Source organism: Trachinotus anak, unplaced genomic scaffold, assembly GCF_046630095.1.
Source record: "Trachinotus anak isolate AG129_WGS33_773 ecotype Australia unplaced genomic scaffold, CSIRO_AGI_Tana_v1 ptg000019l, whole genome shotgun sequence".
In the NCBI taxonomy this organism is placed as follows: Eukaryota; Metazoa; Chordata; class Actinopteri; order Carangiformes; family Carangidae; genus Trachinotus; species Trachinotus anak.
The window spans coordinates 30,049,569-30,190,064 of record NW_027273870.1 but is presented as its reverse complement, the minus strand read 5'-3'; the positions used below and the strand labels follow the sequence as shown (position 1 = coordinate 30,190,064).

At 45.6% G+C, this 140,496-nt stretch overlaps 9 protein-coding genes, 1 long non-coding RNA gene and 1 pseudogene across 26 annotated transcripts in view; 5 read left to right on the top strand and 6 right to left on the bottom strand.

The window, feature by feature from the left end:
- The window catches only part of LOC139637059 (phosphofurin acidic cluster sorting protein 1-like), a 16,737-nt gene extending 7,838 nt beyond the window's left edge, over positions 1-8,899 (top strand). Inside the window, exons 6-24 of the mRNA XM_071505553.1 lie at positions 117-208; positions 446-529; positions 1,043-1,102; positions 1,266-1,417; positions 2,511-2,604; positions 3,092-3,169; positions 3,298-3,386; positions 3,478-3,610; positions 4,057-4,161; positions 4,254-4,354; positions 4,462-4,616; positions 4,713-4,823; positions 6,178-6,280; positions 7,014-7,056; positions 7,352-7,397; positions 7,519-7,612; positions 7,712-7,917; positions 8,007-8,117; positions 8,390-8,899. Of these exons, the coding sequence (XP_071361654.1) occupies positions 117-208; positions 446-529; positions 1,043-1,102; positions 1,266-1,417; positions 2,511-2,604; positions 3,092-3,169; positions 3,298-3,386; positions 3,478-3,610; positions 4,057-4,161; positions 4,254-4,354; positions 4,462-4,616; positions 4,713-4,823; positions 6,178-6,280; positions 7,014-7,056; positions 7,352-7,397; positions 7,519-7,612; positions 7,712-7,917; positions 8,007-8,117; positions 8,390-8,502 (1,970 nt within the window). The 3' untranslated portion in view covers positions 8,503-8,899. The remainder of the gene's footprint in view (positions 1-116; positions 209-445; positions 530-1,042; positions 1,103-1,265; positions 1,418-2,510; positions 2,605-3,091; positions 3,170-3,297; positions 3,387-3,477; positions 3,611-4,056; positions 4,162-4,253; positions 4,355-4,461; positions 4,617-4,712; positions 4,824-6,177; positions 6,281-7,013; positions 7,057-7,351; positions 7,398-7,518; positions 7,613-7,711; positions 7,918-8,006; positions 8,118-8,389) is intronic.
- Positions 8,900-9,298: 399 nt separating this feature from the next.
- LOC139637058 (sodium/calcium exchanger 1-like) lies at positions 9,299-36,482 on the bottom strand. 5 transcript variants are annotated; one of them, XM_071505551.1, is made up of 11 exons: positions 29,039-29,655; positions 24,447-26,275; positions 18,268-18,374; positions 16,281-16,301; positions 16,101-16,118; positions 15,987-16,001; positions 15,309-15,377; positions 14,450-14,577; positions 12,442-12,541; positions 11,939-12,211; positions 9,299-11,152 (listed from the first exon to the last, which is right to left on the bottom strand). In XM_071505551.1, exons 2-11 carry the CDS (start codon positions 26,249-26,251, stop codon positions 10,776-10,778), a joined length of 2,913 nt encoding a protein of 970 aa, XP_071361652.1. In that variant the 5' UTR covers positions 26,252-26,275; positions 29,039-29,655; the 3' UTR covers positions 9,299-10,775. The 5 variants fall into 5 exon arrangements, with proteins under 5 accessions (XP_071361652.1, XP_071361649.1, XP_071361648.1 ...); XM_071505548.1 differs by lacking the exons at positions 16,281-16,301; positions 18,268-18,374; positions 29,039-29,655 and adding exons at positions 17,702-17,805; positions 36,363-36,482; XM_071505547.1 differs by lacking the exons at positions 16,281-16,301; positions 18,268-18,374 and adding an exon at positions 17,702-17,805.
- Positions 36,483-36,825: 343 nt separating this feature from the next.
- Positions 36,826-46,702, bottom strand: LOC139637055 (NLR family CARD domain-containing protein 3-like). 6 transcript variants are annotated; one of them, XM_071505544.1, is made up of 10 exons: positions 46,206-46,702; positions 44,924-45,021; positions 43,982-44,189; positions 43,539-43,856; positions 43,180-43,227; positions 40,848-42,696; positions 39,945-40,118; positions 39,683-39,856; positions 38,641-38,687; positions 36,826-37,365 (listed from the first exon to the last, which is right to left on the bottom strand). In XM_071505544.1, exons 4-10 carry the CDS (start codon positions 43,810-43,812, stop codon positions 36,833-36,835), a joined length of 3,099 nt encoding a protein of 1,032 aa, XP_071361645.1. In that variant the 5' UTR covers positions 43,813-43,856; positions 43,982-44,189; positions 44,924-45,021; positions 46,206-46,702; the 3' UTR covers positions 36,826-36,832. The 6 variants fall into 6 exon arrangements, with proteins under 6 accessions (XP_071361645.1, XP_071361644.1, XP_071361643.1 ...); XM_071505543.1 differs by lacking the exon at positions 46,206-46,702 and adding an exon at positions 45,198-46,087; XM_071505542.1 differs by lacking the exon at positions 46,206-46,702 and having other exon boundaries at positions 44,841-46,087.
- Positions 46,703-51,419: 4,717 nt separating this feature from the next.
- On the bottom strand, positions 51,420-52,317 carry LOC139637068 (uncharacterized; annotated as a pseudogene).
- Positions 52,318-56,752: 4,435 nt separating this feature from the next.
- On the top strand, positions 56,753-71,577 carry aftpha (aftiphilin a). Of its 4 annotated transcripts, none has more exons than XM_071505555.1 (10): positions 56,753-56,928; positions 60,149-61,825; positions 64,339-64,502; positions 64,905-65,034; positions 65,895-65,951; positions 66,323-66,445; positions 68,470-68,530; positions 69,028-69,111; positions 69,614-69,737; positions 70,095-71,577. In XM_071505555.1, exons 2-10 carry the CDS (start codon positions 60,185-60,187, stop codon positions 70,234-70,236), a joined length of 2,526 nt encoding a protein of 841 aa, XP_071361656.1. In that variant the 5' UTR covers positions 56,753-56,928; positions 60,149-60,184; the 3' UTR covers positions 70,237-71,577. The 4 variants fall into 4 exon arrangements, with proteins under 4 accessions (XP_071361656.1, XP_071361655.1, XP_071361658.1 ...); XM_071505554.1 differs by having other exon boundaries at positions 68,467-68,530; XM_071505557.1 differs by lacking the exon at positions 69,028-69,111.
- A 3,169-nt stretch (positions 71,578-74,746) lies between these two features.
- LOC139637072 (uncharacterized) lies at positions 74,747-76,078 on the top strand. The gene is made up of 2 exons (XR_011694523.1): positions 74,747-75,310; positions 75,450-76,078. It is a non-coding gene; the product is annotated as an uncharacterized lncRNA (long non-coding RNA).
- LOC139637071 (ras-related protein ORAB-1) lies at positions 75,616-79,067 on the bottom strand. Its single transcript, XM_071505573.1, has 6 exons — positions 78,887-79,067; positions 77,314-77,386; positions 77,101-77,196; positions 76,919-77,014; positions 76,279-76,410; positions 75,616-76,081 (listed from the first exon to the last, which is right to left on the bottom strand). Exons 1-6 carry the CDS (start codon positions 78,898-78,900, stop codon positions 75,884-75,886), a joined length of 609 nt encoding a protein of 202 aa, XP_071361674.1. The 5' UTR covers positions 78,901-79,067; the 3' UTR covers positions 75,616-75,883.
- A 2,214-nt stretch (positions 79,068-81,281) lies between these two features.
- On the bottom strand, positions 81,282-86,242 carry LOC139637061 (E3 ubiquitin-protein ligase TRIM21-like). 4 transcript variants are annotated; one of them, XM_071505558.1, is made up of 3 exons: positions 86,102-86,242; positions 84,054-85,331; positions 81,282-83,817 (listed from the first exon to the last, which is right to left on the bottom strand). In XM_071505558.1, exon 3 carries the CDS (start codon positions 83,806-83,808, stop codon positions 82,168-82,170), a length of 1,641 nt encoding a protein of 546 aa, XP_071361659.1. In that variant the 5' UTR covers positions 83,809-83,817; positions 84,054-85,331; positions 86,102-86,242; the 3' UTR covers positions 81,282-82,167. The 4 variants fall into 4 exon arrangements, with proteins under 4 accessions (XP_071361659.1, XP_071361662.1, XP_071361660.1 ...); XM_071505561.1 differs by having other exon boundaries at positions 84,909-85,331; XM_071505559.1 differs by lacking the exon at positions 86,102-86,242 and adding an exon at positions 85,805-85,942.
- On the top strand, positions 85,812-94,620 carry actr2a (actin related protein 2a). Of its 2 annotated transcripts, none has more exons than XM_071505568.1 (9): positions 85,812-85,951; positions 86,974-87,084; positions 87,461-87,676; positions 88,568-88,640; positions 89,377-89,513; positions 90,179-90,328; positions 90,419-90,564; positions 91,014-91,146; positions 92,294-94,620. In XM_071505568.1, the coding sequence occupies exons 1-9, from the start codon at positions 85,904-85,906 to the stop codon at positions 92,462-92,464; spliced, it is 1,185 nt and encodes a 394-aa protein (XP_071361669.1). In that variant the 5' UTR covers positions 85,812-85,903; the 3' UTR covers positions 92,465-94,620. The 2 variants fall into 2 exon arrangements, with proteins under 2 accessions (XP_071361669.1, XP_071361670.1); XM_071505569.1 differs by lacking the exon at positions 85,812-85,951 and adding an exon at positions 86,200-86,341.
- Positions 94,621-98,542: 3,922 nt separating this feature from the next.
- On the bottom strand, positions 98,543-116,299 carry spred2a (sprouty related EVH1 domain containing 2a). Its single transcript, XM_071505567.1, has 6 exons — positions 115,813-116,299; positions 104,847-105,021; positions 104,336-104,504; positions 103,979-104,043; positions 100,687-100,842; positions 98,543-99,649 (listed from the first exon to the last, which is right to left on the bottom strand). Exons 1-6 carry the CDS (start codon positions 115,836-115,838, stop codon positions 98,957-98,959), a joined length of 1,284 nt encoding a protein of 427 aa, XP_071361668.1. The 5' UTR covers positions 115,839-116,299; the 3' UTR covers positions 98,543-98,956.
- A 4,043-nt stretch (positions 116,300-120,342) lies between these two features.
- Positions 120,343-140,496, top strand: part of meis1a (Meis homeobox 1 a) — a 30,595-nt gene continuing 10,441 nt past the window's right edge. The window contains exons 1-8 of the mRNA XM_071505205.1: positions 120,343-120,755; positions 122,811-123,049; positions 125,384-125,525; positions 126,034-126,084; positions 127,442-127,492; positions 127,690-127,836; positions 129,384-129,495; positions 132,452-132,597. Of these exons, the coding sequence (XP_071361306.1) occupies positions 120,744-120,755; positions 122,811-123,049; positions 125,384-125,525; positions 126,034-126,084; positions 127,442-127,492; positions 127,690-127,836; positions 129,384-129,495; positions 132,452-132,597 (900 nt within the window). The 5' untranslated portion in view covers positions 120,343-120,743. The remainder of the gene's footprint in view (positions 120,756-122,810; positions 123,050-125,383; positions 125,526-126,033; positions 126,085-127,441; positions 127,493-127,689; positions 127,837-129,383; positions 129,496-132,451; positions 132,598-140,496) is intronic.

Genomic DNA, 140,496 nt, shown 5'->3' with positions numbered 1-140,496 from the left:
AAAGACAAGAGACAAGAGACAAGAGACGAGCACAAAGAGACAAACAGTAGAATGAATGTGACCTAATAACCAGGTCACTCCAGCTGGTGGCAGCTGATCGCTCTGTGTCTGAACAGATCGCTCTCCTGACCTGGAGAACTACTGGGAGGACGACGACGACAGCTTCTCCTCTGAACAGGAAGGAAGTGATGACCAAGTCCCGCCTCAGGTGATTGACAGTACACACCTGTCTCGTGGCACACATCTGCACTGCTGAAGCAGCAGTGTGAAGTTTGTCCTGAAGTTTGTCCTGAGGTTGATTTGTGTGTGAACACTTGGCACAACTTATAGTCATATGTGTAACTGAACTCTAACCTTTGGACCAGCAGCTGCAGAGTCCAGCACCTCAGATTTCAAACTGAACAACGTTTCACTCACATCGTGACATTTCCTCTTTGGCTCTCAGGACATGTATGATGACGATGACGATGTTCAGGGAAAGATGAAGAAGTCCCACAGGAAAATGATCCGAACCGCCTCCCTGACTCAGGTGAGGACCAACCCAACAGATGTAGATGTGTAGGAAATAAAAACATTTAACCTTTCAGAAATTGGAACAATACTGACACATGTCTAGTTCATACAAATGTGTATGTTTATATATGTATGTTTATATTGTAGACATATATTACATGAATATATATCATCCCAAAGTCTGTCAGTATATCATGATATCATAAAGGGTCCAAAGGCCTGAGACACTTCAGAATAAGAAGAGACATGTTTACAATTAATGAGAAATTAATTAGAAGAACCTATAAATATATAGAATTTTAATATGTGTTGTTTTGATAAAGTCAAATATATTTTGTTCACATATATGTTATACAATATAAAAATGGATCATAGACATTTATAATATATGTAAAATATATCTTTGTATATATGTGATAATAATGAATATACCTTTATAAGTGATGTATATGGGAACATGTTTGTGTGTCTGGCCAGCTGTGCTGCTGATTGGCTCATTTCTCTTCTCTTGTGTTTCTCTGTGGTTCAGCAGCCGAACTTCAAACAGAAGTTTGTGGCTCTGTTGAAAAGATTCAAAGTGACCGATGAGGTTTGTGTCCAACACTGTACAGAACCACACGCTGGATTTTAATATATGCAACAATAAACGCTGCGTCACAGTGTTCATCAACGTGCAACATTATCTGGGATCGTCTCATCGCTGTAAAGTACAACCTCCACCTCATTTCCTATAATCTGCCCCCCTGCTGCAGGTTCTGGACTCAGACCCTGTGGGCCAGAGTCAGGAGGCTGAGGAGGACCTGGACCTCCTCTACGACAGTCTGGAGGTTTACAACGCAAGTGACAGCGGCCCTGAGCTGGACGACAACGACAGCATCCTGAGCACGCCCAAACCCAAACTCAGGTCAGCCTGAAGTCAAAGCTGCACATCTGTACAACATCCAGAGAGAGCAGCTGTGACCAGACAGTGTTTATTTCATCACCTGACAAAAAACGTGGCAACACAGAGTTTAAAGAAAAAGATATGGACATATACAGATACTCTGTGTGTTATACATTTACAATCTTTGATTTTCTTATGAATTTTAGGATGATTACATGTATTTAAAAGGTTCTGAGGGGATCAGCTGACAGCTCAGACACACCTGTGACATCGGCTCCAACTAGATGCTGTTTTTTTTTAACTTGTCACATGTGACTGAAACCAAATGTTTTCAGAAACTGAGCCTTAAAACCAGCCGTCAGGACTTCTGGAACTTTGTGATGTCACAACAAAGCAGTCACCACCCTCAACCCTGCCCCAAGCCCCGCCCACCTGGACCCACCATCCAACCTTGCAGGATTTGGTTTCTCTGAGTGTTTACCTGAAATCTACTATATTTTTATTGGATCACTCAGTCAGCCAATCAGAAGAGAGGCTCAGATCCTCTCCTCTGATTGGCTGACTGACCTGTTGTTACTAGAGCTCCAGAGAGAAGGAGAGAGGAGATGTAAAACTACACTGAGATGGTTTTTGGTTCTTAAAACCACAGATATATCTTCTGATGGAGATCAACATGTTAAAGTAAAAGTTAAACCATGGACCTTTAAAGTTTTGTTTCTTCTCTTAAAATCGTAGAAAACCTTATATTAAAATTTTAATCTGAAAAGTAACTAGAAGCTAAAACTGTCAAATAAATGTAGTAAAGTAAAGACTCCAGTTTTCCCTCTGAGGTGGTGGAGGAGAAGAATGAAGTAACGTAAAGTGAAACTACGTCAGTAAATTACAAGTGAAGCTTGGCTGTGATTGGCTGGATGTTGCAGTCTGCTGTCATTTACACATGGTTGTGAAACAGGAAGTCTGGAGATGTAGCGACCACCTGCTGGAATGGTTGGTGTGAACATGCTGGCAGCAAGCAAGCAGTTACTTTGAGAGGTGGCGGTCACATGAACGTATTTCAGTGTGTCAGTGGTGTTTGTTGTTGCAGACTCACTGTGCTGGGTTTTCCTCCCATCAGGCCGTTCTTCGAGGGGATTTCTCAGTCGAGCTCTCAGACTGAGATCGGGAGTCTCCACAGTCAGAGGAGCCAACAGAGAGACCAGACTGCAGCCGTGAGTACAAGTGATCCTCCCTGATGGAGACAGGACATGACACAAAAACCATCAGCAATGTGTGATGAGGCGACTGCTCACTGCTGGTAACACACAGCTGCCACAGTTAAATTCATAAAGTTGTATTAACTTCAGTCTCACTGTTCAAACTGTCCTGATCACACTGTAACAAAACTGCAGAGTTAAATTATTAAACTAATGCAAACTGAACTTCACCCGTTTGCACTTTGTTTTATGATTCACATCAGAAATGACCAGCGTGACTTTTGAAAAGAAATGTGGATGAACTGATTAAAGCTGAGCCTGGAGACAGAGGTGTCCTACACAGGCCACCGTACAGGGGATAAACCTCCAGGGTTTTTACCCTAAGAAAACTAAGAACAGGAGACAGTTTCCAGGCTTCATCCACCAGCAGTTGTTTCCTGTCTGCGGCTGCTCTGCTGCCCCCTGCAGCTCACACACTGTCACTGTCTCTGTCCATGACCAGGCGGCAGAGCTGCTGGCTCCTGGAGCTCAGGGGGCCCGAGGCCCTGAGGAGTCCAGAGGAGAGGAGGCCAGTTCCTGGGTGAGTCTGGACCACACACACACACACACACACACACACACACACACACACACACACACACACACACACACACACACACACACACACACAGAGTTTTCTGCTGCACGTTTTTCTTCTTCTCTCCACAGGAAGTTGAGGATGATGTTGCCATGGGAACAGATGCAGGCCCAGCTGCCAAACTCTGTAAAACTGAGTCACAAACACACATATCACCAAGGTACACACACACACACACACATACACACACACTTGTTGGTCTTTCTATAGCTGTGAGGACACTGATACCTGTCTGTCTGCTCTCTCTGCAGTAAGACAGGAAGTCAGGTGTCTCGCCATCCGTGGAGTGTCTCCATGAAGGAAAGACAGAACTCCAGAGGAACAGACAGAACCAGCAGTGTGGACAGTGAGACGTCGTCTGACTACAGGATACCCCCCCCACAGGTGAGACAGACAGTGTCAACTCCGTCACACACCGACTCCCTCTGCAGTAAAACGCTCAGTTCAGTCCTCAGAGTTCAGGCTGACGCACAGAGAAGCTGTGGTGGAGTAAAGAGTCTGAACTGACCTGTGATCAGATCCGATCAGACAGAACCTCAGCTGAGGACTATGAGGAGTGACGACCCTGCTCCACCACATGGTGTCACTGTTGTTGTTTGTGTTGTAAACGCTGTGGTTATATGAACTATAACAAACCCACAGACGAATCCTCTCAGTTCTTATCAAAAACAATTTCAATATGTAAAAAAACATACAGACAGACATTTTGTCTGGTCCTCACCTCCAGGACCAGGGTCCAGAGCTCAGGATTTAGATTTGGATTTAGGGTTAAAGGAGAATCAGGTTCAGGTTCAGGGTTCTGGACTGATGTGTGTTTGTCTGGTTTTCAGGTGGCCAGGAAGTCGGTCTTGGATCAGCTGAACCACATCCTGTTCTCTGATGATCAGATTCCTGAGTCCATCATCCTGATCAACACCACAGACTGGCAGGGACAGGTCTGTGTCTGTCTGTCTCTCTCTGTCCGTCTGTCCTTCATCTCTTCTGATCAATAAACTGATTGGCTCCTCCCCTTGTCTTCTCTCATCAGTACCTGTCAGAGGTTCTCTTTGATCAACCAATCGTCTGCACTGTCTCATCAGCTGATGTTCAGGCCGCCTTCAGCGCCATCATCAGCCGCATCCAGAGATTGTAAGAATCATCTGATCAGTGCTTTCACTCATCAATAATTGGGTAATTATCAATAAGATCAATACCCTCCCCTGTGGTTTGAAGCTGGATCTGAATGTGTTTTCCAGCTGTAACTGTAACTCCCAGACTCCGCCCACAGTGAAGGTGGCAGTGGGCGGAGACCAGAGCTACCTCAGCACCATCCTCTGCTGCTTTGTAGAGCAGCTGGCCAGCAAGACACCTGATTGGCTGAACTATGTCCGCTTCCTCATCCTGCCTGTTGGTACGCATGGTGGTCCCCAACACACAAACATGTTATCTTCTGAAATATAAACCAGTTATGAACCTTCCCACGATGCTTTGTGTTTCACCTTGCCAGGATCCCACCCACTCGCCAAGTACCTGGCCTCCCTGGACGGTAAATTCAACAGCCTGTTCATGGACGCCGGCTGGAGGGAGCTGTTTGGACGCCTGGAGCCTCCTGCTCTCGGTACCTTTATGTCTCAATGGAGGGATGAGACGAGGAGGAAACTCTGTTGACCCTTGACCTTTAGTGGCACCATCAACACCCACACTTTAGTCCCAGATGAAGTCTGTTTAAAACAACTGATCAGATTTCCATGATATTTGCAGCAGAGATTCCTGCGTGAACCTGATTCAGTTGAACTTTAATCAAATGAATCAAATCCTGATGTTTTCTCAGGTCCCTCCCTCAGACACCACCACATCTGTACCGTTCATACTTCACCTCCATCTCTCAAAGCTCCTTATTTGAGTTTTTACTCTGTCTCAGCCTCCTCCTATTTATCATCGACCTTCTGCCTCTTCACCTCCACCGTTACGCTGATGACACCCTGCTCTACATGTCTACGAAGCCAGATTCCTCCCTCCTCCCTCTCTGACTATGTCTGAAATTTAATCCTGGTCGTCCTCTGACCTTCTCAAACTCAACAGTGATGAAACTGAGGTTCTCCTCATCAACACCAAAACTCTTCATAGCCAAACTTTACAGTTTTTGACAAAGTCACAGTTCCTCCTTCGCCCCAGGTGAAGAGTTTCTTTCAGTCATAACATCACCCAGGCTGCATTTTTCCATCTACGCAATATCAAACACTTATGTCGGTCACTTAACCCACAGCTCTGATATTCTGGTACACTCTCCAGGCACACCTCTCACTGATGATTGTAACTCTCGGTCTTCCTCACAAACTCCTCCATCAACTTCAGCTGGTTCAGGAGGCAGCAGTCGTATCATCACCTGATCACATCAGTCCTGTCCTCCACTGCTGCACTGGCTCCCTGTTAAACACTGACCTCAAGGTTCTGCTTCTCACTTTTAGGTCACTTCACAACCTGCACAAGACACAAGATTCTCTTCCTGTTTTCAAATCCCACCTCAAAACACACCTTGTCACACCTGCCTGTTTGAATTATATTTATTCTAGTTTTTGAATTTTATGCCTTGTACCTGCTATTTTATCTTCTCTTACTGTGTGTTGTAAGGTGCAGAACGTACTATTATTATTATTATTATTATTATTATTGTTATTATTATTATTATTATTATTATTATTATTATTATTATTATTATTATTATTATTATTATTATTATTATTATCATTATTATTATTATTGTTATTATTGTTATTATTATTATTATTATTATTATTATTATTATCATTATTATTATTACTGTTATTACCCGACGATCTACTGGTCAGATTTCTGTGTAACTTGTTCCCTCCAGGGTTAAACCTGTTAGATTTTGTTTGATACCTGCCTCAGGTGTTCAGCTGCACAGTGACACGCACCTTCTTATTTAAGCTGTGGTTTGTGTTTGACAGATCCTGTCGGCGTAGCAGGTCGAGTGTCTCAGTACCTGAGTGGAGCCGCTGTCTCTCACCTGTGTCCGATCTCAGAGGCCATGCTCACCTGCAAACACAAGAGGTACTTTAACGTCTTTTACCTGCCTCAAGTCAAGACTCAAATTGAACACAAACCAAACATCCAGACTCAGTGAACCTGAGTGAGTCTGTTTCCTCCTCCACTGCTGAGTGAACGAGTCGACAGGAGCTGGTTCTCCAGTCGCTGCCATTAAACAGAAGAAGAAGAAGGAGAAGAAGAAGTTATTAAAAGATCCAATCAAAGCTCAGATGATGGAAACATGGAGAACGTGATGAAGATCTAACATCTGTTTGTTTACTGTGTTAATGTGAGGAAGGTTCAGCCTCCTCATCCTCTCTTCTTGTATGTCAGCGTTTATTGTCTGACTCCAGCTCCGCCTCGTTCTCCTCCTTTGACCTTTTCGTCTCCTTTGATCAAAAGTTTCTGACATTTTTTCATATTATGTGAGGTGTTTTTTTTTTCTATTCATTTTTGGACTCGACAAACAAAAAGGTTTTATCTCTGAAGTCAAACTCTACCTGGATTTTCTAAGGTTCTGAGCCAATCAGCACTTAGACTGCACACAAGGCGACCAATCAGGTTCTGCTTCTTTGACTCAAGGACAAACTGATTAGATTTATGAAGGAGACCTGGTCGTCCTGCTGGTGTTTGTCTGGAACCCCTGACCCCCCTCCCCACCCCCCCCACCCCCTCTCCCACACACACACACACAGGAAATCTTCTCTATCTGTGTTCTCTTGTCTTTGTTCAGTTGTTGTGTTTGATTCCTCTGCAGCCCCGACGACGACTCCTGTCAGAAGTTTGTTCCTTTCATTGGGGTAAGAGACTCAGTCGTGTAACTCTACCCCACCATCAGCTTCCTCTCACACATCAACGGGAACGTTTGGCCTGTGAACTTCTGGGGCTTATGGGAAATGTTTGTTAAAGACTCTGAGTTTTAGTTTTAGGGTCGTCACAAATGTTGAATGAGGTTTTCTCACTTCTGGACCAGAACCCAGAAGTTCCAGTTTCACTTCAGCTCCATCATAAAACCATGAACCAAAGCCAGCAGAGTCTTGTTGCCGTGGAAACGACAGGATTGTGTAAAACAGCTGTGTTTGTGTCTGTTCTCAGCTGGTGAAGGTCGGCATCGTGGAACAGAACTTCCTGTCCACCTCAGGTAGACCTGACTCACCTGACCCCTCCCCTGAGCTCCTCCCCCTCTCCTCCCTGTGCTCTGAGCCTGGTCAGCATGTTCCTCATTGACCTGTTGGTTGGATGTTCTGCTTCTGTCTCCATAGTGGACTCTGATGACATCATCCTGGGATCTCCTCCCTCCCAATCAGGAGCACCAATCAGCATCACCTCCACACCTCCTCCCTCTCCCTCCATCAGGTATTTCCTGTATACAGCTGTTTTTAAAATGGAGGCTGTTACCATGTGAACAAACTGTAACCTCTGCTCTGTCTCCTCCTCCTCCTTGTGTCTGTCCAGCTGTTCGGGGGAGGTGATGGGTCTGCAGGTGGACTACTGGAGCAGTCAGGGGGGAGGAGGAGTGGGAGGAGGAGGAGGAGAGCGGAGGAAGGAGGTGGGGATGAAGAACACTCTGAAGAGCAACTTCCGCTCTCTGCAGGTGTCGAGGATCAGTGGAGGAGAAATGATGAGCATGACGGTGGTGACCAAGGAGAAGAACAAGAAAGGTGAGGAGGAGGAGGGTGATGAAGGGCAATGATGATGATGATGATGATGATGATGATGATGACGATGATGATGATGGTGTGTGTGTCAGTCATGTTCCTCAGTAAGAAGACGAAAGAGAAGGAGGCGGAGTCAAGGAGTCAGCTGATTGAAGGAATCAGCAGGTTAATCTGTACCTCCAAACATCAACACACACTGAGAGGTACTCTCTCTCTCACACACACACACACACACACACACAGAGGGATACATTCCCTATTAACTGACTATAACAAACCTGAACCTGAGTTTAACTTTAATCCTGAAACCAAGTGCAGCATCTTGAAGAACCAGCTCAAAGAATCAAATGATCAATGAGTCTGGGATCAGTCACTGATGAACAACATTAACTCTCTGTCTCTCTGTCTGTGTCTCTCCCTCTCTCTCACTCTCTCTCTGTCTCTGTCTCTGTCTCTGTCTCTCTCTCCCTCTCAGTGTCTATAGATGGAGTTGAATGGAACGATGTCAAGTTTTTCCAGTTGGCTGCTCAGTGGCCGACACACGTCAAACACTTCCCTGTTGGGATCTTCAGCTACAACAAACTGTGAACCTTCACCTCCTCCTCCTCCGCCACCTCCTCCTCCACCTCCTCTGGATCAGCTCAGAAACCTTCTTTGCCTTTTTTCACTCACATCATGTCTAAACAGAAAGATTTGTAACCTTAGTTAATTTTTAATGATTTAAATGATGATATTTATAACTTACTGTAAACACTGTACACAGCTTTGTGTGTTTGTGTGTGTGTGTGACAATATTAATAAGAACACAAATAATGCTATTTGTATGTGGACCTGGTTCTGACGTTGCCTCAGTTACACTGCCTCTCTCTGCTGCACACTGCAGACCTTCATCCCTTTAACAAGGCAGTGAGACGTTCTGTAAAATATGTGAAATAAAACTTGTGGGATGTCTAAAACAATAAACCAGTGTTAAGTTCATACTCTCCTCCTCCTGCTCTGTCTCTCAGTCTGATCTTTCGTGTTAGGGAGAATAGTTTTCCACAGGTCAGAGGTTCTTAGACAAAGTAAATAAAGTAAATATTTCTTATTAATCTTCCAAAGGAACAGACGATAATAGACTTTGGGAAATAAATGTATTGACTGAGATAATAATAATGTCAAAAACACATGAGGTTGGTTTTACAGGATCTTTTCTCTTATTATGCTTTGTTATGTCTATTTGGGGGATAAACTACAGTTCCCATAATACCACAGATTAGGAAGCATCATGTTGCCACGCCGTGGAGCTAAAGCTCCTGCCTTGGGACACAGCTTTTGTCAGGTGCCGCTGTGGACCAATCAGACGAGAAAGATTCAGAAACATTCAAGAGCAAAGACACCGACATGTCACTCACTGTACTTTAATATTTGAAGCAAAGACACTGCATTCTGTAGTCAGACAATAAGCAACAACTCCTCTGTTTACATCATCCAATAGGCAGTCAGCTGCTGTTTCCAAACAACCAATCACATCAGAGACTGCCTCTCAGCATTCTTTGAGGTTACATATGCGCTCTACACTCACAAACAAACATACACATAATTATATTTTCTCAAACATTTAAATTCACCACCACAGCAGTTCAGGTCCAACAAGAGTTCTCGGTCTCTGTACAGCAAAACTCAGGAACCCCCAACGCTTCTCTTCTCAATTTATTTTTCAAATATAACTACATTTCAAACTCAGTGCAGATATTCACGTAGGTGCAACACTATCACTGCAGTCGCCTTTGACATCGAAAGTCCTGCAGGTTTTCCAAGTCTACAGCATGAGCTGCCTCCTTCATCGCCACAGCTGCTGGTGGTCACTACTGTGGGTGTGGTTTCAAAGTCCATGCAGGTCGAAATTAAAATGGTTTATGTTATAGATTGCTTAAAGGTACAGGTGAAGGATTTACAGAGGAGGTAAATGTCTTTAAATGTTCGGGAGGTATGTGAGGATGACGACAGTCATGTCTTGGAGGTCACCGGCACTCAGCAGCCAGAGAAAAGTCCAATGTTACTTACCAGAGTAAATCAAAAAGAAGGTTCAGTTCTGAGGTTTCCCTAAGAATCTTTGGAGATCCTTTCAGAACCTTTCTGGAGAATCTTTCAAGAACCTGTGGGACCTTCAGAGACCCATCAAAGATGTTTAGAACCTGTTAGACCTCTACAGAACCTAAAAGTACTATGCAGTTGGAATATATTTTCATTAAAATGTTTAGACAACTGGTAGAACTGTTACATGTCCATCAGAACCTTTAGGAATCCACTGAGTAAGAAGGAATAAAGAACCCAGCAAAACTATTAGAAGTTTATCTGAACCCTTAGAGAAATGACAGGAACTTGTTGGAACCTTTAGAAATCCGTCAATAGTCAGGATGTTTTTATAGCCATTAGACGTGTATCCAAGTTTTAGAGAACCTGTTTGAATATGCTGAAACCTGTTGGAATCTTTAGGAATAACCAAGAGTCGTTAGGAACCTTAGGGATTTTTACAAACCCATCGAAGATGTTTTCAACCCGTTAGGTCTTTAAAGAACATAAAAAGTCAGAGTCCATCAGTAACTGTATATTGATCTGTTTATAAAGTCAGATCAGCAAAACAATCATCCAAAATTTCAGATATCTGTCATTAAGTTAAGATTCCTCTAGAACCTTAAAGAATCAACCAACTGTCAGGAATCTTACAGCCTTTAGAAATTTACCAAACCTTTAGACAAATTACAGAAAGTATAGGAACCTCTCAGAATCTGCAGGAACCTATTGGAGCCTTTGAAAATCCATCAGAACTGTTCATCAGTTGTGTTAGAACCTCATGGAACCCATCAGAAGAAGAACTCTTAGAAGCCCTTTACATGACAGTAGGCTTCCAGAGAGGAGAAGATGATGTACATCAACCACAGGCTGAAGAACAAACAGGTGGTGAGGACTTTGGGGATGCGGGGTCCGCCGAGCTCCCCGCCGATCTCTGGCCGCCGGCGGTAGATGAGGACAGCGATGCAGATAAAGGCGAATATGGTGAAGAGTGTCACAGAGAAAGCCAGCGTACCTGGGTCGACCCTGAACTCCTGGCCTTTGGAGTAGTGGTAGATGGCAGCTATGGACCATGCCACGCCAATACCCAGGAAGACATTGACAGCGTTACTTCCTGTCACATTGCCAATGGAGGCGTCAGCATATTGGTCCTGGATGGCCGCCACCTTACTGGCAAATGTGTCTGAGGGAGAGCGAAAGTAGAGATGAGTTGTACATGTATACTGTTGCACTGATGCAGAGGTAATGTGCAAAGAAACTTAGCAATGCATCATCAAAGGAAAGACAGAGGAAGACTGCAAGTATGGAAGCAAGCAAAGTTTAAAACTGCAAATGTTTTATAAGGAAACATTATGATGTTCATCGTGTCTGTTAGAACTCAAGAACAGTTCAACAGAAACTCCACAGGGCAGGTTGCCATATAGTGACTGTTGCAAGCATTATCCCCACCTTCAGCCATGCAGCACTTCACAGTACAACACTACATCTACAGAATAAACTTTATTCTGAAACTGTTTAGTTTGGGCATGTTAACTTTAATCCTGAAACCTTTATACTTTATTTACTTTATTCTGCACACGACACCTTCTAATGAACCTTTCTCAGAGCCCCAAGTGTACTTTCCACATGATGTAAATTTTGTCATTTGCTCATGTCCATGAGAGTCCAGGTGGACTTTTGATGTGTTCGTGTGCAATCCAAAGACATTTGGACTGAAAGTGTTGTCATGCAGACACCTTTTGTAGTAGAAGCAGAACTGTGAGCGCGTCCACAACTCTGGACTCTGTCCCCTCCCAGTGTACAGTTTGATCAACGAGTCATTACATGGGTATTCACAATAAACAAGTAATTCCTTTCACTGCCCATCACTGCAGTTAAGAGAATTACTTCAGTTGGAATGTAATGAATGCATTGTATTGTATGATAAGTCAAAGTCCCCATAGGGAAGGGGGACAGGTTTGGGTCAGACCTGGTACAGAAGTGCCCAAAGCTACAAACACCACAGCAGTGACGGAGTCTTTGAGACCGACGGTGCAGCCAAAATGAGACGCTAGGTCACCAATCACTGCCGTCAGGAGGCCGATGCCACAGATGGAGACGACGAAGCAGGCCCAGCCGTTCCAGTAGTCGGTGGGAGGAACAAAGGCAAAGAGAAGCTTCCAGAAGACGGTGAGGAAGTGCATGATGTAGTCAAAACAGGAGGGCAGCTTCTCCTGGCCAGATTCGTCGTCATCATCATCACCTGAGGAGGAGAGGGAGGAAGAGCCAGGAGTCAACACTGACTCATTTTAGAGCTTGGTTTGATTTATCTTCAATGACCTCAAACAAAGTCAGTAATGGAGCCTGTTTTCTTTTCCTGTCCCCATTTGTACAACTTTCAACCACAAGCTGAGACAGACAGAGACAGGAAAACAGACACTTTTTGGTAAGTAAAAGGACTCGAGGTTGATTGAGGACAGGTTGGGCTTGTACCAGAGCTGACTGTGATGGCTTCCGCAAACTGCTCCCTCCAGCTGTTGGTTCCAATCAGCAGAGCCAGGTTGGTCTTCTTGATGAGTTTATCCACTGTGCTCTGAAAGACACAAGGTCACAGGAAACCACACAGTCAATCAAAGTCCAAACCACAGCATTTTAAAAGGTCCAGGCACAAGTTCATTCATGTTCTCTGTTGATCTTTTAACAAATTGTGCCACCAGTCTGGTCATTTGATGAGCTGATGATCGATCTTAAAGTTTTGGAAAGTAAAGGTCTGCCCCAAACCTGTCCCACTTTCCTCACTTTCCCTAAAGTAAGCTTTGGAAAATGATCAGCATGTGCATATGAAGTGAATCATACTGGACGTGTTTTAGCAGTGGAAGACGTTTTCTTCCAAAAGCTTATTCTCTGCTGGTCAGTCTGACACACAGCAGAGATACAACTGAAGCAAACTGTGTCTCATTTTGCTGATGACTTGGCACAATTTCATCTAAAAGACTAAATAAATAAATCAATAAAAAAAATCAAGCCTGGAGGAAATATGGACGTTTTACATATTTGACAGATTCTCAGTCTTTGTTGTTCTGAACTCTATACATGAAATATACAAATTTGTCTGTTTCACAACTGTGACTTTGATCACTTGATTGTCTCCTATTGACCTCCAGAAGTTGGAAATAGATGGAGCATAGAGATAAAAGTCCTGTTCATTTTTTTCATTGGCAGTGTTACAGTTCTTTTCCATACTTAGACGGGCATGAAACTCTTCTGGTTGAATCATCAGTAGAAAGGTAAACAAGACAACATCTCAGTCTTTGATAAAATCAACAGGAAATCTGTGACTGTCTCATTTCAGTTTGACCTTTACGGTCTATATGGTCTTTGAAGGCCACACCTCCAAAGGGTGCAGCCCCTGACCAGGGACAGAGCTAAAAACTGAAGGAGAGAAGTCAACTATGACTCCCAATGTGTAGTTCACTGACAAACATCAAAGGCTCATGGGTATTGTAGTATTTAGACCCATGTGGCAAAATAAAAGACAGATCTGATGTCTTATATTAGAACATAATCCTGGTGATCGTTACATTATCCATGAAGTCCTGGGTCTTCAGTCACACTGAGGAGAGAACATTTTCAAATGGGCACACAGAACACAGCGGTTAGTAAAGCTGGCTAATAGTTGCTGAGCAACAGTAAAATAATTCTGTGTCAATACGACTCTACAGCCAGTTTTAGTTAGCACAAAGAAACTGTATCAATAAAACCGCAGTATAAGAATGAAAGTAACAGGGGTTATGTACCGGACTGTTTCTCAGTGGTGACAGTTACTTCCTGGAATTGCCACTGGTTGCCTGGCAACTGCTCAGAGCCAAGAAATAGTCGAGCACATAATCTGCATAACATGAAAAATTGACATTTTTCTCGTTTCAGTTTTTGTACAAATTAATCTAACAAGATTTAACATGATAATCAATGATCTGATGATCTTTAGAGGTGCTGGTTGGTGGATTTTATTACCTTTGGACAGAGCTAGGCTAACTGTATCCACCTGTTTCCAGTCTTTATGCTAAGCTAAGCTAACCAGCTGCTAGCTGTTGCTTCTTTATCGCACAACCTGAAGAGCAAGAAAAAGAAGAAATATATTTCCTGAAATGTTGAACTTTTGCCTCAATAACTGCAAACCAGATGTAAAGAAGTTAAAGGGGAACTACACCGGAACATTTCATCATTTCACTACACAACAAGAGATTTTATGTTGTATTCATTTATTTAACTAATTTCCCTTTGGGGATGAATAAAGTCATCTATCTATCTATCTATCTATCTATTTGTAAGTCTGTTTGTTTGATTGGATATTTACTGTCTGATTCCTTCTACCTGGTGATGTTAATTATATTTGATTATTTTTAGAATTGCTCTAAAACTGTGGAGGACCTTGTGTCTCCTTCCTCCGCTGCACTGATTTTAATGTTTTGATTACAATAAAAAGAGAAACTGATCCCACCTTGAACTCGTATGACTCCTCGATAATGACCTCCAGTTTGATGTGTTCACCCAGCATTGGTCTGCCCATCTCCGCGATCCGCCTCTCCTCCTCTTCCTTCTTGGTCAAAACTCCCTCACCCCCCTCCTCTGAGAGAGAGAGAGAGAGAGACTGATTGTAGGATTCTCATCATTGATGCCTCAGGATTCAGAAAAAATAGGATGATGGATGGATGGATGATGGGTCTCTGTAATGAATGTTATAAAAAGTACCTGCTCTATTTGAAAAGTGCGATAACTTCGATTTGATGCTTTATAGATAAAAATGGACTTGACATGGATGGATCGATAAACAGAGGGATGGACAGAAGGATGAATGGATGGATAGACAGATAAACTGATGGAAGGAAAAATTCCTTGGCAGATGAACTTAAGAATAAAAAGACAGAATGATGGATGGACAAACTGATGGGTGGACATAGAGATGGACAGAGGGATGACAGGACAGACTGATGATGACAGACTGAGGCATGAATGAAGGATGGACAAATGGATGGATGGAAAATTGAAAACTGGACAGACTAATGGACAAATGACCTTAAAGGATGCGTTGCACTGCTGCATGATTGATGCATTGATAAATGGATTGATGGACACATGGATGAATGAATGACTGAATGAATGAACAGATGGACAGACTGATGAATGGAAAATATCTGGAGAGATTGGTGGATGGAGAGAAGGAATTAAGAGAACTTATTAAGAGATGAATGAGACAGATGGATGAACAGAAGAACTTAAGGATAGAGAGAAGGACAGACCGGTGGACGGGTAGATTGATGGATGGATAAAAGGATGGATGAACAGACAGAAGGATGTACCTGTGATGTTGGTGATGGTGGAGGGGGCGGGGTGGTCCCGTCCCTGGACCTTCCTGTAGACGTCTCTGCCTGAACAGGTGAACAGAAACTGATTCTACTGACGCCTCACATTCCTGATGTGAGAAACAGCAGCTGAAGCATCACAGCCTCCGCCCACCAGCAACAATAACAACACTCAGTAAATACGGTCTGAACTGAATCAGTGTGTGAGCTGAATCTGAGGACAGACAGTTTTTGACTAGACAGATTCAGGTGGTGTGATGTCACTCAGCCATGTGGTGATGAAGGTGTGACAAGCTGAAAACACTGATGTCACTAATGTGACATTAGCAACATGAGCTGCTGTGTGCGTCTGCACGAGGCTGAGAAGAGCAACTCAACACAACCAACAGGATGTCAGCCTCAGGTTGTAAAACAGAGCATGCTCAGTGAGACTCAGGCTGTGTATTTTGATTTTGTTGTTTGTTGAACTATTTTCTAACGATAAGCTTCTCATTTCTAGGAAATCAGAAAAACCACAGGCTGATCCATCCAGAGGACATTTTAATGTTTGGGGGGGGGGGGGGGGGTGTCTGATGGTGACACTACAGTGCTGCATCTCTGTTATCAAACACTTTGTTGCTTTAAGTGTCAAAACACAACTAAAGCAAGCCTTTACACCGCTGACAGGTGTCTTACCACACAGCTGTTTTTCTACGAAGAGGTCACACAAAAACAATAACATTAACTCAGGTCATCAGGACACTCAGGTCTTACATCATCAAAACTGACCTGGTGTTCGGGGTCACCTACCTGTTCTGACGAATCCACCTGAAAGGTTGAAAAATATAAAGAAGTCAAAATCTGCTCTGGATTCTGTGGTGATTCTTTACTGAATAACAGAAAATCCATCAAAACCATGAAGTTAATTATGTTTCATGAGTGAGACAGAATGAAAAACAGTCAGCAGGAGAGAAGAGCGGAGCAGCTTACCCACTTCCTGAAGCAACAGAGCTGAAGAGAAGAAACAGATGAGAAAGAAATCAGACAGGGAAATGGGACAGAAGGTAAAGACAGAGACGTCAGGTCAACATCTCCACTCTCTTGTCCAGACCTGTCCTCGTCACAGGACCAACAGAGACATCAACGGCTCAGGTCGTAGAGACCTGCTCATGTTTGTGAGGGTGTTAATGTCAGGGCTGTGAGCTCTGGACAATGTTCAGTGTTTCATGTTAAATCTGGTGCAAATTCAAACCAAAACTGTGAAATTAACAAAGACAGATTTAAGACAACAGATGGACAAACAGATGGACCACCTGTTACCACAACACTGCAGAGTACTGTGCTAACCTGTACTCACCTGTACTAACAGACCATTCTTAAACTAACCTGGCCTAAAATTAGTTGCCCAAGTCCCAACAAGCCCCAAACTTTCTGAAACTTTCCTAACCTGTTCAAACCAGACCCAACCTGTCGAAATGCATTCTAACCCGTCCTAACCTGCTACAACCTGTTCTAACCAACCTAGACATTCCCTAACCTTTACAGACCTGTCCCATCCTGTACCAACCATGTCTAACATGTCCCAGCTTCTGCAAACATATCTAGACCTGTTTTAATGTGACAAACTTTTCCAGATGTCTCTTGACCTGCACCACCTAATCCAACCTGTCCCAACATGTCCCGACCCGTCATAACAAGTCCATCGAATCAACCCCTCCAAACATATCCAGCTGTCCAAAAGTTTAAAGTGATCCATCCCAACCAGCTCCAACCTGTCCTGACCTGGTAATGTGTCCCTCCATGTCCCAACCAGTCCCAGCGAGTCAATCACTGTACAGTCCTGTTGAACGCTGCCACAACCCATTCTACACCTTTTTTACCCATCTGAACATGCCTCACCATGTTGCATCAGGTAATATACTGGCCTGTCCCAAACAGTCTGGACATGTCTGTACCATTATGTAGCAACCAGTCAAACGCAGACCCATCAAGACCTACATCTAACCTGTCAACCAACCTGTCCCAAGTTGCCTCAGTGCAGTCAGTCCATCTTGTCCAGAACTGTTCTAACCAGTCCAAACCATGTCTCAACCAGTGCTAACGTGTCTTTATCAGGACTTTTACAAGCCAGGAGGATAACTGTGAGATTATGGAAGAAGGTGCCTTCCGTAGGAATGTGGACAAGGATCTGAACTGAGGAACGCCTGTCCTCCTTTGGACAGATGAACTTGTATAGTCAGAGGGAAAGAGAAGGACCCTTTATACTGAGTTTCAAGAAACTCACAATATTGTGTGATTTGAAATCGACTTAAAAGGCGACAGAGCAACAGTAGCAAGAGTAAGATGAACAAAAGAGGGTAGATGAAGGAAAGGTCAAAGGTCACCGGAGTGGTCAAGGTGCTTCTTCACACCTGTCCATCTCCTCCTCTTCCAATATGGCTCCTGCAGCTCTATGTAGAAGCTGGCCTGCTTATCGTACTCCTCATGGTCAATTATTCTAACAGATATGATTTTCCTGCAGACAAAGAGTACAGACAACAACAATGGGAGGGGGGAGGGGGGGTCAGAGGTCAGGAGTCATGCATTAGTTCACTGATACACATTGAAACACACTTGTAAAAGCCGACAGATTCAGTCTGGCAGGGCTGTGTCGTTATGGTCACCGTGGCAACACTGAAGTAATGAGGGGGTGAGGAGGGGTTGACCTCACGTCATCCGGCCCACAGGGGTCAAACTCTGAGGTTAAAGTCACAATGAAAGGAAGAGGTGGGAGATCCGTCAGTAAATACTGTTAGATGACATCATGATAAAGACCTGGTTCCCTCGTCAGCCTCTGACAGTCATTATGACTTTAACCGCCAAGGTCAGATTGGTGGAGGTTTTCCCTGCAAGGCCTTGAGGTGAGTTTGGATTAACAGAGGTCAAAGGTCGTTAGTGATGTGGGCGGGGTTACAGCACAGGAAGGTGACACCCCCACCTTTCCTCTCACTCATCTCCAGCAGCCGAGGCTCGCCGAGCTCTAGGAAGAAGTTCTTGTTTTTCTCATACTCTTCATCATCGATTATATTGATCTGAATAGTTTTGCTGAAAGAAAAAATCAGAAAGATAAGTTCTAGAGGCAGAAGTGTGCAGAAGTCTGAGGTTTGATGAAGGAAAGAAAACAAGATGAAACAAGGTGTCAAAGACTCAGTGTTGGGGTGAGTGCTCGAGAGAAAAGCAGGGGAACATCCACAAAACATTTAGAAAAATATTTCCTAAAATGACTCATTGATCCTTAAGTTCAGTAGTTACCATAAAAAGTCCAGTGACACATAATGAAGCAGAGACTTTCCTCCCTCAGACATCTGAAGCTGAAAAACTTTGCTCAGTTTTCACTGACACAAACATCGTCCAATCATGTCTGCAAGGTGTGTCAGTTTTTCAACATGTTGAAGTGGTGCACATGAAGCTGTACTGACAACAGCTAATGCTAACAGATGGTAAATAATAATAATCCCTTAAAACACCTTCATCAGTGCTGAAATACAAAGTGTAGAAAACAGCCGCCACAGCTTTCACCTCCTCAGGCTGCATGCTACCAAACCAACTGCCTGCTAAGTATTACAGCCTTAAAGGGGCCTATTAAGCTGTTCCCGATTTTTTTCATATATATAATGTGGTTGATGTATGTAAACATGAGGGAGAAGCTCAGGCCTCAGACTGCTCTGATATTTACAGTATGTCTTACATGGAGATTAAGATACTTGTAGTGAAGCAGAAACAGGTTGATGTTCATCATCACCTCTGATTTAAAGTCTGGACAAACATCCTGCTCAAAGTTTCCTAAACCAATGACATGATGAACATGTTGTGTCCTGGAATCAGAAAGAAAACCTCCAAACCAACAATCTGCTCATATTAAATAAACATGGAAATGGATGAAGGCACTTTTGTGTTTCCACGCTGCTGGTGCACACACACGCACACACACACACACACACACACACACACACACACACACACACACACACACACACACACACACACACACTCTATGGATCTGTCCAATCAGGGCTGCTGTAGCCTGCAGCCAACTGATGCCTCCAACACTTGAAGGCAGAACAAACTGGTGCAACCGAACTTTTTGACTGTGTCATCAGGTTTCATCTGTGATTTAAAGCTCCATCCAGTCTAAAGGAAGATGTCCATGTGTTTGTGATTATAAAGCAGGTCTAGGTTCTATATTAATACTGTGAAAGTATCAAAGCCTCAGTCCACAGAGAAATGCACACAGCCTGTATTCAGACACTGAGCCTTAAAACCAGCCGTCAGGACTTCTGCAACTTTGTGATGTCACAACAAAGCAGTCACCAAGAGGCTCAGATCCTCTCCTCTGATTGGCTGACTGACCTGTTGTTACTAGAGCTCCAGAGAGAAGCCTGAGAGATGGAGATCAACACTTCAGATAAAACACAAATATGGAGTTTTAAAGGGACAGTTGGATGCAGTTCAGGTGAAGTGATGGGACATTTTATGTTTTAATGGGAACAAAAGAGGCTAAAAAGCTAAGTTGAAGCAAGTTGGTGACAATTTTCACATCACATTGACCAGAGACACTTTACTACAACACAGTCATTTGATATAATGTTAATATAAAAGAATCCTGGCTGGTGGAGCTGTAGCTACAGTACAACAGTAAGTCTGCTCATCATCTCTGCAGTTTTACAAGAGCCTGACCCGTTTTGAGCGGAGGGAAACACACAGTTGAGATAAAGTGTGGTGAGGCTGGAGATGTGGCGGGCAGCCAGCAGCGACCTTCCCTGTCGTTGGCTCTGAGAGGAGTGGGCTGCAGTCGTCTGTCTGCTTTATGGGCTGATCCTACGACGATGAGCAGGGTCCTGCTGCTGCTGAACACAGGCTGCCCTAATAAGGAAGAGAGCTGCATGGTGTTTATCTGACCAACACACCAGGAGCTGGGCCAGTTTGGACTAACAGCACTACAGAGGACATCTGAAACACCAGGGTTGGAGATCCACACACTCACTCTCTGAAGAATGGGTTAGGACAAGATGGAAGACAGAGACAAAAAGTAATCAACAAACACCCAACAACCACTTCAACTCAAAACAATGGAAGAAAGAAAGAAACACAACAACACAAATGGAGGAGTACTCCACTGATGTCTGTCACTACTGTAAAGTCTCACAACTTACTGACCAGATTTCAGCTTCAAAGAATCTGATCATAGATCACAACTCTACAGACAACAGAGCCAGAGGCTGCAGAGACAAGACCGTTCCCCCGGGACGATGGCGGACTCTCACTGGCTGCTCCGGTCTGGAGCCGGGCTGCAACTGCTGAGGTGACCGCTGGACTCACCTGACAGGGGACTTCATCTAAAGTCAAAGCTCCACAAACGAGGCTGTCCTGTAACAAATGAGCCCAAAGGTCGTCTGTCAGCAGGTCACTATGACCCAGAGTTAGGTTCTGTTGCTAGGCGACATCTAGTGGTGGTAGTAATGATGACAGGAGCAAGGGGAAAAGTGCGGTGACGTAGTTTATAGAGCGACAAAGTCCACGTCAGGAGGAGGTTGCAGCTGCTGCGCAATGCACTCTGGGACATTAAATTGCTCCCAAAAACGAGTCCCGATAAAACAGCTGGAGCGACACGCTTGATCTGTACCCGGCTGATGTGGAACCGTAGTTGGACTGTGACTCAAAAATCTACCAGAACACGAGTAGAAGAACGCAGAGTGAGAAGGGCTCATGATGTCATCACTCAGCTTCTGTTTTCTCTGGTCTGCACTGTTTCCATGGAGACCCAAAACAGACAAGATGCAATAGACTGTTGTCAGACAAGTCAAAAATATAACTGATCACAGCAACAAATAACACATTAAAATGGAGTGTAATGATTTCCTGTAACTTAATTCATTTTACTCTTATATTTATGCATTATTATCTGTGGGGAATAGTTTAATAAATTCCATTAAATGTTAAATAAAAGAGGAGATGAAGGACTTAAAATATAGAATAAAAAGTTTAAAATAAAATAAAAAAGTTTTAATCAATTCAACTCTGAAGCTCACTGATTAACAATCAAATATTGTAACTTAAAAAAAAAACTAGGCGGATGGTGAGTAAAACTACCTGAGGTTTGATGGAAGTTCATCAGAGCTGAACCCGTTTGAACATCCAATGTGCTGAGTGTGAGGCTCAATAAACAGTCGGCTATGAAACCCTGGAAGGTTTCACTGAAACAGCTTCACTGTAACCTGATGAGCCTCAAATACTCTGGTCCACATAAACAGCAGCGGTGTGAGGCTCATGTCACACAGACCAGCTCTGTTCAGGCCCAAAGATCCTCACTGGGAATTTTTACAGATGTGAGACACGTCCAGCTGAGCTACAGATGTGAAAATACTACTGATGTTTTAAAACACAGTGAAGTGCTCCAACCAGAAGAATGCACATATGACAACAGCTGCACTGACGTAGAAGCTTTTATTCTGTCCGTCCCCTCCAACTGTTTTGGTCTCTACAGCGGGCTGAATTTATACAACTCACCTGTTTACATTTTATCAAGGACTAAAGTTATGGAGTATTGAGGGCGTGGCCTCTTTGAGTGACAGGTAGGTGAGTGTTTGCTTGCCACAAAGTGACATGCAGTCTCAGCTGCACACACGCCCCACATCTTTGACCATATTTGGATTAGCTGGGAGTTAGGGGCGGAGTCAGATACTGCCAAGATGGTGACGGTGGAGCAGCTCACTCTGAGCTTCAGAAACCTGAGGGTGACGTCACAGAGGCTCCGGCCATCTTTATTTATAGTCGATGTCTCAGACACATTACACCTATATCAGAGCTGATTAATCAATTAGTTGATCAACAGGAAATTAATCAGCACCAATGTTTAAAGTCAGTTTTAAGGTTTCTCAAAGGTAAAGATTTGTTCGTTTCTTTAATCGTCATCAAAATTAAACTGAAAGTCTCAGAAACAAGACGTTTACATGTGTATGTAATGTGTAGGTTGGACATTTTTTTTCTATTTCCCATAACTATTTTACACCTGCTGGTTATTACTGAAGTAAAATTTCTGAGGTGAACATATCCACTCAGCAAATCACCACAGCAGAAACATGGCGGTGCAACATGATGAGCTCTGTGGAAGAACAGAACCCACTCCATGTGTAGATATGAAGGGCTCATTCTGAGCTAACAAAAACACAGCGATTCATAAGTAATTATACAGTAATGAGAACGGAATTATAAACATTACATTACATGTCTGCCAACAGAACCCTTATAATCCTACACACTGGTCCTTCAATATCACCCAACGAGCAGTAAAGTCTGGGGAGGACTGTCCTGTCCTCCAGGGTCAAATAAAAGTCACTGTATATGTGCAGGAAATGCAGATTTAATATTAGTCAGCCAGTATCAGTCAGTAATACGGTACCAGTGGATCAGCTGATATCTTGATCGGTCTATATAAGGCTCTCCCAGCAGCTTGTTCTGAGTGAATGCAGGGCATCGTCCTCATTAATAAACTGAAACAAAGAATGAGCGTGGCACCATTTCCATTTCAAAACGCCGTCATCCTCCCTCACAGCCAATGGCCATGTTTATGCTCTGGAAATAAATGCGTTGCATTACATTCCTGCTGGCCGCAGACATGGAAAGAGTCTGTAAAGAGCTATGTGAGGCATGTAAACCTGAAGCTAGCAGTCACATGACCGAGTGGAGGTGGAGCTGCTGCAACACCAGGAATAGAAACCGTCTTCTTTTAATAAACCTCTGTTTAACATCACACAACCTGCTGGTAGTTTTATGGTGAAATAATGTTTGGTATTAAACAACCAACCGACTGTTGGCATCAAGAATCCGATCTGTTTGATTTGAGCTTGACTTTGAACTTGATGCTGTTGAAATGCAGACAGCGAGTGTAGTTTGTACACAGTGTACCGTCATTCAGAAAGTTTGTCTGCATTTGTCTATGTCCATGTGTGAACAAGAGTCTGTGTCAGGTAACAGATCCGGGACGTGAAAAATAGATAGACCAAGGACACAGAGAGAGAGAGAGAGAGAAAGAGAGAGAGAGAGAAGGAGAGAGAGACAGACAGAGAAAGAGAGAGAGACAGAGAGACAGACAGAGAAAGAGAGAGAGAGACAGACAGAGAGACAGTTGTAGCACAATGTTGAGAGACAGAGATTTTGTGATGGTCCATGGTTCAACAATCTGCAAGTTTCCATTCACACCTTTTACTGCACATCAGACTTTAAGACAGACGCTCTGCAGGTATCTGTGTCAGTATGCTAACTACAATGATTAAAGTATTAAAGGTTCTGTTAACAATTGTCACTAGACCTCCAGCATCTTGGACCAAAACAAACTCTTTATTGGCCACTCCTCCAGCCAGACCAGTTCTGGTTCCATGCTTGGACTGGGAAATAAATTCAGTCTTGGACTGATCCACTGGGACTGGGTGCGTGAAAAACACTGATGGAGCAGGTAAAGACACTGATGGAGCCAGTAAAAACTTAAAAAACTTAATGTATGTTTTGATGGTCCACCGGCCGACCAGGATTTGAGCCGGTAGTCCACAGAAGACCAAAACAAGGACAGAAAAACTGTATTATTGTTTAGAATCTCGTGTATAGAACCTTTAACTGGACAAAGCAGAAGTGTAATTGTTATGGATCTCAGCACTAGTTTGAGGTCCCTCTGTTAGATCAGCTTCTGTCCAGTTTCTCATGTATGTTCCCAAACTGGGAAGCTGTTCTCTGACGGGTCATCTTTTTGTCCAGTCCAGTTTCCCTAAGCCACAACAGCATTCAGTGACTGTAATGGTTATATTCAAAAACTGCATACATTTTGTTTCCAACCTCACATTGGACTGCAGGTGAACTCGAAAGTTTGACAGGTGTGTCCACCTGTTAACCATCCATGAAGACATATGACAAGATAATACGCCTAATGCATTAACTTATTACTCTTCATTCAAACATCATGTCGATGAAAAAGAACCACAAGTGGACCATTTATCAGATAGTAACATCTAACAAACATCCAAAATGCTTTCCACAGAAATCGGGGAACTGTACATTGCCCCATATGTTTAACCATCATTCAGCACAGTGTCAGTGAATCTTCAAGTTAAGAAGATTTGTACTTACAAGATCTCATCATTCTCAAACTCCAGGACTCCATGTGTGTCTTCAAAGTCCTCACCGCCTCCTTTAGCTGTCCCCTCCATGGTTTTGTATGGCACCACCACAACACCGCGAGCCCCTGAAGTCCGTACCACCTTCACCTCCATCACCCCGATGCTCTCACTCACGGTCACTACTGGCTCATCAAATGTAAAGATCCCTGCGTGGTCGTCATCGAAGATGGTGACAGTGGCTGTGCACGGCAGACCTAAACCTGCAAGAGCATCCATATGGTTTGCTTCATGCCCGTCTGAGCCAGCACCCTCTGATATGACCTTCACATTGCTGAGGTGAACCAGAAAATGCTCATCTTCTTCAAAAATATCATCATCAATAATGTCAATGCGGATTTCCTTTTCAGTCTCGCCTGGTTTGAAGACAATCGTTCCTTCAGTGAACTGGTAGTCTGAGCCGGCATTTGCAGTGCCGTCTTCAGTCCGGTAATCCACTGTGACTGTGCTTATCAGGTCTCCACCACGACGCACCACGTTCAGCGCTACACTGCCACAGTTCTCAAGACACTGGTAGGTACCAGGGTCGAAGAAAATCTTGGAGGAAAAATCGTTCAGTGAAACCTCAGAGCAGATATCATGCAGGGTGGCCCTCTTGGCCTGGTCAGCAGCATGCTTCTTTAGGATGTTGCCTGCTCCTGTCATGATCCTGGTTGCCTGACAGCGGTAGAAAGCCCGACTCTTCTGTTGCTGGGTTAAAACCTGATAATTAGCAAGTTCCATCAACTGCTCCATCTCCTTCTCTGGATGTTTTTGTTTCAGCTCCTTCAGGATCCTGGCCACCTCTCTGCGGGACTCCTCCTCATCCAGCTCCTTCACATCAAAACCCGACTCTCCATCCATGAATTCCTCTCCGTTGGACTTGAGCATTTTGCCGTCCATTTCAATGTCGACTTTTGAGGGAAGCTCTGGTTCTCCCTCGGTTTCAATGATGATTCCTTTCTTCTTCCCTGCTCTGTATCGTTTGTACATGTATTTGTAGAAAAGTAGTCTGCGGTCGGCTACATAAGCAAACCCAACACAAATGGGGAAGAAGAAGAGTGTGAGAAGCCCCTCCCATATCTCAACAACACCTGGAGAGAAGACAGCCAGGATCAGGTAAAGCCAGGTGTATGCAAAGACGCTCCAGGCAGCAGTGACGAAGAACACCCGGAGGTGCTTCACCTTTCTAGTCTCTCCCTCAGGAATGACAGACACACAAAAACCAATGATGACAAACATGTTGAAGGCAGCGCTTCCTACTATGGTGTTAGGGCCCAGCTCACCGGCGTCAAAGTTGTGACCGCAAACCTCCACGACTGACAGGAGAATTTCCGGGGCGGAAGAACCGAGTGCCATCAGGGTCAGGTTGGACACCGTCTCGTTCCAAATGCGCACTGTTGTGGTGATCTTCTCACCGTTTGGTTTCTTGATGGTGATCTGTCTCTCTTGGGAGGTGATGACCTCGATGGACGACATGAAGCGGTCAGCGATGATGGAGACACCCAAGAACATGTACGCCAACCCTAAAAAGTAGATTGTGGCTCTGGCGAGACGGTCGGTGAAGGCGGGGTTGTCCGGCTTCCATACTGGCAGGATAACACCCTCTATGCACTCAGTACTCCCGCCACATTTGGTGCGGTTGCTGACTGTGCTGTTGGACTTGAGGGTCACAGCAGAGCCTCCTGCTGCTGAATATGGAAATTCAGTTGAGATGATAGTCAACAAGAAAAGCAGCTGATAGGTTGAGAACGGGGATGAGGTCCTGGCTCGGCTCATGGTGATGCTTGAGCTCCCTTAAACCTGCAAGACACAGAAGGAGACATCAGTTCGTTGGTTTCTATCTGATGATGTTTGAAACTGGGCAACATAAACATCCTGACTTCCAGGATACTTCCAAATGTCGAAGCGCTTGTTAAACAAAAACTTTCTTCTTTTAGAAGTCGGTACAAAAAACTAGTATCTGATACTACATTAGTAGAATAAGACAAGCCTTTATTTTAGGGAACACTTTCAGAGTAGTTTCCTCAGGATACTGTTCAAAAATAATGTAGTTCTGATCCTTGAAACCTTGACACATGAAAGACTTCCATTATACATTTAAAAGCCAGTGTTTTTGGCAGTGTCATTATAAAATTTTATGTTTGTTCATTGGCTCATAATCAATCAGTGGCTGTGGTGAAAAAGTCTGTTTTTCTTGGGGAGGTTCCATTCGAGTGAAATGACCTGAAGTGTCTCAATGGACCATTCTTTATGACATGAAAGGAGATAATGTCCCACAATTCCTTGTGGCAACATTTAAAGCGACGGACCATTTTTTTACCATGGCACCACGTTTGTGACACGATTTAAAACTTTGATTGTCTGTGCTCCAAATGCATAAATATAGATTCCTTATCTTTCAAACCCAGTCAGGAGTTATCATTAAGAAAAAACATTGGATTTATAGTTAACAATACCATAACATAAATACTATATGATTAAATGTGATTTTACTAAATCCCTCCACTGTGTAAAAGTTCACTAAAAATGAATTTTCTTTACTTAAATGTACAATAAGGTCAAAGTGCCCATGTCAGAGAACACTACAATATATATTTATATTTGATTATCTCATAATTATTATTTTAATGGCTCAACTTTCTCTACTTGTATATTCCTTTCTTATTATCTCATTCTAACATTTCAGTCTTGTTTGTTTGGTTTTCATGTTGCTGTGAGTAACTGATGATTAAATATTGCGGCATACAAACTGAAAACATCCTCTCTGAGGAGGTGGGACTGTGTAGGACAGGAAGCCTGACTTGAATTGTAGAACTACAGCATGGAGAGTTTGTCCCTGTATGAATCTTCCATGTGTTATAAATAAAGCCCAGTGTCAGTGCAGTCAGATTCTTTTCCTAAGTCCTCATGAATTCTCCTTCACATTTTCATCCTTCATCCTCAGGATGTTTTTCATCAAGGTCGAGGTTAGAAAGATGTTTTTGACTTTGAATGAGTATGTTGGGTCTCAGTCACCTGTAAATAGTTTTTGGACCTCAGAGATAATAAAAATATGAACATTTGTGAATGTGACTAGTTTCTTAAATCACTCAGAGATTAATCTGTTTGTTTGAGTGATTCCTGCATCAGACCCAATGAAACACACTTGTTTTCATACAGTAAATTCCCTCCTTCTCCTTTTCACTGACTCTAACTGTGACTGTTGTATATGTTCACACCTGAAGTCTTAAAACAAAATGTTCTGAAGAGTAGTTTCTACAATTTTAACACTTCTCAAAACGTGAGCACTAATGTACAATGATTACTCAAAATTAATATTAAAGCTCCATGTTTTACTCTTCTTCTGTGTTTTATCTGAAGTGTTGATCTCCATCAGAAGATATATCTGTGGTTTAAGAACCAAAAACCATCTCAGTGTAGTTTTACATCTCCTCTCTCAGGCTCTCTCTGGAGCTCTAGTAACAACAGGTCAGTCAGCCAATCAGAGGAGAGGATCTTAGCCTCTCTTCTGATTGGCTGACTGTTTTCTGAGTGATCCAATAAAAATATGGCAGATTTCAGGTAAACACTCAGAGAAACCAAATCCTGCAAGGTTGGATGGTGGGTCCAGGTGGGTGGGGCTTGAGACATGGCTTAGGGTGGTGGCTGCTTTGTTGTGACATCACAAAGTTGCAGAAGTCCTGACGGCTGGTTTTAAGGCTCAGTTTCTGAATACAGGCTGTGTGCATTTCTCTGTGGACTGAGGCTTTGATACTTTCACAGTATTAATATAGAACCTAGACCTGCTTTATAATCACAAACACATGGACATCTACCTTCAGACTGGGTGGAGCTTTAATAATAGTATTTAGAAGTTACTAGTTTTTCGGTTGTTGAGTGGAACAAATAAAATCTTGATGGTTTAAAACCTCATAAAGCTTCTGACTTTCTGTTGCATGAAAATCAAATCTTTTTGATTCATCAGACTTTTTCATCACATAATCACCTCGGGCTCTTTGGATGAAAATTTATCCACCATTTATCGAAAGATAATCAATAAGGTGTATATGCTACTAGTTGCAACCACTAATTTACATAAACTGCATTTAATTCCATGCAGTGATATTTTATCACCATATTTTTGATTGACAGTTATTTACTTGAATTAATTGTTAAGGGAGGATCACTGTAGTTTTACTTGGTGTTGTTCATTGTATTGATTTATTTATGATCTTTTGCTGTGTATTTGTCCTGTAATTGATCAGCTGTTCCTCTCTCATTTTCTCCTTCATGTTGACTGTATATATATATATATATATATATATACATACATATATATAAATTTAAAAACAACTTTTTCTCAAACTCACATGAACGTTAAAGACACAGCATCATTTTATGCACCAGTAATACTTATAACATTACTATACCATATAATACTGTCATACTTTAGTATCATATAAACTAATACTACCGTTACAATAACACAGCTACACATCAGATTACATATAAAGCAGTATGTTCAGCAGTGTCTATAACACGCTGAGCTGTTTCCTCTGTGACAGTAGAAAATCAGAAACCTACCGTGACTCAAACAGTTTCAGTATCTGACAGAAGATAAAATCATTGAAGGATCAAAATCTCCACAAAGACATGAGAAGAGTTTTGATCCTGGAGGCAAAAACACTGAGGAACATCGATAAGGAAATGTCCACTTCTCCTCCAGAGGAACAATAAAAGCCTGTCAGACGACGTGGAGACAAGGAACAGAAAAACCAGAGTCTGATGATGTTAACACCGTCACCACCAAACCACCACACTGTTCAACACTGTGACCATCCCGCTCTGCCTCCTCCCTCTGTATCTGTCTGTTAACACTTTCCCTGCACCGGCTCATCCTCTGCAAGTGAAGGAAAACACTCGCTCAGCTTCACACTCAGTTTTGTCACAACAACAAACACAACTTCACCTCACAACCACTGACACCTGCAGGAACATGATGTTTCAGTAACTCCAGATCATCATGCGGAACACAAAGAGCCCACAGGTCGACTGAGCGGCAGCTTAGTACGACCCACAGTCACGTTTTACTGTGAGGCGACCTCTAGTGGTCGCAGTAATAACGACAGGAGCAAAGCAGGAAGTCAGGTGTCGTGGTGTAAGGAGGGAGGATGTCCACCTGAGGAGGAGACTGGGATGAAGAGAGACGGGAGGCTGGTGTTTGATTCCTGAGTGAAACAGCAGTAACAGTAGTTACAGTCGAAACCATGTTGTTTTTATTGTAACCATGGCGACAAAGGTCCGGTACACAAGCAGCTGTTTCAAGAGATGCTTCGATGTGTTGTATCAGAGGGTGGGACTGCTCTGCACCATCAGACCAGATCCAGGTCCAGGTCCTGCTGGTGACAAAGACCGGATCCAGCAGAGTCAGCAGAAAACACGACTGCAGCTGCTGGAGACGTGTCAGCACAGAGACACAGGTGGGACAGGGGTTGGTCCATGAACCAGGTCTGGAGGGGGTCCTGCATCAGGTGGTGTTACACCATCAGGAGTTATAACAGAAGAGGATCGTGGACAGAGAAGAGGGAGGGACTACTGAACTGTATGAGCTTCTACAAAACCACCACGGAGACCCTGACAGACCTGAAACCACCGCAGACACAGGGTCTGGATCAGGGTCTTAGGGTCTGTGAAGCATAAAAAACGAGTTTCTATAAACATGTGAGGCTGCATCACTTCCTGTGGACAGGATGAGAGTGTGTGTGGAGTCTTGGACGACCAAACACCACGATAACGTTTCCTTCTGTCACCACATCTTACACACACACACACACACACACACACACAGAACTGTGGTTTTGTCTGAAGCAGCTGCTGAGTCCTGATGAAACCACCTGTTTTACCTGAGAGCTGCAAACTTCAATCATTTTAAAACTGTCCAAACATTAATCTCTTTAATTATGAAGACAGCACATCTGTCACATCTGTCTGTGAAAGCTGCAGCAGCACAAGTCACACTACTACTACTACGACTACTACTACTGCTACATTACTACTACTACATTACTACTACTACTACTGCTAACACTACTACTACTACTACTACTACTACGTCTATACTGCAACACAACTCCATCGCTGCATCAGAATTCTAACGTTTTCTTACATCAATACAAAAACATTAAAACGTGACATTATGACCTCACTGCTGTTGTATTATGACATTAAGACAAATACTTGACAACTTCATTACAACATTACAACAGACACATCAGTGCAAAAACCAGCAAAACACTTGCACTAAAAACAGGTGGATGTTTAATCAAAGCCCTGTCAACTGATAAAAAAAAGTAAAAAGTATCATCATCTCCAGTCAGCTGATCAGCAGTGTCACAGAGCATCTCTTCCACAGCTGGACCCTGGATGAACATCTGCTCCTGAGGAACTCATGTAATGAAAACTTGTCATTTTTGGCCCTTCTCTGGGCCAGTACTCACCTCTGGTCCTGACACAGCAGCAGCAACAGCAGCAGCAGAAGAAGAGAGTGCATTCAGGAGGGAGAGCTGTGTCCGATAACTGCTCTAAATTTAACAGAAACAGACATTGTTCTAAACATGGCAGCGTAGCTGCCTGTGTGCTGCTTATCGTCCCTCTCCCAGCGGGCCATAGCCATACAAGGCCCTGTGGGGCCCGGGGCCATCCAGCAGCTCCTCGCCCCCGCCGACACGTGTGGGAGATAACGGCTAACAGCTAAGGGCAGTTTGGTGATGCCGATGGGCCCCAACAGGCTGGAATGCTGGGATAAGTGCCCCCACCCCCAACACATGACATCTGTACAACCTTCACATTTTCCACTGAGAGAAGGTGACACCCAGAGACCTGCAGCCCAGGACGCTTCCAATAAAACTGTACCAGAGTAAACATCAACACACCTCTGTCACACCTGGACCTGTCCTACCTGGACCTCTGTCACACCTGAACCACAGACAGAGACACATTATTGTGTTTGACTTCTGGTTGTTTTCACACTGTGGGTGGACCATGACACACTGAATGTGTCTGACCTTTAAAATCTTTGATACACAAAAAGGTGCTGAGCTCCTCATGTCCTTCATCACTGTTACATTTACTCACATATGAAAACACTCAAACTGATCTCAGACCAAATCAGATCAATGAGATCATTAACAAGTCATCAAACATCAATATCCAAAACTCACTGACTTCGTTATAGAGAAAAACCCAACAAAGAGCAGCAGCTGGAGACAGGAAGAAACCTCCAGCAGAACTGGGCTCAGGAAGGGGGTGGGGGTCTGCCTCGATTGGTTGGGGGATAGAGAGAGAGAGAGGCTGAGGTTGAGCCGACAGATGACACATCCAGCTGTTTATAACAAACACATCTGATTCACACAGAACAGATAACAGCTTCTAGTTTAATGTCACTTCACTGTGTTGCCGACACACACACACACACACACACACACACACACACACAGTACACTCAGTCCTGGTCTTATCTGAATGGACAGATTAGAGACTGAAAACATGAATCATGGTGAAAAGGTGGTCTAAAGAGTTCTTTATTATCACATGTTCAGAGGCCACAGAGAATAAAACCTTCCATGGAGGTCGATACCAGTGGAGTAACTAACATTAGTTAACTGACAAAGCATCAAGTGAAGTTTACAGAATGAAATTAACTGCAAAAGTTAGTAAAGCTCCACAGTCTGAAGGTAGATGTCCATGTGTTTGTGATTATAAAGCAGGTCTAGGTTCTATATTAATACTGTGAAAGTATCAAAGCCTCAGTCCACAGAGAAATGCACACAGCCTGTATTCAGAAACTGAGCCTTAAAACCAGCCGTCAGGACTTCTGGAACTTTGTGATGTCACAACAAAGCAGTCACTGCTCTCAGCCCCGCCCCAAGCCCCACCCACCTGGACCAACCAGCCAACCTTGCAGGATTTGGTTTCTCTGAGTGTTCACCTGAAATCTGCTATATTTTTATTGGATCACTCAGAAAACAGTCAGCCAATCAGAAGAGAGGCTCAAAGCCTGATCCACCTCCATCTCATATAGGTTAATGAGAGGAGCCAATAAAACATGGAGATTCATGAGTGACAGCTGAGTGACCAATCAGGAGCTCACACAGGGAGGCTGTCTCTCTTCATCGTGGGAGAAGCAGAGACTTTTAGCCGCTCTGTTCCAGATGTTGCAGAACTCAGACTTTATTCAACTTCCTGTTTACATCTACCTGTATTACAGCATCCTCACAGGAACAACCAGTCTCCAACCCAAACAACCACTAACCCTCTGAGACGACCCACATCAGTGTCTCCTGATATAGCACCCTTACAGCAGCAGGCGTACCAGACCTTGGTTGTCATGGTTACAATAATAAACATGTGGACTGTACAGAGAGCACCGTACCTACCTTCATCGCCATGGTTACTATAATAACAGTCATGTCTTGGTTAGGTTCAGGTAAAGATGGTGATTTGGGTTAAAATAAGTTCTTCCTCAACATTAGATGATCTTTGTTGTCATGGTTACAATAATAACAACGTTGCCGCACTTTTCCCTTTGCTCCTGTCATCATTACTACGACTACTAGATGTCGCCTAGCAACATAACCTAACTCTGGGTTATAGTAACCTGCTGACAGACGACCTCTGACCTCGTTTGTTACAGGACACATGGTGACGTAAAACCATTATCACACTGCCAGCTTCACTGATGCAGACCAGCAATCAGCAGCAACAGTGGTCAGTAACAAGATGGCTGCTGTAGTCGTTTATAGCTGTTGTATATTGTTACGCTGCATCTATCACAGCAGCAGGAACACGGTGAGGTCGCCTCACCATTTCTTGTCCCCCCCCAACAGTTTAGTTTCTGGGGTGTAATGAACATTAAATCCTCAGGGGGGCTCTGAGTCTTATTTTTCCCTGAACCCTGTCTGCAGGCTGCAGAGCCTCCTGTCAGGCTGCACTCAGTCTCCACCCATAAGATGGTTTATGCTGCCTGACTGTTAAGAAAATCGTGGCGTCGCTTCAAGGATGATCCAGGTCCGGACTGAAATACCTCAACAAGCACTGGATGAAATCTGAAGAAGTCTGATTCAGACACTCATGTCCCCCAGAGGATGAAGCCTTTGACTTTGGTGATCCTCCGACTTTTCCTCTAGCGCCACCACGAGGTTGACGTTTTCAGTTTTGGTTGATAACTATTGGATGAATTGCTGTGCAGTTTGGCGCAGACATTCATGATGGTCATTTTGTGACTTTAGGTCAAAGTGTGTTGGGTTATCTGACACCTCACGGTGCAGCCGCTGCAGCCCAACGCTCTGAGGCTAGTTTCTGTGATGCAGGGGTCAACCTGGATTCCTCTCATCTGCACTGTGGCAGCTGGACAAGACAACGACTGTTAGAGCTGATTTTTACAGATTAAGACGTAGCAAACCCTGAGATACTGGAAAGTTGAGCCGCTCCACCTGCTCGTAGACTGGTTTCCCAGCAGCTTCCAGCTGTGAGGTAACAGAGTTTATCTCTGCTGACTGATTATCACTGCTCACATGCCTCCAGTCTTTTTATTTTTACCAAATGTTGTGTGTGTGTGTGTGTGTGTGTAGTGTTACGAAGGTGCTTGTTAGTCTTTGCAATCTATCTTGACTTTGATTTCTTGCCTAAAAATATGCAAATAGACAAACTAACCAAACACAGAAACAAAAGTATCAGTGACGTCACTGTTCAGACGGACACTGAACTGGTGGCTCACGAAGTTACTGAAGCTTTTCTGTAGTTGATTTAAAGTGCGATGACTCAGATGTTATTTCAGAGACGTCTGCTCACTTGCTGTGTGATGAGTCACATCTGTTGCGTTTCTGTTGTTTTCTCATCTAAATGCTGCACGTGTTCTATCAAACTGATTCTTACATTTTATTAAGTTGTTGTGTGTTGAGCCTTCAGGGCCACCATACTTTCTCCCTCATTTTCCTCTCTGTCTGTTGCAGTTACCATGACAACAGGAACATGAGCTGTATCCCAGTTCAGTGTCTCATCTCAAGACCGATCACAGCAGTGCGACTGGACTGTCCCATTCAAAGGCTCCAACAGGTGGATCCTTCATGGTCCAACATATCCCAAGATTCATTGCTGTGTTAATGAAAACAAAAACCCCAGAGAGAGTCTGAGGATCACACTGTGAATGTCAGTGTTGTGTCTCAGCTCAGTTCAACAGTAACGGTACAACTGTTAAAACCAAGGACCTGAAAACAAAAAGTTACTATGAAGAAAAGATATGTTTTGTCAAGGTTGCTAGGCAACAGGAGCCACACACTGCGACTCAACAGTAAGGGCGGGAACCGCTGTTGACAGTTCGTCACTGCAGCTCAGCAAGAACACAAAAACTGGCTACGAGGGGGCCACGCCCTCTGAAGGGTCAGGCCCCTGAACAGGGACACAGCTGTTATGTCAGTGACAACAGCTGGATTGATTGATGGGATGGGATGTAAATAGGTCACAGGGGTCATGGTTGAAGTTCGGGGCTTGGTGAGGTCCACTGGTGGAAACACAGAGGTGTTGGCAGTCACCACCATGTGTTTGAATGTGTTATTGTAGTTGTGAGAGTTTTCAGCTGGAGTGACTCAGCTCTTTATTTCTCTCTGCTGATTGGCTGTTTAGAGCAGCTCGTTTCCTCTGCAGGCTGAATGCCAGCTGATGCCAGAGCTGCAGGACAGTTGATTCTACATGAGATTAAACACTTAAGTTTTTTGTATTTATTGCACCGACCTCTTCATCCATGTACCTTCAGGTGTTGCAGATTCAGTGTATTGCTCTAAGTGATGCTACAAAAGCTGGTTGTGACAGACTTGACGAGGGCAGAGATGATGCTATACGTCTCAGGGTACGTACAGTATACATGACATCGGCTCACTGTGACCTTCACAAACAGCCTGCAGAGTTAAACTCGTCAAACCCGCTCTCTCTGTTGGGTATTGGCCTCGTGCTGCTGGAAGCGACTCAGTTTGTCCTCAGTGTTCTTGCCTCTTTTCCTTTTGAATTTGTTGCATTCAGACTCTGAACACAGACGAGCTTCTCTGGTTCAAACACAACCATGTTTTCAATACAGCCGCTTCCAACTTAAAGTCACTGAGTTTTTCTGATTAAGTTTCTTCTTCCTGTTTCTTGCTGAGCTGCAGTGGAGCGCTGCATTGCTCACTGTTACACAGAATGAGAGCTTGTGTGGATTTTGCATCAACGGTTCAGATGGACAAACAGCTCTGAAGTGGGCAGCTGAGTTTTCAATCAAAAATCCTGCTCATCTTGTGCAGGTCAGGTGTGAAAGAAGACAAACCAATCATCAGCCTCCAGGTCTGAAACATGAAGCATCAGCAGTGAAGAGCTGAGAGCAGCAGTTCCTCTAACGACCACTAGAGTCTGGCTCCAGCAGTGAGTCAGTCCCACAGACTCCCATGTTCAAATGTCCAACTTTACAGCAGAAAGAAACATGTTTACAGCCTGGTACAGAAACTGTTCTGGTCTCTAGAGATCATTTCCTCCTTCATGACACCTGTACGGCTGAATTTATACAACTCATCTGTTTACATTTTATTAAGGACTAAAGGTGTGGAGAATTGAGGAGGTGGCCTCTTTGAGTGACAGGTGGGTGAGAGTATGCTTGACACAAACAGACATGCACCAAAGTCTCAGCTGCACACACGCCCTGCCTCTTTGACCATATCTGGATTAGCTGGGAGTTAGGGGCGGAGTCAGGCGCTGCCAAGATGGCGATGGTCGATCAGCTCACTCTGAGCTTCAAAACCTGAGGGTGAGGTCACAGAGGCTCCGCCCATCTTTATTTACAGTCACTGCCTTCACAAACTGTTTGGCTAACAGGATCAAATCTCACCATCAACATGAAGAACCGTCAGTCCTTCACTCCTCCCTCAGGTTTCTGGGTCATGTTGTGGAGGTGGCAGAGTTGTCGAGAGCTCCCTGCTCTTACAAACCTAAAGAAATGCACTGTTCCAAGGAATGAATGGAGGATACCACAGATTTAAGAAACCATGTCCACTGAAGGGGCGGCACGGTGGTGCAGTGGTTAGCGCTGTCACTTCACAGGGTTTTAACCCTGGGCCTGGGGCCTTTCTGTGTGGAGTCCTCAAAATGAGGAAGTCTTTAGATCTGTTGGTCTAATTCACAAAACTTTTAGTGCTAGAAGTTGCTCCTAAATCTGAGGAGTTAGTCAGAGGCATCACCCACAGTCTTTAATGTATCTCATGAAAAACTGCAGATGTAAAAAAAAAATAAAGGAAACTAAAGTAAATGTTCTGTCATGATTTAAAGGCAATTCTAATGCAACGTAAAATATAAACTGATCTACAGAGAACACAGAGACACTGAAGAACCATATGATAACAACCAGAACCCAGGATACAGAGGCTCCGTGAAGGTGGTGTTGAAGGTGTGGAGGTGGATCAGTGAGTCAGACGAGACTCTGTAGAAGGACAGAGAGCCAGCAGGACAGTCCACATACACTGCTACTCTGTGAGAAGAGGAGGAGGAGGGGAGATCTTTTCTTGTGTTGTTGTGACAGGCAGAGTAACCATCAGCATCAGAGCACCTCAGACTCCAGGACTGATCATTCACTCCAAACCTGCAGTCGTAACCATCTCCCCTCTGTACGATTCCTCTGTAGGTCACTGACACGTGAACCTCTCCCGTCCACTCCACCTCCCAGTAACAGCGACCAGTCAGACCAGTTCGACACAGCAGCTGAAGCCAGTAGTTACATCTGTCTGGATGATCAGGATACAGCTGCTCCTCCGTCACTGCCATCACCGCCCTGTTGTCGTCAGACAGTCTGAGCTTCCTGTTCACTGTGTTTGTGTCCAGCTCCAGGTCACAGGCGTCTGATGGAGAGAACGACACACAGGTTTTCATCTGACGGTTTATTAACAGACGACTTGTGATTAGATAATGAGGAATCACAAGATTTTGCTCTAAAGGAGACATATTGTGCTTTTTGTGATTTTGTCTCTTGTATAAACTGTTACATGTCACATGTTCATGATAAACAGCCACAGTTGCAACACTTGACGTGAACGTAAGAAGAAATGTTCCCAGGAAAAAAGTTTAGTGTTTAGTCTTTTTCTACTTTCCTAGACGAGCTGAGGTCAATAATGGCGTTAATAATCCACAGACCCCAGCTCTGGACCCAGACCCAGAACCCAGCTCCGGACCCCAGCTCCAATGTAAGAACAGTCTTCAAGTGTCAAGCTCACATAAATCATGTTGCACAGTTCAGATCTGTGTCAAATAGACTGATCCTGAAGTGAAGTGATCTCTCTCCTTACATCTGATCTCAGAACAGCTTTCTGTCCCACAAAGGATCAGATGCCTGTTTGTTCAGCATGTAATTTACTGCCTTCTGGTGGTGGCAGCAGGGTATTGTCTCTGAAGCCAGTCTGACTTCCAGCTGTTGTATCTGTAGTTTCTGTCATTTTGTGTGTGACGTTCTGTTGACAGAGCCTGGAGCTCGTCAAACTGCTGTTCTGGGATCAGTTACGATATCGCAGCATCATGTGAAGACGTGTGTGAAAACTAAACCTGCACACTAATTGTTAAGAGGCAGCCAGAGCAAGTAAAGGAGCCAATGACACTGATTTATCATCTGTGTGTGAGATCAGCTAAAAGCCTAAATAAATCTGGCCCATATTTGGGCCACATCTGGCCCAATGTATGTTTGTCAGATGCTACTTCCACATCTGGACCAATTCTGGCACAAACTCAGAAAATCTTGCAGCTGTCAGACAATACAGGAGGATAACAACTGGAATCTGCCCAGATGTGGAAGTCAAGGACATATGTTGGGTCAGAAGTTTAATTTTGCAGTCTGGGATATTGTTATGTTAAAGCAGGGGGAGGAGCACCATGTAATGATAATGATAATGGCTGTAGCAGCAGGTGTTGAGCAGGATCATGGAGATGTGGCTGCTGCTCAGTGAAACAGATTGAGACGGGCGAACAGAGGAGCTGCAGAAACAGACAGTATGAGGAAAATAATGTGATGATGAACATAAGAGCATGTTGACATTTAGTAAGAGACCACTGACATAAAAACATGAACCTGAAAATGACCTAAGTCCCCCTACAACTACTTGAACACAAAAGGTGAGTACACTTACACTTCCTCAGACCAGGTTTCAGTCTCCGCTCTCCACCATGTTCCAGCCTGGAGGAAGAAACAACGTCAGAAGGAAGCTTCTTCATCACTCATCCTCATCAGCCTTCACTCAGATCCACCCTTAACACTAAACAGCTGCATTTATTAAACATTTCATGCACAGACACAATTGAACTTCATATTAAACAAGTCAATTGTAAAAAAAATGTCAGATACAAATGAAACATCCAAATAAGTCAAGATAATAAAATACTAAAAGATAAAATCTGTCCATCTTCTGGCTCTCATCATGTTCAGGTCTCAGACGCAGCAGGTGAAGTCAGGTATCCCAGATGTCTCTCTCTCCCCAGCATTGTTCTCCAGCTCCTCCTGGATCCAGAGACGTTCCCAGACCAGATGAGACATCGTCACTCTGGTGTGTTCTGGGTCTACCCCGAGACTCCCACCAGCTTGACGAGCCCAGAGAACCTCCAGTTGAAGGACCGAGGAGGCTCCTGATCAGCAGTCACTCTGAGCTCCTCGCTTTATCTCTGAGTCCAGACCCCCGACAGAGGAAACTCATTTCTGCTGCTCTCATTCTTTTGGTCACTGCCCAGAGATTAAACAAACTTAAAGCCTAATGTTAACCCTGAACTGCCCCTGACTTATTCTAGAAACAAGACTAACCTCTGTCTGATTGGTTCTCACTGGTCACTGAGGGGTCATGACCCCTGATTAATCACCTTGAGGATTAATGACCTTTGATCAGATTCATTAATATAGTGTGAGCCTCTCCAGGGTTTGGACATGCAGACAGTCTGATAAAGAGGTTTAGTCTTATGGGTAGAAAATATGCCCCAACTGCAAGTTTCAACTTATTTTATAATATTTCATTTTAATTTAATAATTTCTAGGGTCAAGAATGAACTTTTAAACCAACACGGACGTGAAACAATGTGGTTTCTAAAACTGTCAACAAGAATTAGAGTTACTGTCATCAGTGTTATCAGACTGTGAACCAGTGTGGTAGAGAGACAGTGTGAGCTCCTGTTGTCTGTCCATACCTGAGAGTGTCCAGTCTCCAGTCTGGATCCTCCAGTCCAGCAGAGAGCAGCTTCACTCCTGAGTCTTCTGGATGGTTGTAGCTCAGGTCCAGCTCTCTCAGATGGGAGGGGTTGGAGCTCAGAGCTGAGGCCAGAGAGGAGCAGCCTTCCTCTGTGATCAGACAGCCTGAGAGACTGAGGACAAACACATAAACACAATGATGGACCATTTATTTCATCTGTCCCGTCCATCATTTTGCTGTATCACCAAACAGATCCAGACCTGAGAGTCTCCAGTTTACAGTGTGGACTCTCCAGTCCAGAAGACAGCAGCTTCACCCCTGAATCCTGCAGGTCGTTGTCACTCAGGTCCAGGTCTCTTAGACTGGAGGACTGGGAGCTGAGGACTGAGGACAGAGCTTCACAGCTTCTCTCTGAGAGGTTACAGCCACTCAGTCTGACGGAGAGTTAATGAAAGATTTTAGCTGTGAAGTGATATTTAAAAGGGAAATAACACGAAATGTTAAAGTTGTTACATTAAGAGATTCTAGTCTCTGCAGGGATACAACAATGTGGACATATTCCCACGGGGTAATAAACTTAATTGGAAAGGACTTGTAGAGACACAGGAAATGATGGGACAGAGAGAGGAGGAACAACCTGCAGCAAAGAGTCCGGCCGACCAGGAGTTGGACCAGGACTCACCTGCACCCATGTGGTATGGGTCCTAACCACTTGGCTATTGGGTCGTTTGTCAGCTCAGTATCTGCAGATAACAAGTGTTACCTCCAGATGCTGCCCCCTCCATCACACATAGTTTGCAGATTGCTGCAGTAGTGTTACCAGGTTTCCTGTGGCATCGGGTTGAAGTTTAAAATATTGCCAAATTTTTTGCTTTTCACTTTGACACCAAATCCGTCATCTTTGTCAACTGTCCTCTCGTCACATGATGTAATTGATAACTGGTATTTTACAAATGAGAGTTTTACATTTTATGAGTGTGCTGATGAAACAAATGGGTTTTATGTCAATAAAAACATGAAAAAAGATGGTGGATAACCGGTATTTACCTGAACACCGTGAAACACCAGTAACCATGACTACCATGGCGACCATAATTCTGGGATCACAATAATTTACACAAGCTGACACATCCGTTAGTATGTGCAGGTATCAGTGCACTTACAGAGCTCTGTTGGAGGCTTTGACCACTGGCAGCAACCTCAGAAGAGCCTCCTCTGAAGCAGAGTATTTCTTCAGGTCAAACACGTCCAGATCTTCCTCTGAGGACAGTAAGATGAAGACCAGAGCTGACCATTGAGCAGGAGACAGTTCATCTGTGGAGAGACGTCCTGATCTCAGGGACTGTTGGATCTGCTCCACTAGAGAACCATCATTCAGTTCATTCAGACAGTGGAACAGGTTGATGCTTCTCTCTGGAGACAGATTCTCACTGATCTTCTTCTTGATGCACTCAACTGTTTCCTGATTGGTCAGTGAGCTGCCGTCTGTCTTTTTCAGCAGGTCCCGTAGTTTATCCTGATTGATCTGCAGTGAAAGACCCAGGAGGAAGCGAAGGAACAGGTCCAGGTGACCACTTGGACTCTGTAAGGCCCTATCGATGGCAATCCTGTGGATCTTTGCTGCAGAGGTTCTCCTTAAAAACAGTCGCAGGTTTTGAAGTGATGGCCTAGGAAAAGGCATCACATTCTTGTTGCTGTTGATGAGAGACATCTCCACATAAACAGCAGCCAAAAACTCTTGAATGCTCAGATGCACAAAGCTGAACATCTTGTCTTTCTCTTTCCTTCCACGCTCTTCTTTAAAGATCTGTGTGAACACTCCTGAGCACACTGAGGCTGCTCTGAAATCAATGCCGCTCTCTTTCAGATCTTCCTCGTAGAAGATCAGGTTCCCCTTTTCCAGCTGCTGAAAAGCCAGCTTTGCTAATGACTGAATGTAATGAATGCACTTCTCTGGTCCATACTTCTCTTTCGTCCTATCAATCTGAAACACCAGGAACTCTGTGTACATCTCAGTCAGGGTCTTGGGCAGCTCTCCTCCCTCTCTGGTCTTCAACACATCCTCCAGAACTGTAGCAGTGATCCAGCAGAAGACTGGGATGTGGCACATGATGTGGAGGCTTCGTGATCTCTTGATGTGGGAGATGATTCTGCTGGTCTGCTCCTCATCTCTGAACCTCTTTCTGAAGTACTCCTCCTTCTGTGGGTCAGTGAACCCTCTGACCTCTGTCATGCTGTCGACAAACTCTCGAGGGATCTGATTGGCTGCTGCAGGTCGTGTGGTTATCCAGAGGCGAACGGAGCGTAGCAGTTTCCCATTGATCAGTTTCTTGAGCAGGACATCTGCTTTAGTTGACTTTGTTACATCAATAGAGCCAATATCATCGGCTTTAAGGTCCAGATGAAGGCGGCTTTCATCCAGTCCATCAAACACAAACAGAAGTTTGAATTGGCTCTTGTCAAAGTTGGAGTTTCCTGAGGACTGCAGAGTTTTAAAGATGTAATTCAGAGCTTCCTCCTTGATGTCTACAGTTTCTGGGATACATTCATGAATGAACTTTGCCAAACAAAACTCTTTTCCCTTCAGTGAATTCAGGCGACGGAAGGTGAACGGGAAAATTAGATGCACGTCTTGATTGGTTCTTTTTTCAGCCCAGTCCAACACAAACTTGTGCACAAAGAATGTTTTTCCAATTCCTGCGATTCCATTGGTCAGCACTGTTCGTATGGGTCTGTATTCTCCAGAGGGGTGTTTGAACAGGTCACTGGGGTTAACTGGTTTCTCTGTGTCTGTTTGCCTCTCTGTGCTCTCGATCAGTCTGACCTCATGCTGAGTGTTGATGTGTACGTCAGCCCCGGCTGTGATGTACAGCTCTGTGTAGATGTCAGCCAGACGCTGTCTGTCTGCTGCCCACCCTTCTTGTGCACACATAAACTTGTCCTGGAGGTTTGATTGAAGCATCTGTTGGTAATATTTGATGGGGTGTGGGTCTGGTACAGGAACCATCACATCTGTGTCACACATGAAGAGAAGACGTCAGAGTACGAGATGTATGTCTGCAGAGGCCTCATTTCTTGTTTCTTCAAGAAGTAAACACAAGATTTTTACATTTAATTAAGCAAAGGTTTATAACTTTAGGGAAAACAACATCTGTTAATACTGTTCTAGTGCTCTTATTCTGATACTGAGGTGTAGAACAGAGAGGGCTTCATTGTGCCTGTATGACAAACTGCGCTCATAAATAAACAGCTGCCAGAATGTAAAGATGAGTCTGACAGGTTATGCGTCCTTATTTCTTATTTACAAGATTTTGTAACCACTACATGATCTTGATATGGCGATGTGCACAATAATAAGGAACAGGAGGAAGTTATGCTTTAGTTAACACGTCAGAAACAGGAAGACTGAAGTGATGCTGCTGTAGAGGTTGACGTCGTCTGTGTGTCACAAAGACAAACTTAAACATAACTTTTCAGAGAACACACCAGCTTTACCTTCAGTCTGAGGAAGAGGAGCCTGAGTGTCACCAACATCACTGACCACTGAGTGAGTGAGAGAGAGAGAGAGAGAGAGAGAGAGAGAGACAGAGAGAGAGAGAGATATTGGGAAGGATCAGGTTTTAACAGTCGTATGTATAGACAGCTCTGAGACGATTATGTTCTATTCATGTTGGTGTTTCATTAATGAAGCAGGAATCCTTCAGACAGGCAGACAGGTTGAGAACAGGTGTCAGGTGATCTCAGTCAGATCATCACCTGGATTCAAGAAACATTACTTAATACTGACTGTAAGTAATAAGTAATGTTTTCTTTCTCCTGAAAGAACCCCTGATGTTTTCCTGTGCTCTACTGACCTCCTGGTCCTGAGCTGCTGTCAGACAAACTCTGCACCAGATCATTCCTGTTGATCTTCTTTAAAACCGTCCTGGTCACCTCCACAGCTCCAGGAAGTGTGTACATCCGCACCATCAGAGACACCGTGTCCCATGTGTTTGTCGTCTGCAGGTGGCCCGTCCTGATGGTTGGGAAGCCGGGCACGATGTCGGGCTGCTGCAGGAACCACTTGAATTTATTGAATTCCTCATTTTTCAGATCATCCAGCGTGTTCAGGACGTTCTCTGGTGTCATCACGGCAGTGAGGTCAGAGGACACTGTGTTTCTGCTTTTCTGGCCTGTCAGTCATTCGTTTACATAAAAACTCATCAGGTTTTCAGTCTTAAATATCTTGAAACATAGTTTCTGTACATGAGTGCTCCTCAGTTTGACTCTCACTGATCAAGTGATTTCTCACACTGACCTTTGACCTCTTTGCTGAAGCTCAACCAGCCTCTGGTTCTGAGCAGTTCCACAGGTTTATATGGTGTCAGGGTCTAATGGGAAATGAGCTGTGACTGGAGGGAGGGGTCAGGTGTCCTGTGGCTGAGTGGTTAAGACACCATAACCACAAGTTCCTTGTTCTGGTTCCTGCCCCTGAGTTGCATCAGTGCTGCAGGAGCTGAGAGTTACTGGAACAGATCAGGTTTTCACAGTCATGTGGGTTTTCAGATAAATATTAATTGATATTTAAACAGCTGTTCTATGTTTTATTATACACTTGCTTCTGTAACATTGAAATAAAATTTTCCCACAGAAAGGAACGAGTTCAGCCTTAAACACTGTTCAGGTATTTCAACTGAATTCACAATTGAGCTGTACTCACTGACAAGTTTGAAACAGTGACTGAAAAAACGTCCATTAAGACGACATGTTAACCAGCAGTCACGTCAAGCTGCTGCTAAAATCCTGACTTTATGACGCATAATAATTAATAACACATCATCGCAAACTGCTAAAGAAACTAGCAGATCTGAATAACATGTAAGCAACAGAGACACCAGCTACAGGAAATGAGACAACATGCTTCCTGCTTCTTTTATCCAGGACTGTTCCACAGCAATAACTATGTTGTTATTATTGTTACCATGACAACGAAGGTCCTCTAGCCTTCAGAAAGTAATCATTTTAACCAAAACCTTAATCTTGCCCTAAGCCTGACCATCTGCGGCCACAGGGCCGCCACTTCAGGAGACACTCCTGTGGGTCGTATCAAAGGGTCAGAACAAACAATAAACAACCTGTGTGGTGAGTGAAGTTGGAGGACTGGTTGTCAGACTTACGTTACGTTACAGAGGTCGACCCCTCCCTAAACACTCCAACCTGAACTCTTTAAACCACAGGTAGAACCGTGTTGAACACTCACAGAAACAGGAGCTGGAGTCTTGGTGACTGTTGATCCTCCTGCAGACTGACACAGCTGAATCTGGGCAGTGTTTATGATCCAACGAGCAGGACGAGGAACTGAAGAGTGATGATAAACACATCAACACTTAAAGAAACAGGAAACATATTTCCACATTTCCTCATGAAAAAGCAGAAAAACATGATTGGTTAAAAGTAGACCAGTGTGTTGTGTCCCAACACTCATGAAATGACCTCTGTGACTCCGCTGACTTTCACACATTAAAGTTTCTCACCTGTCAGGGGTCCTCATCCCGTCACCGACAAAAATCACAGCGAGTTTAAAGCTGATCTGACATCACAAGGTACAGAGGCAGAAAAGCATCTCAAAGAAAAAACTATTATTTACAGTATAAGAGCCTTAACTTACATGTATGTGGGTCACGCACACATCAGTGTTGTAGACAGTTCCTCTTAGTGTCTATTGTGATGTGATGACAGGCTGTAACACTCTACTCATTAACTACTGAATTAACCCCCCCCCCAACCTAGCTTTATTTAGTCCAGCTTTTGTTGATCTTAACAATAATGATAACAACAACAATAATGATAATAAATTCTTTGATTTTGAAACAGCAGTCTAAACAGTATATGGACAGGACACAAACCCTGGGGTCTCCACAGCACCCTGCCACCACTTTTTTACAAAAACAATTTATTGTTATTTAGTCATGTGGTTAAAGCAATTAACTTTAAGAAAAAATAACCCATAAATGTAATAAAATAACCCATAATTTTTAACAGCCCCCTCAGTCACATCTAGGGTGACCATTTCCATAACACCAAAAAGGAGGACATTATGCGGCATATCAATAAATTACTATGGTGTACATAGGACTCTGGTTTACTCTCATTTATAGTACAATTGTGAGTGGTTTAAAGATGATGTTTGTGTAGCTGAATAGGCTACACAAACATACAGCGGCCGGACAGGGCACTGAAAATCCGGACTGTCCGGCCTAAAGCCCTAGTCACATCTTGGTGTCTAACCTGAATGTTTGAAACAGTTAGCTTTAGGTAACATATGATTGAAATAGTTAGCTAATGTTTGAAACAGTTAGCTTTAGGTAAAGCATGATTGAAATAGTTAGCTAATGTTTGAAACAGTTAGCTTTAGGTAAAGCATGATTGAAATAGTTAGCTAAAAGTCTCTATGGACTGAAATAGTTATCTAGACGTGACTTATGGTTTTAACAGGTAAAAAGTGATAGCTGAATTATGGGGGTGCTAAACCCGTAACCTGCCTGCCGCCGGGTCTCTGCCACCTGTGGAACTCAGGTGTAGATGGGGTAGTGCAGCTGAACAGGTGTCTGTGGCTCTGATGATTAGCTGAGCTAACGTTAGCAGCTGCTGCCGCGTTTACTGTCCTCCTCGACGTTAGCATCTCCAGGCTCTCTGCTAATGCTAGCAGGCCCAGTGAAGTCCAGAGAGAAGCTGCTCCAGCGTTTTTTCCATAGACTGTATATAAAAATGACGTTTTAAGAAGCTCTATCTCAGCTTTACCGCTAAATTCCCGCGGTCACCTGACCTGACCTGTCTTGTCATCATCATGATACAAACACAGCCGGCAACCCATCATAATATTTTTTAAATGATTTACAAATAAAGTAACTCTGTATTCGCTGATTCATATTTCAACACAAACACTAAATTAATTTGATCATTTAAAAAAAAAGCAAAGGCTGGACAGGCGATGTTTGTACAGGCCTCGGGGCGTGGACGCAGTTGTTCACCTCCCAGGGAGAACAGGCTCTGACTCAGAGAACAGACTCTGACTCAGAGAACAGATTCTGACTCAGAGAACGGTTCTGACTCAGAGAACAGATTCTGACTCAGAGAACAGACTCTGACTCAGAGAACGGTTCTGACTCAGAGAACGGGCTCTGACTCAGAGAACAGACTCTGACTCAGAGAACGGGTTCTGACTCAGAGAACGGTTCTGACTCAGAGAACGGGTTCTGACTCAGAGAACAGACTCTGACTCAGAGAACAGACTCTGACTCAGAGAACGGTTCTGACTCAGAGAACAGACTCTGACTCAGAGAACGGTTCTGACTCAGAGAACGGGCTCTGACTCAGAGAACAGACTCTGACTCAGAGAACGGTTCTGACTCAGAGAACGGTTCTGACTCAGAGAACAGGCTCTGACTCAGAGAACGGGTTCTGACTCAGAGAACGGGTTCTGACTCAGAGAACAGGCTCTGACTCAGAGAACGGGTTCTGACTCAGAGAACAGGCTCTGACTCAGAGAACAGACTCTGACTCAGAGAACGGGTTCTGACTCAGAGAACGGTTCTGACTCAGAGAACAGATTCTGACTCAGAGAACAGACTCTGACTCAGAGAACGGTTCTGACTCAGAGAACGGGCTCTGACTCAGAGAACAGACTCTGACTCAGAGAACGGGTTCTGACTCAGAGAACGGTTCTGACTCAGAGAACGGGTTCTGACTCAGAGAACAGACTCTGACTCAGAGAACAGACTCTGACTCAGAGAACGGTTCTGACTCAGAGAACAGACTCTGACTCAGAGAACGGTTCTGACTCAGAGAACGGGCTCTGACTCAGAGAACAGACTCTGACTCAGAGAACGGTTCTGACTCAGAGAACGGTTCTGACTCAGAGAACAGGCTCTGACTCAGAGAACGGGTTCTGACTCAGAGAACGGGTTCTGACTCAGAGAACAGGCTCTGACTCAGAGAACGGGTTCTGACTCAGAGAACAGGCTCTGACTCAGAGAACAGACTCTGACTCAGAGAACGGGTTCTGACTCAGAGAACGGTTCTGACTCAGAGAACAGGCTCTGACTCAGAGAACGGGTTCTGACTCAGAGAACGGGTTCTGACTCAGAGAACAGACTCTGACTCAGAGAACGGGTTCTGACTCAGAGAACAGACTCTGACTCAGAGAACGGGTTCTGACTCAGAGAACGGGTTCTGACTCAGAGAACAGACTCTGACTCAGAGAACAGACTCTGACTCAGAGAACGGTTCTGACTCAGAGAACAGACTCTGACTCAGAGAACGGTTCTGACTCAGAGAACGGGCTCTGACTCAGAGAACAGACTCTGACTCAGAGAACGGTTCTGACTCAGAGAACGGTTCTGACTCAGAGAACAGGCTCTGACTCAGAGAACGGGTTCTGACTCAGAGAACGGGTTCTGACTCAGAGAACAGGCTCTGACTCAGAGAACGGGTTCTGACTCAGAGAACAGACTCTGACTCAGAGAACGGGCTCTGACTCAGAGAACAGACTCTGACTCAGAGAACGGGTTCTGACTCAGAGAACGGTTCTGACTCAGAGAACGGGTTCTGACTCAGAGAACAGACTCTGACTCAGAGAACAGACTCTGACTCAGAGAACGGTTCTGACTCAGAGAACGGGCTCTGACTCAGAGAACGGACTCTGACTCAGAGAACAGACTCTGACTCAGAGAACGGTTCTGACTCAGAGAACGGTTCTGACTCAGAGAACAGGCTCTGACTCAGAGAACAGACTCTGACTCAGAGAACAGGCTCTGACTCAGAGAACGGGTTCTGACTCAGAGAACAGGCTCTGACTCAGAGAACAGACTCTGACTCAGAGAACAGGCTCTGACTCAGAGAACGGGTTCTGACTCAGAGAACAGGCTCTGACTCAGAGAACAGACTCTGACTCAGAGAACGGGTTCTGACTCAGAGAACGGTTCTGACTCAGAGAACGGGTTCTGACTCAGAGAACAGACTCTGACTCAGAGAACAGACTCTGACTCAGAGAACGGTTCTGACTCAGAGAACAGACTCTGACTCAGAGAACGGTTCTGACTCAGAGAACGGGCTCTGACTCAGAGAACAGACTCTGACTCAGAGAACGGTTCTGACTCAGAGAACGGTTCTGACTCAGAGAACAGGCTCTGACTCAGAGAACGGGTTCTGACTCAGAGAACGGGTTCTGACTCAGAGAACAGGCTCTGACTCAGAGAACGGGTTCTGACTCAGAGAACAGGCTCTGACTCAGAGAACAGACTCTGACTCAGAGAACGGGTTCTGACTCAGAGAACGGTTCTGACTCAGAGAACAGGCTCTGACTCAGAGAACGGGTTCTGACTCAGAGAACAGACTCTGACTCAGAGAACGGGTTCTGACTCAGAGAACAGACTCTGACTCAGAGAACAGACTCTGACTCAGAGAACGGGTTCTGACTCAGAGAACAGACTCTGACTCAGAGAACGGGTTCTGACTCAGAGAACGGGTTCTGACTCAGAGAACAGACTCTGACTCAGAGAACAGACTCTGACTCAGAGAACGGTTCTGACTCAGAGAACAGACTCTGACTCAGAGAACGGTTCTGACTCAGAGAACGGGCTCTGACTCAGAGAACAGACTCTGACTCAGAGAACGGTTCTGACTCAGAGAACGGTTCTGACTCAGAGAACAGGCTCTGACTCAGAGAACGGGTTCTGACTCAGAGAACGGGTTCTGACTCAGAGAACAGGCTCTGACTCAGAGAACGGGTTCTGACTCAGAGAACAGACTCTGACTCAGAGAACGGGCTCTGACTCAGAGAACAGACTCTGACTCAGAGAACGGGTTCTGACTCAGAGAACGGTTCTGACTCAGAGAACGGGTTCTGACTCAGAGAACAGACTCTGACTCAGAGAACAGACTCTGACTCAGAGAACGGTTCTGACTCAGAGAACGGGCTCTGACTCAGAGAACGGACTCTGACTCAGAGAACAGACTCTGACTCAGAGAACGGTTCTGACTCAGAGAACGGTTCTGACTCAGAGAACAGGCTCTGACTCAGAGAACGGGTTCTGACTCAGAGAACGGGTTCTGACTCAGAGAACAGGCTCTGACTCAGAGAACGGGTTCTGACTCAGAGAACAGACTCTGACTCAGAGAACGGGCTCTGACTCAGAGAACAGACTCTGACTCAGAGAACGGGTTCTGACTCAGAGAACGGTTCTGACTCAGAGAACGGGTTCTGACTCAGAGAACAGACTCTGACTCAGAGAACAGACTCTGACTCAGAGAACGGTTCTGACTCAGAGAACGGGCTCTGACTCAGAGAACGGACTCTGACTCAGAGAACAGACTCTGACTCAGAGAACGGTTCTGACTCAGAGAACGGTTCTGACTCAGAGAACAGGCTCTGACTCAGAGAACAGACTCTGACTCAGAGAACAGGCTCTGACTCAGAGAACGGGTTCTGACTCAGAGAACAGGCTCTGACTCAGAGAACGGGTTCTGACTCAGAGAACAGGCTCTGACTCAGAGAACAGACTCTGACTCAGAGAACGGGTTCTGACTCAGAGAACGGTTCTGACTCAGAGAACAGGCTCTGACTCAGAGAACGGGTTCTGACTCAGAGAACAGACTCTGACTCAGAGAACGGGTTCTGACTCAGAGAACAGACTCTGACTCAGAGAACGGGTTCTGACTCAGAGAACAGACTCTGACTCAGAGAACAGACTCTGACTCAGAGAACGGGTTCTGACTCAGAGAACAGACTCTGACTCAGAGAACGGGTTCTGACTCAGAGAACAGACTCTGACTCAGAGAACAGACTCTGACTCAGAGAACGGTTCTGACTCAGAGAACAGACTCTGACTCAGAGAACGGTTCTGACTCAGAGAACGGGCTCTGACTCAGAGAACAGACTCTGACTCAGAGAACGGTTCTGACTCAGAGAACGGTTCTGACTCAGAGAACAGGCTCTGACTCAGAGAACGGGTTCTGACTCAGAGAACGGGTTCTGACTCAGAGAACAGGCTCTGACTCAGAGAACGGGTTCTGACTCAGAGAACAGACTCTGACTCAGAGAACGGGCTCTGACTCAGAGAACAGACTCTGACTCAGAGAACGGGTTCTGACTCAGAGAACGGTTCTGACTCAGAGAACGGGTTCTGACTCAGAGAACAGACTCTGACTCAGAGAACAGACTCTGACTCAGAGAACGGTTCTGACTCAGAGAACGGGCTCTGACTCAGAGAACGGACTCTGACTCAGAGAACAGACTCTGACTCAGAGAACGGTTCTGACTCAGAGAACAGGCTCTGACTCAGAGAACAGACTCTGACTCAGAGAACAGGCTCTGACTCAGAGAACGGGTTCTGACTCAGAGAACAGGCTCTGACTCAGAGAACAGACTCTGACTCAGAGAACAGGCTCTGACTCAGAGAACGGGTTCTGACTCAGAGAACAGGCTCTGACTCAGAGAACAGACTCTGACTCAGAGAACGGTTCTGACTCAGAGAACGGGCTCTGACTCAGAGAACGGGTTCTGACTCAGAGAACAGACTCTGACTCAGAGAACAGACTCTGACTCAGAGAACGGGCTCTGACTCAGAGAACAGACTCTGACTCAGAGAACGGTTCTGACTCAGAGAACGGGCTCTGACTCAGAGAACGGGTTCTGACTCAGAGAACAGACTCTGACTCAGAGAACAGACTCTGACTCAGAGAACAGGTTCCCAGAGTCTATGGTTGGTAACTGTATAATCGAGGCATTTACAGAAAAGATCTGCTCCACTTTGAAACACATGAGTTCACCGAGACCAGCAGCACCTAAACGCAGCACGCGCTCACCGGGCTGCGCCACGAGCACACGCACTGAGCGACCTGTGAATCAACACAGCTGCTGCCAGGTGTGCCCCCCCGTACACTCTCTACCATTGGAAGACGATTTGACGCGGCTTGTAAAGACGGTTTCCGGTTTGGTAATCAGCTGATGTGTATCTGAATTTGGGTCGTGAGTTAATGTATTAAGAGTTTGTATGAACGGGGGGAAGGGGCTCTGCAAAGAGCCGCTGTTCTCTGGTCTCCGCCCTCTCCCCCGGATGCGGCGGGCCAGCTGGATGTCTGCGGGCATGATGGTGACCCTCTTGGCGTGGAAGCGCACAGGTTGGTGGAACAGGCCGACCAGGCCTCGCTGGCCTGCAGGGCCCTGGCGGCGGAGCTCCGGGAGCGCAGGTCGGTGTTGAAGTCCTGGGCGATCTCAGCAGCTCGGTGGACTTCTGGTCTGATCTCCCTGAGGGCCACGGCACCGGGCCTGTAGCCGTGAGGCTTCTTCACGCCGCCGGTGGCCGGGGCGCTCTTACGGGCAGCCAGCTGCCTCCTGGGGGCCTTTCCTCCGGTGGATTTACGGGCGGTCTGCTTGGTCCGGGCCATCTTCTGTTCTTTGGGTAAGGAGGAGAAAACTGTAGTGAACTGGGGGGGGTGGGGGGGGGGGGGGGGGGCGGGCGGCGACGCTGCCTCGGAGCTCCGGGTCCTGATTGGTGAGGGGTCCTTGGAGCTCAGCGCCGCCCAGAGGAGCGACCCGCAGCCCGAACCTCCGCTGCCCATTGGAGATAAGTTATTTCAAAATGGTCTTATAATAAGATAAGGTCTTATAATAAGGTGTTATAATAAGATAAGGTCTTATAATAAGGTGTTATAATAAGATAAGGTCTTATAATAAGGTGTTATAATAAGATAAGGTGTTATAATAAGGTCTTATAATAAGATAAGGTCTTATAATAAGGTGTTATAATAAGATAAGGTGTTATAATAAGGTGTTATAATAAGATAAGGTCTTATAATAAGGTGTTATAATAAGATAAGGTGTTATAATAAGGTCTTATAATAAGATAAGGTCTTATAATAAGGTGTTATAATAAGATAAGGTGTTATAATAAGGTCTTATAATAAGATAAGGTGTTATAATAAGGTCTTATAATAAGATAAGGTCTTATAATAAGGTCTTATAATAAGATAAGGTCTTATAATAAGGTCTTATAATAAGATAAGGTCTTATAATAAGATAAGGTCTTATAATAAGGTCTTATAATAAGATAAGGTCTTATAATAAGGTCTTATAATAAGATAAGGTGTTATAATAAGGTCTTATAATAAGATAAGGTCTTATAATAAGATAAGGTCTTATAATAAGGTCTTATAATAAGATAAGGTCTTATAATAAGGTAAGGTCTTATAATAAGGTCTTATAATAAGATAAGGTCTTATAATAAGATAAGGTCTTATAATAAGATAAGGTGTTATAATAAGGTCTTATAATAAGATAAGGTCTTATAATAAGGTGTTATAATAAGATAAGGTGTTATAATAAGGTCTTATAATAAGATAAGGTCTTATAATAAGGTCTTATAATAAGATAAGGTCTTATAATAAGGTCTTATAATAAGATAAGGTGTTATAATAAGGTCTTATAATAAGATAAGGTCTTATAATAAGATAAGGTGTTATAATAAGGTCTTATAATAAGATAAGGTCTTATAATAAGGTAAGGTCTTATAATAAGGTCTTATAATAAGATAAGGTCTTATAATAAGATAAGGTGTTATAATAAGGTCTTATAATAAGATAAGGTGTTATAATAAGGTGTTATAATAAGATAAGGTGTTATAATAAGGTCTTATAATAAGATAAGGTCTTATAATAAGATAAGGTGTTATAATAAGGTCTTATAATAAGATAAGGTCTTATAATAAGATAAGGTCTTATAATAAGGTCTTATAATAAGATAAGGTCTGATAATAAGATATGGTCTTATAATAAGGTCTTATAATAAGATAAGGTCTTATAATAAGATAAGATAGATAGATAGATAGATAGATAGATAGATAGATAGATAGATAGATGACTTTATTCATCCCCGAAGGGAAATTAGTTTGTTACAGCTGTCCGGTGTATTATAATACAAAATATACAATAGAATAAAATACAGAGGTAGACAGAAAGAAATAAAAATACAGAATGGCAGATATAAATAATAATATACTATGTATATGCGTATGTAAATGGAAAGTGCAAAAAGATGGATACAAATATTGTATGAATATGATATATAATATCAATATGGTTAGTATTTGGAGTGGAGTGTTGTGATGAAAATTCAGAGTGCAAAGTGTGACAAGTCATCTTGTGTCATCTTGGCTCTGACAGAGGAGGATGAGTTGTACAGTCTGATTACAGTAGGTAGGAACGATTTCCTGTATCGTTCCTTAGAGCAGCGGGGTTGGATGAGTCTGTTGCTGAAGCTGCTCTTCAGCTTGTCCAGTGTTTTGTGGAGGGGGTGAGAGGGATTGTCCATGATTGCCAGCAGTTTTGCCAGCATCCTTTCCTCCACCACCTCCTCCAGGGTGACAAGTTTAGAGCCAACAACAGACTCAGCCTTTTTGATGAGTTTGTTCAGTCTGTTGGCGTCCTTTGCCTTGATGCCCGCACCCCAGGACACCGCAGCAAAGAAGATGGTGCTCGCCACAACAGACTGATAGAACATCTGCAGCATCTTGTTGCAGACATGAAAAGACCTGAGCCTCCTCAAGAAGTAAAGCCGACTCTGACCCTTCTTGTAGATGGCCTCTGTATTGGTGGACCAGTCCAGTTTATTGTCCAGTGTTACACCCAGGTACTTGTATGAGGCCACTAAATCCACATCTGTCCCACTGATGCAGACAGGAGAGGGCAGGGGCTTGTTCCTCCTGAAGTCCACCACCATCTCCTTCGTCTTCGCCACGTTATAAGGTGTTATAATAAGGTGTTATAATAAGATAAGGTGTTATAATAAGGTGTTATAATAAGATAAGGTCTTATAATAAGGTCTTATAATAAGATAAGGTGTTATAAGGTGTTATAATAAGATAAGGTCTTATAATAAGTTAAGGTGTTATAATAAGATAAGGTGTTATAATAAGATAAGGTGTTATAATAAGTTAAGGTGTTATAATAAGATAAGGTGTTATACATCCATGCCTCAGCTGCTCGGCCGGAGGTTGGTCGGACCGGTCCCGGCTCCATTAGTGCCGCAGTTCCTGAGGGTTGTCTCTGGAAGTCAGATCTGAAAATGAGTGGTGGTGGAAAAGCCGGTGGATGAATGTGACTCTGAACCAGTAAAGTGTTTAACAATCACATCTTACCAGCCAGTGTGACTTCAGATCAATACGACGTTATCAGTGCTTTATAGTCATTAGAGTCAACATTTATTTGTATTAATGTCAGTCAAGTTAGGCTCAATATCTCTAACATGTGTGACACTTCATTAATTTCATGATCAACACGTCAACAGTGTTGGGACTAAGATGAGATGATCTCTGCCTTTGAGAGCCACCACAGGCCACAGACAGGGCGGGGTCGCGGAGAAACCCCATCAGCAACTGGTGGAGGCCTGAAGGATCAGTTCATTTCAGTGGATCCTCAAACCGGATCAGAGAAGAGTCTGAGAGAGGAGATGTAAAACTACACTGAAATGGTTCAATCCGCTGTGAGTTTGTCCACTTTCAGGTCATCAGGCATCCTGGGATCTACCTGGTCTGATGGAAAATGACTTTGTTGTTCAAACAGTTTCATCATGTTTAGACTGAAATGGTTGTAACTGTCAGATTCATTAGGATTTCACATCACTCAACTTTTGGTATAACTTCAGCTGCGTTACTCTGTCACCTGGTGTTATGACTTCAGTTTAGTTCCCAGGCCAAAGTCCATGGTAAAACATTTTATTTTCACACACTGAGACCAGTATCCATTGCAATGGGCACTGGGTCTGAAAGGGTTAAACTCTGTAAAAATCCTCTGCTATGATTCATATTTAGTTGAACATGTTTTCATAAAAACTGGTCTGAAGCTCATCTACATCATCATCATAAAGAGACTTGTAATTGGCCTCTCTGAAGGAACTCATCCAGGACCGCTCCGTCCCACCTGATCCTGACTCTCAGAGGATACCAGGACCTCGTTTTACACTATGATATTCAGTCAGTAGGAATAAACTTGATCCTTACTTTTTAAAGCCTGTCGCCCCAGTTGTAGTAAACTGCTTAATATAGATATAGAATTAACCTTCCAGTCTTGTGTGGTACAGTTCCTGGGGCTCAGAGGGCTGTCTATGAGACTCCTGCTATGCTAAACTATTAAAGGTTGTCTCTAAATTACGATGCCTTGCAAAAATCCTGGACTCAGTGACCACCTTGAATCAGTCCTCCCAGCACATAATATTTGAAGTACACACTGTTCTGCTTTTAGAGAAAAGCACAGCTCTGTTACTGCTGCCACTCTGGTTTTAAGTGACATTATTTCCAGTCCGGGACTTGTGACTAAGCTTGGACTTGAGCACTGACTTCATTTGGACTCAGAAATTGGAGACTCTGACTTTTCTTTGTTAACTATGCATTTGATTGTTTGTTGTATCACACAGGAAATAAACTCCCTTTAAAATGTTGACAGCTGTGTCATCTGTGTTTAATGTCGACCTTTTTATTTGTACATCAGCTCTTGTGACTGTGCCAGAGTAAAGCAGACTTGGACTCAGGTCACCGGGACCTGACTCAGACTCGACTTGGACTTTTCTTTGGTGACTTGAACTTGGACTCCAACTCTGGGGACTCAAGACTCGACTTGGACTCGAGGTTTCGAGACTTTACAACACTGAACCTGTGTAATATCACTGACATGTTACACGATTTAAAACCGTGTCATCTCACAGGAACTGTAACTGCTCAGGGTTCTCTGTGTAATTAAAAGCAAACAGGTTTGACAGACTACAATTACATTACATTACATTACATTACACTACACACACACACACACACACACACACACTCACTGTTTATGTTACTTTATTTATTAGATATTTCTGTTTGCCGCGCTCTGACACAGCTGTTGTGACCAAGTCTGTTTGCTTGTGATATAGTGTTTGCGATGTTGTGTTGCCCATTACAGCTGTGCCCCCCCCCCCCCCGGTGGTTAGGGTGTGGATGAGGTTACACGTTAAGGTGAGGGGAAACAGTATCTGACTGGCGAACAACACCGGCCCTCCTCCGCGGTGCATGCTGGGGGACTGAGGCAGGGCAGCAGCAGCAGCAGCCGGCTGAGTCAACCTTCTCTTCTGTGTCACTTCCAGCCGCCCTGCGCTGTGCAGGCGGCTCCAGCTGACAATCGGCGGACAGGACAGACTTTCACTGAGTCATGGACATCGGTGGACGACATCTCACGGTAAGTTCAACAGTTTCTGTCGGTAACGGAGTCACCGGCTGTCAAACCGAGCCGGACGGCGAAGAGAAGCTAAAGCTAAAGCTAGTCGCTTGTTGTCAGTGTTAGCTAGCTGCGCAGTTCGCGGAGGTGTTGACTTCTCTCTCACTTGTATCTGAAGCTTCAAGTGTTGTTGAAGCCTTTTTATATGTGAGATGACCGTGTACCTCTGTAGCTCAACAGCTGAACCGACTCGGTGAAGTGGCAACAAACTGATGAAACGTTGACGCCAACATCGCTCATAGCAACACGGTGAATTCTGCCTTTCCTCACAGGCTAACCAAGCTAAGCTAAGTTAGCTAGTTACACTCCATCTCAGAAGTGTCTCGACCGTGTAGTTTAATCAGCTGTCCTCTAATTATGACTAACCTAACCGTTAGTCTAGTTCCTCTTTAATCCTGCACTATTCATTTTCTATTGTACATCATGACTCTACTCAGCTAATCACAGTGTTAGCGAGCCTGTTAGCCTGCCAAGCTAGATGCTAACCGATGTAGCTACGTCAGCCTCCCAGCTTCACTGAACCACCGACGCCAGACAGGTGAGGAAAAGGTGTGAAAGTTTGCCTGAACTTTCTGAGTTCGACATGAGGAAGCGGTAATTTAAGAGACTGTGTTACAGCTGCTGTAACTCAAGAGTCACTCCCGCTGTGTCTCATCCGGACCCGGGGAGGGGGGAGGAATGTCTGTAGTCCGGCTCAGCACGGCCCGGGTGTGAACTACCTGCTCCCAGGTATTCTGAGAGATAAGGCCAACAAAGCAAATACACGTTTCAGACGCCTCCCACTGCTCCTGCTGGGGGGCATGAAGGTTTACAGAGACTGTCATTCTCATATACAATAATATATAATCTTCAGTTCTATACCAGAAACACTTGGGTCACACTTTATTTAGTGGGTGTGTACATTTCAAATAACGTCATTGTATCCTGATGGAACTGGTCCATTGTACAGTAGATCTTTAGCTGGTACACTTAGAAGTAGTCAAGTCGGTCAGTTGTAATGATATACCCTCATATCACTGATCCGAAGGCCCTGTCATTCTGTACAGTGTGTGACCCCCCCTCTGTCCTCAGAGAAGGGAAAACTCCCCAGACAGGACAGACGGGAAATAAATGTTGTGTGTGCAAAGCAGAAGAGCACAATAGATTTACAGTTCGATCGGGATAACAAAACTATAGACAGGCTGTAAATATACACTTTTTTCAGGTACACCCAGCTAAAACATATAATACAGAGGTCCCTCCCTTCATGAAGGTTGTAATGTTCAGTTTGTGTTGAAACTGTTTTTAGAGAAGTGTTAATTCAACAGTGTGATCATTTAGGAGGATGTAGTTTGTGATGCAGTTAAACTGCATTGTGTAATGTTGACAGGTGTTCCTATTATTTTGTCCGCCCCATTCAAACCAATCATGATCATCCAGTTGAAGCAGCACCTCTTTAACAGGATTTATTACAGGACTTTTGTATTAGACTGACTTAGCTTTAGCTAGGTGTTCCTAATAAACTGCGAACTGAGTGTGTATGAAAGCAAGGACTGCAACCTGAGGACGACAACTAATTATTGTCATTTTAAACTTATATCTTGATTATTAAATTTAATTGATTAAACATTTCAACTGTAAGAAAAAAGAATCCAGAGCTGAAAGTCACGTCTTCAGTATTTTCTGTCTGAGCATCACCGTCCAAAACCCAAAATAAAGAGCTGCAACCAGAAGGTCTGTGTTTGTACTGAAATCATTAATGGATTCTAGAAATAGTGATTGATTTTTTTTAGTGATTGACTGACTGATTGGATTTGTTCACAGAAAAGCATACACTTCAGCATTTACAAATAGTAGTAGTTTCCGATACTAATTGAAAAATGACCTGTATGGTTCTTGCCAAGAAACTAAATTATTAGGGAATATCCATTGAACCAATTGGACCCTTTTGCTGTTATGATTGAATTGAAAGTTACAGCACTGAAGTAAAATTTTAAAGGTTCCATATTTTACTCTTCTTCTATGGTTTATCTGAAGTGTTGATCTCCATCAGAAGATATATTTATGGTTTTAAGAACCAAAAACCATCTCAGTGTAGTTTTACATCTCCTCTCTCAGGCTTCTCTCTGGAGCTCTAGTAACAACAGGTCAGTCAGCCAATCAGAAGAGAGGATCTGAGTCTCTTGGTGACTGCTTTTGTTGTGACATCACAAAGTTCCAGAAGTCCTGACGGCTGGTTTTAAGGCTCAGTTTCTGAATACAGGCTGTGTGCATTTCTCTGTGGACTGAGGCTTTGATACTTTCACAGTATTAATATAGAACCAAGACCTGCTTTATAATCACAAACACATGGACATCTACCTTTAGACTGGGTGGAGCTTTAAAATCTGGGGAGAACGTTTAACAAACCTCAGAGACTCTTATTCTGTAAAACAGGTGAAAATTTTCTTCAAAAACACAAACTCTCACTTCAGTTTGATTCTGTTGAAAACAGTGGATTGTTTCTGTGACTCTACGGAATCATCATGTGAGTGATGGTCACATTAAGAGACGCAGCAGTGGGGCTGAGTGCAAACACTCACACAGATCAGGCCTCTGGAGCTCATCCAGGAAGTTCGTAGAGGGAAACAGGTTACAAGGACGTATTCATGGCAATAACACCTGTGTTTGAGGTTTGGATAAGGCATTTTAATACAAACACATGTAAGTGGGCTGACAGAGCTCAGGTGAGAGGAAATATAGTGAGTAAAGCTAAGATAAAATAAAACGGCTCCGTTGTTTTTTACAGACTCCACCAGCAGGCAGTGTTTCCCTGCCACATGTTGCCCTGAGGTTCCTCAGTGTGTAAATATCACATGAGTGAAGAGTTTATAAGTAGAACTTGTTGGGTCAGAAGATGCAGGCTGATGTGAGTCGACTAACTTCATGTTGACACGGTGTGTTACAGCTCCTGCACTGGCTTCTCATTACAGCTTTATTGCTGTCAGTTTGACACCAGTCCCTCGTCTGTTAGAGCTTTAGTGATTCAATTTGTACTTCAGCTCAAACCACACATCAAACTAATTGGTCCTGGAGCGCCACTGAGAGCTGCCCTTATTTACTTCTTGTGTTGATGAAACCAGAATGAGCTTAATCACGTGTTTTTAAAAAGGTCTGCTGTGGTGGATTAGGTTTCTGATCTTGTCCTTTCTCACTGTCTCAGGTGTAGCCAGGAGGATTCGTAGATTGCCAGAGAATCATGGAGCCAGATGTGATCCGCATGTACTCCTCCTCCCCGCCACCGATGGAGGACGGTGCAGAGGAAGAGGATGACGAGTTTGGAGACTTTGGCACCTTCTCCGCCATCCCAAACAGCATCAGCTTCACAGAATTCGACACCCCGACCACTTTTAACCAGACCCAAGCTTTGACCGCCACCTCCCCACCCGAGGTCATCAACAACAGAGGGGTGATAGGATTCAGCCACAGCTCCTCTAACGGCACCCACAACCCCAATAATGAGCTGTCCAAGGCTAATGGCGTTGTGCCAGCGAGCCGCCTGGGCAGCAGTCCCTCAGAAAGAACTGAGATGAAAAAGGTTGTCTCCAGCTCCCTGGATTTCTCGGTGAGCGACACAGCTGGCAGCGAGCCTGCTGATTGCAACGGCGGAGGCACAGAGGTGCTAACAAACGGGTTTGCAACCTTTGATGTTCAGGGAAGCCCCTCCTCGCAGAATTCTGTCCACTCTCATATAAAAGGAACGTCCACCGAGGACACGGGCAGCGTCCCAGTCTGCAGCCCAGAGGATGATTTTGCAGACTTTGCTGCTTTCTCCAGTGCTGAAGGACACCTCAGCCAGACGGCAAATCAGGACTTGGACAGTCCCACAGAGGCTGCCTGCCACGACCCGCACTGTCATTTAGAGCAGGGAACGACTTCAGAGGACAATGTCAGGGACACAAACAGAACTGGATCCAACACGTCCGGCTCTGATTCCATATCTGCTCCCAGTGAGGCTCCGGACTGGGGCCCTCACACAGATGCTGACTCACAACAAAGGAACGTAGCCTTTGAACAGGAGCGCTCCACCTCAGAGGCAGTTTGCACTAACAAACCCCTCACTCTGACCAGTGTGGACGTAGCTGACAGGGACGAATCCAAAGACGCCGCGGGCTGCAGTGAGAACGACCTCTCACCTGATGCAGCTGCAGACAGCGAGACGGGACAGTCAGAAGAGAAGGGTTCTGGGAATGAGACGGAGACGGAGACAGAGACAGAGACGTCTTTTGGCCGGCCGCTATCAACAGACGCTCTAGAGGAGTATGGTGACATGAGCACCACAGGCTCAGTGCCCTCTCCGCCCCTCCAGGGGGAAACCGCCACGCCTGCCGACCACAGTCAGCTGGCAGAGGACGAGGAGGACGAGGACTTTGGGGACTTTGGGGACTTTGGAGACGCTGGCTCATTTGGTGGTCAGGGCTTTGCTGATTTTGACCAGCAGGAGCAGAGCAGGTCGCACAGCTCTGCTCCTGCACAGGAAGCTGCACACACTGAGGAGGATGATGACTTTGGCAACTTCAACTCCCCCAAATTTCACAGCTGTGGAAGTGAGGGGAAAGATGGAGGCAGGTTCGCAGACTTCCCCGTCAGTGACAGTTTTGGGAACTTCAGCTCGGCCGTTGAGGGCGCAGACAGTGAGGCGGATGCAGGATGGAGCGCCTTTGGTGAGCAGCAGCAGGTGGAGGGGGAGTCCTGGGCAGCGTTCAACATGGAGCAGAGCGTGGCTCCTCCTGCAGAGAGCAAAGCGAGGGGGGAGGAGGAGGAGGAGGAGGAGGAGGAGTGGCACAAAACTGAAGGTCCTGCAGTCAGTGAGGAAATCAGCAGGACAGACAGACAGTCGGTAAGAACTGTAGGAGACAAAGTGCACAGCTGATCAGACAGCAGCTCAGACCAGGACCTGACCTTAGTTTTTATTGATGAGGAGAAAACAGGACAGAGCCAGTGTGGAACAAAAAACAGCAAAAATACAGAGGGTTCAGTCCAGGGTTCAGATCATCCAAATTACAAAAATCTGATATTCTCTGACCTACAGTGGAATCTGGTAATTTGGTTTTAAAACATCTATTCCTGAAAAATTTAATAGATGTGATTCACATTATTATTATTATTATTATTATTATTATTATTATTATTATTATTGTGAAAACACAGTTTCTGTTTGTTAAATATCATTTTCATGTACAACACACAGACGTTACTGTGGACAGTTTTCACTGGAACTAGTTCAGTGATTTGGGTCAGAGTGAAACTCCAGATCTGAGAACCTGGATAAATAAAATCAAAGGTCTGAGGTTTGAACTGAGCAGGAAGTTGGTTTCAGTTTCAAGTGATGATTTACAAACTTTAAATTTTTTTTTCTTTTAGAATTGATATTCATCAATCATTATAAAATCTTACAGGAGTTAGAAATAAGAGCTCATCAGGTATAATCAGACAATAGATGCCCATTACGTATTTTACAGTGTTTTTATTCTTGCACTGTAAAATGTGGAACACATCTCAGTTCTATAATGAGCAAATGTATAAAAGGTCTTTGATTAATGTTATTGATTCTAATAAAAAACAAATAACTGGATATATTATCAGACTTTATTATCACATTTTACTACAAATATCATCAATATTAGGATTACAGCAAAAAAATCAAGTTGTAAATATTTTGTCAGATGTCAGTCATGATTTCAGTTGAATGGACATTTTCATTTTTACTGAAGAAATATAAACATGATGATGATGTGATTTTTGTTTGGCTTGTACCAAACAAACTTGTTCCCTCTCACCTGGAGAATATGACCTGAAGGCCGGGGCGTCTCTGCAGCAGGACAACACATATGGTGCTAACAATGCACAACAGTGTTGTGACACATTTTACCTTCATCAAAAAAATTACAGCTCCTGTGATTTGGATATCGCACAGGGCCACATTGAGATTTCAGTCATATTTTGATAAATTTTTCAGCCCTAATCCAATATAAATTATGATCATAGTCCACATAATGCTGCTGACAAACTACTGACCAGTGATATCTGTGAATGAAGGCTGATACAGAACAGACAGATATTTTCATATGGGAAACATCTGTGTGAGAGAGCAAGTTCAGTTCATTCACACAGGCCGCTGACCAGTCAATACACACTAACTACTGTCAAAGTCCATATGCAATTATAATAATGATGATGATAATAATAATAATAATAATGATAATAATAATAAGCTTTATTCAAATGAGGTTCCAAAGAGTTTTACAGAGAGAAGAAAAATAAAAACGTGTCAGACTCAGTTCAAACTGACGAAATGTCTCCTGTCCACAAACCAGAGGAGGAAGTGAGTTTGACTTTAAATCAGCTCCACTTCCTGTTTATTCATAATGAGGCGAGTCACAGCTCTGACACCAGCGTCCACTGTTTGTATTAAACATGGACTGACTCACTCCTGAGAGGTGGAGCTCCTGGTGAAGTGTGACACACACACACACACACACATACACACACACTGATGTCGGTTGAGAGTGCAGGCTCCGCCCTCAGGAATGTGACCTGCTCAGGTATTTGAAGTGGACTACATTCCACTCAGATTAACACACACTGGTGCTGAGCCTCAGCTCAGTGTGGACCTGCTGGTTCACCAGCAGTGTTGACCAGTAGAACCAGTGTGGCCACCAGCAGGAAACTGGGTTTGGAGTGTGACAGTGTCTGGTGCACCAGTGCCCCCCCCCCCCATCATCACCATTCAGTGTTTGAAATCAGAACAGTTAGCACAACAGACGTAGTTCTCCTGGTGGAGCAGCAGAGGGCGGCGTTCGGATTGGCTGTCAGCTTCACCTGCAGAGAGCTGAGGTGAGGCTGGAGCTCCACATGATGGATTTAACTAAAACCAGCAGTGAACAGAGCCCCACTCGACTGTGTCCTGACCGTAGATAAGAACACTGTTAATTCAATATTCATGTGTTCAGAAGCCTTCAACACCGTCACCATGACGTGTTGTTACTGTGGCAGCACCCGTTTCACCCCAGGTCTCAGTACAACCCTGCTGCGTGCTGTGATGTAACTCAGGACCTTTCCCCTCAGGAACAGACCTGTGCTGTGGTGACGCTGTGGTGCTGGTGTGTAGAGTGTGAAATACCTGAGCTTCCTGGAGTTTCAGCCCTCGTTGCACAGAAAGGTGTCTCAGCGTGTTGTTGTTGTTGTTTCCACGCTCACTTGAAATGACTGTTGTACACACATCACAACCAGCACTGTCGCCATCGTTCTTCATGGGACGTTCTCTGTTCCTGTCCCTGACGTCTTGTCATGTGACGGGTCATGGCTGTGATGTCAGAGGGTGTGAGTGACCAGCTGCTGTGCTCTCTGCAGGCGTCGCTGTCCAGCCGTCTGGAGAAGCTGTTTCACAGCAGCTTCCCTCAGACCGCCGCCCCCCCTGTGGAGGACCAGGTGGTGTCCCTGAAGATCCTGCTGGAGCCCCCACAGGATAGACCACAGCCGGGAGGCGAGGAGGAGAGGAGGTCAGCATGCAGCAGGTGAGTGTGGCTCCTCAGAGGACCAGCCTCGTCTTCAGGGGCCGAGGACTGTTTCCTGTGAGCTGATTGGTTGACTGACAAATTTAAGTTAGAACCTGTGACTGTTCCTCATTAAAACAACCAGACCTGTGTTCTACATGTTGTTGAGTTGTGTTCTCACATCATCACAAATGTTTCCATCAGTTCTCAAACAGAAATCTGTGACTTTAATCATGGTAACGCTGCGTTTCATTGGTCGCCTGGCAGTGACCTCATATCCTCTGCTCCTGTGTCCTCAAAGAGAGGAAGTGTTTATAGTGTTCACAGTGTTTGTGTTGTGTTGTGTACACACATGTACCTGCTGTAGCACACTTGAGTCTCTTTGTTTACCTTGTCTTCCACTCATCTCATTGGTTGGTTCAGGTCTGTGCGTGGCGGCGTGTGGACGCAGCTTCAGGACATCCACGAGGCGTTCGGCCTCAGGTACCAGTGGGGGGGCTCCCACTGCAACAAAGCTCTGCTCTGCTGCCTGGGCATCGACACCAGGAACATTGTAAGTTCGTGCTGGGTCTGATCTGAATCCAGTACCAAACCCACCGTCCAGGCATGGTGAGGGGCGGAGCTGGGCTGGAGCTGGGGCGGAGTTGGGGTGGAGCGAGCAGGACATTCACAGACAGACTGTATAGAAGCAGCCAGAGTAAAGTCTGATTCACACACTGATCCTGTTTGTCTCCAAGAACTGGAACCAGTCAGATCCCAGTCCTCCTCCTCCTCCTCCTGCTCCTCCTCCTGACTCTTCAGCTGGATGTTAGAGAGGAGGGGCCTGTAGAGGTGCTGCTCTTCCTCCTGCTCCTCCTCCTCTCAGTGCTTGATGATGTTCCTGCTGCAGAGGTCACATGATAATCTGTCGCTCTTCTTCTTCTGTGTAAACCTCAGCACGGAGTCCTGCAGCTCTGAGGAACCACATGTATGAAAACAGTTTGATCAGAGACGTTGACTGTTGTTAGTGCCTCGAGTAACCATGGCGATGTGAATGACTGACCTCACCCAGGCCTGTCACACTTTAATGTAGAGACACGGCTCAGTCTCTTTTGATGGATTTGACAGTTTTCACAACATCAGTTTAACCAACATGTCATTTTCCGAGCGTCAGATTTTCTGATGGGTGCGTTACCCTCTGACTGACGCCCTGAAAATTCTCCTTTAAAACATTCAGAAAAACTTTTTTTTAATTCAACTGTTTCAAACCTTCATTGTTAATTTCTATATAATAATAATAATAATAATGATAATATAATAAAAATATTGGTATTAAAAAGGTCAAACCTGCGATGGTGATGTTGATGATGATGAGCTGTTTGGTTGTAGAGATCAGCCTCTGACCTTTAGTAACCTGTGCTTCACTGTGTGCAGCTGTTCACGGGGCAGAAGAAGCAGCCGGTCATCGTGCCTATGTACGCCGCCAGCCTGGTGAGTCATCAGCACCACACACCTGCAGTCAGCGCCTCCTGCTCCGCCATGTGGTGTGGTGACATCAGAACCACGCCCACACTGGCGCATCATTCATGTCATTAGGGTTTTGATTAAAGTCTCAACATCCCTTTACACAGGTCTTTAATCTTTGACCTCCTGCTGTGAAGGAGCGTCTCACACATATTTGTATTTATTTCACATCATTTCTCCTCAACATGTTCTGCAGTTGTACATTTTCAAACTGAGAGGGAAACTGTGTCCGTTTTAATCCACGTGTTTGTGACGTCTGACTTTGAGCTGAACACTGAGCCCAGTCAGAGAAAATACCCAGATACCCACAGTCACACTCAGAATTCCTCTGTTTGTAGGGGATGCTAGAACCAACCAAAGAGCCTGTGAAGCCCGTCTCTGCAGCAGAGATGATCGCCTCCATCGCCCAGGCGCCTCCGGTGGCTCCAGAGAAAACCTCCTGTCCCTCAGACACAGTCCAGGTGAGAGCTGAGAGCGACACGCTTCAACTCATCCTTTTATTTCTGGTTAAAGGGACAAGGCCGCTGTTGGTCTGTATGTGCTGCAGTGACGACATTAGTCTTTAAAAACTCCCCACAAACGCAGGATGTGTTGTACCTGGTCTACTTACAGTATTTTCCGGACTATAAGGCGCACTTAAAAGCCTTTAATTTTCTCAAAAAACCACAGTGCGCCTTATAATCCGGAGCGCCTTATATATGGATTCATTCTGGTTGTGCTGACTGACCTCGAAGCGATTTTGTGTGGTACATGGCGCTCACGGCGCTCTGTCAAAATGTTTTAGTACGACTTTGGTAAACGACAAAGCCGCACCGCTTGCAGCATTACGGCTATCGTAGTCAGGAGCGTCGCGGAGTAATACATACTGTGCTTCACCATAATATTACTGTGTGTGTGTATAAGGACCTATAAGGAGTTATTGTGAATACGCTAACGTTTGATTTAGCGGTATCAAACTGTGTTTTTTTACGTGTTACAACTGAACAAGGTTGAGAGTTATTGTGAACGTGTTTAATAAAGTTTGACTTATCTGACTGTTTTGTTTCGCTTAATGCGCCTTATAGTCCGGTGCGCTTTATATATGAAAAAAGTTCGAAAATAGACCATTCATTGACAATGCGCCTTATAATCCAGTGCGCCCTATAGTGCGGAAAATACGGTATTATCCCACATGAAGCAGGTGAGTGGTTCATATTGAACTGAGCTGTTGCGTTCAGCCAAACCACAAACCTTCCTCCATGAATTTTAATGCAGTGCTCGTACCAGACGCTGGAGAGGAGACTGTTGTGCCTCTTCACTGTAGTTTCGTTCTGAAGCTGCTGCTTCACTGGAGCCTGGAGTCAGAACGTCTGACCCTCTGTGGGGCCAGCACCTGGACAGGTCTGAGGAGGCTTGTGAAGGTCTGTGTGAAACACCACGGAGCCTGACGTCTCACACAAGTGACAAACACACTTCAGAGCTTTTTTAAACAATGATGGAACAAATCTTCAGTGAGCACAACCTCTGGTCACAAATGTATAGTTTCATCTAAAATCAGACCCTGATTAACTGAGACAGCTGCTCACTGCAGCTTCATCACACAAACAGGAGGAAATGGAGCATTTGTTAGGGACTATTTTCAGCAGCGGATTAATCTGCACTTGGTGCTGTGGTGAGTGTTTGGTGCAGGACGGTGTGTGTGTTCATGGTGAGGTGAGGCCCTTGACCCGCAGAGGCCGAACTGGAATGAGCCGGTCTGGTCTATGGAGGATTTTCTCTTTGCGTTGTCAGCTGTTCCCGCCCTTACCATTGGGTCACAAAGCACGGCTCCTGTAGCCTAGCAACCTTGACAACATGTACCGTATTTTCCGCACTATAGGGCGCACTGGATTATAAGGCGCATTGTCAATGAATGGTCTATTTTCGAACTTTTTTCATATATAAAGCGCACCGGACTATAAGGCGCATTAAGCGAAACAAAACAGTCAGATAAGTCAAACTTTATTAAACACGTTCACAATAACTCTCAACCTTGTTCAGTTGTAACACGTAAAAAAGCACAGTCTGATACCGCTAAATCAAACGTTAGCGTATTCACAATAACTCCTTATAGGTCCTTATACACACACACAGTAATATTATGGTGAAGCACAGTATGTATTACTCCGCGACGCTCCTGACTACGATAGCCGTAATGCTGCAAGCGGTGCGGCTTTGTAGTTTACCAAAGTCGTACTAAAACATTTTGACAGAGCGCCGTGAGCACCGTGTACCACACAAAATCGCTTCAAGGTCAGTCAGCACAACCAGAATGAATCCATATATAAGGCGCTCCGGATTATAAGGCGCACTGTGGTTTTTTTGAGAAAATTAAAGGCTTTTAAATGCGCCTTATAGTCCGGAAAATACGGTAACTTTGTGTTGTGAGGTCCATGGTTTTAACTGTTGTACCGTTGAGCTGAGACACGTCAGTCAGCTAACCTCCACTCTCTGGCTCCTCCAGCAGGAGGCGCTCCCGCCGGTCCAGTTTGACTGGAGCAGCAGTGGCCTTACCAACCCCCTGGACGGTAGGTTAAACCCCCCCCCCCCTCCCGCCTGCCCCGTCCTGCCGCCACTGCCACGCTGAACCCCCACCCCCTCCCTGCCTGTTCATGTTTTTCACTCTCTTCTAACCCTCATAGTGTTTCTGTAAAGTCACTGAATTCACCAGCCCCACCCACTGATTCACAGCCAATCAGATGTTAGGAGGAGTGTGTGTGTGTGTGTGTGTGTGTGTGTGTGTGTGTGTGTGTGTGTGTGTGTCAGCTGGGACTGTTTATCAGTCTGATCACACCCGTACCTGTAAACTGTCGTCATGGTGATTTCTCTGATCAATAACTAATCTACAGTTCATAAAGAGATGAACAGCTCCTCAGGAGTCAGGTCGAGGCTGTGATGGTGGATCTAACATTTCTCATGTAGAGACTCTGATCACTGACACTGCTGCATGTCTCTGCTTTCCTCTCTCTCTCTCTCTGTCTGTCTGTGTGTGTTTGTTAACCTCGGCCGCCCCCTGGCTCTGCAGCGAGCGGAGGCTCGTCTCTCTTAAACCTGGACTTCTTTGGTCCTGTGGAGGACTCAGGCTCCACCAGCTCCCCATCCATCCCAGGTCAGCGGCTGCTCACAGCCCCCCCGCCCTCCCCCTCCTCCTCCTCCTCCTCCTATATTAACCTCTGTCTCCTCTCCTCACTCGTCTGTGGGAGATGACGGCACAGATTTTGATGATGAGTCAATAAAGTCTGACGTCGCGTTTCCTTCGTAAAACGGTGTCAATGTTAGCATCTCTCCTCCCTGTGTGGCCCCGCCCCCACTCACTCACAGCTCCTCCAGCAGCATGGAGGGAGGAGAACCTGCGAGTGAGGGGGGTCCAGGTTGTGTCCATTGATTTAATTATTAGTGACAGAATCAGGAAGATTTATGCTTTATACTGAGAACATGTGACGTCATGATTAGCTCCAGATCAATGATCATGGATCAGAATCTGTGGTGTTCAAACCTGACTGAGGCAGCAGACTCCTGACTGACTGGTTTCTACCTGACAGCTGGTCTGTGCTCAGTGAACCTGTTCAGGTGTTTCCTGCCCCGTCACTCTCCTGTCTGCCTCGTTTCAGGTGTGGACCCTGAGCTGTACGAGCTGACGACGGCCAAGCTGGACCCCGGCGGCTCTGGCAGCCGGGTGGCCGACGCCTTCGCCCGCCTCATGTCCACCATGGAGAAGACCAGCACCTCCACCAGGTCAGGGGTCATGTGATGTCAGACCACAGTAGTCATGTGACCGTGGTGTCGTTGGTTTAGAGCCTAACATGAGCTTTTTACTGCTGCTGGTTGTATTTAGGCTTCAAACATCAGAAAGTGGAGTCATTAGTGAAGATGATCCTGCTGAACCAAACCTGTCAGGATCAGAAACTGCTGCTGATTTTCTGTTATCCAAAACACACCAGAGAAATCCTATTGGCTGTTGGAGGGAACCAGGTGGTGATGACGTCAGGGTTGGTCTACAGGAACATGTTGTTCCTGCAGGACTGTGTTGGTGAACAGGTGTGTGATCAGATGTGTAACAGCTGGTGTTGTTGGTCTCTTCCTGTTTGACAGGAAGCCGAGGAAGGACGAGAATCTGAGCGAGGAGGCGGCCAAAGTGATCGCAGCTCTGCCCGACCTCTCCTTCATGCAGGCCAAGGTGCTGATGTTTCCCGCCACGCTGACGCCGCTCAGCTCCCAGGCCTCGTCGGATTGAAGCCCTGCTCCCCACTGACCCCGCCCACCATGCTCTTTTGACCACGCCCACTGGCTCTGTCCATTTTATTAAGTCATCATTTTGTTTTCTTGTTATCTTGCTGCAGCTTAGCTCCTCCCCTCGTCATACTTATTTTTTAACTTTGTTTTTCAACTCTTAATTTTTCAAAATAAAGCGAAGCATTTATCATCAGGGGAACAGCTCGGAGCGCTCAGCCAACAACCTGCACATGTAACAGTAGGAGATCAGATCATTTGTAGAGCTGATAATTAGAGGAAGGTTTAGAGGTTTGTGCTGTTCACATGTAGAAGAAACATCGTGTATATAATCAGGGATTCACTCTTTGTTTTCCCGTTTTGTTTTTTAGATTCTCAATGATTTTATGTCTGTGGTGGGAGTGTGTTCATGTCTGTGAAGGAAACACTGGCTGAAGCTCTTTGAATCAAACTGAAGTGGAATATATATATGACCAGTATAAATTAATACATTTATATACATATATAAAATCTCTCTCTATATATAAATATATATTTATCAACTTGAAACCACACTGCCTGCAAAATCCAGCTGAATGTTTTGTCCCCTCGGCCTCAGTTTTTACCCTCAGTCACTAGATTTTAACCTGATTTCTTTAACCTGCTGTCTTTGTGTTTTTCTAATTTAATGTAGCTTTTTAACATAAATGACCCCCCTCCCCCATTTTGCTGCAGTCCATCCTGCATCTCTTTATTCTTTAGTCTGGGAACCCTCCACCCATGATGATTGATGTGTTCTCCGTTGTCCCTCTGGAGCCTTTCTTTTTATTCCATGTTGCCGTGTGCGACAGATGCTCCAGCTGTTGTGGTTTCCCTCCTTGTTTTGTTCCCTCTCTGTTCATTTCTGTTGTTTTGGGGTAAAAATGGGACATTTTGTTTAAAACCACTGAAACTTAGTGAAAGTTTCTCAGCAGTGAAGGTCGACTCACATCAGAAGGGAATTAAGGGACCAATAGTGCATCCATGTGTTGGGTTGTGTACTCTGATATGAAGTGCTTTTTGTTGTCGGCTCTGACTCATGTTTGTTTTTTGTTATTTTGGCTCATACTACTGTCAGCCCCGTCTCCAGGAGGATTTTGCACATTGTAAAGATGAAATGGATGTAATCATAGTTCACTGTGGCTTTAGACTGTGTACAGTTAAACTATGGACTGTAAAATGTACGGGAAAATTCCTATGGAAAAAAACTGAATCACTTGAAGAGCCTGTCAAAAGGTTATCGTGCATGCCCAGGTTCTTTTGAGACTATAAGTGTGTAAATTTTACTTTTAGTGTACACAAGAAATTAAAATAATTTAAGAGAAAATCTCGTCTGCTTGTTTCTGTTGAAGTGAAACATGATGACAGGTGCGATGGATAATTCACCCTGACGTCATGTGACAGGTGACGTTACCTGGGGCTGAGAACAAGGTGTTCTGCTGCTGAGTCCGTTTGAACAGTTCCCGGGCTCCGCAGTGTGGACCCGACGGAAGCCTCACTGGCCCTGAGGCGGAAGCTGGCGTCCAGCAGCTGATTCAGAACAAACCGAACCTATGAAGCGACAGTCTTCAGCAGACTGAGGTGGAGGACGTCAGACAGCGCCAGGACCCCGCCGTGACCCCGATGACCCCTCCAGGACCCCTCCATGACCCCGCCGTGTCCCCGCCATGTCCCCGCCGTGACCCCGCCAGGACCCCGCCGTGTCCCCGCCGTGTCCCCTCCAGGACCCCTCCAGGACCCCGCCGTGACCCCGCCGTGACCCCGATGACCCCTCCAGGACCCCGCCGTGTCCCCGCCGTGACCCCGATGACCCCTCCATGACCCCTCCATGACCCCGCCGTGACCCCGCCAGGACCCCGCCGTGTCCCCTCCAGGACCCCGCCGTGTCCCCGCCATGTCCCCGCCATGACCCCTCCATGACCCCGCCGTGTCCCCGCCATGACCCCTCCAGGACCCCTCCATGACCCCGCCGTGACCCCTCCAGGACCCCGCCGTGACCCCGCCATGACCCCGCCATGACCCCGCTATGACCCCTCCAGGACTCAGGACGGTTCGCCCGGTTTGTTCTGCTGCGGTGGAACAAACGCGCCCCTCCCCTCGGTGCTCCCTCAGAAGCTCCACCCCCAAATTCATGGACACGCGTTGCCAAGGCAACGACCCAATGGAGGAACCGGGGGCGTGGAGGTGGAGCCTCCGTCACAGCTGACGACGAACAGTCTGCTGGAAGCTCGCTCCCTGTGCTGTTTGGGGGTCCAGCCTCATAGGTCAAAACAGCCATCACCATGGCAACTGAGCCAACCCCCTCCACTTCAGCTCAGATTTGTAAATCTACAAGTTCCAGAAGGAAAAACTGTCGGAGCGTCTGAAGTGTCCCCGACGGATCCTGGACTGGTTCTGATGCTCCCAGATAAATAAAGTCAGCTGACGGGAGGAGAGCAACCTGATGTGTCCTTCGATTCAGAGCTCTGCTGTGGGCCGGGGCCGGGGCCGGGGCCTGGACCGGGGCCGGGGCCGGGGCCGGGGCCGGGGCCTGGGCCGGGGCCTGGGCCGGGGCCTGGGCCGGGGCCGGGGCCGGGGCCTGGGCCTGGACCGGGGCCGGGGCCTGGGCCGGGGCCGGGGCCTGGGCCTGGGCCTGGGCCTGGGCCGGGGCCGGGGCCTGGGCCTGGACCGGGGCCGGGGCCTGGGCCTGGGCCTGGGCCTGGACCGGGGCCGGGGCCTGGGCCGGGGCCGGGGCCTGGGCCTGGGCCTGGGCCTGGGCCGGGGCCGGGGCCTGGGCCTGGACCGGGGCCGGGGCCTGGGCCTGGGCCTGGGCCTGGACCAGAGGAACACTGGCTGCCTGTTGTTGGGGGGAAACTGAGATGTCGAATTCTTTCATTTCATATTTTAAATATTTTTTTGGTTTCCTTTTATTTTATTTCTTGTCTCAAACTGTTTGTTCAGGTTTCTACTGAAGTTTGTTTGATTGATTGATTGATTGATTGATATCAATAATACACATCCTCAGCTCCAGCTGCTGAGCCTCAGAGGCCATGAAGGACACATCGGTGTGGAGAGAGAGCCAGAACCAGTTTGTGAGGTGAGTCCGGCCTCTGGACCGACTGAGGTGCAGTAGGGTGACCAGAGGAGCCGCAGAAATCTGCAGGTGAGCGTGAGGTCAGGTGACTATGCTGGTGCAGTATTTCATTGGCTGAGAGAGTGCCCATGTGGAGAACCTGTGGTGCCGGTGTGAAGGTTCAGAGGTCAGAACACTGTGGTTTCCATGGTTTAAATGTTGATGTTTTGAGACTGTTCATGTTGTCACTTTGTGTTCAGATGTTTAACATTTTAAGGCGGAGCTGTTGTGTTAAAGTGCACAGGTGAATCTAAAGGTTCCTGCAGGTTCACCAGGTTTAATTAAAGACTTTTTAAAACCAACAGAAGGAAATTTAAAACCTGTTTGTCTATAAAACATAAAAAAGAGACAAGTCAGATTTTTTCCCTCATTTTGTTCGACCAACAGACCAAAGAGATTCAGTTTGATGTATGACAAAGAGAAACATGAAATCTTCACACATTAAAGCTCCCCAGTCTAAAGGCAGATGTCCATGTGTTTGTGATTATAAAGCAGGTCTAGGTTCTATATTAATACTGTGAAAGTATCAAAGCCTCAGTCCACAGAGAAATGCACACAGCCTGTATTCAGACACTGAGCCTTAAAACCAGCCGTCAGGACTTCTGGAACTTTGTGATGTCACAACAAAGCAGACTGACCTGTTGTTACTAGAGCTCCAGAGAGAAGCCTGAGAGAGGAGATGTAAGACGACACTGAGATGGTTTTTGGTTCTTAAACCACAGATATATCTTCTGATGGAGATCAACACTTCAGATGTTAAATAAACTTTAAACCGGAATCAGTGAATGTTTGACTAAAACAATTATTTCATTATCAGATGGTTATAGGTAAATTTTCTGTTGATCAGCTAATTGATTAATCAGCTGACTGTCGGAGCTCCACGTTAAACACGACCTGGATGGGCAGCTAAAAAATTTAAAATAATGAAGGTTAACATATGAATTTTACAGAAGGTCAGAGGTCAGGAGGGTTTCCAGCTGTGGAATCAGTTTATAGCTAATGTTCAGATCAGAGCTTTTTAAGACAAGCCGACACCCCATCCTGAATAAAGGGGCCACTGAGTGAATGTAGGTCAAAGGTCATCATTCCTCTGAGCTTATGGTGAAAGACGCAGTGAGATGAAGGTGGAGTGAGAGCAGAGAAAGAACAACACCGTCAGCACCAACAGTTATCAAAGATCTCCTTCATTGTTTAATAGTTGACATTGTGCCACAAAAATGTTTTATGTCCGCAGCCACAAATCACGTGCCGAGATTAATAACTCCAGCTATGGATCATGTCATTCGCTTCACCTGCTTCTCTACACAGTTTGCAAATCACTTCTTACATTTATGTATAAATATATACAGTTTATAATGATTCTGGAGCCGGGGGGGGGGGGGGGGGGGGGGGGGGGGTCATTTCTCCTGTTGTGTTGTGCTGTTGGTTGAGAAACATTAGCAGAGAAACACACGTCTCCCAATGTAGCACATGCTTATTGTATGACGGACACCAGCAGAGACACGCAGAGCCGAACACGCATATATACAGGAATGTTGATGACATCATACGGCGGGTGTTTGACAAATCACGACTGTGGGCACATGGAGGGGGGGGGGTCAGCCAACAACACGGGAGCACCGAAGGCATCATGTCATGTACATCTCCTGCCACAAAGGCACTGGCGCATGGTTGCTAGGGGCGACGCTGTGAGTCAGAGCAGGTGGCGTTATCAGAGCGTGTCCTGGCTGGAGTTTGGGCGGGAAGCCGCTCGCTTCACGACGGCGTTCCAGATGCAACAGAGAGAAGCATGTGATCAGCTGTAACATGCACGGTGCTGGTCTAAGCATGTGCTTCATTTGAAGTGGTTACTAATTCAAGGAGGAGCTGCGGCGCACAGCTGGTAAAGACTACTTCCTGTTTATAGTTCAGGTTCAGAACAGTGACGGGTTCAACAGAGGAGGAGCAGGTCATAGGGGGAGGGGGAGAGGAGAGGGGGAGAGGAGCAGGTCAGAGGGGGAGAGGAGAGGGGGAGAGGAGCAGGTCAGAGGGGGAGGAGCATGTGTGAGGGGGAGGAGCAGGTCGGAGGGGGAGGGGGAGAGGAGCAGGTCAGAGGGGGAGGAGCATGTGTGAGAGGGAGGAGCAGGTCAGAGGGGAGGAGGAGAGGGGAGGAGCAGGTCAGGGTGGGGGGGGGGGAGCTGTGTGTGAGGGGGAGGAGCAGGTGTGAGGGGGAGGAGCTGTGTGTTAACATCACACACTGTTAAAATGTGAACATGTTTCCAGTGTGAGTGTGTTTGATACAAACGCCCGGTGCGTTCTGTGGGGGTGGGGCTTACCGACCTATTGCTGACTTAGAAAGGGCAGGGGTGGGAATCTGGTGTTGTAGCTGCACACACACAATTACAAACCGGTCCACTCAAAGTCTCCCTCCCTCCCCCTCCCTCTCCCTCTCCCTCTGGTCGTCTTTCCCTGTGGAGCGTGTTAACATTGAGACTGGTCGTGGGCTCGGGGGTGGATTCAGGTCGTGGCGGTTGTCGGGGTCTCAGCAGCAGCCTCCAGACGAGGTGTTGACTGGCTTGCTCTGGATCTTGACGTTGGACTTCTCCGAGGCGCCGGCCGTGGCCCCGGGGCCCATCCTCTTCTTGATCTCGGCCGCCATGGTCATGAAGGCCTGCTCCACGTTGGTGGCGCTCTTGGCGCTGGTCTCCAGGAAGGGGATCCCCAAGTTGTCGGCAAATTCCTGGAGAAGGAAAAAGAGAGCGACAGATCAAAGTGCTGCCTCTGACCGCGACAGGACTGAGCTCCACAACTGTCAGGTCTGGTTTTTTCAGTCGGTGTGAATCAAGAGTGAAACTGAAGTTTCATCTGCAGGAACTGAATCCAGGACTTTAAAGACCTGCACAGGTGTTACCTGGCGTCCCGCTGCAGCCCACTCACCTTCGCTGTGGTGTAGTCCACCACCTTCTTGGTGGTGAGGTCACACTTGTTGCCGACGAGCAGCTTGTTGACGTTCTCGCTGGCGTAGCGGTCGATCTCCTGCAGCCACTGTTTGACGTTATTGAAGGACTCCTGAGGACGGAGACGCACAGAGAAGAGTCGCCGTTAGCAACGATGCCAAGAGACCACTACAGTCAGAGCAGCGACGGCCCGTGTGTCAGCCAGCGGCGGCCTGACATCAGCACCAGGACACACGGTCACAGAAACACGGGGCACACCTTCAAGCATCAAATTCAAGGACTTTCCAGACCCAGTTCCCTCAAATTCAAGGACCCCACACAGCACAGTAGAGACAACAATCAGTTAAAGACGCACACAGTCAGTGTCCACACGTCTCAGATGTGTTGTGTTACAGCAGCAGCCTATTTACTAACCTATATTTACCAATATTTAAACTTTCAAGGTCTGTGTGTGTGTGTCTCTCTCTCTCTCTCTCTCTGTGTCTCTCTCTCTCTCTCTCTGTGTCTCTCTCTCTCTCTCTCTCTCTCTGTGTCTCTCTCTCTCTCTCTCTCTGTGTCTCTCTCTCTGTGTCTCTGTGTCTCTCTCTCTCTGTCTCTCTCTCTCTCTCTCTCTCTCTCACCTGGTCCGTCACATCATAAACCACGATGATACCGTGGGCTCCTCTGTAGTAGCTGGATGTGATGGTGCGGAACCTCTCCTGCCCGGCCGTGTCCCACTGTGGAGGCAACACACAACTGGTCAGTCCAGACTCACACAAACACACTCGCACACAGCAGCACTCGTGTCTCCGCCTCCTCTTACGATCTGCAGCTTGATGGTCTTCCCGTCCAGCTCGATGGTCCTGATCTTGAAGTCCACGCCAATGGTGCTGATGTAGCTCTCCGTGTACGTGTCGTCCTGGGGGGAAACACACACACAGGTGGGTGGGAGCGGCAGACATGACACCTGCGGCGCCACCGGCCGCCACGGCGCCGACAGGGAGAAACTTCAGCCGAGTGTGAAACAGACACTTACTGCAAACCGCAGGAGGAGACAAGACTTTCCCACGCCAGAGTCACCGATCAGGAGCAGTTTGAATAAATAGTCACTGTGAGCACAGAGGAGGGAAAACACATCAACACAACGTTATCACAACTCACCACCACACCGAACAGCTGACGACCATCAGTCGCTCGACAAACATTTAACGTGATCGCTGACGAAGCATCTCAGTCGCTTTCATGGAAAAACGTCAAGTGATCTGTTCTCAGCTTCTTTGTCACGTGAAAGTGTGAATTTAGATCTCTGACTTTTAGACCGTGGACCAGACCGAAGACGTCACAGCAGCTTCAACCAACTGTGGACGACAGTTTCTACGAGTCGTTTCACCGCCTCATCTCTGAAGTGGAAAAAACACGACATATGTAGAAAATGTGCTGATGCTCACTCATGTACTGAAAAAGTCTTTGCTGTGTTTTCTGGTCCTAAAACTCAGTCCCAGGTAACCACTAACGACTCCTTTCATTATTGATTAATGACGACGTGGTCACACGTCCCCACAGCTCCAGCTGGCGTCTCCGAAACATTCAAGTTACAACAAGATGAAACAACAGAAAATGCATCATGTACGAGAACGCTGAAGCAGACGAGGTTTGATGAGTGTTAATGATTAACCTCAGAGCAGCTGATCAATAATTCTCCACCAGTAGACAAATCATTTCAGCACTACAGAGAATAATGACAGTTAATATTCATCAGAACACAATTAGCAAACTAATCCATAAAATATTAGTGACACGACTAAATAAAGTAGAAATGTTCAAACATTTAGTTGACAGACATTTAATAAGCAGCTATTTTCATTATTGATGATAATGATTTCATCACTAATTATGATATGAATTAAACAGCTGAGCATTGGCAGCGTTCCTCCGTTTCCTGTCTTCTGTGAAATGTCAACATGATGTCCTCAGTTGTCTTTGTGTCCAATTAACAGACTGAACCAATCAGTGCAGCTCTACCGTGGGGGGGTGAAGACGTCAGTCTGGGCTGGGCAGTTTTCATTAATGACCGATCGGTTAATCGAAACACGAATCGGCAGATTGGTCGGTATGGAGACACTGGTTGGTGTAGTAACAGCCTGACGTTACCTAACTCCTCACCAGGAGCTAATGTGGTAACTTCCTGTTCGCGGCGGGTAAATGACGCTGGACTGGCCGCTAACCCCCCCGGGTCGGCTCACACCTGTCGGTTCGGTTGGCCGACAGGCCCGCGTCCCGCCGCCAGGCTGACCGAGCAGCCGCAGGAGCCTCCGGCTGAGCTACGTCGTTAGCCTCCTAGCTGCTGACGCTACCTCCAGTGAAGCGGCGGTAGCTCCGGACAAACGCCGACAATCGGTGTCTTTGGTCGGGGATTTACTGACTGGAAAATACCGACAGACTCGAGTTTGGCGGTGAACATTAGCGCCGTCACCGGAGACAAAGCAGCTGACCGCATCTGGTACCGGTCCGCCCGGACGGCTAACGTTAGCTTAGCTTAGCTTAGCTCCCCCAGCTAAGCTGACAGCTCAGCCGGACCTGTCACAGCCGACATGAAAAGTCTCACTTACTATTCGGGATTCATGGTTGACTACAGGTGGTAGAGAGTCGCAGCGGAGAAAGCGGTGGAGCGGCTCCCGGGTGAAGCTGAAATCCGCCTCGTACTGGAGGAAAAACACCGTTTTCTTTGAGAACTGGTTAAACTGGTTGTCGCAGCCACAACAGCATAATCGAATCAAATATGGCTGTCAGCGCTACCTACCCGGAAATACCAGAGGATAGGAATCATGGGTAGTGTAGTCTTGTGGCAGTGGGCGTTCACAGAGTCTGGGTGAGAGACAGAGCCTGGCAGCAGATCACTGACCTCAGGGCTGGTTGTCCTGTGAGTTTGTGGATCAGTGTTCCTGCTGCATTAATAAGAGCTGCTCACATGAGACTGTGTGGGAAGACAGAAAATCCCGTCTGCACTAAAGGTTCATGAGTGCAGTTACACAGCTGATGCTCTCGAGCTGAGCAGCTGTTCCAGAGAGCCGTTTAAAGAAGCTGCCTATGTGATGTAAAACCAAAACTAGGAGCTAAAATGGCTGAAAAGCTGCAGGACACTGATTAATGGAGCTTTGAAGCAAACACTGATGTAAGATTAACATGAATAATTCCAGTGAACACAAAACAAGTCTCAAGATATTTCCATTTGCTTTTATTTCTTTTTATGTGAAAGAAAGCAGTGGTCACAGTAGTACGCAGTTAAAATCACTGTATGTACAGTTTATATTTGCAACCTCAGCACCTTTAATGTAGTGATGGTCAGGTGACGCTTGATGAAGCACTGGACCAGTCCAGCAAAAGGCTCAAGAAAAGCTTCGTTTCTTGATGCTTCATGCTTCATGTCAATCAAAATTAATCGATCGATCAATCAATCAATCAATCAATCAATCAAAATACGGGAAATTAGGTAGAATTTAAAATAGGCAAATACAAACATTTGTATGTTGCTGTGTCAGTATCAGGGAACCCATAATTGTATCTTTATTGTAAGCATACTTTTACAGTAATTGATGTGTAGCAAATGTTGTGGTCGCTCCATAATTCAAAATGACACCAAAATCAGTCACGTGGGACAACAAGCAAAGCTTCACGTGTCATCAGTCTTACTTCTGAAATGATACACGCAGCGATACGCACTTCACCAGAAAAGCTGAGATAGACTGGACACACACCTAGAAGCTTAGACATCGGACATGACATCACTACTTTAATGGATTCCTGTTTGTGTGAGAACCTAGAACCCCATCATTTCACGATCTACACCTTGTCTGCAACAGAGGTTTTCAAAATGTTTGTCATTTCACATGTTGTAACTCACTTCCACAGGGTTTTAGAGGTTAAACAATCAACAGGAAGACACATGTTAACAGTGGGATAAAGATAAACATGGTATAATAACAAAAAACAATTCAATCAATCAGAATTTAAAAGAAAAATAAAGACAAAATACACATAGATTTACCAATCAATATGTTCTTAACACTGCACACACATGCACAGTTAATTACTGGTCTATTAAGTCCGATTGATTGGTGTGATAATCAGAGGGGCAGAGTTTTTACCACCACTATTAGGACAAGGGCTAAAGTACAGGTAGAGTTTCTCAGTGAAGGAGCTGTCAGTAAAGGAGTACATGAGAGAACCATAAACTACGTCATAAAAGGAGACCAGACCCTGCTTATAATCCACAAACACCCCCACCCTTTGAGGCCTCCATTTCAGACGGAGATAAACATCAGGGTCTGCAAAAGCTTTGTACTGATTTTCATTTCTCAAACATATCGTCCAGTATCCGTCTGCAGGCGTGAGAGGGATGTTTTGCTTCCTGTTGATCGACTCTCTGGCCACTCCTAAAGTCCAGCCAGTCTTCCCTTTGACCTGAACCTCAAAGTAAAATCTGCCTGAAGGGAAACTCTGCTTTCCTAAAACACTAACACATTTCGAAAATCTCTCTGGGTTGTCTGGAAGATTCTTCCTCACATCACCATGATGTACTTGTTTTCCATCAGGATCGCGGGTATAACAGAAAAAACCTGTGTGGCGTAGCTGAGGTGAATTATTTTGTTGACAGCTCAATAATTACAGAACAAATCAGGTTGAATGCTAAATGCTAAAATAGCTCTTTTATCTTAGTGCTCATTTGTCAGTTAATAATACCCTGTCTATTATTGTGTAGGCCTATAGATTATATCTGGTCAGTAATCGCAGACGGTCAAATTAAAGCAGGATGTTATGACCTGAATTCAGCAGAGAAGCTGTGTCTTTGAAACATGACTCATGTCTGAGTTAAAGGCAGAGGATGAAATAATGTGTCTTGGCTTTTGTAGAATCACACAGACAGTAGGCAGCACGTTGAATCCGATCACCTGTGTATTACTGTACATACTGATGTGACAGAGCACAGCTCAAAGTCCTGGACACTGAATTTCACCTTTTCTTTATTTTATTATCGATAAAAACAATTACAAGTCAAACAAACTGAGCTCAGTATCTTTGTTTTATATGTTCATTACCAGAGGAGACGACCTGTACATTTTACAAAATCAAAAATCAGACCAAAACAAGCAAAAGAGGCAACCATGAAATTAAAAAAATGTTAACTATGACCAAAAAGAAATCCCCACTGTTCTCCACTGCTAGACACTCTGTATGTTTTCACAGTATCAGGACTCTGTTCGACCAATAAAGCAGCACATCGATATGTCTTACACAAGTTTTAAATGCCATCAGTTCCAGAAGTCCCCATGGCTCGTTTTAAAGCTCAGCTTCTGAATACAGGCGTTTGTGATGTTTATGTTTTGTTTTTTTTTTTACAGTAACTACAGTTTGTACAAATATGTAACAAAACCTTACATATCAAACCTCCATTTTTTGACATGTAGTTGTCTGGTCATTGGTAGGTGGAGACGTGTTTCACAATATTATGGAGAAGGTGGCAGTAGCCTTCAGGACATGAGAGCTGCCCCACCTCGGGACTTTTCTCATTCACCTTGTCCTAATGGGGTTTTAGACAGTGTTTGAGGATTTGACATCCACTCTGAAGCATAATGAAGTCTTTAGATTTATCTTGTTTTGAATCAAATTGTTGTGGAAATTCTCACCAGATGGTGGCACTAAATAAAAACTCATTTTGAAAATTCCTCCTGGGTGGACCATTAAAGTCATTGTCAAGTTTTCATGTTAAAGTGAAGTCTTCAGTAACTATTGTAAGAGCCAGACTTTCTTTTCCAATGTTTTTTTCCTTTTTTTGTTGAATTTAGTCTGAAGAGACTTCTGAGTCTTGAACATAAAAACTTAAATGATCCATCTACTCAGTGTGATTGACAGGAGAGAGGACCAGAGGGGTGGAGTTTTTTCCCCCAACATTCAGACCAGGATTAAAGTATGGGTGGAGTTTGTCAGTGAAGGAGCAGCCAGTAAAGGAGTAGATGAGAGCTGCAGCACCTACGTCATAAAAGGAGACCAGACCCTCCTCATAATCCACAAACACCCCCACCTTCTCAGGACCAGACTTCAGAGAGAGACGGACTGGAGGGTCATTAAGAGCTTTGTATTTCATTCTTCTCCTCAACCATATCGTCCAATAACCATCCTCAGGGCTCAGTGGAATGTCTTCCTTCCTGTTGATCGACTCTCTGGCCACTCCTACATCCCACTCAGTCTTTCCTTTAATCTGAACCTCAAAGTAAAATCTGCCTGAAGAGAAACTCTGCTTTCCTAAAACACAGGGATTGAGAGAAAATCTCTCTGGGTTGTCTGGAAGATTCTTCTTCACATCACCACAGTGAACTTGTTTTCCATCATCAGACAGGATGAGTTTAGGATGTGCTGTATCAGGATCAAGAGTCACATCCACTGCATACTGCTGGACCCTCTTCAGCTCAGCCTCAATCAGCTTCTTCATCTCTTTACTGAGCGTCTCCTCCAGCTGAGCCACAGCTCTCACCACAGTCCCCTCATAGGATGGACGGACTCTGACCTGTGTCCAGTCCTTGGTGGGTGGAGCAGCTTTCAGGGATGGGAAGCTTTGGAGGAGGTGGAGGTGGTCTTCAGAGAGTGAGAGCTGCTCCACCTCAGTGCTTCTCTTCATCAGCTCAGAGATTTCCTGTTCCAGCTCCGTGATGAAGTGTTCAGCCTGTTTCTCTGTGGTTTTCTGTTTCTCTTCGATCTCCTTTATGAGCTGCTCCAGGCCTCTGTCAACAGACTCCTTCAGAGCAGTGAAGACCTGAACACCTTCTGCTTTCTCTCTGTCTGCATCATCTTTATTGATCTTGACTGAGTCTCTGATCTCCTGAATCTTCAGTCGTCTCTTCTGGATCATTTGCTGAATTTCAGCCTCTGTCTTCTCCAGCTCTGCCTTCTTTCCTTCATATTCTTCTTTCAGAGGAACAAACTCATGTGTCTTGTGGTCTAAAACAGAGCAGATCATACAGACAAATGTCTGGTCGGTCTTACAGAACAGCTCCAGAGGTTTATCGTGGTCCCGACACATCCTGTCTTCCAGGTTCTCCACAGGGTGGATCAGCTGATGTCTTTTCAGACCCGGTTTTGTCAGATGAGGCTCCAGGTGAGTCTGACAGTAGGAGGTCAGACACACCAGGCAGGACTTCAGGGCCTTCAGTTTGGTTCCAGTGCAGACGTCACAGGGAACTTCTCCTGGTTTGGAAACTTGTTGCTCTGAGCTGCTGCTGCTGGTTTTCTGTTGAGCTTCATGTCTGAACTGAGCAACCACCTCAGAGATGAAGGTGTTGACTCGCAGATCAGGTCTTGTGGTAAAAACCTCTTTGCACATGGGACACCTGTACGGAACATTAACGTTCCAGTTTTGATTGATGCAGTTTTTACAGAAGTTGTGTCCACATGGTGTGGAGACTGGATCAGTGAACACCTCCAGACAGATGGAGCACAGAAACTGATCTTCTGATCTCAGGTTGGTGGCAGCAGACATGTCTACACACTGAGAGTGAAAAGTGAAGGTGTTGACAAAAAACAATTAATTGATTATATTATTTGAACAGTGTGTAAGTAAAAAAAAAAAACATAATTTCTAATTGAGTAAACATTACTGGAATGTCCATTGACAAGTATCAGTATGAAAAGAGACCAACAGTGTTTCTGAGTACAGCTGAAGATTTATGCTTCATGTTGATTGACTGTTGATAGAGTAAATAATGTATTATCTGCCATACTCACCACTGTTTCGGAGAGTCTTTGTTGTGTTGTCTAAAAACAACTGATGAACTCAGTTATGTCGACTGCAGCTCTGTTGTCACTCTCAAACTTTCAATTTCTTTTAGAGGTATGTAACATTTCAAGGTGAACCTACCTTCCATTCAGGGTTAGGTGTGTCCTGACACACAGGTAAGAGAAAATATGAGGAAATAGAGGAGGACTTGTTGACGGTGGCAGGGTACACCCTCCTTAGTCAGTATTATCCTGCTGTATTTAACTGTGCCTTCATTAATAACCACATTTAAATGTAATAGATGTTTCTTGTTATGGGCAGTTTGGATTTTGACAGGTGTAACTTACACTTGTTAATAGTAAGTCATGCCATAAAGTTGCCATTCCTGCACCAGATATAGATTTGGCCAACAGTTTCAAAAATGGCCTAAATGTCTTTTTTGTCTCTTGGGTTTTTGGTCTGGTTAAGAATCATCCTCTTTTTGCTTGTGAAGGGGACATCAGCACAGGCTCATTTAAAAAGTAACATCACAACACATTTGTGCTAAAGACAAAGTTGAGGGATTTTCTCAAGAAGAATCTGATGTCATCATATTGATGACTTGACCCTGAGTCTAAATCATGTGACAATAGTCCACACCTCTCTTTGTAATCTTGTAAAATACTGAACCTTTTTCGTATAGAATAAAACGATTAGTTTACTTAGTGTGACTGACACAAGAGATAATTAGAGGAAGGAAGATTTCACCATCATCATACAGAGCAGGATTAAAGTATGGGTGGAGTTTTTCAGTGAAGGAGCAGCCAGTAAAGGAGTAGATGAGAGCTGCAGCACCTACATCATAAAAGGAGACCAGCTCTCACCACAGTCCCCTCATATGAGGTTTTGTCAGATGAGGCTCCAGGTGAGTCTGACAGTAGGAGGTCAGACACACCAGGCAGGACTTCAGGGCCTTCAGTTTGGTTCCAGTGCAGACGTCACAGGGAACTTCTCCTGGTTTGGAAACTTGTTGCTCTGAGCTGCTGCTGCTGGTTTTCTGTTGAGCTTCATGTCTGAACTGAGCAACCACCTCAGAGATGAAGGTGTTGACTCGCAGATCAGGTCTTATGGTAAAAACCTCTTTGCACATGGGACACTGAGGGACATTAATGTTCCAGTGTTGATTGATGCAGTTCTTGCACAAGTCCACATGGTGTGGAGACTGGATCAGTGAACACCTCCAGACAGATGGAGCACAGAAACTGATCTTCTGATCTCAGGTTGTTGGCAGCAGACATGTCTACACACTGAGAATAAAATTGAAAATGAGAAAAACAAAATTGTAATTGCAGAATTTTTGCTTTTACTATTAACTGTGACAAAAACAAAACATAGAAATGGTTGTAAGTTTTTAATATTTTGTATTTAGTGATAACTTGTGTTGTAATAAAGAAGGACCAAACGACAGTCAGAGACATTTAGCAGATGGCAGGGGAACCTGTTTTCTGACACATTCACCTGAACGACCTCATTAGGTGATAGTGATTCGTCAGTGTTGTGTTGCACCTGTGTTTGCAGGTTTAGTGTACCAAAGACATGGTGTGTAGCCTATTCTATTTCATCGATTTAAATATCATTTTATTCTCTGTATCTCTGAGATTTAACAAAAAAAAAAAAAACTGATATAGAGCTGTTTTTATTCATCACATGTATTTCTCAGATGAAGAGGCGCATATTTCCAAGTTGTGGAAATGGTGCTTTTATTCTGAAGAGAACACACCTTAATCGGTGGGCGTGTTCCGGTGTCGGTTAGCTTGACGGTGTGTGCAGCAGGAGGGTTAGGATCCGCTGGATCCGCTGGATTCAAATAAACAACAACATGGACGGTCACGGGAGAAAGGTCGTGGTTTGTGACAACGGAACCGGGGTGAGTGTGAGGGCAGCGGGTTTGAGAAGAAAACGGAGAGAAGTAGGAACAGGAAGTGGCAGAAAGCTAACAGGCTAACGCGTTAGCTTGTCTCGGTGGGTTGTGAGTGGAATGCGTCTGTCAGCTGGGTTCACCTGAGCCATCACACACCTGTAGTGTACGTTTACCACGCTGTCGTCCAGGCAGTGTTGGTGAACCGGCAGCTAACCGCTAGCGCCCGACTCAGCTAGCGAAACGGTCTGTAACGGTCAGTTAGCCGCTGCGCCGCGACACCATCGCCCACAGCCCGGGAAACACGGCAGCGAGCCGCCGCCACATCTGGGTCCCGGAAGTTTCCATCGGTCTAAACCGGGAGAACCCGTGGTAGCGGGGCCAGCGTGACACTGTCCGGTAACGTTAGCCCGGGCGGCTAGCTTCGTGTCCTCAGCCTTTTAATCAGTACTTTATTAAATATTCAAAGTTTGAGGCGAAGCCAGCAGAGTCGAGCTGAAGGACAGGTGGAAGTGATGAATCCACGGCTCGGTTACCTGTGTGAGCTCCGCCGGCCCCGCCCTCTTTAAACCGGAGCCCCGGTGTCCGGCCACACGCCGACCCGCGGACCTCCGGGGCAGTGCGCAGCCGTGAGACTCTGGTTGCGGAAGTTGAGGCAGTTTTTCCATATTAGGAAACTTTTATGATTTATGAGTTACATTCAGGTGTGACTTTAATAAATCATCACAGTCTGCTGGCCTCAGAGGAAACACTGGGTTTAACCAGAAGTGTGTAAATAAATGTGTGGACTTTTTTTTTTTTTTTACAAAATCTTGAAGTTTTACCAGTTGAACCTTTACTGTTGATCCTCAGACTCTGTGTTTCCAGTTTTTACCTGTGGACACTGATGTTCACAGTGACCACGACTGACTCAGTGTCAGATCTTACATGTGTCTGTAAACCAAACATTTTTACTGTCTGAACGCACTGTTTCACTGTGATATTTTAATATTCTAACACATTTTTTCTTTATTCCTTCAATATCATCCTAGTTTGTCAAATGTGGCTACGCAGGCTCCAACTTCCCCGAGCACATTTTCCCGGCGCTGGTCGGCCGCCCAATCATCCGCTCCACAGCTAAAGTTGGCAACATTGAGATCAAGGTAATCTACCTGCCTGAAGCTGTTTTCATTCATGGTGATTTTTCAACGTGCTGCTACACCTTAATACCAGAGTTACTTCTTTGGATGTGTGGAGACGGATGGCAGGAAGTGGAAGAGGTCAGATCAGGTCATAGATGACAACATGAAAGTCATCATGTACGACAGGGCGGTGACTCTTCTGCAAATCCACACCTTTAGATCTGAAACAAAGTCTGCAGCTGATTTCAGTGGTTTACTTCTCTGTAGTCAGACCAGAGGGAAATAATTGAATAAACCAGCTGCTGAGCTGAAAAACATAGAAACACCAGGCAGAAGTCCAGAACCAGAGTGTCTCTTCCAGCCTGCTGAACTTTTGACCACCTTTGACCTCTCACAGGACCTGATGGTGGGGGACGAGGCCAGCGAGCTGCGCTCCATGCTGGAGGTGAACTACCCCATGGAGAATGGTATCGTCAGGAACTGGGACGACATGAAGCATCTGTGGGACTACACCTTCGGCCCGGAGAAACTCAACATCGACGCACGCAACTGCAAGATCCTGCTGACGGAGCCGCCCATGAACCCGACCAAGAACAGAGAGAAGATCATCGAGGTCGGTGTTTAGGAACCACATGTGGCAATCCAGACGTTTTTATTTTGGGCAGTGTAACCTGTCTCTAACTGTAAGTGCACTGATCCTGCTTGATTCTAAAACTATGCAGGAACACAGGAACCTGACCCAGCTGTGTCTGAGGATACAGCCCTGGAGCAGAGGGCACCAGCGGGCTAACGCCCGACTTGGAACTGAAAGTTACCACCAGCTTAACGTTATGACTAGTGCACCACTTAGACTTCAGCCCTGTGTGCGCTGTGTTTGGGTGTAACTTTTACGTCTACGGAGCAGGTGTAAGTTGGAAAGTCAGACTGGTCTCCATGGTAACAATAACAGGAAAAATATTGATCACATAACCAGGAGGAAAAACAGGAATGGCACGTGTCATGTTTACAGAATAAAAAAGGAAGGGCGACATGTGATTGGACAGTCAGCTGATAGAGAGGCAGCTGCTGACAGAAACCCTGCAGGTGCTGATTGTCCTTAGACTTCCAGCTTGTTTGAAGGCAGAAGTTAGAGGGATGTACGTTGCTTAGCAACAATCACCACTTTGCGTGTAGTCACGTGAATGAGCATCATAAGACCAGACACAGCTACGACTGTGGTCAGTCAGGTTTGGTGCACTCAGTGTGAGCTCGGATCACAAAGCTGATCGCAGCTCAGACGGACACAAGAGTTAAGACTTTCTCTCTCACACCCACCAGGTGCGCTCTGCTCCAGGTGTGTCATGTCTCCCGACTCCTGACCTTTCATGATGGATGTTATTCAGTTCTTCTTTTCAAACACTCTCACTACAGCTACAGTAACTAAGAAGATTTGTTCACATGATCAAAAACTTGATTTTCTGATCACAGCAGAAACTCTGAACGTTGTGTTTTTCTCTGTTTGCAGGTGATGTTTGAAACATATCAGTTCACAGGAGTTTACATCGCCATCCAGGCCGTCCTCACCCTCTACGCTCAGGGTACGTTTGTGATCACTGCTCCACGCCCTCAGTGTTTAAATATCAAATACACTTGTGCCCATCTGAGCACCCACAGGTGTGTTGGTCTTAAAATGAGGTGTGGTCAGGTGTGTTGTTGGAGACAGTGATTGACCAAAGAAAACCTGGTCTGAGGTCAGTGTTACAGTATTTCACTGTTCACTGTTCAATGACATACCATGAGGAGAGTGATGTGCTCTACACAGGCGGGTTAACAACGCACCGGGGAGTCACAGGGTTTCCCATCATCACCAAGAATATATTTGTCTACAGTTTCACAATGAACCAAAACTTTATTCACATTTCTCTTAATAAACATCAGAGATGTCTGACGCTGTGATTGGTTGCGTCTGTGTGGAGCTGTGATCAGAGCAGTGACTCACTGGTCATTATTATCATTAATTAAGAGAGTTAGTTCAACCCTTTTGAACCATGTTCCTGGAGCAGAGACTGTTTTTTATGCCATTAAATAAGTGACGTGACGTGACCTGAATACCTGCACCACCTTTGTTCTGTTAAAATGGAGCCTGAAGCTTCAGACTGTTGAACAGTACAACAGAACATTTTGAACATTTGACCTCTCCAGAGTATGGACTGTTTTCAGCTCTGTGTGCTGCTGAACACTCTCGGTTAACACACCTGTAGTCCACCGCTGTAGGTGATGACATCACAGCTACACCTCAGCGTTAAAGGTCCCATCTGTGTGTCTTTGTTTCAGGACTTCTGACCGGAGTGGTGGTCGACTCCGGCGATGGCGTCACTCACATCTGTCCTGTGTACGAGGGCTTCTCTCTGCCCCACCTGACCCGACGCCTCGACATTGCAGGGAGGGACATAACACGCTACCTCATCAAGGTACACAACGACAGGTCGTCTTTACTCACTGCTGCATTGTGGGATTTTAATTCACATGCCCATGTTAACAAGCCCTTATGGGTTTAATGCCCTGGTGTCCACATACTTTTGGACATATAGTGGTTTCCAGTCTGTTGACAGTAAAAGTGACAACTGTTTGTAAATGAAATGAATGAATGAAATTCTGGTTTGAAAAAGTCTGAAACTGATGCTGGTTTGTTTCATCAGCTGTAACAGCTGAAACTCTGAAAACTCAGCAGGAACATCTTCTCCACACAAGATGGCGCCATTTCATTAGAATATGAGTCGAGACCTCTGGTCTGCAGCAATTGATCAGCTGTGCCTTCAAGTCAGACGTGTTTTATTGATCCATCCTCACCTCGTTGTACCTGTTGTTACTGCCGTTGAACACCTGAGAGCCCGCAACTGTGAGTTATCTGCTTTGACACGTGGTCAGCAGCGTCTTCTTCTCTTCTTCTGGTAGAGTTGAATAAATTCCTTTAAAGGTCAGAGCAGTGGCCTCGTTTCTGTCTGTACTGAAAAACAAAAGATTCGTCATTTTCTTGTTTCAGCAAACGGAGCATCAGGTCAGAAATGGTGTTTATCTGTTATGAATCCACAGTTTGTGTTCAGTGGTGATAATAACGTCGGTGTCTGTCCACCAGCTGCTGCTGCTGCGAGGCTACGCCTTCAACCACTCGGCCGACTTTGAGACAGTGAGGATGATGAAGGAGAAGCTGTGCTACGTCGGCTACAACATCGAACAGGAGCAGAAGCTGGCGCTGGAGACGACGGTGCTGGTGGAGTCGTACACGGTCAGTCACGGTGGTGTTGATGCTCTCTGACGTGTCTGTGCCTTCACTGAGGATGAGGAGGATGATGAGGAGTTCTGTGTGTGTCCTCAGCTACCGGACGGCAGGGTGATCAAGGTGGGAGGTGAGAGGTTCGAAGCCCCCGAGGCTCTGTTTCAGCCTCACCTCATCAACGTGGAGGGGGTGGGCGTGGCCGAACTGCTCTTCAACACCATCCAGGCTGCAGATATCGACACCAGGTGAGCAGCAGGGACAGGTCGCCTTGTGTAGCCGCAGCGACGAGGAACAGCTGTTACTCAGCTGTCATATCGTTCTCCCTCCGTTTTTAATGAGTGTTGGAGTTTCCTCATCGGTCGTCACTCTTTCAAAATGATTTAGTGCAAATAAGCAGCGTTGTATGGTGGCCCGGACAGGTCAACACAAACACAAAAACCAGCAGACACCAGGCTGAACGCTGATAGGACGTGGTCCAGGAAGGTCCCGGGTTTAGACCTGGTCTTGTTTTGAATATTTGTAGAATTCATTTCTCCAACTGTGAAGTTTGAATATAAGTGAAAAATCCGTCATCAGACACAGAGACATGTAGAAAAATCCTTTTTCTCTTAATCATCTTTGTACAAACCTGTTTCTGAAATCAAAAACACATCTTGTCTGTTTCCTCTGAACTCTGTCGCGTGTCTCTGTCCAGAGCTGAGTTCTATAAGCACATCGTCCTGTCCGGAGGCTCCACCATGTACCCCGGCCTGCCGTCCCGCCTGGAGCGTGAGCTCAAGCAGCTCTACCTGGAGCGAGTGCTGAAGGGAGACGTGGACAAGCTGTCGGTGAGCACCCGGGTCTCAGACCCAGAAAACCAAACCGTGAGGCCTGGATGGTTTGTTTCCATAGATCAGTGGCTGGCTGCTAAGTTAGGACTCTCACCTGTCAATCAAATCACTCCTGAAGGAGTTGGATGCATCATATCAGATGGAGAAGCTGGTGATGAGCTCTGTTAATCTGAGACGTGGTGTGTTATTGATTAAAATAACTCATGAAGTGTACACGTCAGTATTATCAGCTGGAGGATACCACACTGTAAAATACTAGCATAGTACTATTTATAGTCTAAAGGTAGATGTCCATGTGTTTGTGATTATAAAGCAGGTCTAGGTTCTATATTAATACTGTGAAAGTATCAAAGCCTCAGTCCACAGAGAAATGCACACAGCCTGTATTCAGAAACTGAGCCTTAAAACCAGCCGTCAGGACTTCTGGAACTTTGTGATGTCACAACTAAGCAGTCACCAAGAGGCTCAGATCCTCTCTTCTGATTGGCTGACTGACCTGTTGTTACTAGAGCTCCAGAGAGAAGCCTGAGAGAGGAGATGTAAAACTACACTGAGATGGTTTTTGGTTCTTAAACCACAGATATATCTTCTGATGGAGATCAACACTTCAGATAAACCACAGAAGAAGTTAAAACATGGAGCTTTAAACTATAAATTTAAGTTATTTAAATATTAAAACCATCACATTTGAGAAGCTGATTGTTTGTTTAATGGTCTCATGGTTTCAGTTCTGCTCGTATTTACTGTTGTGTAATTGAATCTATAACAAAGCATCAAAGTTCATAAACTCTTCATATGTTTAATATGTAAAATCTTAATTTGAAAAGTAAAATATTACAATATGAGACCATGTAAACACAATACTCCAGTACTCAGAACTGTACTGAAGTATGGGAGTAAATGTACACAGTTACTCTCAGCACGCTGCAGGTTTGTTTGAGATGGTGATTCTGCTTCTTCATGTGAGAGTTTGTGCGTCTCTTCCTCAGGGGAAGTCGCTCTGCGGGGGAAATCCTGCAGCCTGTAATTAAAAGACAATCGTCTTCAGTCTATTTTAGGGAGCTCACAGGGCGGCGGGCGTTTCAACACGTTACTGTCACTTCCTTTCCTCTGTTAACACTCGCTGTTCCTCTTTCCTCCACAGAAATTCAAGATCAGGATAGAGGACCCCCCTCGGCGTAAACACATGGTGTTCCTGGGTGGCGCCGTGCTGGCTGACATAATGAAGGATAAGGACAACTTCTGGATGACCAGGGAGGAGTACCAGGAGAAAGGGACGAGAGTGCTGGAGAAGCTGGGAGTCACCGTCAGATAAACCCCATCCCCCTCAGCTGATCCACACGTCACTCACCTGGACGGTCACACGCCGTCATTTAAAACGCAAAGAGTGAAGGATGGATGAAGGAGGGGTGTGAAGGCTGGGGTAAGACGTCTGATGGAGGGGGCGGGGGTCAGCAGAGCTGTTGAATATTTACCCACGACGCAAAAAACACTGAGAATGACGCCTGATGTAGACATGCTGCAGCAGCAGCATGGTATTCTGGGAAATCTGCTCATTAGAAGAAAAGATCAATACCTCTCTCACGTGTGCCTGTTCAGTATGAAGCTACAGCCAGTTAGCTTAGCTTAGCATAAAGATGAGCTTCAGGGGGAAACAGCTAGCCTGCCGCTGCCTGAAGTTACGACATGTTAGTCAGTGATGCTTCCACTCTTTGTGCTAAGCTAACAGTCGCCTGGCTGCAGCTTCGGTCATGACAGAGTGATGTCATCTTCTCACCTGGTCTGGACAGGAAGTGAAACACATGTGAGAGGATGTTGAACTGTTCCTTTAAATATGACCTCATCACCTGTGCTTTAATACAGTTGAGGTCAGCTGGAGCTCCTGGCTGTTTTCAAGGTGATGATGATGATGATGATGAAGACAATGCCTGAAGAAACAGATCATACATACTGTGCTTTTTACATTACTGATCATCAAGACCCCCCCCCCCCCACCCCCCCGCCCTGTATGTATTTCAGTTTACGACCAACAAATTAACTCCTGCACGTCACAGGATTCAATGATGAATGTTTTCATTCTTTCAGGCTCCACCCATATTGACAGATTTCAGTTTTAAACTCTTCTCTTCTTCTCCGTTTTATTTTGAAAACTTGTCTCTCCTCTGTTTCCTCCTCCGTCCACTCTCCTCCAGAGTCTTCAGCCCCTCAAACAGAGACTTTCAGAAACGCTGCTGGACCCGTTTCAGTCTAAAACTCCAGGGTTGTGTTGTAGTCTGGACGGACACAAACAGAGACCTTTAGACGCCCACGGTGGTTCCTGATTGGCTCTTATCAGCCTGGACTACCAGTGGTGAAACAACATGGAGAATGAATGAAAGTGTTACTGACCTTGTTGTCTTTGCAGCAGTCTCTACAGAGACGCTGTTTAAAGCAAAAACATGTTAGTGTGGATGTGGTCTTAGTCCTGATCCAGGACTCTGCACATCACTGAGCCACTCTTAAAGTCTGTAACCGAGAAATATCAAGTATGAAGCCAGGTGAGGTGACTGTCAGGTGGAGAACATGAGCTGCGATGAGTCTGTGGTTGAAGGAGCCGCCGGCAGCCACACAGGAGGTGAATCAGTCACACTCCACGCTGCCCCCTGCTGTGGAGCAGGAGCCGTGTCACCTGTACACACCTGTACACACCTGTACACACCGGGCCTCATAAACATTGTGCACATTTACACAACTTCAGCGATGGGATGATGATCGATCAGCTGATTGGCAGAACATTGATTGACAGACAAGTGATTTTTAGATCAACTGTAAAATTATTGGCAGATTAATTAATAATGGAAACGATCGTTAGTCTCAGGCCTGAATTTAATTTGTTGTGGTCCTGGATCAGTTCTGCTGAAGCTTGATTATCTTTTTCTTTTTCACGTGTTTCTCTGACTTTTCTGGTTCTGCTCATTGTTTCCGAGGCAACCAGCTGTGATCTGGGTTCACTGTTCACAGTTTTAAACCATGATGAACAGGGGAACTGGCTGATCCTGGATCAGGTGTAAAACTGAAACATATCTAACAGGAAGTTGCATCATGAGTTGGTCGGGAACGAGGAGCTAGGGGCAGGTCGTCATCAGTTCAGGGTTTTAGTGATGCAAACATGAAATAAACCTCAGTATGATGATGGTGATGAGGATGAAGATGTGGGTGGGGGTTCCAGGCGATGTGTGAGTGACATAATGTCAGTGATAAGAATCAGCTGTGAGGAGATGGGGACCATGTAAAAGCTGGTATTCGTGGTTTCCCTCCAGGTTCTCTTGTGTATGTTGGAGACATAAACATAAATGTATGATTTCCTCTGGACATCGCGGTCGTCAGGTGCCAAGTACAGTTACTCTGCTGGATGTGATTTTTGCTCCTTTCTATATTTTGTTTATAGCAGAGCTGAGAGCTGCTGCTTTCAATAAAGCAAAGTGATTTATACACCTGTCGTCACGTCTGTTCATTAAAGAGCCTCTGATGAAGATCAGCTGTTTCACCTGGTTCACGTCCACATGATGTTTTAATAATAAAAACACAAGTGAAATAATCAGTCGACACCATGACTGAGTGTGTCCACCTTGAACCAATCACAGTCTCATAAACACAGATTCAGACAGTCAGGGATTCATACGTCATAGAACCTCAGGAACCAATCCTGTCAGCCTGTGGGGACGGGGGGCGGGGCTAAATACACCTGAACCCTTGTCAGTACAGAGAGCCAGAGTTAGCATTAGCACAACCACTAACACTGTGTCAGCCACTGCCAGTTACAAGCTAACAAACAACATAAACAAATAAAAGATGCTAACTACGCTAACGGTTCTGATCCGTCTGCTAGTCTCTGATTCTGGTCTCAACAGACTCCTCATCTGAGTCTGGGTCTGACTGAGGCTCCAACATGAGACTGAGTCTCTGATGTTTCCTCCTCTAACATCTTCATCCTCTCTGCTCTTTCACCTGGACACCTGGAGCCAGCAGGTGGTGGGCGGGGCCAAGGTCTGATCCAGGTTTCTCAACCAGGAAGTCAGAGCAGATGAGCTTCAGACCAGTTTTTAAGAAAACATGAAACTGAATATGAATCATAGCACGTAACACATCTGGAGGAAGTGTAACGTCACTGTCCTCTGCTGTGGTCTCTATGGTAACGAAATTCAAACACCAGGGTGACTCCAGCTTGGTGTCTTCACTGTACCTCCACGTCTTCAGTGTTAGCTCAGTGATCGTCGGTGAGTGTGGAGCCCGGAATAAAACCTGAACTAAGAAAGGAAACACTAACACTGAAGGAGATCGTTTGATTTTTTTTCTTCACGTCTCTTTCAGTACAAGTGTTTCCTGTTTCTTTTTCAGGTTTTATTTTTAAAGCTAAAATCTGAAGTCTCATCATCCTCAAAGTTTTCTCCTCCTCTTCAGGTTCTCACATCTGATAATTGATTAATTATTGATCAAAGATTATAATAAACATGTAAACATGAGAAAACAAACTGAAGCTTAATCTCAGTCAGTCCAGGAGCTGTGGTGATGAACAGTGAGGACACATCAGATTATTAGTGTAGAGCCACAGGAAACACACACACAGCTGTGTTTCGGGGGGGGCTGGTCTATAACAGTCACATTTGTTTCAGATTTCATCAGAGTAAACAAAGCGAGGCAGGCAGACTCACTGGGGCCTCAGTAAATCAGGTCCAGACCAGAGTCCGGACCTGCTGGAGTCCACACACACACACACACACACACACAGAACCAGGTCTCTGACTTGTTGCAGGATGATTTGAGTTCAGTCAGTGGAAACAGTCTTGTGGTTTGGTCTGGACTGTTCTTTACAATCCAGATCTTTGAGGACCTTCATGTTTTTGTGAGGACCTGCTGTTGTTCATCATAAACTAACACAGTCTACTGTACACTACACTTACAGCGCGCACACACACACACTGGACTTCTGTTTGTCCAGAGGCATTGTGGGAAGCAGCCCCTCCCCACAGCTGTCTCAGTAACATCCTGGTTCGTGTCTTGTGGCGTTCCCAACGCTCAGGAAACTGTGCACAAACAGTGAAGTGGCCCTGGAGCCCCCAGGCCCTCACCGGCCCGGCCTGCAGTCAGGGGCCCGGCCTGGAGCTAAGACTCAGAGAGAAAAACCTTTGTGATGCTTTTTGAGTGTAAAGTCAGCTGTTTGTGTTCCTTGATGAGGACAGTGTTAATTTGATTGTGTGACTGTATTAATCAGATGTTCATGTTGTTCTTTGACCCTAACTTTCAAATACTGATTAATTTCTTATTTCATCATTTATTAAAGAATTGATTTATTCATGTCTGAGCTCAGGGTCATGATCAAAACAAAGCCAAACATGAAAATGTGCAAAGTAACAACAGAAATTGCAAATTTATAAAATACAATAATAAAAAATACTGTTGTAAAATACACTTTGTTTTTATCACTGAAAACTAATTGGATGCAGAATCTCCAGATCCCCAAATATGTTGCTGTGGTCACTCTGTTTCTCCAAACCGTGTCTGATGACGATTTGTTATAATGTCCCTGAAATTTTTTATAATCCCAAAGTGTTTGGTGCATCACAACACGTGTCATAGTGACCTCACCAAACACGCCAAAGTTGATATTCAACAAAATGTCACAAAACCAAATCCTGTTTTTTTCCCACATTTGATACGACACCAACAAAACTTATATTTGTTTCATCGACCCGACAGTGTGATCTACAGAACATCTGTGAACATCTGTTTGGAGGCCGACAATCCAATGTGTTAATGTGTTACAGTTAATGCGCACACACACACACACACACACACAGTGTAGCTGTTTGCTTTAGTTTGCAGATGATGTATTTGTGTTATTCACGTCTCATTGTCTCTTTCACGTTCATCATATTAGAAACAATAAAAAAATAGAACTGAAAATGTACATCATACACATGATACATGAACATATACATATATATATATATATATATATATATATGTATACATATATTTAGTTTTTTACATCAGTAAAAATATGAATTATATATAAAAAAAGACAAATCAATGAATTCAACCTTTGTTTTTTTTACACACTTATTATTTGAAATGTACATCATGACATAATGAAGAGGAGGCTTCAGGCACTTTCCTTTAACAGACCAGAGACGCTGCCACCAACACACTCACTGCTGCCACTTCACTGTCACTTAAAGCTCCACACAGTCTAAAGGTAGATGTCCATGTGTTTGTGATTATAAAGCAGGTCTAGGTTCTATATTAATACTGTGAAAGTATCAAAGCCTCAGTCCACAGAGAAATGCACACAGCCTGTATTCAGAAACTGAGCCTTAAAACCAGCCGTCAGGACTTCTGGAACTTTGTGATGTCAGTGTTTACCTAAAATCTGCCATATTTCTATTAACTCACTCAGAAAAGAGTCAATCAGAACAGAGGATCTGAGCCTCTCTTCTGATTGGCTGACTGACCTGTTGTTACTAGAGCTCCAGAGAGAAGCCTCAGAAAGTTGTGTGGACGCAGGAGGAAACATAGAAGAAGAGATGAGTTTAAAACTCAACCGTGTCAGTGTGGGCGGAGCCTTTGATGACTTGGACTCAGGTAATAGGGACTCAGCTCTTCTTTGGTGACCCAGACTTGGACACTGAGGACTGGACCTGGACCCGGACTTGAGGTTTAGTGACTTGACTCCAATACTGGACTAGTCTAGTGAAGTGGGAGGGATCTAGGCTCTGATTGGGCGACTCCTGCTGATGCTGATGTTGTGACTTGTTGTGTGAGATGTTGTTGATCTGAACTGCTCGCTGCCGTTAGCACTTAGCTAAAGCTCCATGTTTCTCTTCACTGACGAGACCTAGTGAGACCTCCAACCTGCAGCCTCAGATCCAGGTCCTGATCTCTTCTCTGTTCAGGATGCAGTCTGCTGCTCGAGACTAAAATAAACCAGCTGAAGTTAAAGTAAAACCTTTTCCAGCACTGGAATCTGATTCTCATGGTCGTAGCTCCTCCACCCACAGAGAATTATGTGGAGCCAGTTTGTTCCCTTCAGACTCTTCACTACATCATCTCTAAATCAGTCATTTAACAGAGGAAATATATGAAGACCGGCTGGACAAGAACAAGCAGGTCGACCCAGGACCAGGACCAGGACCAGGACCAGGACCAGGACCAGGACCAGGACCAAATGATGAATCAGTAAAAGGCATCTGAGATAGTGAATGAGCTCAGCTGTGACGAGTTTTCTTTCCTGCATTTTTGTTTCCGAGCCCTTTGACACACACACACACACACACACACACACACACACACACACACAGTGTGAGTATCTAACACACTGTTCTCCAGTAGCTTTGCTGTGGTTTTAGTTCCTTGCTCTGCTGGACCTCAGACGGAGGCTGATCTCAGCTCAGCCTCTGGTGGAGAATATTTCTGAAAAACGTGATTGTTCCTCTGAGATAATTCAGCCGCAAACACATTCACACGGAGCCTCCCGCCGAGCCTCTGACACACACCAGTGGAAAAATATAAAGTTCCTGTTTTATACATATGTATATATTTATATTTATATATTTATATAGACTTTATATATAAATGAATATCCTCTGTTCGGTCACTGTGAGAGTTGGAAACTGGTTCGTTCCAACGTCACAAAAAACAATAGGGAACTTTTTTTCCCCAGTTCCTGCTTCTGGAAATCAGACGAGACAAACAACGACAAAACACAACGTAAAAATCAGCGCTGCCTCCTCCCATGAGTCCTCGCTGTCTGTGTGAGGAGGGCGGGGCCTCAGCCCACAGCTTTGTGTTTCCCGCCGCAGCAGTGGCAGGCCACGCCGCAGCGGTAACACGCCCTGAGGGGGGCGTAGCAGCACATGCAGGGCGCCAGCAGCGACAGGCCCACCAGTGCCGTCCAGCGCAGGCAAAAGCGCTCGTCGCTGGTGTCGCAGGAGCACGGGTCTGAGTAATCCCCCTCCGGGTCCGACATGCAGTGGTACAGCAGGCTGTCCGCACACCACATGAAGCTGACCCGCCGGATGCAGGTCTGGATGGGGTCAGGTGCTTCCTGGCAGCGGCCCCGCCCATTGTCCTCGTGGTTGAACATGTCCTGACAGTAAATGCAGCGCGAACGCTCACCGTCCTCCTTCCCCCGTTTACCTTTAGGCTGCAGAGCTCGCGGCTGCACTGTCACCACTGCTCTGCGGCCGGCGCCCAGCTCCAGGCAGCCCGGTTTACCGTCACACCCTCTCTGCACGTCGCAGCTCAGCGGGTACGGGTAGGTGTAGTTGTGTTTGGGCGGCTCGCTCTTGGTGAAGTGTATGTAGGCGTCGGGGTTGTCGGGCTGGGTGAGTTTGTCTCGCGTGGAGTTGGCGTGGCGGTAGTCCTCGTAGCCAGTGAGCCAGGTCCTCTCGCGGGGGTTGATGCGTACGATCTCCTCCTCCTCCACCTGGAAGCTGACATGTTGAGGAAACACGTGCACGGCCTGCAGAGACGCAGAGAGACATTAGTCCTCAACAGAACAAACAGCAGACGCCACAGTTGAAGGTGAACGTTTGACCTCCCCTTCTCCTCTGGGTCGGGGTCGTTAAGGTTACACAGTCCAGTTCATGTGATGCACGTTTAACAAAGAAATCTCAACCAATCAGCAGGCGGCTCTGCAGAAAGTCAGCTGTGATGGGTTTGAATCTGTCCTCACTCAAATCTGAACAGAGGTCACTGTGAAGTGATGCCTTCATGGAACGACTACACTGCCAGAAATCCACAGTTCTGTACGATGACTGACTCCTGCAGCTCAGAGTCAGTCAGACGTCAGGTTAAAGTCTCTAAACAGTGGTTCTGACATTTGTTACTGGAACAAAACACCAACAAAAAACTACACACAACTGCAGGAGCTGAGGATCTGATGAATTCAGATCACCCCAAGGCCTTCACACAGAACACTGTAGCTCCTCTATGAAACAATCACTTTCTGGCTGGTTTGTTCATTCTATCTCCATGTTTCTATTCTGGGAGAAATCCTTATCCATCTCACATGGCAATATTATCTCAGGCCTCCTTAAGAAGCCTCCTTAAAGCCCTGTTTCTTCTGGCTGAAGTCTGCTGAAAGAAAACTGCCAAACAAAGTAACAGAAACAACTGACTGGAAATGATTGATCCTGGATCAGAGAGAGGACAGAACCAACGTCACAGTAATAGAGGGAGAACGTCATCAGCTAACGATGGCAGCGAGATGTTATTCATCACAGTGAACCTGCAGAACCTGAGAATCTGAGGAGCCACTGTTCGTGTCAGTGTTGTGTTTCAGCTCAGATCAACAGTAACAGTACAACTGTTAAACCAAGGGCCTGAAAACAAAAAGTTACTGTGGAAAGAAGTTAGATGTTGTTCGGGTTGCTAGGCAACAGGAGCTGTGGTCTGGTAAGGGCGGGCCACACCTTTGTAGACCACGTCCTCTCAAGGATGTGGTCCCTTTGGGACACAGCTGATATGTGGGGCCAGTCCCACGCTGATTCCACTCACCTGGTCCAGGAAGTAGTGATCAGAGGGCCGGTGCTGCTCGTAGAAATGTCCCAGGATGCAGTGGTGCCGGCGGGGCTCACAGAAGTTGGGCGGGGCCAGCGTGTGCATCGCCGGCTCTCTCTTCTGGGACGAGTTGGACGAACTGTCGGTGGCGGTCTGGAGGAAGAGGAGAGAGAAGAGGTGAATGCAGGCCGACCCAGCGAAGGTTAAAGGGTCGTTCACACGAGAGAGAGAGAGAGAGAGAGAGAGAAGCTGCTCTGTGTGCAAGGTCAGGCCTCAGGCCACGCCCTAATCAGTGATGTCACTGCAGGTGTTTTCAATCAGTTCTCAAAGCCAAGACCAAGAAAGAGGACTGGTGAATGGATCGGACTTTGAACTAAAAGGGCGTCAGTGAAACGTTTCAGTGCAGTTCATTAACAACCTCACATTAGATATAAGTTTTTGACTAAATTAAAAGTCTGAAGTGACAGTGAACCAGTAATTTACCAAACACACGGAGAACGTGTTCTGTTAGATCTGGGTTCCACCTGAGCTTCACCTCAGTGTGTTCACTCCAGACTTCTGTCTACAATTAGACGAAAAAGTAAAAAAGCTCAGGAACCACAGCGGCGTGGCAGAACCCTCTCTGAAGTCTCTGAGTTTTTATTGGGTCTGTGCTAAATGAGTCCCAGCCCGGCCTTGCCGCCCGCGGCCCTGAGAGCACAGGGCGGTGGGTTGCGTCATCCTGGGAGTTGACACTGAGCCACCGCTTTCATGTGGGGGCTTCGGGTTTTGTGAGCTCACTCGGATCACACAAGATGAACACAGCAGAAAACTGAGGAGCTGGAGTTTCTACAGAACCTGAAAAACCGATCCACACATCTCTCACCTCTGGGTCAGAGTCAGATACACGGTTCTGTTTTTCTGCTCTAAAGCTGCATCTGTCTCAGCGCACGTGATATAAAACCAGCCATAAAAACCAAAGAAGAAGAAGAAGACTCATCCACCTTTCACTCTGTAGTGTCACTCTGTGGATCATTTCTCTCTCTATAATCCAGGTGGCAGAATAAATCCAGACCAGAGTTGGGCCACATTCTTGTTTCGCCTCCGCGCTGCCGACACTCAGGGATTATGTTTTCAGGTTGTCATGAAAGTCACACCTCAGTAACAGCTTCAGGGAAATTCTTCAAATTTGGCACAAACATTCATTTGGACTCAAGGATGAACTGATTAGATTTTGATGGTCAAAGGTCAAAGGTCGCTGTGACCTCACAAAACATGTTTTTGGTCATAACACATTCACTAATTATGATACAATTTCACTCAAATGTCTAAAAGGAAAAAATGAAATGATGACATTTCATATCCAAAAGGTCAAAGGTCAACTTCACTGTGACATCAAAATGCTCTGCAAAAACACTTCTGGTCATTACTGAGTGTTGTAACCCAGGAGGGAGAGACTGTGACCATACAGGTGCAAGAAACAGCTGTGAGGCGCTAAATCATTTTCTTCTGGCCCATATTCACTTCCACATTCACATCCACTGGAGGGTAACAGCCAGAATCTTTTAGCTATCTGGGCAGCTGCTGATTGGTTAAGTTGTTTTGTGTGGTTTGTTTCTGTCTAAAATCCATAAACAAACATGTTGAATACATTTCCCGCCTCACAGCAGATCTGCAAAACCTTTGACAAACGTTTTGGAGCTGACACTTACATCAGCCTGTGGTTTTCTTCTTCTTCTTCTCTTTTATTGGTGCATTAACACCACAGTCAACGAATGTCTTTTCCTTTTCATTGGAAAGACGAAGTGTCAGTTGGACCGACGTCCTCCAAGTTAACGATTTAACTTTTGGCCTTCTTGTTCTACAGATCGTTCAGAGGAAATGCACCTGAGCTTTAGTGTTTTAGTAAAGTGTTGTATAATGTGGATGTAGAGACATTATTTCTTTTAAAACCATTTAGCAACCAGGCCAGCTGTGTCACAGCTGTTTCCCTGTGGAGCCTCAGACCCTGAAGTTGGTCCAGATCTCCTCAGTTATCCAGCGGTGTCCAGAGGAGAGGAAGTACCACATCATGACAGGGAGGGTTTGATTTACTCCTCACGATTGTTGATCTACATCCTCTTTGTCCTCTGAGCCTCTGAATCAAGCTTCTTCCAAGAATCTTTCTTCCTGAAAGGACCCGTCCTCTTCCTGTGGGAGCCAGACTTCAGCTCTGCAGACAGGAACGATCTGCAGACACCTTCCCCTCAGTCGGCCAGGCGTTCCCCTGAACGAGGCCAGCTATGTAAACAGGCAGCTCGGTGACGGATCACTGACAGGTCCCGCTCTCCTCCAGCACTGGACATCCTGCGGAAACGACACACCCTTTTCTTTGAAGAGGGAAAAACCTTGCAGAGACCAGAACCTGGCCTCAGACGAGAGATTCTTTTAATGCACAGTGTGTTTGTGTTTCTGCTGCAGACGGACGGACAGACACTGGGGACAGTAGCTCAGTACAGAGGGACCTGAGTGTTTCCATCTTCTGCTGCTGCTCCACAGTTCAGAGGGAGCAGCTGTAGCTACCATCCTCTTTAAAGACGCAGATTTCAAATCAAAATCAGAAGCTGATAAACACGTAGAGAAGACACTGATTCTTCAGATTAAAACCTTCCAGGCTGGAAACGTTTTTCAGGTGTTACAGATGTTTCTCCTCTGAACTCTCAGATGGTTTCATTTCAAAGATCAGAGAAAAGTCCAGAACCTGAATCCAGATCAGTCTGAACTTCTTCTCCCATCAATCATCTGATTTATCTAGGGACCCTCTGGAGGGGCCTGACCCACAGGTTGGGAACCAGAGGACTGAACTATCTGAGTGTATCTGACATAGTTAAAGCAGCTACATCAGTAAAATGACTCAGGATCAATGATCTGATCAGAGATCAGTCACAGAGACAGTTTACTGCACAAGGAAGTACTTTTACTGTGATACTGTTACAGGAAGCTGAGAAAATTTATGTTGTTTTATTTCAGTGGGATTTTAAAAGCAGAACTTTGACTTCTAATGAAGTATTTTTACTTTGTGCTGAGTACTGAGTACTTCTCTGCTGCAGTGTTTATCAGAATCTTTGTGTCTAAAAAGTTCAGTGTGATTTCTTGTGTTTGTGTCAGTTTTAGTTGAACTGAGAAAAGATTTTAAACACATCACAGTTTCCATCATTTCCTCCTGACAGGTCAGGTTTATCTAATCCCAGATTACTGAAGCCAGATGATTACGTGATGTTAAAGAACACTGGAGAACACACACACACACACACACTCAGGAGTTTCTCACCGTGAAGACGTCGTCGTCGCCGAGCTCTGCTTCGTTCTGCAGTGTCGATGAGGATGTGGTGGAGCCTGGAGACAGACGACAGGATCAGTTTAAGGTAAAACAAACATAAACACTGAGACTGTGTTCGGACTGTGATCCTCCTCATGATGGGAACGTTCCTCTGCTGTAACATGAGGCTCTGTTTGAGAGAAACAAAGTGGTCAGTCGTCGTCAGTAAACCTCTGTTTTCATTCTCATCAAAGAGCCTTCCTCACTCCTGTGTCTGCTTTCTCCTCAGAACGTCTCTAAAGTTGTCAGACGACTCATGTGTGACGGATCCTGTCACACTTCAGGCTCTGGGTTCTAGGTCCTGCCTACCTTCTGTCAGGTCCTCCAGGGCCTTCCTCACCCCGCGGTCGAAAGCTCGAGCGTCGGCCGGACTTTGGAAGGTCAGACCACACTTCTTGTTGTCCACCTTCCAGTGGTGGAACGTGGGCGTGGCCTTCGTGTAGACCAGGTCTTTCTTTAAGAAACACTCCAGAATCACCTGGAAAAAACCACATGGGACGGAGACGAGAGGAGCTCAGAGACGGTCTCTGGATCAAGGTGGAAAACACATTTTAACCACTTTAGGTTTCAGTTTGACACCAGACGCCTCGGTTCACCAGGAAATATAAACGTTAAAGAGCTTCAATGCTCTTTATTTTAGGTGAGATAAATAAATAATATGTTTTATATATTTAACAGTACAAGTGTGTTTACATTCACCATAGATCTGATCTGTTACATGTGTTATTACATTTAAATATAGATGTGAAGTCAGGGAGAAACAGGCCATAACCTCCACAGACCCATCACCTGTCCATCCACGCCGAGCTGCTGGACCCACCTGTTTGTCTTTGAGCCGTTCTCCGTGGATGAGGAACGTGTTGCGTCCCAGCAGCTCGCTCGGCAGCAGCCTGCACACGCCCACTCTGCTCAGGCAGCCGTCCTGCGCCAACCAGCCGCCGCTCGAGTCGTCCCTGGTCATCACCACCGCTTTGACGCGCACAATGTAGCTGTCACTGCAGACACAAACAGAGCATCAGTTACCACGGTGACCAGCTGTGCAGGTATCTTGTGCCAGATGTGACTTTGTTTGGTGTCAAAGAGGCGAGAAGCTCTGTGAGCAGCTGTCCTTCATCAGATTTGGAGGAAAACACCAGTGAAACTTCAACTCTTTACTTTCATTTAAAAATCTCATAGTTTATGTGATGAAATCCTCTTTGCCACCATGACGCTGATCGACGCCGTTCCTCCGACTGCTGCCACAAACCCTTCACGGTCCAGGTTCATCGATCTTCTCTGTCAGTGTTGTGTAATGTAGAGACGAGATGAGCTGCTCTGAGCTGCATGTTCCTGCAGACCTGGAGGCTGCAGTTTCATGACTTTCAGGGCCACGGGCCTCAGACCCCACTGCCACTGTACCACAAAAACACTTTGTTCTAAATGTGCACAAAACAACCCAGACCCAGTTCACCAGGTGGCGCTGCTGGGTGTTAGAAAAGGCTCCTGAAGTCCTGAAACTGCAGAAACATTATTGTCTTCTCCTCAACGTGTCAGGTAGCTCTGATGAAGATCAGCTGTTTCACCTGGTTCACGTCCACATGATGTTTTTATAATAAAGACACAAGTGAAATAATCAGTCGACACCATGACTGAGTGTGTCCACCTTGAACCAATGACAGTCTCAGAAACTCAGATTCAGACAGTCAGGGATTCATACGTCATAGAACCTGAGGAACCAATCCTGTCAACTTGTGGGGACGGGGGGCGGGGCTAAATACACCTGAACAAGTGGGAAAAGTCTGAGAGACCCAAGATTAGACCGGCCAATGGGAGCAGGTTTGTGTCAGTTGTGTTGTCCAATCAGAATGGGGAGCATTGAAAGCACCATGAACCTCCTCCCTCAACAGTGACTCAGTGTTCTCTTCACCAAGAGCCAGTGAATGCAACATTACTCACCTGTGATCACACACACACACACACACACACACACACAGTTTGGATCACAAATGAAAAGACAAAAACTCTCTCGCTCCGTTTTGCTCTTTGTACTACGACGTCTTTACATCCTGTTTCCATGGTCACAGTAACACACGGTCTCCACTGACAACAGGTTGTCGAGCTGTGCTTCCGTGCAACACCACATCCTGATGGGCCGGAGAGAGGCGGGAAACACTGTCTGCCGAGTCACACACACACTGCTTCCCTCCACTGTGTGATTCAGCCTGCCTGTCAAACAGATGGTGCTTAAGTGTGTGTCTGTGTGTGTGTGTGTTGCTGCATGCTGCCGGCAAATGCAGTGATGACTCATGCCCCACACACACACACACACACACACACACACACACACACACACACACACACTCAGGATGGACTATATTCTGGAGTTTGGTTTCTCCATTTGCAAACAGACGCCTTCATTTATAAAATGATGATGATGATGATGATGAATTGTTTTAGGTCGGTGTCTGGTCAGTCTGTGGGTCGGCCCCTGACTCACATCATCTCTGCAGCTACTGTCCGTGACTCTCAGGTAATTCTGGTCCATTAGAAGTTCAGTCTTATTATCCACCTTAATGTCTCTGTTAACCTGTCCCAGGTGAGAGGAGTGTGTGTGTGTGTGTGTGTGTGTGTGTGTGTGTACTTGTACTACCCTGTGAGGACCGGTGTCAGTGATCAGATCTGGTCCTCACTTCCTGACACCTTCACTGTTTGAGGCTTCAGACTTTTTCAGACCAAGGACTTAACCACTAAAATAAAACTCACGGACCCCTTAACTCCCTGAACACCCCCAAAACCAACAGTGCTACTGCTTCAGTGGCCAAGTTCCTTTTGGCGTGTTGACGTTTCATTGGACAGGACAGTGGAGGGGGACAGGACACAGGAGACAACAGAGACGCAGAGTAACATGCTGCTGAGAACCCAACCAGGGTTTGGCTGTGAAGAACGTTTGTCCCTATGTATCATGTCCCCTAACCTGTCTGCAGTCAGGTCGTCTTCACCTGTGACAGCTTTAATTATCAACATGTCTGGATGTCATCAAACGCACCACAAGTCTCAGTCGTGGTGATGACATCACTGATAAAAACTAAACACTTCCTGTTGTTTCTGAGGTTTCATTTGATCTTCTCTTCATTGACCTGGTCTTACTCCTCCGTTAGCAGGCTAACTGTTAGCAAGCTAGCTGATCTCTGAGGAAGGCTGGTTTAGGATCAGTGCTGACGGTTCAGGCTCGGGGGAGGGGCTGTAAACACACATCCACACTGCTGTGCTTCATGATCTAATGACCAAAACCTCATTTACAGAGAACCAGTCTGGAAAACCAACTCTAACATTTTCAGGTGGGAGAACAAAACTCTGAGGTCACAGGGTGAACAGGTAATTTGATGTGTGAGATTTTGGGACAACAGCATTAATATAAAGTCTACGTCCTGTCCCCAGGCACGTGCACAGGTAGACTGACTAGATTCATGCCCCTTTTTACAGGACATTTCTACTTCTATTTCTTTTCCAATGTTATATTTTAGTTTTTAGATTTTGCCCGACATCTGCCTTTTAGCTGTAACTCTGCTTTGTCAGTTGTTTACCACGTAAACGAGTGAACTGTGTAGGTCTGTTAACATGGTTAATAGTCTGTGATCACATATCTCTGTGCCACTGATCATTCTGTATTAAACATCTGCATGGGCAGATTAATATTAATACATTTAATAAATAAATAAATTAATTAATTAATATATAAGTAATTTTATTTATGTAATGTGTACAACTTCACTTTTTTACACATCATTATTTTTTTTCATTTGAGCTCCTGCCCCCAAGACACACTGACCACACCCACATCCACACTGACCACACCCACACCGACCACACACTGGCCAACAGTCTCAGAACTGCGTCTGGGATCCAGGGAAGTGACCTGCAGGCCAGTTTTCCTAATATTCAACCCCCACCACACACACACACACACACACACACACAGACACTAACTTACATAGGAAATTAAAGTCATTTCTATCAGTGTTTTACATGATCTGTCACCTCACCACTGCCCACACCTGCTGTGCTTCTGTTCCGTTCTGATCCGTCTGCTAGTCTCTGATTCTGGTCTCAACAGACTCCTCATCTGAGTCTGGGTCTGACTGAGGCTCCAACATGAGGCTGAGTCTCTGATGTTTCCTCCTCTAACATCTTCATCCTCTCTGCTCTGTCACCTGGACACCTGGAGCCAGCAGGTGGTGGGCGGAGCCAAGGCCTGATCCAGGTGTCTCCATCAGGAAGTCAGAGCAGATGAGCTTCAGACCAGTTTTCCTTTTTGTTTCTCTTTTTATGGTAAAACCATGTTGAACAAAAATATTAATCAGCAGAGGATCTGTGTGTTTGACTGCTGTGATAGTAACTGACACACACACACACACACACACACACACAGGTCTAGCATGCATGCATGACCCGTGTGGACCCACCACCCTGTCCGGCTGGAGGTCAGCTCAGTGCTGACTCAGGGGCCCCTGTTCTGATGGGGCCACAGCTGACGGAGCCAACACAGAAGCAACTCGTGTGGCCTCAGGCTGTGTTCAGGGGAACGTCACAGACATCTTAAGTGTTCATCATTTTATTCTTGGTGTAGAAAGACATTATTTTCTTCTTCTGTGTCCACTCTAACTTGTTAGAGACCAGAGATCTTTAACCCCCCCCCTTCTGCAACTACATGCTCCGCCCACGTCTTGCTGTCTCAGTCGTGGCTGTTACCGTGGCGTCTGGTCACAGTAGGTTGTAAGGCGGGAAAGATAAATGCATGTTTAACGAAATTAGATTGTAAGTCTATTGTTTGATCCACACTCCGGAGCAGAGGGCGGCGGTAAAGCACCAGCTGGACGCCAACTGCTTTAAAACAACGAAGAAGAAGTTACACTGCCGTCTCACCGCCCGGCACAATATCCACAACCTGCAAGACTCCAATGAAAAACCTGTGTGATGCTTTTTACCTGTGGACACTTCCGGACTGAAAGAATATAAATAATGGAGGAACAGGGAGACAGGCGGACGTCACGACATCTTGTAAGGTAGAGAGTCAACACCATCAACATGTACAGGTGCAGGTGTTCGCTTCCGTCTGTTGCTGTGATGTTTCAACGTCGCCGCCATATTGGACGGGGACAGACAGGCGGTTCTGTACTGGAGGAGCTGCGGTTTTCGTGTGTAAACACTGTAACGTTTACATTTCGACTTCAGTGACTCAGCGGTTTATGATCTATGTGGTAAAAATAAAAGTTTTGTGACTTATAATCGCGATAGTTTAGGTTCTATGAGGAGGAGTGTGTATCAACGTCAGCTTCACATGAAAACAATCACACTGGAAAATAATTCATTTCCATGGAAATCATCATAAAGTGGAGTCACGAGTGAAGATTATTAACGTGCCAGGATCATAAACCTTTTATTTTCTGTGACAATCCAAAAGACAAAGGAGAATCCTATTGGCTGTTAGTGGAACAGAAGCAACTCTCAAACGTGTCCTCCATGTGTCCTGGATGTGTTCACAGCTGAACTCAGTGCTGTCCACTGATTGGATCACCTGGGACAGGTGTTAATACCATATCTGAACAGGGCCACAGTGTATTTCAGCCTGGCTACAAAACTAAACATTTTTCCAGGGCCTTATTTTCAGTAGTGCCGTGCTGTGCCGGCCAACCTGGAACTCCAGCAGGCCGGTGGCACAGAGGGACGTATACTGACGTCAGGTCTAGGAAGTGAGGTCTGGACCCCTGAATGCAGCAGGAAGTTTTCTCCTCATGCAAATCAAGCTCTGTTTGGTTACTTGTGATTTCATAGATCATTTACATGCACAGAAACCTGTAACACACTACAGGCGGGAAAACAGGTCCACTCTAAAGTCACCAGTGTGAGCCCCCAGTCCCTTACAGGAAGTAAACTGGAAACAGGTGAAGATTATGTTCAGTGATCAAAAATTAGACAAACAAGGAATTAAATAACACAGCTGTTGTTTGTTGTAATTTTCTGTTGTGTGACTGTGTCCAGAGTGGACAGGGAGACTGAAAACTGAAGGTACCTGAAGGCAACATCAGAGAGACTGCATTTAGGCCCTGTCCTCACCTGTTCACACCTGTTCACACCTGGTATTAACATGTGTCTTCAGTGATCCATCACAGATGTTCAGCTCTGAGACTGTCTGTCCACACCTGCTTTAAAATGAGCCTCAGTGACACCTGTGATCAGATCACCTCCTGATTCATATGCAAATAAGCAGGTATGTGGTGTAGTTTTTAGCCAATCAGACAGATGGATCTGATGTTCATGTGATGTTCATGTGCTCTACAGTGAAAGTTTAATCCATTAGAAACAGTAAAATATTTTCGGTTCATTAGAAACTGTGTTTGGACGAATCAGACTGTGGCAGAGGAGGCGGTCCTTCAGTGTGGCCTCATGTGGCACAGACCACCTCTGAATGTGGTCTGAGTGATCAGATCTCACACCTGTCCTCACCTGTTCTCACCTGTTCACACCTGAACATAGGGCTGACCACTTGTGACCGGCTCACCTGAGACGTGTTGATACCAGGTGTAAACAGGTGCGAACAGGTCCACACACATGGACAGTAACCAGACCCTGTTCAGCTCTTTCTGTGGCTTCGTCCACACCCTGTATCTCAGCCTTTAGATTCAATAGGAAGTTAAACAACACGCAGAGAGACGTCCTGCCCTCTGACCAAACCTGATCCCACCTGAGCCCACCGACATCATTTTTCTCTATGTTGGAGAATGAAGCATTCTGAAGTCTGTGTCTGACCAGTGGACCAGGAGCAGGGACCTTTCAGGGTCAACACCCTGTTTAATCCTGGTTCTCCTCGTCAAAATAAAGGTTAGGTTCATGAGTCTCTAAAAAACTTCCCTGGCTACTCGTGGTTTGTTTTGGAGGCCCACTGTGGCCCACCAAACACATGTTGGACCTCCCTGACCTCAAACAGCCGCGTCCTCAGAGGAAGAGGTAATGAAATGACTGCAGAGCACTTAAACAAACAGCATCACACACACAAACACACACACACACACACACACACACACACTGACAGTTCATCTCCTGACATCATCACCTCGTTCAGAGAGCAGCAGGTGGTGTTTAACTTGCTCTCTGCCAAACTTCTCAATGACTTCCCTCCCTCGCTTGCCTCCCCCTTCTGTGTTTAGACTGTTTTGTTGGCAGATGTGTGAAACGTGAGAGATGTCGATCAGCAGGCGTGCGGCGCCGTCCATCGACCGTAAAGGAAATCCATCCTCCATTAGTCGTGTCACGTTGGCGCTCTGACACTGACATGAAACCAAACTTCCTCTCCTGCTGTTCGTGGACGGTGGCGTTCAGCAGAAGTTGGATCAACTCCCCGCGTCTGAGTGAGACGCTACAAAACTGTGAGGAGGTGCTGATGTGGTGATTTATAGGTCACATGTTTGTGTTTACTCACAGAGCGGCGTCGGCACAGTCGCAGTTGTGACAGGCCCAACTGGAGAACGAGCTCCACAGGTTCTGCTACCAATGGTGATGTCATTTTACAGGAGAATTGATTGGTCAGGAGGTGGAGCTTTTCTACAAGTTACATGTTACCATGGTGATGATCCTGGTAAGAAGTGAACCTGGATGACCTTCGTGGTTCAGGTCTCAGGTGTGAGTGGATGAGGTGTGGGTCACACACGTGTGTGACACAGGACCTGAGTGTTGACGTGTTCACTGAGGCTGATCAGGGTTGGTTCACCTGACACTGACACCTGATGCCACCAGAACAACAGGTCACAGTCCGGGGTTAAACTGTCACACTTAGGTGAATGCACCTGTTGTCACCATGGTAACATCTCAGTAAATTTCTACATATTTTTCTGCAACTTGAACTGTGGAAACATCTTTAATCGTCTGTAATAATCAGTCAATAATCAGTATGACATCATCATAACTTTGATCAGGCACATTCGACTCTGCACTGATCAAACTTGCTCAGTGACACAACTTGTAAAACTGAAATGTTAATTATTAAATATGTTTGTCTTTAAGCTGAGAAAAGATAAATGATCATAGTGTTGCCCCCCCCCCCCCCCCCCGACATGTTTTCTCTAAACTGCCATCACAACCACTTGTCAGGACGAGCGCCACCACCAGCCGCTCAGATGGAGGTTGGCACTGATAGAAAATCAATGCTGTCCTGTGGGGGCGGGGCCGGAGCATCAGGGACGCCACTGCCTGCTGACCTTTCCTCAATGTCATTTTCAACCCCCCCACCCCGTCCCCCCGATGTTATTGATGGCTCTCTGTTGGCTGGTTCGGGGGCATCGGTTTGCCTGATCAATAGAAAACACCCCCCACAAAAACTCCAGTCCCTCCTCCTCCCGAAACAATGTAACCCACTGACCTGATGTCCCACGACTGCGTTCACCACTGACTCTATTAGCACATGCTAATACACGCTAACGTTTGCTAAGCAGCAGTGAACAGCTGAGGCCACTGTCTTCAGTTCTGCACAGATCCGGTCGTAACCCACAGGCCCTGAAGGTGGCGCCACATCAAAAGTCGTGCTTTGAGTTTTGTGAGTTTACATGTGTTTTCTTCAGTTGCAGTGTTTTGAGCTCTCAGGGCCACCGTAGATGGGCCTTAATATGAGAAAAAAACAGTGAACATTTGTCACCATATTTAATGTTTTCAAAGATCATTTTGTTTTAAAACACTGAATTAATTTTTCTATAATTACATCTTTTCAGCGACAGATTTGTCAGCTCACTTTGTTTTTTCCTGATGTTCATTTAAAAATGGCTCCTACGACGTCTGGCTGAGGTACTCTGCATCAGTTCATGTACTGTGATTGGTTGGTGTGTAGCATAGAAAATCTTCCAGCTGTCAGTCAAACCGGAGGATAACAGCTGGACTCGGCCCAGATGTGGAAGTTTATGGGCCAGACCCGGGCCGAGGACGCAGGCGTATGTTGGTCCACATGTTTCTGACTGTGTGAATTCTACTTCAGGCTGTCTGAGTAAAGCTCGGACTCATCCGTCAGTGGACGAGCCTCAGTGAGATCAGTGACCACAGGTTTCGCCACGTTTCTCTCACCACCGTCGACTCGCTCCTCAGGTGTGCTGTTTGATGTGAAGGCCGCCCAGATGAGTGCATGAACATTTATCAGCTGATCAGCCAGAACACGCTGCTCGGAGATTCTCAGTGAATCAAACTTCAACTATAAAAACGCAGTGAGCCCAGAGAGTCGTGGTGAACAGCTGCTACCTGCTCCCGTGGCCTGGTGCAGTCTGGGTAAACATTTCACAAGTTGAGCCTATTATGTGTCTGCAGTCACATGAGTCATGTGTTTACCTGCAGGGCTGTGCACGGCGCCAGGCGGTCAAAGAAAACCTGCTCCTTCAGGTTACCTGCTGCCTACGCTCCCCACCTGGACAGAGGATCTGATTTGCTGAAGGCTTGGCATCCAGAACTGAGGGTGCGTTCACAGCCAGTACGTCCTGAGTGGTTTATTCAAACTAGTAGAACAAAGTGACAGCCTGAGAGCTGTGGGGAGGTCCAGCTCCACACAGGGAGGAGCTGCTCTTCGACAGAACGTCTGTGGCAGGAGCAGAGACCCGTCGTGGCGAACGCTGTGGTTTAAGGCCCACGTGTGAAACGTCGGCACCATTCAGATATTAAAGATGGAAGAAGCCTGATGTTTTCAGGTCTCAGCCGCTCCTTCCTCAGTCAGACCGGTGCTGCTCAACATGAGGGGGTGGGGGGGTCAGGACTGGGCTTCTCTCCTGACACCTAAACACAGGAAGTGATACGAGAGCAGTGCTGTCTGCACCTCACTGAGGTCAGTCTCCCGTACGTTAACCGCAGGATATGATGTCACTGTGAGTGAGGTCAGTCATCCTCTCATCACTCAGCTGGTTCTTACTGATTATGAACATTTCCTTTGTGTCATTTCTTCTTTCAGAACTGACACAGTTTCTCTTCACAGTAATGAGTCAGAGTTTGATGTAGTTGCTGCCTGTTGACACGAAGCTAACGTTAGCATCACTGTCAAACTTCCTGCCGGTCAGATGTAATATTTAGCTACGGGCTAACCTTGCTAAACATCTTCAAGCGTTACCTTCCTCCTCTAACACACCCAGCTCCTGTCTCGAATAGTGACTGGACCAACTAGGAAACCCAACTTGATGCTGTTGTGTGCATCTGCTCTTGGTGTAAGCTGCTGTGAGTAACTTCTAGTGACACCTCTCTGAGCTCAGCTCGTCTGTAATGAGGCTGCAGCTGATTCGCTCTGTGGCGGCGGCGCTGCCTCGATCATCAGCACAGTCACTGCGAGGGAGCGAACCAGACATGTCACCAACATTAAACTGCTGTGAAACTGAACCATGTGCTCCGTTCAGAGGGGGAGGCTCCAGGAAATATCCAGGAAATAGTCTAACCAACTATTTATTCAGCCAATCATGTAAAAGTATTTAAAGCTCCATGTTTTACTCTTCTTCTGTGGTTTATCTGAAGTGTTGATCTCCATCAGAAGATAAATCTGTGGTTTTATCTCAGTGTAGTTTTACATCTCCTCTCTCAGGCTCTCTCTGGAGCTCTAGTAACAACAGGTCAGTCAGCCAATCAGAGGAGAGGATCTGAGCCTCTCTTCTGATTGGCTGACTGTTTTCTGAGTGATCCAATAAAAATATGGCAGATTTCAGGTGAACACTCAGAGAAACCAAATCCTGCAAGGTTGGATGGTGGGTCCAGGTGGGCGGGGCTTGGGGCCTGTCTGAGCCTCTTGGTGACTGCTTTGTTGTGACATCACAAAGCTCCAGAAGTCCTGACGGCTGGTTTTAAGGCTCAGTTTCTGAATACAGGCTGTGTGCATTTCTCTGTGGACTGAGGCTTTGATACTTTCACAGTATTAATATAGAACCTAGACCTGCTTTATAATCACAAACACAGGGACATCTACCTTTAGACTGGGTGGAGCTTTAAAACCTTTACACTGGGGGAGATTTACAGTTCTCTGGGGTTCTGTTATGTTTGTGCATAATAAGCTGCCAGTTTTACACATTTCTTGCTGATGTAAGTTGGCAGCTGCCACACACCAGTACAGCTCAGTCAGTGGACGGGGGTGTCTGACAGTGACTGACAGACCACCAGTAGGAACCTGGATGTGACTCTACAGGGGGGCACACAGCAGGCCTCACTCTCATCTCCAGGCCTCTACTGAAGTATAATGAGGGGGAGTGATCACCCTGTGGCTGAACCTGAAGACACACAACCCTGTGGTGATGAGTCACAACCTGCAGTCGCCTCATGTTTAAGGGTCATGAGCCAGGACGGATGGAGCCACTGCTTCACCCTGGTGGAGGAACATGTTCTTTTCCTTGCCCCTGTTTTATGAATGAAGGACAAATGGGTGGAAAAATAAAGGAATGGTTTGATGTTGCAGAACCTCCTCTGGCTGCTCTGTCCAGACCATCATGATGCAAACTGCACCCCCAGCATCTGCGCTCTGTTGGGACTGTATCACATCTGCAGGAGGCTGCACATGTCTCGACCCCAACCAACCTCTCCATCCCCTGCTCCTTCTCCGAGGGGCCGTCGGGAGGAGGAATAGGGGGATGAAGAGAGAGAAGATGAGGAGCCCCCCCCCCCCCCCCCCATCAGTTGATCCCCCAACAGCAGCAAACCGTCTCCATGTAATCAATGCACAAACCTCAGCAGCGGCGCGTCAACACGCATCCAGCCATAATAACAACCGTGTAACCGGGACGGGGACGAGGGGGGGGGGGGGGGGTACTCACTCGTCTGGGCGCGTGTCCTCGCTCATTTTTCCCGTTTCACCTCCGGTAATAATAAACTCCCGCCACGGCTGCACAGTGCGGTGTCTTCATGTTTCCTCGCCCTTCAGCGGCGGAGAAGCGGCAGAAGCGGCAGATGCGGCAGAAGCGGCAGAAGCGGCGGCAGCTCCGGTTCTCTCCCGCTCTCCGCTCGGTTCTTTAATCCCGGTGTGTGCTGTGCATTCTTCTCCTCCTCCTCCTCCACCTCCTCTTCCTCCTCCTCCTTCTTCTCCTTCTTCTCCTTTTACTCCTCAGTTACTGAAGCGCATCCGATCTCCCCCTTCACCTCCTCCCCCTCCTTCTCCTCCTACGCCTCTCTTCCTCCTTTTCTTCCGCCTCCTCTACCTCCTCCCCCGCCGGATCGGGCTGGAATGCGGTGACCGAACATGGTGCGTTGGTATCGGCGAGGATGGCCCCGGACGAGCCGCGTCTCCCTCTCGCTCCATGTTGGATTCAGTGAGCGCAGACAGAGCGGAGCGGACTGGGGGGGGGGGGGGGGTGACGTCAGACCCGAAGGACTGCAGAGTCACGTGCTATTACCATATAATAATAATAATTATTATTATAGTCATGATAATAATAATGACTGAAAAGGTGTAATGCAGGCTACATTGCAATCTTACTGTATTTATTTGTAGACTAATGTTCTATAATTATTCTTAAATAAACACATCAAACGGGAATAACAGTAAAAGTAGAAAAGCAATAGTAGTGGTAGTAACTCACTACTAAACTAATGGTAACAGTAGTAGTAGTAATTCCATTCAGTTCAGTTCAGTTCAGTTTTATTTGTATAGCACCAAAACATAATCTTCATTATCTCAAGGCTCTTTACAGGGTAAGGTCAAGACCTTACTTTGTTACAGAGAAAAACCCAACAGTTCCCACAAAGAGCAGCACTTGGTGACAGGGGGGAGGAAAAACTCCCTTTAACAGGAAGAAACCTCCAACAGAACCGGGCTCAGGGTGGGGGGGGTCTGCCTCTACCGGTTGGGTTTAGGAGGAGAAGGGGGGGGGGGGAGCAGGAACAGCTGTGTAGGTAATGGTAGAATTAGTGGAGGCTGTATTGTAACAGCAGCTATTGTTCATCATAGTTAGTAGTAGTAGCAGGAGTATTAGTGATAGGCTAGTAGTAGTAGTAGTAGTAGTTGTAGCAGTAGTAGTAGTAGAATCAACAGCAGTACTCCTACTGGTTCTAGCTGAGTTGGAGTTTTAGTAGTGGCAGTAAAAGCAGCAATAGTAGTACTTGCAGCTGATGTAGTTGTGGCACTAAAAGAGTAGTAGTAGTAGTAGTAGTTGTTGCTGTTGTTGTTGTTGTTGTACTGCATTAATAGTAGTAATGGAAGTAGAAGTAGAGGTTGTAATTATAATAATGTAATAGTTGCATTGGAGGTTGTGGCACTAAAACTGGCAGTATTGGAAGTAGTGGTAGTAGTTGTGGTAATACTGCACCAGTATCATATTGGTCGTTGTAATAGTAGTAGAAGTAGTACTTGTAGTGGTAGTAACAGTCGTCAAATATAGTACAGTACAGTGCTGCTCTCAGTATATGAAGTATTATTTCCACCTCAACTCAACTCTGTATAATGGGTACTTTTACTTTTAATACTGCAGTACATGTTGCTGACGATACTTTAGTACTTTTGTGTCAGTGAAGTTTTGAATGAATGAGTTTTACTCACTGCTCTGAATACTTCAGTCTTAGTACTAGTAGTACTAACAAGTACTAACAGCAGTAGCAGTAGTATTATGAGGTGCAGATCGACATTTTAAACAGAACCAGTCTAAACAGAACCAGTTTAAACAGAACCAGTCTAAAGGTCTCTGTGGAGACTGAACTCCTTGTTATTTTTTGATAAATGTGCTTTTATACTGAAATATTAAACTTTAGACTGAAAAATCACTTTCCACTCTCACTGTCGTTCAAAATAAAAGCCCCAGTTTACATCCCTACCTCCCAGACGTCCTCCTCGGTGCTGGGTTGGTGTCCCCATTATCAACCTGTGTTTTCCTGACACCTACTGGTCAGGTCCTGATACTGCACATGTCTTCACATCTGCTGCACAGCTGTTCACCGACAGTCATCTCCAGAGTTTGAGGTTTATTTGGTGAAGAAACAGTCGACATGAGTCTCTGTGTGTTTTAAATGTCTCAGACTGTATTTAACAGTGATTCTGTATTTTCAGTGTCTTTATTTGTCCAGGCCAGTGCAGATGCTGTCCAGTGATTTTAATGTGTCACAAAGAAAACCAGGTGATGCTCAGTAAAAGGCTGAAGGGTTAAAAACTGGTTAGGATCAGGATCAGGATCAGAATCTGGATCAGGATCAGAATCTGGATCAGGATCAGGATCAGGATCAGGATCAGGATCAGAATCTGGATCTGGATTCAATTCAATTCAATTCAATTCAATTCAATTCAATTTTATTTGTATAGCGCCAAATCATAATATACATTATCTCAAGGCTCTTTACAGGGTCAGGTCAAGACCTCACTTTGTTACAGAGAAAAACCCAACAGTTCCCACAACGAGCAAGCGCTTGGCGACAGGGGGGAGGAAAAACTCCCTTTTAACAGGAAGAAACCTCCAACAGAACCGGGCTCAGGGTGGGCGGCCGTCTGCCTCGACCGGTTGGGTTTAGGGGATCTGGATCAGGATCTGGATCTGGCTCTGGATCAGGATCAGGATCAGAATCTGGATCAGGATCTGGATCAGAATCTGGATCTGGATCTGGATCTGGATCAGGAGAGGATCTGGATCAGGATCAGAATCTGGATCAGGATCAGGATCAGGATCTGGATCTGGATGAGGATCTGGATTAGGATCAGGATCAGAATCTGGATCTGGATCAGGATCCGGATCTGGATCTGGATCTGGATGAGGATCTGGATCAGAATCTGGATCAGGATCAGGATCTGGATCTGGATGAGGATCTGGATCAGGATCAGAATCTGGATCTGGATCTGGATCTGGATCTGGATGAGGATCAGGATCAGGATCTGGACCCGTTGAACAGCGACTGTGGAGATGCTGAGGTCATGTTCGTAGTAAGACTCCAGGATGGTCAGTGGGGCTCTGAGACCGATTCTGACTAATACATGTGTCTGTTTTCAGGCTGTGAAACTAAATGATCTAAAGAATAAATACCTGTAAACACACAGCAACATGTAGAGCTCTGAAATGACCTTTTCTAAATGAGTCCAGCTAATTAGTGGCATATCAATTAATGTTTGTGAATTAACTGTCATTCATTAGTGATGTATTGATGCCATAAACTCTTAATTCACCACCAGTCAGGCACGAGTTAAACCCATCAGTTTATCCTAAATAACTATTAGAAACATTAAAGTTAAAATCTTCACTCTTTCCTCTCTGATGTTTTGCGTCTGAGATAAATCAAGAAATAATCAGTAATTAAAACCAGATGAAATAATTTCATTTAAATGTTTAGTTTAACTTCATCAGTTTTATTTCTCTGAATTGAATGTGGTTCTAAGTGTGCGCTGCACTTCCAGGTATTTATGAGAACACTTTTAATTTTACTGTATCTGTTTAGTATAAAACCATCAGGTGGTTGTATGAGTGGTGCATTTGTTAAATATGAACTGAGTCAGTTCTGTTTTACCTGGAGACACATTTCTATAAAACAGCTTTTACTGAGTGATGTCTTTAGTTTCCTGTACATTATATTTAGACCCTGACACAAATGAAAAAATGGAGGTAGCAGAGCAAGTGAACAAAAACACAACATCCTACATTTCCCATAATGCAACTCGACATGATCTTTCACACACATCTGCAACTCCCATAACTTTGTCTCTAAACCTGGAAAATATTCACATTGTATTTATTCTGATTTGTGATGCTCTGACATCTGGACTCTGAAATCTCTGGTCCTGGTCCTGGTCCTGGTCCTGGTCCTGGTCCTGGTCCTGGTCCTGGTCCTAGTCCTGGTCCTGGTCACGGTCCTGGTCTTGTATGAACTGTTGGTGTCTTGTAAACTCATGTGACACAATAATCAAAAATTCATCCATTCATTGGCTCAGATCTGGTTGAGGCCTGGTGAAGCAGCTCAGCCGTGGTAACTCTTTCCCGGCACTAGATGTCGCTGCAGTCCAACACCTGAACAGACCAGAGTTTCTCCTCCACATCAGGACATGCTTTTATTTTCAAAAACGGATTCTGGTCTTTATAGAACAACAACAGCAGAACCATGAGCCAGGATGCTCCTCTGCAGGAGGCTCCAGCGACATTAAACAGGATTGTGTCAGAAATGAATGAAGGAGAAGAAGCAGGTGTTGTGTGTTTCTGTGCAAACCCCGGACTCACCTGCAGCCCCCACACTCAACTCACCTCGCGGGGGCGCGCTCAAGTTCTCACATCTTGTGGAAGCCGCGGGGACGCGCAGCGAGCCTCTGCTCCTTTAAGCGAGAGACACCCCCCCCACCCCCACCCCCCCCCCCCCCCACCCCCCCACATACACACACACACACACACGGAGGAGGACGCTGTGATGGGGACCTGAACGCAGCTCAGCGGAGAACACAGCGCCGCACGGCCCGGCTCAGAGCGCAGCGGGCGGCTCCGCCTCATCGGTTCACCGGTTCACCGGTTTGGATGTAACCTGGTCGGTTTCGGCCCGCGGACTGAGCGGTTGGTCGGTTAGTCGGTGTCACCTGGAGCCGGGGGCCGGGAGCAGGACAGCGTCTGCCCGCGCTGGTGCCGCCGCGGGTCGGTCCCGTGGAGAGCGGCGGGAGCCCGCGGGGACCTGCGGCTGCTCCGCGTGCTGGACTGGGTGTGGGACACAGGCGGCAGGAACCGCTCCGGTACCGGGAGGCGGATGCGTGTTGAGCCCCGCAGGAGTCACCTGGAGCCCGGGCGGAGACACGGGGGCGATGGCGCAACGGGTGCGTAAAACCCGCTTTAATCGGCGCGGAGTCCGCGCTGCTCTCCGACCTGAGAGGAAACTCATTCAGCACTCATGAACACGTTAGCTTTTATTTTTAAAACTAACTTTTTTTCCCCAAATTAAATTACTTAAACGTTAAATTGAATTCAAATATTATTTGAATTCAATTTAACGATGTTTCTGAGAGATAATTAATATTTAGCTTTTTAATTTTTAAATTTCAAAGATCCAAACTTTGTCCGTGCGTAAAAATCATCATCAAACTTTTACTTGAAAGTTAAAAAAAACACATCAAAACTTAGTGTCGAAGATTTCTTTAATTTTTAAATTACATTTTTATTAAAGGTATAAAATATAAAAACGAAACATTTCTACACAATTTCTAAAGTTTGACTTGATTCAGTGATTTAACCGCAGCAGAAACAAACACTGAGCTTTAATAAAACTAAAAAAGAAGAAGAGACAGAAAAATGAAATAAAACTGATCATTAATAAAAACAAAAACAAAAAAACCTCTGGTGTGAATAATGAGAAGTTTCTGATCTGTGCAGTTAAACTGGTTTAAGGTTTATTTGTTGCTTTGACCTTCAGGCCTTCACGTTTTATTCTCTGTTCATTTTCTGACAAAAATGTGAAAACAAGTCAAATTTATTCCACCAAATAAAATCAGTCGCTGCGTTTGATCCACTTCACAAACTTTTACCTTCAGACTGAAATAAAGTTTGAGTTCACACTTTAAAACGTTCAGCGGCTCTGTGTGTGTGTGTGTGTGTGTGTGTGTGTGTGTGTGTGTGTGGAGCTCAGTCTGTGGGTTTTTTCTGTGTTCACACTGAGGGACGTTCACGTCTTTGTCTCATTAAACTTTGAAACGTTTTGTTACTCAAACGGTTTTTAGTCAAAATGTGAACTCGTTAAATTTTCCACAGTGGAAATAAAACATAAAAAATATAAATAATAAGTTAATATGATTTATATCAAAATACAACAGATTTATTATTCATAATTCATATTTTATATAAACTAATTTTAAATTTAAACCTTTTCTGTAATTGATAATTTTATATGGATTCTATAAATATGTCAGTTCCTGTAAAGGAGAAAAAATAAATTCACGTTTATAATTTTAAAATTATAACAGATTTTTTTTTGACTCTTTAAAAAAAAATTAACCTAAATTAAACTTCCCTGTATTTTAGATTAAATATCAGCAGCTTGTTCATGTGATTAAAAAATTAAAATGAAGTGAAAAACAAATTCATTTGTTTCCTTAACTGTATTTTATTCATTTACTTTTTTAACTTAAATGGGAAGAAAACTTTAAAGTTGTTTTAATTTCACTTTTATTTCATTTTACAGATTTTATAGATTTACTATAAAAATCTAGTTTTCTCTCTCATCAGATTTTTGCTCAGTTTTTAATTTATTTTTTTTTACTCAAAGTGTATTGATGAAAGATTTTAATGGCGTTTGTTCACATTGTGCAGCTGTGTGTGTGTGTGTGTGTGTGTGTGCGTGTGTGTGTGTGTGTGTGTGTGTGTGTGAGATCTGTTCTCTGACTGTTCCACAGTTTAAAACCAGTTTTTGTGTGTGAACATCACAGTGTCAATCACATGAGAGTAAATACACACAATAACAACAACACCAGCACATGATACAACAGCCATTGTCAGGTTGTGTAGTTAGATGGTGTTTTGTGCATCTCTGAGGTTCAGTCATTCTGCTTCAGCACAGATCAGTGTGTTTCAGACACGTCTCTGTTGTCACAGCCTGTTTAAAAATGAAATGTGAGAGAAGAGTTTTGGTCAGACTGAGTTTGAAACTGAGGGGAGGGAATAATCAGAAGAACAGGAACACCTGTGTACCTGTACAACCTGCAGCAGTCGTTAGGTTTCAGCTGTTTCTCCTGTCACACAGGTGAGTCGCAGTTTGTCTCCTGACATCACTGCTTCTTCAACTCATTAATTAAACATCTGATCATAAACCTGAACACACACACAGCTCCTATAGGACAGCTCCGGAGGTCAGAGGTCACACTGCTGTCTCTGTGTTTCAGTATGAAAATATGGCCCACTACGGCCTGGAGGGGGTGGGTGGGGTGTATGGAGACCCGCACCATCACCACCACCACCACGCTGCTGCTGCCGCTCGCTCCCTGCAGGCCGTTCACCTGGCCACCGCCGCCACTGCCGGTCCATACCCTCCCCACCAGTACTCCCAGTCCAGCCACAGCAGCAGCAGCATGGCTGCCACAGCCGGGGACGCCGTCAAGAGGGACAAAGACGCCATTTATGGGTACGATGTGTTCACTGAGTGTTTCTTCCTCTGTAAAAGCTTCTTCGTGTTATCTGTGTTCAGCTTATCGCTCACTGGTCGGGACTGAGCGACAAGCCGTCCCATTCCAGGCCGGGCCGAGCCAGGCCGATGCTATCTCTGTGTCAGAGGGAAGAGGTGAAGCTGCTGCGTGTTAGCAGGGAGGTGGAGACAGAAACAAGCTGCTGCAGGCGGTGGCGGGAGGAACATGCAGCTCTTTTACTTTAGAGAGAGCAGCAACTACACATTGTCAAAATAAAAGTGCTGCTCAACTACACATTGTCAAAATAAAAGTGCTGCTCAACTACACATTGTCAAAATAAAAGTGCTGCTCAACTGCACAGTGTCAAAATAAAAGCAGCAAGTTGCACTGAAAATATCAACAGTGTAAGTTGTTAGTGTGTTGTCTGTGGTGATGCGTTCACGTGTCGGCAGCTGGTTGAGCCAGTTTAAATTTCCACACTGTTGAGTGTATTCACTTTAACAGTGTGTTGAGTAACAGCAGCAGCCTGTGACTGCAGTCGACAGCACAATGATTTCCCTCTGATCCAGTGGAGAGAAAATATCAAGCAGCATGAAATGGAAATACTCATGTAATTAAGTACAATTAGCTCAAAGACAGTTTATTAATGGCAGAAAAACTGCGTAAGCTTTTCAACACTGCAGCAAATGGATTTAGAGCAAAGGTCACATGACTCTTTCTCTCCGTTCTGTCCTGTCTTCTTACCTTTGTAACTTTACCTCTGCAGCCACAGTCTTTGGTTCAGGCAGCTTCAGCTGCACTGTAAAAACTTTGTCAAATCAACTCACCGTTCAATTATTTTCACTCTCTGTTAATCTGCTGATTAGTTTCTCCAATAATCAATTAGTTTGTAGATTAAATGTCACAAAATGGTCCAAAAAAAGAAAGGAACACCCGTCAGTTTTTTTCTAAAGTTTAAAATAACAAATCTTCAGTTTATCACATGACAAGAAGAAATTCTTCAGAGAAGAGAAGAGAAGTAGAATCATGTATCAGAATCATGTCAAAATAATAATCGATTATTTAAACACAAGTGATCAATTATCACAACAACAGCTGATTGATAATTTCCTATCATTGATTAACCAGCTGATGCTTCCAGCTGTTGTTATCAGCTGATGGCCAATGACAGAGCTTGGTTTGATCCACAGTCTCACCTTGACCAGCTCTTAATTTGAAGGAGAACATCAATGTTGTTTTATTTTGTTGTCTCTGGATTATTGTGACTTTAACTTCCAATTCGAGTTTAGACACAAAGCCTGTGGTCCTCATCAGGTCCTCGTCGGGTCCTCGTCAGGTCCTTGTCAGGTCCTCATCAGGTCCTACGTCAGGTCCTCATAAGGTCCTTGTCAGGTCCTCATAAGGTCCTCGCCAGGTCCTCATCAGGTCCTCGTCAGGTCATCATCAGGTCCTTGTCAGGTCCTTGTGAGGTCCTCATAAGGTCCTCGCCAGGTCCTCGTCAGGTCATCATCAGGTCCTTGTCAGGTCCTTTTCAGGTCCTTGTGAGGTCCTCATCAGGTCATCATCAGGTCCTCGTGAGGTCCTCATCAGGTTCTCCATCGGATCCTTGTCAGGTCCTCGTCAGGTCCTCCGTTGGTTCCTTATTGGGTCCTCGTCAGGTCCTCATAAGGTCCTCGTGAGGTCCTCATCAGGTTCTCCATCGGATCCTTGTCAGGTCCTCGTCAGGTCCTCCGTTGGTTCCTTATCGGGTCCTCGTCAGGTCCTCATAAGGTCCTTGTGAGGTCCTCATCAGGTTCTCCGTCGGATCCTTGTCAGGTCCTCATCAGGTCCTCGTCAGGTCCTAAGTCCACCTTCAGAATCACATCTTTATTTATAAATCTTTCCTCTGTTGAAACTTCTTTGTGTGTTTTATTCCTTCTATATTTTGTTGTTTTTCTTTAAAGCGTCAAATCACAAAAGAATATTTTCTCTCTGCTGCCATCAGGGTTTAATAGGTTCACTGGTTTTAGTTCTTGTGAATATTCCTCAGTGGATCCACAGAAACGTCTCCTGTGAAAACTGCTGACATTGTGTTGATGAGACACTGTGAAGTTTTTCTTTTTAAATGTGATGTTTATACAGTGAGAGCCTCAAACTGAACTTTATTTACCTGTGAAAAACTCTTTAATTTAGCTTTTAGTCCTTAAAGCTTTTCTCTGCCTCAACTGTTTTTCAGTGACTTTCAGAGCAGCTGGAAACTCTTGTTACAGTTTTTTACTCTGAGCTGATCCCTCCTCCTCCTCCTACCCCTCCCCCTCCCCCTCCCCCTCCCCCTCCTCCTCCTCCTCCTGCAGACATCCTTTATTCCCACTGCTCGCACTGATTTTTGAAAAATGTGAACTGGCGACCTGCACGCCGAGAGAGAGCAGCGTGGCCGGAGGAGACGTCTGCTCCTCAGACTCCTTCAACGAGGACATCGCTGTCTTCTCCAAACAGGTAGAGCCTGTGTTTTATCCACATGTTAATGTAGAACAGGAAGGAGAAGAGGGACTCTGAGGCAGGGCCAGATTAATCCTGTACTGTGATGAGGGAAGAGTTGGATTAGAACTGGATTATTGTTATTGATGCATTAATGTGCACACAGGGTTTTACTGTTGAAGCTGCTGTGCAACTTCCTGTTAGTTTAACGTGCAGCTTCAGATCTGAGGAGATGAGCACACGTCAAGTTCCTCTGAATGTGGTGGGCTATAAATATACAGTAGTAGGAAATGGAAATGCTCAAGTTAAGTACAAGTACTTCAGCAAATATTCTTGGTTACTTTCTGTATTAATTAGTAGTTAATTTGTCTTGATTAAGCACAAAGTTCAGTTCAGTCATTTATCTTTTAGTGATTCATACAGTATCATCAAACTCTCCGAGGAGGGCAACAAGGTTTTTATCATGTTCTGTGTGTGTGTGTGTGTGTGTGTGTGTGTGTGTGTGTGTGTGTTTGTGTGTGTGTAGATCCGATCAGAGAAGCCATTATTTTCATCGAACCCAGAGCTGGATAATTTGGTGAGTTACTTTGAATCTGAATTCTTCTTCCTTACACTGACTCTGCAGCAGTGAAGCGAGACTGTGAGTGAACTGATAGGTCGTCTGTCAGCAGGTTACTATGACCCATAGTTAGGTTTTGTTGCTAGGAGACATCTAGTGCGGTGACGTAGTTTATAGAGCGACAAAGTCCACGTCAGGAGGAGGTTGGGGTGGATGGATGAATATGACCCAGGAGAGCGGTGTTCGATTCCCATGTGACAGGAGCAGTTTATGTTGTTTCTATTGTCCATGACCGTTCACTCTTATTATTGTAACCATGACAACAAAGATCGTCTAATGATGAGGAAGAACTTATTTTAACCCAAATCACCATCTTTTCCTAAACCTAACCAAGCCGTGACCGATATTATAGTAACCATGGCGATGAAGGTAGGTATGCCACTGTCGGCACATTGTGTGTGTTTATTTTTGTAACCATGACAACCAAGGATTGGTACTACTGCTGCCGTAGGAACTATTTCAGGAGACACTGATATGGGTCGTATCAGAGGGTGGATAGTGGCTCAGATTGGAGGACTGGTTGGACTGGTTGGAGGACTGGTTTGAGACTCGTTGGAGGACTGGTTGGAGAACTGGTCAGAGGACTGGTTGGAGGTTAGAGGACTGGTTGGAGGACTGATTGGACTGGTTGGAGACTCGTTGGAGGACTGGTTGGTAGAGCTGTCTGGTTCAGGCGGCTCTGCCTTTTGCGGTTAAAGTCCCACAGACAGTGTTAGTGACTCACAGTTGGATCAACATGAAACTCTCATGGTGTGATCAACGGAACAATGATGTGTGGACGTAAAACTTTCAGGGGTAGAAGAAGAAGGTTCATCTAATCACAGAACCTAAACTCTATCACATGAGCTGCTGATGTTGATTGAGGGTTTCAGCCCCATGATGTTGGTAGATGCCGACATGAGCATCTCAGCACTTGTTGGTTTGAATCCTCTCGCTCCTTCAGTGTGTCCTGATCCCTCCCCCTCCTCACTGGAGAGGCCCACAGATCTGTGCTAGGACCCCCCCCCCCCCCCCCCCCCCCCTTTGCAATATACACCACATCCATGGGTCCAGTTAACCACTCACATGTCTTCTCATATCACTGCTATGCAGACGACACCCAGCTATACCTGTGGTTCCCTCCTGACCAGCTGACAGTTGGAACTGAACTGGTTTTATAAACCAGTTTTAGTTCCCGCTCACACTGACCTGAAGGAGACTCAGCTGCACAGAACTCCAGCCCCGCCTCCATCTCTTCTTCACTGTTTTATTGTGGTTTTTGTTGAGGTCACATGGTTTTTTTTTTACTATGTGTGGTTTTGGTTTTGTTTTGCAGATGATTCAGTCGATACAAGTGCTGCGCTTCCACCTCCTGGAGCTGGAGAAGGTTTGTCTCAGTGACCTTTGACCTTTTTATTTATCAGAACTGAACCAACGTCTGCTGTTTAATCTTAAGTAATGAGATCAGACGTCCACCATGCTGCTAATCCAGGATTTATCCTGAACAAAACCCTCAGTAAACCTTGATAATATCCCAGTGGATCTCCATATATTTATATACGGTGTATGATTCATTGTTCTCAGGTTCATGAGCTCTGTGATAATTTCTGCCATCGATACATCAGCTGTCTGAAAGGGAAGATGCCGATTGATCTGGTTATTGATGACAGAGATGGAAACAAATCGGACAGTGAGGATTTCATCAGGTCATCAGGGAACAACCTGGACCAGGTGAGCTCACAGTAAATCAGCTGTTCTCTCACCTCATCACTTCCTGTCTCTTCACTGCAGATTAAAATGTTGTGTTGTTGTTTTTTAGATAATAGATAATTTCATGACACTCGATCAGACAGAGCAATGATATTAATTATTATTAATTAATTATAATGAAGGTTTGAAACAAGTCAGTCCAGAAGAATTTAAATCAGTTTTTAATGGAGGTTTGACTTTCAGCTGATTTAAACAGTCGTGTAAAGATAAAACCCCTGATGATTTTTAAGCCTCTGGAGTCCAGGTGGATCAGGAACCCACTGTAAACACAGTAACATTGTGATTCCACAGGTCAACATTTTAAACTCAGTGTTTCACTGTGTTCACACAAACGCAGCAGGAACAGTTCAGAAGTCAGATCTGTGTCCATGAGCAAACTCCACCTGCTGAGTAAGACCCTGGCATGTGGTTGAAAGCTCCAAGGTAAAAGGTAGTAAGAAGACCTTGAGTTAAGATCTGAGAAGCTCTGTAAAGCTGGAGTGAGCAGACAGATTTACACACACACACACACACACACACACACACACACACACACACACTTGTTGGGCCTGTAGCCCTTTAAACACCATGAAGTGTGAGGTGGAGCAGCTCAGAGTCAGACGACCAGCGGCTGATAATCCTGCTGGTCCTCACAAAGGAGGTGTTTCTGCTCTGATCACCTGTCAGTCAAACAGTGTGTTCCTGCCTGCTGACTTGAGGGCATCACGCAGATAGCGCATTGTTATCTCTGGGTGCAGGTGAGTGTAAGAATAAAATAAGAATAAAGAATAAAACAGCAACATATTGAAAATTTATAGATTGTAGCAATGGAGGAGTCGGGGTCATGATGTCACTGTGCATTACAAGACATGACAGTACAATTTTAATTCATGGTTTGAGACACACTGATGTAACATCAAGTGTCCTCCTGGACAAATGCAGAAATATAACATCCAGCCACGCCATTGGCTGTTACCACCTCCAGCCTGTCAGGGATTGGCTCACAGGTGTTCATGTCTCACTGGTAGAAGAAAAGCCAACAGAGATCACAGACGGATGACGAATCACGTAAAAGACTCAGATCTTACCAGTCGCGTCGTCTGGTTGTAGTTGTTATTGTTTTGTGTCTTTGCAGTCATTTTTTATCTCTTTGTAGTTTTGTGACTCGTGTTTTGGGCTTATTTTGTTGGTTTTATTGATTATTGATCGGTCACTTTGATCATGTCTGAAGGTGGAGGAGAGGACGACTGTTCAGAGGATGAGTGAGTTTGAACAGACTGATGATGTTCAGTCTGAGTGGGAACATGTTGGTGTGTGGAGCAATGATGAGGAGGATGAGCCTTCCTCACATTAACACAGTAAACAGATGTCAGATCAAGTTTCCATCATCTGAGCTCTTCTTCTTCTTCTTCTGTGGTTTCATGGCAGCGTCTGCAGAACCAGCTCCAGCAGCAGAGGAGGAAACAGACTCACTCAGGTTCAGTCTGTGTCGTTGACAGTTGACTGTTGTTCTGTGTCGTCCTCTGCAGATTTCATGGAGCAGAGATCATGATGACGCGGCGTCCATCCGGTCGGCCGGGACGCCGGGACCGTCCAGTGGTGGACACACGTCTCACAGCGGCGACAACAGCAGTGAACAAGGTACTTATGATGCAGTGGTGCATTCAATACATGTGTGGGTCTGTGTTTCTTTTTTTTGGGGGGGGGGTTCTAACATGCTGGACGTGATGTGAGTTTGAAAGAGAACGAGGAAGTGAGAGAGTGATGGAGGCTGACAGACACTGAGCAGAGCGGGAAGAAAGAGACCTTTATGTCCCCACACACACCCACACACACACACACACACACACACACACACACACACACACACACACACACAACATTGCTTCCTCTGGTTTCTGCTGCTCAGGTCTCAGGTTTTCTGCACATTCATGATTGATGAGTATCCACTGCTGTGCTGCATCTTCACATCCAAACGACTTTTCAGACAAAATCAACATTTATTTTAGAGCCTTCATCTCTGTTGAGGCTTCGACGTCTGCAGCACTGAAGGGAGCTGTGGTTAGTAAATGCTAACATTAGCCTGTTAGCAGCGTGACTCTGCAGATGGTCAGGTGGTCTGTCACTCAGTCCAACACACTGGTCCAAACAGGTGACTGTAAATAAAGATGGGCGGAGCCTCTGTGACCTCACCCTCAGGTTTCTGAAGCTCAGAGTGAGCTGCTCCACCGTCGCCATCTTGGCAGCGCCTGACTCCGCCCCTAACTCCCAGCTAATCCAGATATGGTCAAAGAGGCGGGGCGTGTGTGCAGCTGAGACTTTGGTGCATGTCTGTTTGTGTCAAGCATACTCTCACCCACCTGTCACTCAAAGAGGCCACGCCCTCAATTCTCCATCACTTTAGTCCTTAATAAAATGTGAACAGGTGAGTTGTATAAATTCACCTGCACAGGTGTCATGAAGGAGGAAATGATCTCTAGAGAGCAGAACAGTCTCTGTACCAGGCTGTAAACATGTTTCTTTCTGCTGTAAAGTTGGACATTTGAACATGGGAGTCTGTGGGACTGACTCACTGCTGGAGCCAGACTCTAGTGGTCGTTAGAGGAACTGCAGCTCTCAGCTCTGACCTGTGGAGTCTTCAGGTTTTAAATTTGGGAAAGGCAGTGGAGAACTGATGATATTGACATTAACTTGTGTGGGTGAGACAGTTGTTTGACAGTTGTTTTTCTCAGTTCTTGTTCTCAGCACTGACCTCTGATAAGAAGCTGTGTGACTGAGGAGGATCCAGTCTTTCCTCTGAGTTTCTGAGTCAGGCTCTAACTCGAGGTGTCTTTGAGTTCAGACTGTGAGTCTGTGTGTGACACGTCCATCTGGAAACAAATGTGCTTTATCAGACTGTTCTCGGTGAGTGGAGGGAAGTGCAGCCAGACCGCAGGCTGCTGCTGCAGCTCGCTCTCTGTTGGCTGGTGCAGATTTAAACATCACTTACACACGGCCAGCTCCACGGGCGACCTCTGCCACGGAGCCAAACATGGTTAATAAGAGATTTCTGTGACTGTACTGAGAAACCTCAGTCAGCAGGACTTCAGATGACATCTGCTGACTGGAGCCGACTCCACAGCAGGTTTGGCCCGACCTCGGTGTTAATTTGCCATCCTGGAGAATATAAACAGAGAGACGTGTCCTCGGCATAATACTGTCACTTTGAATGGGAGAGAATCAAACTTATTTTCTGCACAGGGTTGGAGTCAGGGTGTGATTAGCCTAGCTTAGCATTAAGACCAGAAACAGAGGGAAACAGCCTCTAAATCTCACTCATTAACATGAAATCTTAAGTGTTAGAAGCACTTTGTGCTTCTGGGGGAAGTTTCTGTAAGTCGCTTTGGATAAAAGCGTCTGCTAAATGACTAAATGACTAAATGAAATAAATAAATGAAAGTTACTCACTGGATCTATTTCTTGACAAAGGGCAGTGTATCCATCCGCCCAACATTTCTGTGGGTAGGTGACCAGCAGGGTTATGCTGGTTCCAACCCGTCCTCCAAACTCAACAACACCAACGTTTGACATGTTGATGTTGACATCACTCATCCTCCTCTTCTCTGGCGTCTTCCTCCTCGCTGTCACCCCCCTCCCCTCCTGAAGTCCACAGGTTGTTGTGAAGCTGCGTGGTCACAGACCATTAGCGGGTTGAGGTGGACCTCTCCCCCCTCAGAGAGCTGGGGAGGGGAGGGGTATAAATCAGCCTCAGGCAGCTTGTGGTTCAGCCTAATGAGGCTGAGAGCTTGTTTATGGAGTTACGCATCATTTTTATGATTATTTCCACCTTTTCAGGCTCCGCTGCTCAGCAGAGTCCTGCCTCTGTTGAGGCGGAGTGGGGCCCCGGTCCACCGCTGCCTCTGGGCTGGACGTGGACCTGGAGCTCCTGCCCAGGCTGCCAGGGACCGTGGCCCTGACCTTGGCCCAGCGCTGTTAAAAACACTGAGGAGAAAACAAGGCTCATTAAACAGGCAGAGAGAGAGCAGTAAAAACACGGCGGCCGCAGCTTCAGTTGAAATACTGCAGTATTCAAAAACTGTGGGGGGACAGGGGGGCACAGAGAGGGTTACAGAGCGGGGCGGGCCGGCTTGTGACTGCAGGGTCACCAGTTTGATTCCACACATCAACAGAAAGTCCCTGAGTGGAGGCGTGTGTGCTAATGTTAGCTAGCTGCAGCTTCCAGAGGGAAGCGGAATAAAACCAGTCTCACCGTGTCTCGGACAGTTTCTGTGTCTGAGAGGAAGCAGATTGTAACACAGCTGCGAGAACGTGTCAGCGTTTAGTAATGTCCACCATTCACTGTTCAGGCTGTTTGTACAGCAGCCTCCACCTGATTACAGGCTGTTAAACCACATGTTTATCTGCTGTTTATGAAGAAAGTCGAGAGTTAACACATGAACAGTTTAACCTCCTGTACAGAGTGACGACTGTGTGAGGGGGCATTCAAGCTAAAACAGGTGCTTAAAGTTCTTAACCTTCAGAAATGGTCAAAGGTCACATATCTGCCATGTTTGGAAATGAAAAGTGGGTCCTCTCCTCCTCTCCGTGTGTCGGTCAGGTGACTGCCTGGACAACGGCGTGGCGTCACCCAGCACCGGGGACGACGACGACCTCGACAGAGACAAACTGCACAACAAGAAGAGAGGGATCTTCCCCAAAGTGGCCACCAACATCCTGAGAGCCTGGCTGTTCCAGCACCTGACGGTCAGTGCACCAAACTATACGTCATGCTAACACTGTCACTATGACAACAGACTGAGACAACATTTCCTCAAAGGACAAAGGTCCAGAACGATGATCATCAGGTTATAAGAAATGAATAAAACCTTCTGTATATTATAATATCACTACATGTTCTCTAATCACAGCTAATCACCACATGACTGATCTCACACTCTGACTCAAATCTCTACAATTGGCTGAGCAGCGTCACATGACCAGTGTCAAAGTCTCCAAAAGCTGCGCCAGTTAAAACAGAAATGCTCTGATTATAGGTCCAGGTCCGGGTCTGGACAGGATGGTGTCTGGTCTGGATCCAGACCACAGTCCACCTGTTAGCCTCTGAACACAGAGGATGCTAACTCTGTAGCACATGCTAGCTTGAACCCCACTGACCATGTTCATGTTCAGGATACACTAGCGTTAGCTCCACTTTAGCACATGGCTCTTCAGCAGCTGTTCTGGTCTGAACCAGTGACCCCCTGACCTCCTGACCTCCTGACCTCTGTCCACCCCCCCACCCACCTGCCCACCCTGCCTCCCACCTGCTCCCAACCTGGGGATGTTCTCAGGGCAATGACCTTTGACCTCTGCTGTGGTCCAGGTATTTCACCTGTGGGCTGCACAGGGACAAGTCAGCTGAGCCGGGACCTGGACTCAGTTTGTAGTAAAGGAGGAGGAGTCACGGAAAACCACCTGGACCAGATGTGTGTAGTCTTCAAAAGAGAGACCTGATCCAGCACACAGACCTGATCCACACAGACCTGATCCACACAGACCTGACCCACACAGACCTGATCCACCACACAGACCTGATCCACACAGACCTGATCCACACAGACCTGACCCACACAGACCTGATCCACCACACAGACCTGATCCACACAGACCTGATCCACACAGACCTGACCCACACAGACCTGATCCACCACACAGACCTGATCCACACAGACCTGATCCACACAGACCTGACCCACACAGACCTGATCCACCACACAGACCTGATCCACCACACAGACCTGATCCACACAGACCTGATCCACCACACAGACCTGATCCACCACACAGACCTGATCCACACAGACCTGATCCACACAGACCTGACCCACACAGACCTGATCCACCACACAGAGCTGATCCACCACACAGACCTGATCCACACAGACCTGATCCACACAGACCTGACCCACACAGACCTGATCCACCACACAGACCTGATCCACACAGACCTGATCCACACAGACCTGACCCACACAGACCTGATCCACCACACAGACCTGATCCACACAGACCTGACCCACACAGACCTGATCCATCACACAGACCTGATCCACACAGACCTGACCCACACAGACCTGATCCACCACACAGACCTGATCCACACAGACCTGACCCACACAGACCTGATCCACACAGACCTGATCCACACAGACCTGAGACCATGAGAGACTGTGGTCTGGAGGTTACTCATGTTTTTAAATCTGTGCTGTTGTTGTTGACTCACTCTGGGTTTGTGGGTTCAGTGGTTCAGAAGTGGTCCACTGAACTGTGTGTAGGATTCTGAGCTGTTCTGAGTCCGTTAGTGGAGGAGAGTCCTTTAACCGGGACACGACCGGACTCTGGAACCGGTCTGTAGTCTGGACCGCAGTGACAATAGGGACGGGGTCAGACCAGGTGTGGGCATCAGGACAGGGTTCACCTGTGAGACTGAGTCAGAGTCTTTATGAGCACCAGGCTGACACGAACTGGCCAGTAAAACTGGGAGGGGGCCGGCTCTGTGCTGAAAATCCCAGTCCTCACTGACTCATAGGTTTTGGCTGAGGCCAGCAGAACAGCCAAACACCCCCACCCCATCTATTCCTCCCCCCGCCTGCCTCCAAACATGGAGAGGCTAAATCGGTCCCTGCTCGGCGGGAGTTGGGGGCCGCTGCCAGGACTCAGCAGAACCTGGAGGACAGCGAGTCCTGCAGCAGATGGGAGGTGAGAGGCACGGGGGGGGGGGCACTGGTACCTGAGAGAGGGAGGGGGAGAGAAAAGGAGGCGTTGGCTGTTGGAAGTGAAGGTTGTGTGAAGGTTGTGTGTTTGCTGCTGCTGTGTTTATTACTTATTTAAATATCACGAAGAATAAAGACCTTTTACACTTTACAGTTCATTTTTAGAACTTATGCTGATGTTTTTGTCCTATTATCCCTCCGTTTAAGGGCAAGATGGCTTTGAAAACAGCAAAAAATTAGAATCAACTACAAAGAAAATTATTTCCTAGGAGCACCATGCCAATTTCTGAACAGACACAAAAGCCTCGAGGCACAAGAGACATTTCTAAATATTCTATAGATTGACTAGGCTGTGCAAACAAACTACACACAGGAAACTCTCAATAAACTATATTATGATTTGGCGCTATACAAATAAAATTGAATTGATTTAAAGAGCTGACTGAGCTTCAGCACAAAGGACAGTCTGAAGCCTGGTCTTAAACATAGAGGGGGGGTCTGGTCCTGGACCCAGACTGGGATCTGGATCCACAGCAGAGAAGCCTGATATCTGAAGGTTCTGCCCCCCACAGGAACCACCTGTGTTTAGAGAGCAGCGTGTTCTGTGAGGATCCTGTATGAGCTCTTTAAGATACGATGGTGTCTGACCTTTACTGTCTCTGTAGGTGAGGAGGAGGATTTTATAGGAGGTGATGAAGCTGCAGGAGACATGTGGTCTCTGCTCCTGGTTCAGGACTGAACTTTTGTATCAGCTGGAGGCTTTTCACTGAGTCACTGGGACATCCTGATAATACAGAATCATAGTAGTCCAGTCTGGAGGAAACAGAGGCACTAACTAGATTTTCAACAGGAAGCTTCAGATTTTCAGAGTAATGGTCAGGTGGAAGAAGGCTGTTCTAATGACCCCAAGGTTTCTGACTGTAGCGCTGGAGGCCGAGGTGGTGTCATCCAGAGTCAGTTTATTATCAGATCAGGCATCTCTGTGGTGTTTAGTAAAATAACTTCAGGTGGTAACTTCAGTAAAAGGTTTTCATGTCCTTCAGACTCACCTGAAGTTTGACCACCTCACCTAACTTCATGGAGAAGAACAGCAGGGTGTCATCTGCGTAAAAGTGGACATTTAACTGGTGCTTCCTGATAATGTTTCCTAAAGGAAGCATCTTTAGGATGAAAAGTATCAGAACCCAGTGGAACTTCATGACTGACTTCAGTGTTGATGGAAGAGTTGTTATTAACATGAACAAACTGAATCTGTCTTAAACCAGCCTGGCGTGGTTAATGCCAACGACATGTTCTGGTCTCTGTTATAAGATCCTGTGATTGATGGAGAAATGATCCAACTCAAAGAGCTGAAGTCTGTAAACATCTGTGAACATCTGTAAACATTCCAGTCAAATGCTCACAACAGGCGTAAAACACAAATGAATCCTGACACAAAAGAAAACGTCATTTCATTTATAATACATATACAAACAAACCAACAAACAATTGCTGTAAACAATAAAAATATATTTATAAGGAAATAGAGGACAGAAGACTTACCCTCAAAACTGTGTGTGTGTGTTCTGGCTGCAGCCTCCTTTGAGCCACAGCTCATAAAAACCAAACCACAAGCCGACGTGCTGTTTACACCACACACACACACACACACACACACACTGCTTTTTCATGTTTAATTTTACAGTGTTTCATGTGGAAGTACAGAAGCATCGTCCCTGTTAATGTAATTACTGTGTGATTTTCCTCAAATGTTAATTTCCCTGAGCAGAAACAGGTGGTGTGTGTGTGTGTGTGTGTGTGTGTTATGGGCTTTGTGTTCGCTACCATTTGTTTACAGTCACCAACTCTTTAAAGAGCTGCTTTATTTTACAAATTACACGTGACTTCTTCAAAACAGCTGGAAAGATTTTGCACGTCCTCAGCACGACGACAACGAGCGAGGAGAAAAAAACCTTCCACCTTCAGCCTGAAGAGAAACGAGTCCCCGACATGAAGCCAGCGCCTCCATTACAGAGGAGGGCGTCACCCCACTCAGATGACTGAGCAGGAAGCCCCTGCGCTGACCTTGCCGCCCCCCCTGCCCCCCTGCCCTCCACCTATCAGGGGTCAGAGGGCACTGGGACACCTCCATCCATCCATCAGCAGCTGTTTACAGCCACAGAGCTGCAGATGTGGGTGATGGCGAGGCCACGGCGACCCACAGGCACCAACACATGTTCAGCCGCCTGCCTCCAACCAGAGACATTGCCCCCACCCTCAACCCCCCTACAGGAAGTCTAAAGACTATGATGAAAAATATTTGTTGATCTTTTTTCCACAAGAAAAAGGAATTTGTGAACAAATGAAAACTAAACGATGTTAGAAACAGACAGTGATAGAACATCTGTCTGTGGCGCTGCTGTCAGGTGGACTTCAGACTAAAATGAAATCCAAATCCAGCACCAAAACAAAACTGGAAGAGTTCCCCTGCTGGAGAAACAATCACAGTTACACAGCAGCAGCTGGTTTACGACCGTCTGCTCTGACAACCAGCCAATCTGCAGCCACGCCATGGGCCGCAGGAGTACCCAACCTTGGTTGTCATGGTTTACTATACTAAACACACAGAATCTTCCAAGAGTGGCATACCTACCTTTGTTGCTATGGTTACTATAATAATGGTCACATGTTGGTTAGGTTCAGTAAAAGATGGTAATAAGTACTTCCTCAACATTAGACGATCTTTGTTGTCATGGTTACAACAATAACAGTGAACGGTCATGGAGAACAGAAACAACATAAACTGCTCCTGTCACATGGGAATCGAACACCGCTCTCCTGTGTCATATTCATCCATCCACCACAACCTCCTCCTGACGTGGACTTTGTCGCTCTATAAACTACGTCACCGCACTTTTCCCTTTGCTGCTGTCATCATCACTACGACCACTAGATGTCGCCTAGCAACAAAACCTGACTATGGGTCATAGTGACCTGCTGACAGACGACCTCTGACCTCGTTACAGGACAGTCTCTGAAAAATTCAAACTGAGACATAAACTTTAATGATTTAGTTTCAGTAACGAGACCAAACTTTTCTGGATGTTTCGAACCAGATGTTCTTCAGTTTGTTACGACAGAGTCAGAAACTGACGATGTCACATATTCAGTGTTTTTCTGTCTCTTCCTTCTGCTGTAGCTACAACTTCAAATTCAGGTTTTTGAGTCTGACTCAGAGAAACGTCCAGAGTTTCAGTCTGTTTGGATAAAACTTTGAAGTTGGAGTTCAGTGAAAGTTTAACACACACACACACACACACACCCACCCCCACCCCTGTCAGGATCTGCAGCCGCTCTAATCAGACCTGAGACTGAGTAACGAGTGGAGCTCTCTGGGTTTGGTTAAAAATGTCGGCCTCTGTGGTCAGACCTTCATTTCCCTGCAGTGTGAGGACGGCTGTTCTGTGGCTCCCTCGCCCTGCAGTGAAAACATCATCCATTACCTCTGTGACAGGCCCCCTAGGGACCCCGGGGCCCGGCTCTCTCTGTGGGGGTCGCCTTTATTGACCTCTCAACCCCCTCAAACACACACACACAGACTCGCACACACACCCAAAAAATGTCCAGCATGCGGTCACATACATCACGGAGCAGCCTTTCTTCCCTGACAGCGTAAATGAGCGACCATCAGATAATGAAGCAGGCAACAGATGGAGGGAAACATTCAGACGCTCCACACAGTCGTACGACTTCAGACCAGAGCTGACACACACACACACACACACACACAGTAAAATGAGTAGTGATTACAGCCTCTTAACAAGTTTACTGGGACACTAAGCAACAACACCTCCCCCACAGCACAGCATGAAACAGAGAGTGGTCAAAGGTGTGTAACAAGGTTTTCCAGGTGTGTGTGTGTGTGTGTGTGTGTATGTGTGTGTGTGCGCGCCTGCCTCTATTACCTTGAATGTGCAGATGAAAGTTGAGCTGTTATATTTGCATCTGCCAGTTGTGGTAAATGCACCTGTAACCACACCCAACAGTGATGTCACAGTGTCCTGGAGTACACCTGTACATCAGTGCAGGTGAGACGTTAAACCACAGACAGTCGAGAAAGGAGACGGCACACCTAGAATCATTTCCTGTGTCTGTGTCACATGGTCTCTCCACTAGCCCCGCCCCTGTAAGAGACCAGGTGTGAGTGTTCACCCTGATGGGAGAAGTGATCACAGTTTCGGATTCTTTGGCCCCACAGTCACTGACATAAACTGTGATTGATATAATTATTGAACTGTTGTTGGAGGGAAATCAGAGAGTATCATCAGACTGATCACATATGAACTTTGACCTGTACCATGGTTGTTGTGTTTTGACAGGAAGTGAATACCATTTCATTTCTGCCCGTAAAGCATCATCTCTGTTATAGAGCAGTGATTCCCAACCTTTTTCTTAAGGGACCCATATTTTTACCATTGTAAACTTTGGTGACCCCTGATATTTCAGTAATTTCATAACAGCATGGAACAATGAGGAGAACCTGTGTATGATTACAACATATTTCTTCAGAACTTGTACTTATTAACTAATTAGGAGAGAGCACTCAAGAGATGCCGGCCTGTGGTCGCTTCCCGCCCTGAAGAAACTCTCCTTTATGTTTTGGGGCCTGCTAGTGACAACAAGCTCTCTTTTTCTGATGAAAGACTCTTTGGGCTTACCCACTGTCTCGGGATGTTTAGTTGTCTGGTGTGGCTTCAGCTTGCAGGGCTTCAAACTTCCATTTGCCAGTTTCTCACAGCAAAATATACATTCAGCTCTAATTTTACCCATTGCTTCTATGAAGCCAAACTCAATATAACTTTCTTGGTAGCCCCTCTTTTTCTTTTTGACATTTTCCGCAGTCTCCTCTACCTGACGCTTCGCCATTTCTCCCTTAGCTTTACGTTGCTAGGCAACGGCTGCAGCATGAGAGGCGTTCACGTCACACACGCTCTGTTCCTCGTGATATATATAACTTATTTGTTTATCTATTTAAATACACGAATAAATGTTTAATGTGGCCCTTGAATTTAGTTGATTTTGTCACATATATGAATTAAATGCTTACTCATTTATTTAACATTTTAATTACATAAAAATTATTAAACCCCTTAAAATCAAGAGGGCTTCGCAACCCTCCCTGGATCTTTGGCGCCCCCCTTGGGGGGTCGGGCCCCCCAGGTTGGGAACCACTGTTATAGAGGATCTTTGGTCAAACCTCTGAAAGTCAGTTGTGGTTCTGTAGCTTTATTTAAAAGAACTGTTCAACATTCATCATTGACTCAGTACAGAGCTGCAGTCAGGGTGAGGTTAGCCTAGCTTAGCATAAAGCTAGCCTGGCCCTGTCCAAAGCTCAGAACTACCAACTGTTTTTTCTGCACAGAAAAAGCTGCAGCACTTAACACCACAGAGTCGTTGATGTAAAGAAATAAGTCATAATATTGATCATGTGTTTTCATTAGTTATTGATCTGCAGTGTCAGAAAAATGTCCATCAGTTTCCCAGAAGGTGACACATTCAATGTTTTAAAACCACAAGCAGCAAATATCTCTCAGCTGTGTATCTTCAAAATTACTGAGATGAACTTTCTCTTATCGGCAAACTGATGAATCGATCCCACTCTGACTCAGTGATTGGAGCTTTTCTTTGTCTGCTGCACCAATCTTTGCTTTTGATGATGTTTTTATATGTTTTAAAAGCTACACACACACCTGTGGACAAGTGATTCTGGACCTGATACATTCCCACGGTCCTGAACCCACCTGTGCCCTAAACCTGGTTCTAAACTTGACCCTGAAGCCTGAACCCCGACTCAGGTCTTCACAGAACAGAGACCATCATATGTCATGTAACACACTGGAACACACTGATG

Bases quoted from the DNA above. Each gene is read 5' to 3' on its own strand.
- LOC139637055 (XM_071505544.1), bottom strand. From the start codon at position 43,812: ATGACACCAGAGAACGTCCTGAACACGCTGGATGATCTGAAAAATGAG. The intron at 38,688-39,682 runs GTATGGACAGAC...TTCTTCCTCCAG, and splicing joins TGGAGACTGGACACTCTCAG to GCTGGAACATGGTGGAGAGC. The intron at 37,366-38,640 runs GTAAGTGTACTC...TCTCTCCATCAG, and splicing joins GAAACCTGGTCTGAGGAAGT to ACGCCTGTGACCTGGAGCTG.
- LOC139637071 (XM_071505573.1), bottom strand. The intron at 77,015-77,100 runs GTAAGAGGAGGC...TTGCCTCCACAG, and splicing joins AGACCATCAAGCTGCAGATC to TGGGACACGGCCGGGCAGGA. The intron at 76,082-76,278 runs GTGAGTGGGCTG...TTCCTTCTCCAG, and splicing joins TGGACTACACCACAGCGAAG to GAATTTGCCGACAACTTGGG.
- spred2a (XM_071505567.1), bottom strand. From the start codon at position 115,838: ATGAGCGAGGACACGCGCCCAGACGA. The intron at 104,044-104,335 runs GTAGGCAGGACC...GTCTGTCTCCAG, and splicing joins CCTGGAGGACCTGACAGAAG to GCTCCACCACATCCTCATCG. The intron at 100,843-103,978 runs GTGAGAAACTCC...CTCTTCCTCCAG, and splicing joins GCGACGACGACGTCTTCACG to ACCGCCACCGACAGTTCGTC.
- actr2a (XM_071505568.1), top strand. From the start codon at position 85,904: ATGGACGGTCACGGGAGAAAGGTCGTGGTTTGTGACAACGGAACCGGG. The intron at 85,952-86,973 runs GTGAGTGTGAGG...ATATCATCCTAG, and splicing joins TTTGTGACAACGGAACCGGG to TTTGTCAAATGTGGCTACGC. The intron at 88,641-89,376 runs GTACGTTTGTGA...TCTTTGTTTCAG, and splicing joins CCTCACCCTCTACGCTCAGG to GACTTCTGACCGGAGTGGTG.
- LOC139637061 (XM_071505560.1), bottom strand. From the start codon at position 83,808: ATGTCTGCTGCCACCAACCTGAGATCAGAAGATCAGTTTCTGTGCTCC.
- LOC139637058 (XM_071505551.1), bottom strand. From the start codon at position 26,251: ATGAGCCGAGCCAGGACCTCATCCCCGTTCTCAACCTATCAGCTGCTT. The intron at 16,302-18,267 runs GTGGGGGTGTCA...TCTTCTCTTCAG, and splicing joins GGAGATGAGTGAGAGGAAAG to CTCTGTTGCTTCAGGAAGTG. The intron at 14,578-15,308 runs GTACATCCTTCT...TCTCTCTCTCAG, and splicing joins CACCATCACCAACATCACAG to AGGAGGGGGGTGAGGGAGTT.
- aftpha (XM_071505554.1), top strand. From the start codon at position 60,185: ATGGAGCCAGATGTGATCCGCATGTACTCCTCCTCCCCGCCACCGATG. The intron at 65,035-65,894 runs GTAAGTTCGTGC...CACTGTGTGCAG, and splicing joins GCATCGACACCAGGAACATT to CTGTTCACGGGGCAGAAGAA. The intron at 69,738-70,094 runs GTCAGGGGTCAT...CCTGTTTGACAG, and splicing joins AAGACCAGCACCTCCACCAG to GAAGCCGAGGAAGGACGAGA.